The sequence below is a fragment of the Cannabis sativa genome, chromosome X, assembly GCF_029168945.1.
Source record: "Cannabis sativa cultivar Pink pepper isolate KNU-18-1 chromosome X, ASM2916894v1, whole genome shotgun sequence".
Lineage (NCBI taxonomy): Eukaryota > Viridiplantae > Streptophyta > Magnoliopsida > Rosales > Cannabaceae > Cannabis > Cannabis sativa.
The window spans coordinates 83781111-83925289 of NC_083610.1; the positions used below are offsets into that span (position 1 = coordinate 83781111).

Sequence of the window (144179 nt, forward strand, 5' to 3'; positions counted from 1 at the left end):
TAAAATCAATTGAAAGGGTGTAACGGTAATTTTATCCCTATGCAATGTAGATCATCTATAGAGGATCATTGATTATTGGGATTATAACAATGGATTATTAATAGCGTATCTATATCGTGGAACATATAGAGCGTTCTATGTAACTGAGAGTGCAATTCCAAGTTCTATGGTGGATGCAATGAGGAATTAATAAGTTAGTAAATTTACTTGGTAAATTCTAGATCTGCTTATTGGAAGCTCGGTTATATAGGTCCATGGTCCCCATACTAGTTGAGACAAACTGCTTGTAAGACTCAGTTAATTAATTTTAATTAATCAATTATAATTCTAAATTTAGACTATGTCTAGTTTATGAATTTTCACTAAGCAAGGACTTAAATGTGAAGAAAAGAGATTCTAGGGTTTATTTATTAATTAAGAGACTTTATTAAGTCTAATTAATAAATATGTTAAATGACAATTTTATTTTATAATTAATGTTAATTATTAAATAAATAAGTTTGGCATTTAAGTGGTTAGAATTGGAAAAATAATATTTTTGAGAAAATAAGGAAAATTTGTTAAAAGTGGCAAAATTCCAAGTGGGGGCCCACATATCCATGGCCGACCACTTGTAGGGTATTTTCCATTTAATTTTTCCATTATTTTAATGCCTAATAAATCCTAACCTAAACCTAGGTGGTTGCCTATTAATAGATAGTGATGGTTCACACTTAAAGATGATGAAAATTCACATTCTGTCAAATTTTCCTGAGCCTTCACTTCTATTAATTTCGGACTAGCCCTTCTCTTTCTCTCTTCATATTTTCATACCTTGAGTGATAGAGTGAGTGCACACACACATCAAGTTGGTCCTCAATCATAGTGTGTAAGACTGTGAAGAATCCAAACACAAGGAAGGAGTTTCGGGCTCAGATCTTAGTGATACTCTGCTACAGAAAGGATACAAGGGTTAGAGATATGAGTGGAAGGAGTCATTTAATTCCGCTGCACCCAGTATAAGATTTCTCATAACTTTTATGTGTTTAAATTACATTGTTTTAGAAATTCATATTAGGATGTTAAAAAATGGTAGTAAATCTAGATCCTGGTAAAAAAAAAATAAACTCCAACATATTTGTGTAGACCAAAATCGACAAGTGCCCTTGGGTTTAAAAATAGTTCCATTGGAATACAACGACAATTGGTAAACATATATGGGCTACTTTTACTAAAAAAGAAAATTTTTGGGTGAAGTGGATCTAGAATATGTGTATGTAATATCTCGAAAAGTATAATTATGTTTAATTGAATATATTTTATTAAATATGTAGTTATATGAATAAAAAAAGTAAGATTATAATCTTACTAAAGTTAATTATGAAATAATTAGAGACTTTTGAGAAAATGACTAAATAATCGCAATTCATTAATTAGTTACAAAATTTTTATTGAAATATATGAGTATTGTATATACTATTTTTGAAATAAAGTATTTTTAGGTTCGGTGACTGGAGAAACTCGATCGATTGGCCAAGAGAGTCACGACAGTAATAGAATGAGATTTAGTGGTACCAGAATGTTTTGTTAGAAGTTGGTGTTGTCAGGGAATCTCAGACTAATCGGTTACGATCAAATTACTCATAGGTTAGAATTTTTTAAATGTTAAACCAATGGTAGAATAGTCTTTTCTTTGGTTTAGTTAGGTTTTTATCTTATTTAAAACCTAGTTATTTCTAGGCTGAGTTAGTATAAAGGTTTTATTTATTAAGTATATCAAAAACAAATAAAAATAAAGAAAAAAACTATTTCACTCTCATCCTTCTTCTCTTTCTCTCTCTCGAAGGCCTTAGAAGCTAAGGAAAAAACATCACTTTTCTAAATTTCTTGCATCGTTCAGCCAAGGAACCTTGCTCAAGGATAGAATTAAGAGAAGAATACTAAGGTAAGTGAAGCTCTACCCTTTTCCCTTTGAGATTCTTGATGAAATATAAGGTTTTGGTCTAATTTTGGTTTAGGGTTGTTCTATATAGATGAGTTAGTGTTAGAATATTTTTACCAAGCTTAATTATTAGATACTGTGTAGTTCTAGTGCTTGAATATCTGTTGTTGGTTGGAAACTCAAGTTTGAGTTCATGGAACTCAAGGTTGAGTATCCATGGTAATTTCGTAATTTTAAGGTAATTAAGTGATTTGATTGTTTAGATTTGTTGTATGGATGTTATTAAGCTATTCTAGAAAGTTTGATTAGGTTTGAAGGAGATTTGGTTGGATTTGTGGTGTAAAACTCGAGTTGGGCTATTTCTGTAAGGAAAAATGGCTTACCGTTTTTACAGAACAGTGAACCGTTTTTCTAGGGCTGAACCCAGAATAACAGTGGACCGTTTTAGGAAAATAATAGACCATTTTGGGGTGTTTCCAGCACCTACGTTTTTTTTTTTTGTGTTTTATCGATATTTAGGGTGTTATCATGCTATTTATCGATAGGGTAATTTCTAGTTTTGAGTTTAAGTCTTAGAATGAGATTGATTAAGTTATTTATCAATTTACCATTGTCGTGACATATAGGCTTGAGATCGTCAGGTATTATTCCACTCAAGTTGGCCCACACACTTAAACTTGGACTTAAGGTAAGAAAAGTCAATTGTGTCGTATTGCATGGCTAATTAAGATATGGTACTAATTACTGTTAATTTGGTAGAGTTATAACTCTAATTTAAAATTATTGTTAGGTTTTTTACTTATCGGTTGCCTCATTAGGCAACGATAGTGACATAAGAGACTTGTTGGAAACAAGAGTTAAGGATACTTTATAAAATATCAAATATTAGCTTATCTTATTAGACAAATAATTCATTATTAGTACTTGGGTTATACTGTGATCAACTATATGATTGTATGTTTAAGAGTATGCTTGATATTATGTAATGATTCATGTTATTCATGAGATTTGTGTTTCTCACTTTTTTTGCTAAGTCATTGTGACTTATGGGTACTTTGTGGTGCAGGTAAGGAAAAAGGAAAAATGGATCAACCATGAGTCAGAGGTCTCCCGACGAATATACATATCAACCTCGTTGTATTTTGTGCTTAGTTGACAGGATCTGACTTTTGTAGTATTTTGAATATGTATTAATATTTTGTAATAAAATAATTAATACAGTGATATTTTAGTAAAGTTTATAGGAAAAATAGGATCCCTAACTTGGAAACATTTTGAAAAGAAAATTAAATTATATATTAAAGAAATAATTACTAAAGTTTTAATTAATCCACAATTTTATTTTAAATGTTAGTTTATTATTATAAATTAATTAAAGCACACACATGGCGCCCTTACGAGTTAGGACGTTATAGTGTATATGAAAAAGGAGGATTGGTGAGCATACAATGCTCTCTTACAAAATAACTGGTATTGGAGGAAAATTGTAGATGTCAAGAAAAAATTCATCAAGTGCTTCATCTCATTGCAATCCTTTTTCTAATGAGGAATACTATGTCAAGAAAGGCAATCAACTGCTATGAGGTGAAATAGAAGAACCAATGGTCCAAAGAAGTTTGGACTCGATCGATTGAATATACCAAAGCATAACTTTATGCTATGACTGATAGTTTGGGATAGAATCATGATCAGACCAAGGAGAGGTTAAAGAAAATAGGTATTCTTGACACTTCTGAATACCTCTTATTTGGAATGCATGAGGAAACTTTGCACTATTTATTCTTTGATTGTGAATATAGCTTGAGATGTTTGTAGCAGGTTAGAGAGTAGACAAAGTGGCAAGCGAAATCTAACATTTTCACAGACTCCTTCAGTGGATTGTCAGCGACAAAATGAGTAAATTAAAAAATTGTTATATAGCTATAATAACAACCTTAATTTATCAAATTTGACTTGTTCGCAATGATATTTTATGGAATCACAAGCTCATTAGACCGAAAATAAGTGTAAAGATGATTAAAGATAGTGTAAAAAATAGAATTACATACCATTAGCCATCTAAATTGAGCCAAAGTGATTGTGAGTGGTATAGCACGTTGTGATGAATAATCAAAAGTTGTAATTAGAAATTTTCAAGCCTTAACAGGTGATGTAGTTTATAATGTTTTGGAAGTAATACAAGTATTTGATTCATAAAAAAAAATTTCAACACGTGACAATCTTATCAGTATTTAATGGTGTTGTTAAATTAGGTATTAAAGACATATAATAATTAAGACATTGAGAAGTATTGTCGCTATTTTTTAAAGTTTGAGAATTATTTGGATCTAAGTGAACTTTTTTATGAGTTTTGCCACAATTTTCTCTAGAGGTATACATAATCAATGGGTGGTGGGGCAGTTGGCTAGTGCATAGGTCTCATAGCTACTGAGTTATCCTGAGGTCGAGAGTTCGAGCCTTTCTCACCCCAATTTCATTTACATTCTTCTCATTTAAGAAGCGACACTGCAATAAATGCAAACACTCTTAAACGACATTAACTTTCACAAGAAATAACACGAAAATAGAATAGCCAAATATGCATAAATGACATTATAATTTTGATTTTAAAAAAGAAAATGAAACAACACTACAATAGATCCAAACGCTCATAAACGACATTAACTTTTACAAGAAACGACACAAAAATAGAATAGCCAAATATATATAAACGACATTAACCTTGATTTGCGACTAAATTAAACCCCACAATCAATAACATCAACAACAATTGAGATCGATTGATTATACTAATTTGTATAATTTAAAAATAACATGAAAATAACTTAAATATTAACAATAATATTTTTTCACGCCTAAATTATGCACAATGTATAATTATTTTTCAACCATAATTATATATATATATATATATATATATATATATAAAAGGTAACATAGAAAAAAACAGTTAAAGGGAATTGGCCATCTAAAGTGAACCAAGGTGATTGTGAGTGGTATAACACGTTGTGATGGATAGTCAAAAGTTGTAATTAGATATTTTCATGCGTTAATTGGTGTTGTAGTTTGTAATGTTTTGGAAGTGAATAATATAAGTATATGATTCATTTGAAAAAAATACTTTCATGTTAAATTGAGTATTAAAGACATACAATAATTAAGACTTTGGGGAGCCATTATTTTTTGAGGTTTGAGACTTATTTATATTTAGAACTTTTTGAAATCACTTTTGCCATAATTTTTTCTAGAGGGTATTATTCATAAACCTATATTATAAATTGTAATTTTTTTTTTCAGCTTTGATGAATTTCACGATTTATTCCCGTTTATAGAAAGAGTTGAATTCCTATGATGAACGGTCATTTTTATTCATAAATTAATCAACAAGTGGCATGCTTAATAAGATTTTATTATGTTAAAAGTAGAGTTTGACTTCTTTTTCTTACATGTTAAGAGGGTTATGTATAGATTAATTTTGACGGCTTTCTATGCTTAATAGAATTAAAACAAAAGACAGGTTACAATATAGAGAACTTGAGAATTTTAAATGTTTTTTTTGCAACACTGAAGATGAGACCGTGCCTTATTATTATTTTTTTTTTAGTGTTCTTTTTTCGTGGAATGCTTGGAAAAGGTGAAATCATGGCTGAATTGGAGATTCGCTACTACTACCTTACAAAAAATTGTAAGGTGGATATAAGGAGCGCAAAATTAAACAAGGCGAAGAAGTCAATTTTAGTTGCTGTCGTTGCAGCCCTCGTCTACGAAATATGTGTTGGGTCCGCCCCTTTATTGGTGGGCTGGACCAATAAGGGCTTAGGCCCATTTTATTTGAATCAATTAAAGAAAAAAAAAAAGAAGAAAGGAAGCATGAGTGCTTCGTGAGCAGCAAGAAAGAAAAAGAGAGAAGAAAGAAAAAGAGGGGGAAAGAAGAGAAAGAAAGCTAGAGAGAGAAAGGGGTTTTGCCATTTTGCATTGAAGATCAAGTGGTGGATTCTTATCCATTTTAGCTCAAATTTTGGGTGGTGAATCCTTGCAAGACGCTCTACCCATCTACCGGTTCCGATTTGGCGATTGTCCTCTCTAAGGTGCTCTCCTACAATACCCACTTGGTGAGACCCAAACTTTTTCTACTTGTGTATCCATCTTTTGAGATGATGAGTAAAGTTGTATTGATCCAAGATTGTTTAATCTTGATGTTGTTGTGAGTCTCTAGTTTACTAGAGAAGAACTTTGTAGCCCCATTATTAAACTTTGGTGATAGTGGATGATTTGAGCGGACTACGGTCCCGTGGTTTTTCCCGCATTGGGTTTCCACGTAAAATCTTGGTGTCTCACTTTTACTCTTGATTTGTGTATTTTATATTGCTTGTGGTGCTTTGGTTTATATTTAATAATTGCTTGTTGTGGTGTTTGATAAGTATCCCACTTTTGACATACAAAGAGGGAAAATATTGTGGTTAATTGCAATAGGTTTTCCCAACAAGTGGTATCAGAGCAAAGGTTGATTGGTGTTGAATTCTTGTGTGTTGAAAAATGGATGAGTCGGATGGAATGATGAAATTGAACTTATCAAATTATTCTGCTTGGAAGCAATTGATGGAAGATTTGCTCTATTGTAAAGATTTGTACAAACCTATTAAAGGTAGTGAGAAGCCGTCTAAGTTAGATGATGAGGAATGGGAAGTTCAACATAGAAAAGCCATTGCCTATATTAGACGATGGATGGATATAAATCTTCATGAGCACATCTCTAATGAAACCAGAGCTGATGTTGTTTGGAAAAAGCTAGAAAATCTCTTTGCGAAGAGAACGGCTGGCAATAAGATTTCTCTACTTAGAAGACTTGTAAATTTGAAGTACAAGGATGGTGGTAGTATGGTTGAGCATACAAGTCAATTTCAGAGTCTTGCAAACCAGTTAGTTGCCATGAAGATGAATATGGATGATGAGATGCAAGCATCATTACTCCTCAGTTCTTTACCTGACAGTTGGGAAACGTTGGTGATAACGGTTTCTAATTCCACGCCAGAAGGGACTTTGACTATGGATTTGGTCAAAGATAGTTTGCTTAATGAAGAGGCCAGAAGGAAAGCACAAGGTGAATCTTCTTCTTCCTCTGGGGTTCTTGTTACTGAAAAGCATGACAGGCAGTGACGAAGTCAGACTAAAAATCAACATGGATCTAGAAGAAGATCCAAGTCTCGAAAAGATATCAAGTGTTATCATTGTAACAAGCCAGGTCACTTAATAAGGGATTGCAGAATATTGAAAAGAGAGCAGAATCAAGGAAAGAAAAATGAGAAAGAGACTAATACAGTTTCCACTGAAGGTGATGTTGTCATTGTATGTGATGATGGGTGTTTTAGTCTTGCTACCCAAGATTGTAGTTGGGTGATTGATTCTGGCACTTCATTTCATGTTACTGCTCGTAGTGACTTATTCACTTCTTACACTACTGGTGATTTTGGCAATGTCAGAATGAGAAACAATGGTGCATCAAAGATTGTGGGTATTGGAGATATTTGCTTAGAAACCAGTGTTGGTAGCAAAATTAATTCTCAAAGATGTTAGGCATGTTCTAGACATTTGCCTTAACTTGATATCTACTGGAAGAATTGATGATGAGGGGTTCATAAACTGGTTTGGTGAAAGTAAATGGAAGCTCACTAATGGTTTTCTTGTAGTGGCGAGAGGAAAGGAAGTGAATACTCATTATGCCATGGAAGATAAGCTTACACAAGGGAAAGATTAATGTAGTTCAAAAGGATACAAACATTGATCTTTAGCACCAGAGGCTCGATCATCTCAGCGAGAAGGGACTTCAAACTCTTGCTAGAAAGCAATTCTTACTGAATTTGCAAGGTACGTCTCTTAAAACTTGTGATCATTGCTTAGCTGGAAAAACACATAGAGTTTCTTTTCATACACGTCCACCATCTAGAAGATCTAATGTTATTGATCTGATTCACACTGATGTCTGTACTATGCAAACTAGAACTCTTGGAGGTGTACTTTATTTTGTTACTTTTATTGATGACCATTCTAGAAAGGTTTAGGTTTTTGCTTTGAAATGTAAAGACCAAGTGCGAGATGCTTTCAACAAACTTCATGCCAAAATTGAAAGAGAAACTGGAAGAAATTTGAAGTGTGTTCGAGTAGATAATGGTGATGAGTATAGGGGTCCATTTGAATAGTATTGTAGACTCCATGGAATCAAGCTTGAGAAGTCAGTTTCGAAAGCTCCTCAACATAATGGTGTGGCAGAAAGAATGAACAGAACAATTGAAGAAAAAATTAGGTGTATGCTTTCCCATGCCAAGCTACCTAAGTCCTTTTGGGGGGAGGCTATGAGAACTCAGTTGATTTGATTAACCTTTCTCCTTCAGTTCCTCTGAACGGTGATGTGCCTAAGAGAGTATGGAGTGGGAAAGATGTCTCATATGGTCATTTGAGAGTCTTTGGGTGCAGAGCATTTGTTCATATTCATAAAGATGAGAGATTCAAGCTTGATGATAAGGCAAAACCATGTATTTTCTTGGGGTACGGTTATGAAGAGTTTGGGTACAGATTATGGGATACGGTGAACAAGAAGATTATCAGAAGCAGGGATGTGGTGTTTCTTGAAGATCAAATGTTTGAAGACAGTGACAAAGTTCAGAAGCAAAAGTTCCATCCTGATGTTCCTATGAGTACTAGCTCAGTTCCTTCACCCCTAGTGCATGATGATCATGGGGGAGATGAACAAGAAAACCATGAAGAGCATGTCAATGAAGAAGCAGATGAACAAGAAGATCGTGGTGAGAATATTGATTATGATGTTCATGATGATGGTGAGCCAACTGAACAGGATCAAGAAGCACCTCCACCACCACCAGTTGAGACTCCAGTAAGAAGATCCACAAGAGAGCGTAAACCAACTTCAAGATACAATCCTCATGAGTATGTAATGCTCACTCGATGGGGAGAGCCGAAACTTACCAAGAAGCCATTCTACATAAGCACAAGAATGAGTGGGATGGAGCCATGCAAGATGAGATGGGATCCCTGCATGAGAATCACACATATGACTTGGTGAAGTTGCCTAAAGGGAAGAAAGCTCTTAAGAACAAATGGGTTTACAGGCATAAGACAGAAAACAATGGCTCACAACGGTACAAGGCACGATTGGTTGTGAAAGGGTTCAGTCAGAAGAAAGGTATTGACTTTGAAGAAATATTTTCTCCTGTTGTGAAAATGTCCTCTATTAGAGTTGTTCTTGGTTTAGCTGCTCGCTTGAATTTAGAAGTAGAACAACTTGATGTGAAAACTGCATTTCTTCATGGTGACTTGGAAGAAGAAATTTACATGGAGCAGCCAGAGGGTTTCAAAGTCAAGGGAAAAGAGAATCTTGTGTGCAAGCTTAGAAAAAGCTTATATGGACTCAAACAGGCACCTAGACAGTGGTACAAGAAGTTTGATTCCTTCATGTCGAGCCATGGATATACCAGAACTACTTCTGATCATTGTGTGTTTACAAAGAAGTTTTCGATGATGATTTCATTATTCTCCCCGCTCGTATGTTGATGATATGTTGATTGTTGGCCATGATGTCAAAAAGATTGAGAAGCTAAAGGAAGAGTTGAGCAAGTCTTTTGCTATGAAAGACTTAGGATCGGCGAAACAGATACTTGGAATGAGGATTTCTCGTGACAGGAAGAATGGGAAACTTTGGTTATCTCAAGAAGCTTATGTTGAAAAAGTTCTTGAAAGATTTAACATGAGCAAAGCTAAAGCAGTTAGTTCTCCACTTGCAGCCCATTTCAAGCTAAGCTCCAAACAATGTCCTACAAGTGAGAAGGATAAACAAGAAATGGCTTCAATACCTTACTCATCTCAGCTTGTGCTTGATGTATGCTATGGTTTGTACGAGGCCGTATATTGCTCATGCAATTGGAGTTGTTAGCCGATTCCTTTCTAATCCTGGTAAAGATCATTGGGAAGCAGTGAAATGGATATTGAGATATCTACGAGGTACTTCCAGGTTGTGCTTATGCTTTGGTAGTGGTGAACCTATGCTTGATGGGTACACAGATGCAGACATGGCTGGTGATTGTGATTCTAGGAAATCCACTTCAGGATTCTTGATGACATTTGCAGGGGGAGCTGTTTCATGGCAATCGAGGTTACAGAAGTGTGTTGCTTTGTCTACTACGTAAGCCGAATACATAGTCAGAATCGAAGCTTGTAAAGAAGCTTTATGGATGAAAAAGTTCCTACAAGAGTTGGGCTTGCAGAAGAAAGATACATTGTCTCTTGTGACAATCGAGTGCCATTCACCTCTCCAAGAATTCAACATTCCATTCAAGATCCAAGCATATTGATGTTAGATATCATTGGATTCGTGATGTGCTTGAGATGAAAGAATTGCACTTAGAAAAGGTGCATACCAGTGAGAATGGTTCCGATATGTTGACAAAGGCTTTGCCTAAAGAGAAGCTCAAAGCTTGTAGGCGAAGAGCGGGCTTAGTAGAGCCCACCAACTGAGGCGGAGGGGGAGATTTGTTGGGTCCGCCCCTTTATTGGTGGGCTGGACCAATAAGGGCTTAGGCCCATTTTATTTGAATCAATTAAAGAAAAAAAAAAAGAAGAAAGGAAGCATGAGTGCTTCGTGAGCAGCAAGAAAGAAAAAGAGAGAAGAAAGAAAAAGAGGGGGAAAGAAGAGAAAGAAAGCTAGAGAGAGAAAGGGGTTTTGCCATTTTGCATTGAAGATCAAGTGGTGGATTCTTATCCATTTTAGCTCAAATTTTGGGTGGTGAATCCTTGCAAGACGCTCTACCCATCTACCGGTTCCGATTTGGCGATTGTCCTCTCTAAGGTGCTCTCCTACAATACCCACTTGGTGAGACCCAAACTTTTTCTACTTGTGTATCCATCTTTTGAGATGATGAGTAAAGTTGTATTGATCCAAGATTGTTTAATCTTGATGTTGTTGTGAGTCTCTAGTTTACTAGAGAAGAACTTTGTAGCCCCATTATTAAACTTTGGTGATAGTGGATGATTTGAGCGGACTACGGTCCCGTGGTTTTTCCCGCATTGGGTTTCCACGTAAAATCTTGGTGTCTCACTTTTACTCTTGATTTGTGTATTTTATATTGCTTGTGGTGCTTTGGTTTATATTTAATAATTGCTTGTTGTGGTGTTTGATAAGTATCCCACTTTTGACATACAAAGAGGGAAAATATTGTGGTTAATTGCAATAGGTTTTCCCAACAATATGGCACACAAGAAATAATGTTTTATGGCAGAATTCTAATACAAGTGTAGAAATTGTAATTGCTAAAGTGAAAAACATAGTAAAAAAAAGAATTACATGTATATGGCCAAAAAAAGCAACTAGAAGTGAGAAAGAATGGTTTGATGCCTGCCTTGTAAAGTTTTATAGATATTTAGATTCTCCTTACTTTGAGAATGCTACTAGGTTGTATAAACTGTTTTGAGTAATACACATACTTGATTCATAAAAAAAAAAAAAAAAAATAATTTTTTGTTGTAACACAAAAGAATGAGCTTTAAAAATATTAGTAATGTTCTTTTTTTTTTTGCTGTAGATTTGATTTATTGGCCTACTGTGCTTATTATGAATGAAATCATTTTAATAGCTAAAGTCTACTATTGATTAAATAATCTATATGATATTTGTTGGTCAAACCATGTGCATGTTCGTATTGTGATATTTAAGTTTGGAGAAATGTTAAAAGATATTAGTGGTATCTAGTATTCTCCTACATGTCAATATCGAGATTGGTTCAATTAAGTATATATCGAATCTCACATAGTCTAATTAATATAATAATTTTTAAAGAGTATCGCTAGCCAATCATAAGAAAATATATCTAGAGATGCTAAACACTACTAGTATCTAATAACAATACTATTAAATTTAAAATTCCCAAAAATGTATTCAAACAACATAAAAATATTGAAGATTACAAACAGACGCTAAAATATATAAAATAAAAACGGTTGAAGTGATTGGAGTGGTGCTCATATTGAGAGACACATACCCTTCATAAAATAAAATAAAACTGATAAAAATGGCATTGTATCTTTATGTGCATCTCAAACACTTGTTTTTTTTTTTTGGAAGAAATAGAATTTTCATTATATTAATAGATAAATTGTACATAATAGTATATTACATGCACCTATGGAGCATAATGAATAAAAATAAACTAACCAAGCAGTATAAATTAAAAAAAGACAAAAATTCTACAACAGCATCTTTAACTAAATATAAGCCGTTAACTGCATTAAAACAATGTGTGAAGAATATTAAATTTCTATTGCAAGTAAACATGATACTATATAAATATATGTTACCCAATGACTTGTATACATATTATATATTAATATACATTTATAGATCATCAGAGAACTATATATAGTACTATATATCCTATTTATGGTGCACATCGATCGAGTTGATCGATCCTAGCTATAATCTGTTGGATTAATTAGTAGCTTGTTGGATCGGTTTATGGTGAGTAAACAAAGGTAAATATGGTCTTCAAGTTCTTGTAGTTGCTCCAAAAAGCTAGAATCCTGAGCATGAAACTCCTTCACAACCTCCTTCAATAGCTCAAACTTGTTACTCCTCACACATATATCAGCCGCAGATTTCTTGTGCTCGACCTCATTTTGCAACCTTCTCACCATTTGACTCATCGTATCAAAATCATTCATCAATATAAAAACCCCTTTTGCAGCTACATCAAGCTGCTCAACAACCCCACCACCTCCTCTACTATTTATTACCTTCCCAACCCGATTTGGAGCCACCAAATCCAGTTTTCTCTTTTTACCCAAGTAAATTGAAGAACAGCCCATTACAGCAGGAACCGCCACAAGACCAAACATGCCATGTAATATTGCAAAGACGAACAAGGCAACCAAGACCAAACTATGCGATACCACGAGCCCAACTCCTCCAACTTTCTTACATATTTTCTTCACCTTTTCTCTCCTTTTAATCTTCTTCTGTTTGGATGTTAGTTTATGGAGCAAAACCATGTAACTTTTCCGAATATCTCGATATTCAAGAGGGCTTATAATTGTCAAAGGGTTTATTAATCTAACCGAAGTCAGCTCTCTGAATATGGCTCGGCAATAATATTCTTGTTGGTCATGCTCATGACTATGATGATCTTCACCATAATTATTACTACTATTAGTAGTACAATCATGGAGTATTAATACCCTTTTGCTCATCATTAATGACCTTTTCTATTTTCCTATATTCGGAACGAGTTTGATGGATGCTTTGTAGAAGCAATTCGCACGTGTGACATGCTTGTGTGCTTGCGTCGAAGTATTCGATCAAAAGGTGGTGGAGTTTTAATCTCTCCATCATGTTCTTCAGTGTTTCTGGCCTTGGTTCTAATGAACTGGTAGTAGTTGTTGTTAATCCTAATTGCCCATCAACTCTTCCCCACATTTCTTCATAAGAGCTTGTTCGGAAGGCCTTCGCGTACTCTTCATTAACACTCAACTTGTTATTGGACAACCTATCATTGCCACCCTCTATGCGTGATGACCTGCCACCTTTGCAAACACATTCATTAATTCATTATATCAAAAAAAACACACACACACACACATTATGAACATGGTCATATATACCATTTGTACTTAGACAGAAAAAAAAAGTTATATTCTTTATATATATAATATATACTTTTTTTCTCACATAAGAAATGAAACCCAGCAAAAATTCTAATTAATCAATATATTATAACAAGTAAATAATTAAGACCCATATGTATGTGTATTACAAATTATATAAGTATATATATACCTGTATCTATAAACGGAGATTTGAATTTGTTCCACAGAGCCCTTTTGATCATCATGGAGAAGTAGTACGTATATATCATTAGTCGAAATTATATACAGCACACACAAAAACAACTCATGCAAATCAAGAAGCAAGCTATATATATATATATATAGAGAGAGAGAGAGAGAGAGAATTTTTAGGGTTGATAGAGGAGGAGGAGGAGTTATAACAGAAAAGTCAGAAGCAAGCCCATTTGGCGTTATTTGGTGTCTAGCATATTTTAGACGTGTCACCTTGTATTTAGTTAGTGATTTCCTAAAGTTATTACATTAATTGTGAGACGCAATACTTAATTATATTAACAATAATATTGACAAATAAGAAAATATTAACTTGTGTCGCCACATTAGAGCATCTCCAATAGAAATTATCTATTAGAGTATCTTGCCACATATATAATGTGGTTTAATTTTCAAGACCAATTTTATGTAAAATATTGCTCAATATAAACAACAATCACATGAATTTTATTTTAAAATTTTTTTATTAGAAGAAAGTTAATTTTTAGATAAAAAATTATTAATTTAATGTGATGTGAAATTATAGTGGAGAATTATTAAAGTAATTTTTTTTAAAAAAATAATAAATTTTATGTAAATGAGAGAAAAAAATAAAAATAATATTTAGAATAATATATGTATATTAACAACTATAAATGTTATGACTTTTGGCACACGTTAACGTCTCTCACACGGTGTTTATTAGTTCTACGTGTAATGTAAATGGCCTTAGCATGCCTTTCGTAAACAAACGTTATGTTATGGCATGTAATGTGTACTTTATTAATTAATTACTTCAACACTTAAAAAACACAACAAAGTTCATCCTCATCCTCATCCTAATATATTTCAGAATATGGCCTAACTGATTTTCTCTTATTTCCTCACTTTTTTCTTTTTTGGTAAGTAAGAGATACTTTACCAAACTGTAACATAATGAATTAATGATTGATTTAGCTTTATTTGTTTAGTCCAAAACTAAAAACACAAAATAAGTATAGACACGCTTTGATTTTTAATTGTATTGGAACCACTACATGGATTTATGGAGATATTGAGTTAATGTATTAATAATGTACTCTGTTTAATTACATCCCTACCAACAAATTGTTACTTGTTTTCCACGTCTCGTGGATATTTTACGAGAAACGTTCAAAAATAGTAGTGTCTATCACTTTTTTATGTGTCAATATTCTTCTTAGTATAATTAAATATCGAATTTTATATAATTTAATATAATAAATTGTAGGCTAGTATCGTTATCTAATGCCAAGACAACACATTTAAAAAATACTAAGCACTACTAATACTTAATAACAATGCTCATATATATTTTATAGACATATTTATAACTAGTGATGTTTTTGTTTTCCTTAAAATTTACTGTATAAATGGCAACAAAAGTTATAAAAGCATTCCCAATGATGAGATATAATAGTTGTATGCAGCTATATTATAAAATATTTTTATGGTAGGAACACTTAATTTATTTTTATAGTATAAAAATATTTTTTTTAACCATGATTTTTGAATGTACACATTAATTAATATATACTTAAGTGTAGCCAATAAAATTTTTTGGACTGTATTAAAAATATTGACAAATAAAAAAAACCTTAATTACAGGTTTTATATAAAATACTAAAAAAATTTAACAACTTTTTTTAAGATAAAAAAGCTAACTGGACTAAGAAAGAGAGCTGAAAACAAGCCTCATCACCAATCCAACAAATTATTTCAAATGATCTCAAAGTCTTCTTTGCCACATCATGAGCCTTTGTATTTGCTGAACGATGGATATGGCGAATAGAGACACCTGGGAGAGTAGAAAGTCGCACCTTGAGTTGGGATAAGAGGTCCCCAAAGACACTATTGTAATCTTGATCCTTCCATAGTGCATCTATAATTGATTTGCAGTCTGTTTCAATGAAATGGACATGGAATTGTTCCTCAATAAACCATTGCGTTAAGAGAAGAGCTTTCGGTTCTTGAATGTGAGGATCACCTATCCTGTTGTAGGGGATCTCTATGGCTGTTATCGTATCTCTATTGCTATATTTAAGAACTCCTATAAACCCTGATTTGTTAGAGTTGATGTCAATAGTTGCATCTGTGTTCAGTTTGGAGAGGCCAGGGGGAGGAAGGATCCAACTATCCACTCCGAGATTGTATCCCAGCATGGACAAGTTCATCTTTAATTCCATTTGCCTTGCTTCCTTAAACTCTTGAATCAAAGAGTGGCTAAAGTCCCAGAGATTTTGATGAGTTGTTGGAGTTCCTTTTGCTATGAATGAGTTCCTCTCATGTCAAATTAACCAAGACAAGTAAACAAACAACTCCACCTCTTCTTTAGTAAATAAGTTTGCACTATGAGAAACAATAATGTCAAAAAACTTAATATGAACTGAATCTTTAAGAATAGAGTAAAAGGGCATACCTTTCCAATGCTTCCTGACACAATTACAAAAGAATAAGACATGACAAGTGTTTTTCCAATTAAATTTGTAGAGAGGGCATAATGGGGATGGGACTATTTTTCTATGGTGGAGGTTGACCAAAGTAGGGAGAGTATTCTTTGATGTTCTATAAGCAAAGTGTTTAACTTTTAAAGGAAGGTTAAGTTTCCAAAGTATAACTTCCACCAGGTGGGGGGCTAGGAAGGAGAAGGCTCAAACCTTACAGTATCTAGAGTGTAGCTTAGGTGGTATCTAGATTTGACGGTGTAAGAGCCAGAAGGTGTGTGTTGCCAAACAAGAGAGTTTTTAGTTGGGGATAAGGGAAGGGGGATGTTAAGGATGATTTGAGTCACATCTTAGGGGAAAACTTGGGAGAGTCTTGGTAGGTTCCATGTCATATTTTCATTTATAAAGTGAGCCACATGAGATGGGGGATCTCTCAATGTAGTTACAAATCTAGTATTGGGAATCCAGTAGTCATGCATCGGGTTAGTTCTTTGGCTATTTCCAATCTTTGATATTAGGCCATGTTTAAACAAATCCTTCCACCAATTAATAATATGCCAAGCTAGAGAAGGGGCTCGACCAATTGTGCTGTTAAGGAAAGAAGAATGAGGATGATATCTAGCTGCAAGGATTCTGGCAACCAGAGGTTGAGGTTGTTTTAAAAGTCTCCAAGCTTTCTTAGCAAGCATCGATTGATTGAAATGAGGAAGAGATCGGAAGCCCAAACTGCCATCTCTTTTAAATTTACAAAGAGTGGACCATTCAATCTAGTTTATCTTCGAGTTATTTGAGCATTGGTTACCCAACAAAAATTTGCGATCATGGATTCAAGAGACTTGCAAATGCTAACTGGAAGCCTGAAGCAAGCCATGGCATAAGAGAGTATAGATTGCATAAAAGCTTTGATCAAAACCTCTTTGCCTCCATTGGAGAAAAACTTGTTTTTCCAATTTGGGATGTAAGTCCAGGCTCTCTCTTTAATGTAGTTGAAAGCCTTTTTTTTATCAACCGAAACATTGAGGAAGACCAAGATATTTTTTGAATTTGGCACAAATTGGCATTTGTAAATAATCTGAAATAAGGGTGCGGTCCCTGAGAGTTGTGTTTGGTGAAAGATAGAGAGATGATTTTTCCAAGTTAACACACTGTACTGTGGCTAGCTCATAATGGTGAAGAGTGTCAGGAGCATTTCTGGATACTTTTAAACCCAACAAAAGACCTGATTGCTCATGTTGACGAATGAGGGAAGAGAAACCTTCAGAACATAAGAGGAATATTAGGGAGAGAGGGGATCCCCTTGTCGAATTCCTCTAGTCGGACAAACTGAGCCCAAGACACGTCCATTTAAATTAAATTGGTAAGTGATAGTAGAGACACATCTGAAGATTAGATGTATAAACTCATGGGGAAAGCCAAATTTTTCCATAATACACCAGATGAAATTCCACTCGACTATATCAAAAGCTTTAGCCATGTCCAACTTTAAGGCCATCCAGCCTTTCCTTCCTTTTGTCCGAAGCTTTATAGCATGAGCCACCTCCTGAGCAACAATAATGTTATTTGATATGAGGAGACCCGGGAGAAGGCACTTTGATTATGGCTAATGAGCTTGTTGAGTGTCGGTTTAAGCCTATTAGCAAGAGTTTTTGATATGATTTTGTAAATGATGTTACAAAGGCTAATAGGTCAAAAGTCTTTGATGGTCTTTGAAGGTTTAACCTTGGGAATGAGAGTGATTAGAGTTTTATTCAAGTTAATTATTTCCTCCCCCCGATTGAGGAAGCTAAGAACAACTTTGAGGGCATCTTGTTTAACATGGTTCTAGTTCATCCGATAAAAAATTGTGTTGAAACCATCAATGCCTAGAGCCTTATCAAGAGGCAGTTGGAAAAAAGCTTTTTGAACTTCATCTTCCAAAAAAGTTTCTAGGAGAGGAACCTTGACTAGAGAAGAAAGCTCCTTATTAATGCCGTGGAGAGCTCTAGAAATATCCTCAAAAGAAGGGTCAGAGGAAGAGAAAAGATTCTTGAAGTAATTCTCGATTTCCTCCTCTAAGGAAAGGACCTTTCCTTCATCATCAATAAGGTCTTTAATTTGGTTGAAAGTTTTCCTCTAAGATGCAAATTTGTGGAAGAATTTTGTGTTTTGGTCTCTATGCTTCAACCAATTCACCCTAGATCGTTGTTTCCAATACAGTTCTTCTTGATAAAGTAATATATCGAGACGATGCTAAAGTATATTGGCTCGATCTCTGGTTTTATCATCCCAATGCAAATTGGAACGGACCAATTCAAGCTCTTTAGAAGTTATATCGATCTATCTTTCAAAATGGAAAGTGGATTTGTGGTTCTACTTTTACAAATTGAAAGTGTAGTGTTCTTGAATTTTCATTGAGTAGTTTATGGGATCAGAATTACCACCCGTTGATTTCCAATAATCAACAATACGCTGGTCCGAACTAGGCTCCTGGAGCTAAACATTTTTGAAAAGAAAGCGTTGGACTTAAGAAACCATCGAGGGGTTAGAAAGGGGTATGAGGTGGACTTTTAAAGCTCTATGATCCGAGCCAAAAAAGCCTCCATGAGTGAGAGTGGTACTTGGGAAAAGGTCAGTCCAATGATCATTAGTCACACACCAATCAATTCACTCTTGAATGTTTCCATGGTTAGGGTGGTTGTTGTTCCAAGTGTAGATAGGGCCCTCAAACTCTAGGGGACCGAGATTAAAACTGTCGATGAAATGACAAAAATTGTTTGAGGGACTTTTGTCAATGTTGCCTCCATGTTTGTCATTAGTGTTAAGATAGGCATTAAAGTCACCAATGATCATACCAACATTGTTTCGACCAATATAGTGAAGTAATTTTGAAGTATTTGGTCTATCTTGAATGTTTGGGGCACCATTAAAACATGTCAAATGAAAAGAAGGAACATTAAGAGAGGAAGAACAAATATAGTAGTCAAAGTGATTTAAAGATTGATTCAATAAAGTGACAGTTACATTAGAAGTCCAAAGAAACAAAATGCCACCCCTTGCCTATTCTACCAACTTCCAAACCATTGGAGAAACTAAGCCAATTTTTAACCATGTCAATAGAACCTGAAACTAACCTAGATTCCACAATAAATAATATATCATGATTACAACTCTTAGCTAAATGGGAGAGATTTCAGAATGCACAATCACTCCCTAGACATTGTGCATTCCAACTCACGATCCTCATGGTTGTAGGAAGGCCTGCTCAAGAGTAAGACCTGTTCAAGAGCAGGACGGTAGATGTCGATGCTAGAATCGGGTTGGACTTGACACACTTGATCATGGAACGGGAAACTCCATCAACCATAATGGATTGCTTTTTGAAACTATCCTTTGAGACATAATTGGCTCTCTTTTTGTTGGGCTTCTTTGGTGGAGTTGCCGAAGTGCCCATCGTAAAAGAGGTTGGCATTCCCACAAAGAATTTACTCGTGTCCAGCAGCGGGATTGAGGGTGAAAGTAGGGCAATGGAGTTGGAGGAATTACTCGAAGAACTCGAGTAGGAAGAATGGCTAGAACTCGTAATCAGAGAAGTTTGTTGGTGTGACATGTTGTTCATGGTGCCATTGAGCAAGGCAATGAAAGAAGGAGTTAGTTCTGTCTGTGGAGTTAGTTGAGGCATCGAAGTATGGGATGGATTGCTGCTTTTCCAATGTAAGGGGCTTTTTCAGTTGTGGCATTGGCAGATGAATAAAGACCTTCTCGTTGAGTAGAGACCGAGTTTGCTATGAAGTTTGTCAGTTGTAATGGAGATGAAATCACTGGGCTAACTTGATTCGAAACACATAAACCACTGGCAGGGTTGGATGACATGAATTAAATCATTGAAGGAGGTTCAAAATTTAAATTGTTAGAGTTCTCAAGGAGTGGATTAGTAAAGACACGAACCTTACCATAAATTTTCTCATCATAACAGAGATAAGGAGGGGTTGTAGACTCATCATAGGCCTTCATCTATTCAAAACCCCTTTGTTGTAACTGTGGCCCATACGTCCACAGAAAAAGCAAATGTTTGGCAGCAATTCATATTTCAAGGTTAGCCACACAACCTTTTTGATACTTTGAAAATTGATTGGTATTCCTCTGGACACAGGCTTTGAAATATCAAACATGATTCTAACACGAAATAATGGGCTCCAAGTTTCTCTAAGAGAAAGCTTATCGATTTCAAGTAGAGGACCTAACTGCGAGGCCACCAGGGAGGCTAAATTTTCACTTCACTTGAGGAAAGGAGTATTATGGACTTGAACCCAAAGAGAGAGAGAGAGAGAGAGAGAGAGAGAGAGAGAGAGAGAGAGAGAGAGAGAGAGAGAGAGAGAGAGAGAGAGAGATTGCAAGTTGTCTCCACTAAGGGCTTCCAAAGAACTAGAAATGTCCATGATGATGGCATTATTTTGGTACAACCAGGGCTATTGGACCATGACACGTCTTCGATCACCTTTACAATCGAATTCCACTAAGAAGATATTGGATGGGCGATCTGTGATGGAAACAAGGAAGCGACATAGTTTATTTTAATCCTTTGTCATGGTATCACAAAAATATTTTTTGCTGAAAGATTTGACAATATGAAATTTTGTCACCGAGAAAATGTTTGGAGAAAGAATATTGGGATCAGTTGGAGCAGTGGAATCTTGATGAGAGTGGATAGTACTCTCTGTATATGTGAGATTCAAAGCAATAGAAAGGGAACTAGCTAAATCATCCATAATTGGTATGCTAAGGAAGGAAATCAGAGTAGGAGTATCTAAAAGAAGAGAATTAGAATTAAGAGAAGTAATTCCAAGAAGTAGCTTTCCATAAACAACACAGTTGGCTTTTATAGTCATCTCAAAAGGCATAAAATTAATTAAGTATGAGGTTTGTTGCTACCTTGTTCTAATACCATAAATGTACCAGAACCACAACCCTATACGCATGCAAACTTGATACCTTAGATTTGGAGCTACAAGAAGCGCGCTAAAGCTTAATGGCTGGGATTTGAGCTTGTTCACACACAAAATTCAAGGAATCAACCAAGGGAAATCAATCAAATTTAATGTATAATCTCTACAAATATAGAGTATAATAGAGGTAATCATGGTAAAACATATTGAGAAGCTAACAGACGTGACATTAGGGAAGAAATTTGGAGTTAAAGTTATCATACCACTGAGATCTTCAAAATTGCTTGATTTGAAGTCTGGTAATTGAGCCATAACTCCCCTTCCAGAGATGGCTAAGTGTCATGGGCTCACATTTTCAGGCAGCGGAACACCCGTGCGGCACCTTAGCTTCTCTAAGCCAAGATCAGCCTTCCAACCATCCGAGTAACAATTGGCTCATTTTTTGCGCGACCGTGTGCCTCGTGCACACTTCCGTCTCTCGAACGATTCCCGCTGAGTCATGCTCGCAAGCATCCATGAGTGTACTCTTATTAATTTGTTGTTGATTTTTTATTATTTGTATGTTATTTTTTATTGTTATTTTGTTATTATTTAATTATTATTTTTATGTTACTTTTATGTAATTTTCTTGTTATTTTTGTGTTATTTTTATAGAAAACTGTAAAAAAATATATAAAAAAAAAATCTTTAAACATAAAAATATATTTTTTTTTTACAAAAAAGAGTACTTTATGCAATTATCCCCAAAAAAAATTATGGTGGCGTTTGGTTAGATGTAATGAAATGGAATGGAATGGAAATGAAATAATTTTCATTCCATTCCTTTGTTTGGTTGCATTTTAAAGTATTGGAATGACATTCCAATGGAATGCTCTTTCCACCATTTTGGTGGAATGGCTATTCCATTTTAAAAAGGAAGGAATGACCATTCCAATGTAACAAGAAAAAAAATTTAATTATTATTTTATCAATTTTTTTTATCCATTTTAAATTTTATTCCATTCCATTCCTATTCCCATTCCCATTCCCATTCCTATTCCTATATTTTCATTCCTCCCAACCAAACGCCTCCTATCTTCATTCTTTTGTTTGTAGAATTAAAAAATAACAGTTATTGTCAAAAAGAGAAAATGTAAGTCGTATTTGTTTAAGTATTTAAAAACTCTTAAGCTACCCTTATAACACCATCCTATTAAAAAGAGGGTAGATGACTTACATTCTCACAAGACAACTACTCATTTTACATTTACCAAATTTCCTCTCGCTATATCTTTTATCTTATCTTTATTATGATACAAAAATAAATGCAATAAAAAAAGAGGCATTGCCTCATTCTTTACTTGCAGATAGTGCTACTACTTTAAGTTCCATGTTTGAAAGTGGGAGAACTAAGTGCTAGTGACTGGTTTTGAGTTGCTTAAAATGTCCTTCAAAACAAAAGCAATTCTATGTGCCATGTGGGGTTCCAAGAACCTCTCCTTCACCCTCTCATATCCTTGATTGCCCATCGTCAGCCTTCTCTCTATATGTGTCGCCATCATCACCATGTTTCGCGCAAGTGGAATCACACCTTCTTTACCAGCAGGATGCAACAGCCCTGTTGTCCCGTTCTCGACAATCTCCATTGTTCCTCCAGCCGCCGTTCCCTGAAATATTGAGTCAAAAAGGAACGAAAGAAAAGAAAGAAGACTATTATTAGTTGGAAAACAAAATCTATATAGACAACACAAAAAAAGTTTCTTCTAAAGGATGGCAATTATCCTTCCTTAATTTAGCTGACCCTTATCGTCTCTCTTTAGAAACAAATTTAGATAACATAGAATCGTCTTAAGACACCTGATGTCTCTAGATTTTCCTACTGTGCATGGTAATCCAAGTTGTATCAGCCCAACAAAAGCCAGAGATGAGACAGCAAAGTGTCTTTCTTGTGCAGGTTTTTTTTGGTGATAGATCAGCTAAAGAAATAGCCAAAACAGGCCATAAATTCATGAGATGTCTAATTCTGTGTGTAACAAAGAGAGAGAGAAAGAGATCACATAATGATTATGTTAGGAATTGGTTGTAGTAGGATAGCTTTCACGTGTGGGATTTACTGGGTTGTTAGCATGAGTATTTGGGTGGTTAGAATATTATATAAATGTGGGGTGGGTTAGGAAAGGAGTAGGAAAAGTGTGACTGATTCGTGGTTAGCTTTGAGCTCTTGGAAAGTCTCCACGTCACCTTGAAGAACCTGAATTATCACTTTCTGTATTTCCTTTCAATTTCAGCAATATAATCCTTTCTTTGGTCTATAATTTCTCTGTTCCAGTGCTCCTCTGGTTTTGGATCCGATCAGATTAGTAACATCACTATCAAACATCTCATTTCGAAAAATCACTAAATTACCAAACTCCAAGTACACTGGATCTAGAAAAAAGGTAAATTAGATATAAAAAAAGGAGGCCAATGTGGTAAAGGACATACCAATACAGGCAGCTGAAAAGCCATTGCTTCAATGGTTATTCTTCCAAAACATTCTCCCCGGGCCTACACACGAAAAAGATTTAAGCTTCATATGCTCAATTGTAATATAGAACAAAATGAATAATCATATACAGGTAAGGCATCCAAAATATACAAATGAACCTTGACAAACGCCATGTATAACAATACCTGAGAGTTCTGAACAAGAACATCAATTGCAGCAAGGTAAGGAGCAACGGTCAGGGTTTTATTTACAAAGTGAACTCTGTCCTGAATATTTTTCTCCGACACAAATGTACGTAATTCTGTTTCGAACTTCGTTTGAGCATTCATGTCACTTCCCACTACAACAGCATGCATCGTTGGCACCTGCAATTTCTTCTCTTTAATCACTTGCAGACTTTCATAAAATGCCCGAAGAAATAGATCCTGTCCTTTTCCTCGTGAAACACCTATAATTAGAAGATATCCAAGGCTCATTAATATAACAATTAAAATAAAATACAATCAAGGATATAACATAAAGTTTCAAAAGATGCCAAACTGTTAGCTAATTTTGATGAATAACTGGAGAACAGTTGGGAGAACAAGAACTTGCCAACTTATTACAATTAGAGAATATTCAACAAAAGAGAAAGAGCCCAAGAACATAGAATCTGCCTTAATTATGCATGGATAATCAACCACAATAACAAAAAATAACATGGATCATCATCATCCATTAATCCTCTTTAAAAGAAAGAATTAGTCAGAACACAAAAGGCTACTAAAATTGGCACAAAAGCCCAAAAGATCATAGTTGGTTTGTTCAAACTTCAATCTGAAAAAATCGAAGTAGCAAAATAAGAAAGGTATAAAGTGTGAAACAAAAGGGAAACGAAAAAGAGAAAAGCACAAATTATTTCAATTTAAATCAGACAGGTTGAAGCTGGAAAAGAGTAATATTTTGACAAGGATTACATACTATTTATGATGGCAAAGAGTAGATCATCACTCCGAACTCCAATAGACTCTCGAATGTGCTCACGAAGAACTCTTCTAGACACGCTATCTTCAGCAATTTCCATCAGTTCTTTGCTATTCCCCAAGTGTACAACATAGGTTTTCGGCATTGCAATTCTACAGACCACAAAATTGAAACACATACATCATCATAAAAATAACATGAAAATGGCCTTGACCATATATGTTATATGAAATTTCAATGCGTAAGAAGCATACCCCAATCGTTCCTTGGTTCTGTTTTTCCAGTATTCTGTAGTTGCATGTGAGTCAATCATGGCACCTGCAACAAAAGGGAGATGCTTAACATACTCCACTTTGAAATAATGCCCTCGCATCTCATGAATCCACCACAAAACCTTTGGAAGAACGTGATGAACATTTTCCTTTAGAACCGAATCCAGCCATTTCCCAGCAACAGCTGTGTTTAGAACAACTAAATCAGCTTTAAGAGCTGTGTCTATAGCTTTTTGGCCCTTTGCAGAGAAGACCTGGAATTCCCAGTTTAATTAAAAATTAGAAGACTACTACTTACATATTAAAAGGAAAAGAAAAAGAGGAATTCCAGAAATTTTACATTAGTGCCTATGACCCAGTACTAAAATTCAAAGCCTTTAAACAAAAATAATGGCATAAAGAAAGCTTTATCCAATTTTTGATGAAGATTAAGTGAAAGGAAAAAACAGAGCTTTACTTTAAATTTAATAATAATAATAAAAATAAAAATAAAGTAGTCAGCATTGCCCCAAAGTTCCAAATTTCATATGAATCTAATGAATGATAATTAACTGCAACATTTTAGAGGGGAAGAAAAATAAGAAGAATAAAAGCCAATTTTGAAGATGAAATTAAGTACGTAATAAAGATGCTCAACCTGTACTCCTCGGTTAAGCATCTTCCGCTCGAGACTGTAAATCACATCATCAGATTCCCCCTGTTTCTGGTTAGTAATCCAAACAACTTCTGCTCCAACTTTTCTTAATAGAAACGCCAATTCCATCAGTAACAATGGCCCTCCTGTTTCATATTTTTTGAGAAGGGAAAAGAAAAAAGGAAAAAAGTTGAGATTAAGAGAAAGAAAGAAGACACATTAGAAAAAGAAAGCCACCCAATCACATTGTAGCACTTTTAATTTCTTTAAACTTTCTTTTGGGGTTTTAACTTTTCATTCTTTTCCAATTTCCGAGAACAGAACCATATGAAAAAGAAAAAGAAAACTATAATATAAGATTAATACGAAAGAAAAGTGTACCGGAGAGAGAAAGCTCATGAGAAACCAAAAGAACGAGCTTGGATTTCATGAATTCCAGTGGATTTAGTTCTGAGTGAACCACAATATCTCTCTTCTCAATTACTCCAGGACTTCCAAAACCATTGCCTCCGCCTTTGGGGACACTGCATGAATCGAACGCTGTTCTCATGAGGAAAACAATCGCCGTCGAAAGAGAAAACAACGCTAAAATCATCATCGCCCACCTCTTCTTCTGGATCCCCATCCAGGCATTATGACTGTTACTACTATTATGTTTAGCCATTAATCTTCAAACAAACTTTATTGTTTTCCTTCTCTTACTTGGCTCTTAGCTCACATCAGTTATTAAAAAATCATAACCATTAACACCTTTTCAGAAATCTCATACTGCTCTGCTGCTTCTCCGATCTGTACTGGCAGCTAGTCCTAGTAGTAGTGTGAAGTTAGTGATGAAGATCCATCAAGCTTCACCATTTTTGTAGAGGAGAGGAGAGAGGAGACTGTTGGATTAGTGTCGTTACCGCCATGGCTAGTAATGGGCTTGATGTGATTGGGCTTTGGATCTTATATTTCAGTTTTGGGCTTCTAAATTACGCACACTAGGCTTGGCTTTACTTACTTACTTCTTACTCAATATTTTGTTTTATCGAAAAAAAAAAATTGTTAATTAAAAATCTCAAGAGTTAATTACTAATTATTTTCTTAGTTATTCTGATCACAAATTATTAGTGTAAATAAAAATGGATTAAAGTGAAAATTAATAATAAAAGTTATAATGTGTATGGAAGATGGTCTTTTTAAAGGTTCTGCTTTATCGTTACAGGTGGACAAATAATTTGAAAAAAGTGGAAAGTAGCGTAATTAATTAAGGAGTGAGAAAGTTTTTAATGAAAGCAAAAACAAGAGGAAAAATAAAAAAATAGGGAGAATAAAAGAGAGAAAGAAACAAGAAGCAAAGGCAAACTGGAAAAGAACATTTTATTTTATTTTTAGGTTGGAAAAGAATTTCATGTTTCTGGAAAGTTAGTAGACCATCAACACAGAAAAGAATGTAACATTAGATACTTTACCCTTTCTTGCACGAATTCTTGCTTTATTCCCAACCCCAAAAAAATATATATCATTTTGGTGGACAAAAATAAAAAGTAATACATAATACATATATAAAACGCTTCTTATTAAGTACTTAATTCTTCAGTTATTCTCTCTTTAGGTAAGCACAACAACGTGCATATTTGTCAAAGTTACTTTGTCCCATGTAAAAACATATAATAAAAGTATCCATAAACAAATAAAAAAAGAAAGAAAGAAAGATTAAAGGCAAACTTTAATTAATTACTTTTGGAAACTCAATTCATTACTTGGTAAACATAAAAATTTAACATAGTAGTACGTACAAACACAATAGACTTGAATAAACACAGTAGTACTGATCATCTTTTCTTTTCATTCTCTCTTCCTTTTGTTTGTTAGGTATTAATTAATTAACTATACGACAATTCTTCCTAACTTCACCATTGAATCCAGTCAAAGGAGTAATGTTGCCCATCTTAACCATGGATTTTGCAAAATGTTGAAAGAAAAGTCCTTCGTTGGAAGCATAACTCTTAACAAGTTGCATGGTGTTCTTATCATTCCCACTCCAAAGCACTTGATCAGAAGTAAGAAGCCCTTTCCCCCACAATATGAGCTTGAAGTAAGTGTTGTCAAACCTAACAGGAGAAGCAAAATCCAAAGGAGATATATTATTGTCACCACCTGATTTTGGACAGACTGATTTCAAACCATAATAATAGCTCTTCTCAAGACTTGCATCTGGTTGGCCATTGTTCCCGTTTTGGTTGTACAGTCTTTGCTTGAAGGATGTACACCTTGCCACCCCAATTGTGTGTGCACCTATATATTTATATATATAATTATTAATTAATAAAGAGAATTATTATTTGAAATTAATGTTGTAATTAATAAATTAATACCTGAGAGAGCAACAAGGTCTACTTCATCAAGACCTTGACGTTTAAAGAAAGTGACAAGGTTTTGGAGAGTGGAGTTTGGTGGGGGAATGTTTTTGTTTGCACCTCTTAGACTGGCAGTTCTTGAATCCCTCCTTCCTAATGGCAACACCCAATTGGGTCCACCGCTCTGTTTCATTATCCAAATCAAAATAAAACAACATTAGCTAGATCATTAATATTCATCAAAGAATAAAATAAATGTTACTAATTAATTAACTTACTAGTACAGTGGAAGCGCGAGCAGCAAGAGCAAGAATGTCAGCACAAGAGACAGTGTGAGGACATGCTTCTTCCAACTTAACCTTAATCTCATCGATCACTTCGAATCCTCTTATGGAATTCTTGTTTGGTACTGACCTTTTCTCACTACCTATGGTTGCACTATCGTCCAATAGTACCGAAGCATCACAACCCTGTTTATAGATTTATATGTTACATTAGTAATTTAGTACGTACTACACATGAAAATGAATTATTATTAAATATTGTAATTAATTAGGTACCTGAACAAAGCAGTCATGGAAATGAAGACGAAGCAAAGAAGCAGCCATCCTAGGCTCCCTTGCAATGGCCTTCTCCAAGACAGAGACGACAATGTCATCAACTTGAGGACATGAAGACTGATAGTATTCAGGGAAAAGACCAAAATACCCTCCTGATATTCCTCCTACTCCTTCTCCTCCACCCCAACCGAAGTTGAAACCACCCGCCCCGGTGGCCGGGTGAGCTTGGTTGAGTGTGGCTGACAGAAATGTGATGACCATGACCATAAGACCAAGTAGTGTTACTTTGGAGAATAAATTATTAGCCATGGATGGATAGACAATTAATAGATGAGATGACTCAAATGCTTGAAGTTTGTAGTAAAAGCTATTAGTTGCTTTACTTTGAGATTGGTCAATTAGTTGTAGAATTTATAGAGGGAGCAACAAATTAAGGCATCAAATCAACCACTACTACCAACTCCTCTGTATATACACACCTAACATGCATGGGGTTAAGGGTAATAAGACTATGTCCAATATTTGTCATCTCTACTACTCTTTTTGACTCCAGAATCCCCTATTATATAATTATATATATATATGTTATATATGTACATGTCACGGATAATGAAGAGAAGTGTTTTTGGTATTATTACCTGCTTCAATTAATTGAAACACTTTGTCAATTTATATGTGCCTTCTGCTTCGTTGTCCTTTCTAACTCTAGCTTTGTCCTAGAAATCATGAATGGATTTGTTGATTTTGGTTTGCCTCTTTCTTAAAAATACCTAATGAGACTTGTATGTAGCAAGTGAGGTGTAATATAAATAAGAACTATTAATTATAGACTAAATATATTGTCCCACAAATGTAAAAATGTTGAACTATTTATAAGAGCAACTCCATCTATTATCGATTTGTTTTTGAGATGAAACTCTATAATTCGTCATGGTTTTGTGCATTCAATCACATCTATTGTCAAAAAAGAAATTTCCTATAATGCAAAAGACACATATTCTGACCCATCACTATGATATTTGTCAAGAACAAATGAAATAGCAAAGCTTTAATATAATGATTACAAAAATATGCCTTCCAACAATACATACAATAAATGCTCCATTACTGTTGAACTATTGAAATACGCATGCCCATCACCAATTTTTTTTTTTGTTCTTTTATATTTTCATGATTCAAAATCCAATCTATGACTATTAAACCCACATATAATAGTTACTTAAAACCCTAATTCATAATGGTGAACACTACGTTACGTTTTTGGTTTTATTTGTTTATTTTTTCCCCACCCGAAATTCTGAAAAATAGAAATATATAAATTTTGTTATTAAAATTGATACTTTGAGATGGTGTGAGAACTTGATTGCATGGAAAAAAAGAAAGAAAAAAGCAAGAGTAAATCACTTAACAATATTCCTTCAAAAAAAATTTATCACTTAACAATGGTCTAAAATCTTTCATAAAAACGCAAAAACAATGGAAAACGATGTTTTTGCGATGAAATTTGTTAAATTTTCGGTGATATCATTTTACTCAGATGTTAATTTGAGGTGATTTGTTTTTAGTTTTGAAACTTTTTTCATCGAGATTTACACATTCAAAATCAAAATAGGTAGAACCTTAAACTAGTGTATAAAAACTTAGTAAAATCTTAATTATTTAGATATCAATCTTCATTATGTTGTCATATATATATAGATATTAATATGATAACGTCGTTAAACATCGCAAAATCAAATTTTATCACAAATTATCGCAAAATCATCATTTTTGGCAGTGTCGTCAAACATCTTTTTATTTATTTATTTCTATTTTTATGGCACAATTGTTAAAATATCGATTTTCACTTTAAAAAAAAAATCAAACTTTTTTGCACCACCACTAGACTATTAAAGGGTCCATTTTAATTAAAAAAAATTCTGTAATATTCTAAGTTTTAGACTTGAATAAAAAAAATTATATTATTATTTAATTTTAGAAAAAAATAATTCATGTCACTTTTCATGTCCAGGAAAATACCCCATATCATATTCAACAAACAGATATTCACATTTCATAGTCATAGTCATAGATAACCTTTTTTCTTGCAATAGTATCTTAATAACCTCTAATTATATAGTTAAATATAAACTCGTATTGAGTAATAATCTCAAATTATACTGAACCAATTTACAAGGGCTTTCCACTCTACCCTTTCTCATATTGTTGAGAAAGACATTTTTTGCCTATAATTATCAAGCATGGTATATTGGGTATTAGAAAGTACAAAGCCTCATCTATAAATGGTGACAACTCGTCCACTCGAGCCCGTCGAGGAGTAGGAGGGGTATGTCTACAATATAATTATAGAAAAGGGATTATTTCACAAAAACTTAAAAACAACAAAAAAAAAATTACAAAAATACGGTTTCACGAAATTTTAAACATGAAAATTTACACAATACACTTTAAAATAGTTTTTCTTTTTTACATTTTTACAAATTTTATTATTCATATTTTTACTGATTTGTACTTTTTAACGTTATTTTCATATTGTTACAACGTTATATTATATTTCTGCAACATGTAAATAACAGTTTTTTTAAAATACTTAAAAGCAACGATCTATAAGAAAAAAATTCCGTAAAAATGTAAAAATTGCTATAATTCTATAAAAACGTAAATATTTGATTAATTTGGTGTATTTTTGAAATAATCTCAATAATTATCCCCCAAAATTATCTGTTCATAATGTAATCAAAGGATGAACATAAATCAATTAATCCAATTACAACAAACCACTAAATATTAGATATCCAATTATCATTGAATCAGACTTTTTTAAATATTTAATTGAATTGGATAGTGTGAAAAAATATCCCAAAATCAAATTGAATTAATTAATATTTTTATTTGGTTCTGAGTAATTTGATATTTTTATATTTAAAATGTATATTATATACATGAAATTTTACTTATGTAATCATTATTATTATTTTTTTTAGATTGAATAGATGTTATCCAATTCAATGAATATTGAATTTAAAATATTAAATAGATCTCATCTAATTTAAAAAAATTTAAATTTAAAACATTAAATAAAGGAAAATTTACATGATATACTAACTTTTGCTATTTTTTTACAAAAATACTGTCAGGCGGTATTTTTTACTTTTTTACTGTATTTTTTTATAAGTTTCATACTGCAGTATACTGTGTTAAATTTTCACTGGTGTTCTACTGGTGTTTTACTGGTGTTCTACTATTGTTTTGAGTTGTCTTGCTTTGTGTTTTACTGGTGTTTTATAAAAACACAATATTTTTAAAAATATTTCCGTATGACAGTATTTTTATAAAAATTAACTCAAATTTCAGTAGTTTTATAAATTTCTCTAAATAAATCTAAATCTCTCAATCTATTAGATATAGTGTACATAAAATACATTAGAATATCCAACATTCTATTGAATTAGATTGGTTGATTGAAACTAATTAGACCAATCAATTAACAAATCCAACATCTAATATAATTATTGAATGTGATCGAATGAACACTCTCGGTATAATCCGCGTTCTTCAGTTAAAGCATGCAAAGATTTATGAAAAATCACTATAACTGATTTCATCAGCCCGCACGTGTCGCACTGTCACCTACTATCTCTAAAACGGTAACTGTGATTTCATTTTCAACGTACTATTCATGGAAATAATTAAGCTTAAGAATTTTGCTGCCAGCGTCCATAGGGGTGTGCAAAAAGTCATCCAATCCAATTCCAATCCGCACGATCCAATCCAATCCAATCCGCAAAATGCGGATATCCGCACTTGTGCGGATTGGATTGGATTGAAACAACTAAAATCCGCACTTGTGCGGATTGGATGTTGTTTGACCTCAAAAAGTAACCGATTCAATCCAATCCGCACTTAATTATATATTTTTAAAAAATTATAATATATAATATATATTAATTAAAAAAAGACACAAACTTTTAATTTCTTAATCTTTTTTAATAATATATTGAGTTGGTGTATTTTATTTATGTCATAATAAAAAACACAACAAAAATAATTCTTATTCACATAGACACATATATATAAATTTAAATATATATACTAACTTATTTATTTTATTTATTTTAGTAATAAATACATATATACTTTAGTATAAATCTAAAGATAAGTACATATATATTGACATATGTATATTGGTTTGATTTGTATATAAATAAAGATGGAAATAGATTATTATTGGAGTTTAAGAAACATTAATTTTTTTTTTTAATTTTTTTTCTATGAAATATTAAATAATTTATTATTAAAAAAATAACCGATCTAAAATAACCGATCCAATCCGCACTATTGCGGATCGGATTGGATTGGATTTAAACTCTTATGCGGATCGGATTGGATCCAAAATATGAAATCCGCACTTAGTGCGGATTGGATGTATGAACACCCCTAGAAATAATTAAGCTTAAGAATTTTGCTGCCAGCGTCCATCCTCAAATTAAAAGCAACACATAAGACATAACGTTGGATAACTCAACCTTCACCAGATAAAAAAAAAAAACAAAAGGCAATTTTTTAAAATGGAATAGAAGGAATTTATCAAAAGAATGCTAACCTGATTATTTCAGATTTTCTAGCTACCTACTTTTTCAGAAAATGATCTTTTCATCCATACTTGATGCAGCTCATATCATAAATTAATAATGCATTTCAAATTTTACACTTTATTTTTGCACCCCTTTCCTTGTATTGGAGAGATCAGGTACTGAAAAACCATTAACATTACAACATATGTACAAAATGATAAACCATTACAGCCATTTACTTTGGAAGAGCATCTCTTACGCTGCACCTGTCAAATTCGATTAATCTGCCTTATGATGAACATATGTTTTTTAACACCAGCTAAATTGAATCAAGGAACCTGTGCGCAGAGTAACGATTTAAGACCCCTCATCCCATACTCACGCTCATTCGAGAAAAAAACTGAAATCAGGTAATACAGTGTTGCCTCATAGGTGTGAGTAGCCTTGCAAATCGAAGAGGCACGTGTGCCTTCACTAATGTCCCATTCTCCGTGTATTCCTGTGAATTTTTGTTAATAAATATTCGAATTGAACAAAACACTTTCTATTAAGATATCCCAAGTTCAGATCAGAACAAAGCGAGCTCACACAGACAAAACTACATGATTACTTACAGTTCTCTCTACCATGCCAACCTGATGTACAGTACTTAAAAGCTCCCCTTTCTCAAAAGGGATCAAGGCTTCGATCCATACCATAGTATCCTGTTGCAAATTGTTTTTCAAAAAACGACATTACCACAAATGAAATAAAAAATTACCAATTTTTAGTTATGAAACGAAGTCAAAATAAATTTTGCAAGCGCATCAAGGTTAAGCAATCTACCTTTAATCTATCCTGGACTGCATTACAGAACTCAAGCAACCCTTCACCATTTAAAGCAGACACACATACTATATCACCTCTTTTCTGTGCTTCTAACTTTAATTTTTCAGGATTGGCAACCTTATCAACCTGTCATCATTCATATCATCATACCAAGTCGCAAGATGCAATATATTACGGACATTTTAAATACAATTATACTCAACCTATAAGCCTTCCAGTGCAACTTGATATTCAAATAAAATAAATAAATCAACGCATGAAGTATGATCAAGTAGCCAAATCTACCATATTTCAAGCATTATCACCAAAGAGTGAGTTTTACTCCTGAACCAAGTTACCATTCAGGATTAGTATTAATTGATTCACAAAATTTTGAGTTTTTAATGAGTGCTTTCGGTGATATGTTCATAGGTTGGAAGATACACTAGCAAAGTGGTGAAGTTAGAGCAGTTTGGATTTTTTAGTATACATATAGCCCTTGGACACATATATTCTCCAGTTTCCCAAAAGAAATGGGGTTTGGAAAATTCACCTAACATGAAACTACATGTATTCTCTAGTTTCCCGAAAGAAACTAGAGCAAAGGTATTAGCACCTAGGAACATACATTTTAGAGATCATTATACCTTGTTCCAAACAATCAATTTTGGAATTGAGGAGACATCCAGATCCGCTAAAACTTTGTCTACAGCATCTATTTGTTGCTGGGCTAGAGGATGGCTGGAGTTGACAGAAAAAACAAATAAGTTCTAAATTATCACCCGAAACATGTCTTTTTGACAATTTTCCAAAATTGTACCTGATGTCCACTACATGCACTAACAACGATGATTCTGTTATCTCCTCTAGTGTTGCTCTAAAAGCAGCAACCTGAGAAAAGAGAAGATTTAATTCCAGTTGAAAAGAGAAATGATGGTGAGAAATTCATCGCACAGGAAAGTATCTTACCAAGGTAGTAGGTAATTTTTGAATGAAACCAACAGTATCTGTGAGCAGAAACTCTTTCCCGTTCTTCGTCTAGAAAGTGGGACATTGGAAACAAGCATCTTTATTAAAGGTACAACCAACTAAAATTACAACTACTAAAGTGATTCTAAGATATAGATTATAGGCTACATCAATTTCTAATAGATTGTCAAAAGGTACATATTTTCAGTAGAAAGGGGGGCAAGTGGTAACTCTAAATAACTGCAAAGGAAATCAAAGCTTGCTTCACTTATTCCTCATTGAAATTTATTGGACATATAATAACACTTTGTAATGTGGTGAAAACAAGAGTTTCCTGATGTAACTGACCTGAACCCTTCTAGTAGTTGGATCAAGGGTTGCAAATAATCGATCCTCAGCAAGTACATTAGCTCCAGTCAATTGATTTAGAAGTGTGCTCTTTCCAGCATTTGTGTAACCAACCTAAAGTCTTATGTCAAGCATTAGATGACTACAAATATTAGGAAGGTACAATAAAAACATTGCTACCCAAGATTTGTGCACATACATACCAAAGACACCACTGGGACGGGTACAGAAGTGCGTCGAGTTCTGTATTGCTTTCTATGTTTTCTAACAGATTCCAACTCCTTCTTGAGCACACCAATCTAACCATCCAAACATGCTTTAACAGATTATACATATGGAGAAAACAAAGGTTATAACTGAAGCATCTTGAATATGTAAACTATTTTGCAGTCTAAAATTTGTTAGTAAGCAGGCTTAACTAGGGAAATTTGAGTTTCTATGCTGTCTAGTATGCCTTATTAAAAACAACATAAGAAAATCAGCTTTTTTCAAATCATGGGACATAATTGCACTCACTAAAAGCCCCCTCTTCCATTTCTCAAGCTCTCTTTCTCTCTATCACAATGGCATAACCACCACCTCCCCATGGTGGGAAAGTACTACTTCAATTCTTTATTGGTTATGGTTGTTTCTTTTTTTTTTTCTCAGATCTAAATCTCAGAAAATCTACAGAATTTTAATCAAGACAATGCTTTTGCGATGCTTAGCAATGATTCAGTGATGCTCTATAGATGTTCCCAATTTTCATTATTTTTGAGGTAAGAAACGATGCACTATGTTCCCATGAAACTTGAAATTGGCCTAAAAAAATCAACTTTTCCATGGGAGCACCGTAAAAGTGTATGAAAACGGGAGCATCACTAGAGCATCTCAAAATTATTAAAAAAAATCAGAGGTTAGATCTGACCATAAAAGAAAAAAAATGAAAAAAGCAAGCAAAACTCATAGATGTAAATGTGTTTGAAACCTTTAAAATTAGTGTTTTAAGTGAATATTTTGAGGATCTAAGTTTTGAATTTCATTCTGACTAATTTAGAACATTAAAAAAATATATTTATATATAGGAAGCAACGAGGAAAGCATAATTGCCTGTGGTGGGGTATAGTCTAATTGAGGCACTTAATATTATATGTTTTTTCATGGCAGTATTCATTCTAAAAATTTCTGACTGTACTCAAATCAATTCTCAAACAGTTTGTTGCAAACGTGCTTAAATTTTTTCATTTTCATATGCGTGGAAAACAATTATTTACACCCTGCTTTGGGCACTTTAAATCACTAAGTTGTCCATAACTTTTTAAAAACTACGAGTACAATGAATGCTATCATAATTTATATATATATATATATGAATATTTATATATATTAGAAGTGTTTCATTAGACCATGCCCCACCTTAAGGTACTTTTTTACCCCATTAGAGTCGTTCCCTATTTATATAAATTATACATAGGTATATAGGTGCTTCAATGGTGATATGAGGTGGCGAGGATGATATTAACAGCAGTGGTAGCTGGGCCACTTTGGGGAGGAGGTGGTGGTGCCATAGAAGTAGAGAGAAAAAGATCTTAAGAGACGGTTTGTGTGAGAGAGAGAGGGGGGACTTATTATTGGGATGGGCAATTTTGTGCAATGTCTAGAAGAAAAAAAACAAGCTTATCTTTGGTGATAATTATAAAGGTTGGCCTGTTTTGTTAGTAAGGCATACTAGATAGCATAGGAGCTCAAATTTCCCTCAGCTAAAGGCTGATTTACTTATCCTATTCTATGCAAGGGACAGTTCTTGCAACTCCATCAAAGTTACTTACTTGAGTGCGTAAGATACGTTTGTCCACTTCAATTTGTTTCTCTCCCATCCCCTTCACCTTGCCTCCTGCTTGACGCTCAAGATGAGTCCACATTTTTGTTAATCGAGGCAATTGGTATTCCATTTGTGCCAATGCTACCTGAAAATTTATAGAAGTCAAGGGAAAACTTTATAAATGATTTCACTTTTCAATTCTCACACATAAATTAAGAACCCCAAAAGAAGAAGAAAAATACCATACTAACATGACCCCATCATCCTCAAGCTTCTATCATGCCAAGTTGTTGGCAAAGATTTCATATGCAGATATCTTATTAAAATTAACCAAAAGGATACATATTAGCTTACCTGCAAAGCTGCTTCATGAGTTGCCGCACGCTGATTAAAAATATCTAGGATGAGGGCAGTGCGATCACAAACTCTTACATCTCCACCAAAACACTTTTCCAAATTGCGCAATTGCCTATTAAGATAACATTTCAAAATAAGAAAAAATAGACATTTATACATATAGTTAATATTGACCTACAAAATACTAGTTAAAATTTAGTTGAAGTTAACAGGGAAAACAAAATTAACAAAAATCCATGCTACTTCCGGAAAAGTCAGAATAAGAACCGCAGCTTCAAGCTGAACGAAGAAACTGCTAGATATAATTAAAATTTTCAGTAATCTTTAATCAAAGCTCACATCAATGATCCCAATTTCTCAAATTGTTAAAGCCTGGTTAGATATAATTACCATTTGCATAACAATTAACAATGATGTAAAGATACATACAATATCCAGATTAACGATGGTAGTTAAGAATAATGTCCTTACCCTGCTGATAGCTCATCATCAAATATTACAGTCTCGGTGTCCAAGGCACGAATAGCAGTCTTGATTTCTGCCACCTTGCCAGATCCAATGTAAGTCCTTGGGTTCGGAGAAGCTAACCTGTATAGTGAGAAAAAATAAGATGTAACCACACAAAAACCATTAGTTACCAGTATCCTGGCACATACAATTATGTGCAAACGACCCCTATTCTGAAGACAACAACAGCTATGCTAGAGCTCAGAATCAGATACTTGCTTTTGATACGTGGAACCAACAACCATAAGCCCTGCGGTGTCTGCCAACTGGGCCAGTTCCTTCAGTGATTCCTCTATGCCAAAGGAGTACTCTGTATCACCTTTGCGCTCAACGCCAACAAGGTATGCTTTTTCTTCAAAAACCTGAAAGAAAATAAGTTTCGTTACTCTGTCAAGGTAGGTATTCAAGATAATAATTAACAAGTTCACTCAAACTCAATCACTAACTATCAGCGCGAAGCATTCAAATTACCAGACTACCACTGATTTTATTCTATCAGGAATCTCTAATCTACATGATTCATCAATAATACAACACAAGCAGTTTTCTTTGCCTTTTATCTTTTTTTGGGTCTCTCCCCTAGGAAAACACACATAACATAACGATAAATATAGAAATTGACCTCTCTTCCATTCCGAAGCTTAAACCTGTTATCTAATTCATCATCTTCCTCTGTCTTCTTCTTAACTCTAGGCAAAGAAGTTGGGGCCTTATCATCAAATATATTATCCTCTTCCGCAGCTCCATCAAAAACACTAAGAACTTCCTCGTTTTCTTCAGTGGCGGTCTCAACCGGTGGGGTGGGGGGCAAAGAAAGGTCTTCCGGTGAAACAAGCCCCGGACCTTGTCGGAGAACTGTGGGGGAAAATCTAGGTGAATCAATGGAGGATTTTGTGAGAAAAGTAGGGGAAATGAAGCGGTTAGGGTTTGAAGTTGAAGGAGGCCATGGAAGAGAGAAACGGTTAGAGGTAATGGAGGGAAGAGAGGTGAAGAAGCATGCGGTCATGATAGAGGAGAGAAATGGTTACTCAGTGTTGTGTGTGAATGTGAAACACTCTGAATGTCGTTTTGAAGTTCCTTTTATACGGACGTTACTTTAACGGCTTTACCACCCCAAATAAATATGATCATTGTTACAAATACTATTGTAAATACAGGTCAGATTTTTTAACACAGTACGAAATTAGCACAAACTACAAAGACACGAGTATGATTAGACATAGAGAAATTTGATTTTCTATACTTAGAAAATAAAAAAAAAATTTCCCTAAACCAAAAATTTAAAACCTAAAAAAACTATTCATTTTTTTTCAAAACCCCAAAAATACCCCCCTCACAATATTCTCTCTCTCTGCATCATCTCTCTCTCCCTCTATCTCACACCCGAACCCCAACCCCTCCCCCCCAACGCCGATCACCACCCGAACCCCAACCCCTCCGACCCCAACGCCGATCACCACCCCAACCCCAACCCCTCCGACCCCAACGCCGATCACCACCCCAACCCCAACCCCTCCGACCCCAACCCCAACCCGAAAGAGCAACCCCAGTCCGACCCCAACCCGTCCGACCCTCTCTGAAACTTTTTTTTTCCTGCGATTTGAGAGAGGGAGGAAGACAGAGGTCCGATGGTCGGACCTTGGGGTCCGATGGGTCCGATTGGTCGGACCCCACCGGACCCCAAGGTCCGACCATCGGTGTGAATTTTTTTTTTTTTTCTGCGATTTGAGAGAGAGAGGAAGAAAGAGGTCCGATGGTCGGACCCCATGGGTCCGACCAATCGGACCCATCGGACCCCAAGGTCCGACCGTCTTTTAAAATTTTTTTTTTCCCCGCGATTCGAGAGAGAGAGGGGAAGAGAGAGGTCCGATGGTCGGACCTTGGGGTCCGATGGGTCCGATTGGTCGGACCCCATCGGACCCCATGGTCCGACCATCGGACCTGGGGTGTGGGATTCTTCAGACCGGCCGAGATAGAGAGAGAAAGAGAGATGCTGTGAGAGTTTGGGGGTATTTTTGGGGTTTTCAAAAAAAAGGTATAGTTTTTTTAGGGTTTAAATTATTGGTTTAGGAATCAAATTTTTTGATTTTCTAAGTATAGAAAATCAAATTTCCCTAGACATATGGGCTTGTGTATAATACGGTACAATTATAAATTGGCACGAAAATTATGTACTTAAGCATGACACGAAACGAGAAACACAAAAACTACATGTAAGCATGAATTCATTAGTTTGAAAACACGGTAGGCAACAAGCTCAAAAAAGTATGACACGAAATATTAAAAAACCTTAAAATTTATTATTATTATTATTAATAATAAATATGTATTTATCAATTATAAATAAGTTAAAATAATAATAAAATTTATATATAATACTGAACATTATAGTTCTTTAATTAAAACTATTAGAACTCTAAAATTATAATTATATATCAATTTATTTATAGAGTATGATTAAAAATTTGAGTTTTTATAAGTAAATATTCAAATTCCAATAATATTGATATCATTTTGTTTGGGATAATATCATCTTGTAGACTCAACTAACTATATTAATAATTCAATTAGAATTTGAAAATAGATTATGTCTTATTTGAGAATCTTCACCAAATTTTGGTTATTTTGAGAAAAAAAAGCGAAATAGGAATTTATTTGTTAATTAGTATATTTTGTAGGTCTAATTAATAAATATATTTAAATTGTATTTTATTTGATAATTATTTATAATTATTAAAATAAAATTGATATTTAAATAATTAGATGAGATAAGTGGTAAAATTAAAAAAAGACAATCTAGTTTCATTAGTTGAAATAAAGTAAGAAAAATCCAACTCTAAAGCCCATTATAGAATTCGGTCTAGAGGATTAAATTTAGCCCAAGTCTTTATTTAAGTCAATCTCATCTAAACCCAACCCTAAATAAATGTCTATACAAAGAAGAATTGAAAAGGCTAATGTCACATCTTCTTCTTCTCTTGATTTTTGAAATTCACTAAGAAAAACTCTCTCAAATATTGTTCAAAGATGTTTGAGTATCCGCCCACACTATTCACGTTGATACTCAAGCCTTTGTAGAAGACTATGATGAACACAATCGAATGAGGAGAATATTTAGGTTCAAATCTTGAGTATACTCTGCTACAAACAAGAATCAAGGGTTAGAAATCTGAACGGAATAAGACATAATATTTCGCTACACTCAATGTAAGGTATTCTATAATCCCTTAGGTGTTTATATTATTATTTTAGGTTTTCCATATTAGGGTGTCAGATTAGTTATAATCCAACATACATGATTAGTACATTAAGATCCTAGTAAAGATATTTCCAACAGTATGTACTTGTGTAACTAATGAGTTGCTCATTGTAAAGAATGAGGTGTTATTGGTTGTTGTTGTGTTATTGAGCATGTTCACACACAATGAATACCTTATAAATTCAAGTTCTTCCAATTTTAGTTATATGTAGAAGAATAAGCTTGGATCGCCCTTTATCCTTAACGATTGGTAACCTTCTTTCACTTGATATTTCAGTTGCGGTTGAGTGTTGTCTTGGTTGGATTCTAGCACTTGTTTTAACTTGTGTACAAGTTCTTCATATTTGCAATCCCTTGAGATGAATTTACCACTAACTTCGTAATTTACATAATCCATTCTTTGATCAAACTGCCTATTGAACTGTATGAGAAATAGAACTGCTTCTGTTTCCTAAAATTTTGAAAAATTTAAATATGGTCAGCCAACTATGAGAAAACTATTATGCAATTAGAACTCAGCAAAGCATTGAAGATATAGACACAACATCAGCTATTTATATAATACATATGTCGCCAGACATCTATTTGACAACCAAAAAATAACTAATAGCAACCTCCACTTCGTAATAAAAACAAACTTACCACAATAAAGTTTCCTCTATATGAGTCATGTATTGCCAATTTTGAACCCTAATTTATAACATAATAATATTTTAGTAGCACAACTATTAGACAACTGATAAACAACGTAGGTGCAACTATGTATGAACAATGTGAATGGACAAACAAAGTTTTATTAAACTAATGAACAATGACTTGTACGTTAAGAATATCACATGAAGAAACAACTATAAGAACACTGTAAACCAACGTGAACTCAACCAATATTAAAATATGAAAAATTGACCATATTAGATTTGTTTTTTTATGAGAGCCTTGTGTTGGATTGTCTATATGAAATACTTGTAAATAAACTAAAATTATTGTAATATTATCCGTTTGTAATTAGTTTTATGGAATTTGAATGATGATTCAGGGTTGAGTTTATGTTTCAAATTAGTTTTTTTTTTTTTTTTTGCATAATCGTTTATCAATCGGTAATGGTTGATTTTTCGGTTATTTTATTCTTCTTCTCAGGTGACGTCGCCAATTAATGGTATTTTTTTCATCTATCATCGTTGATTCATCGTTGTCGACCTCCTTTCATTGCAGAAAGGATTTGTTTCTCTAATGTGTGGATCATGCAATGTGAAGGTGAGTGTAAGATGTATTTTTGTTATTTTTTTTTATTGGGTTGTATAAATATTTATTTGGTCAGCCCATAATATTTGTATAATATTATTGCCTTTTTTGGCCATAACAAAAAAAAAAAAAACAAAAAAAACTCTTTTTATTTAAGATATATGAGTCACACTTATAAAAATAACTTACGACATAAATATATTTATTTTTAATACATTAATAAGTTATTCTTTTGCTTGTGTGTGTGTGATTTAATGGTGTAGAAAGATTTTTTTTTTTCAATTTTCTTATAAAATGAATCATATATTGAACCAAATGAAAAATAAAGAAATGTGTAAAAATAAATTGATTAATCATTAGAATTTGTGAGAGGGGCGTAGTTATTTAGGGATGACTGATGAGAAGAAAACTAAAAGTATGACGACGAGGTGCTATCTCTTACAGTTCTTTCGATGCCGGTAGATAAATAATAATAATAATAAAAAAAAAGAAAATGGTTCGTACATTGTTGCTATATTTATTCTCTTTTTAACTTAAATTCTTTCTTGTGAAAACTTTCCGATTCCGGTTTGGGTCGGGTGAGTCTTGTCTTGTGACATGTTTGAGAGTTAGTATTTGTGTTTGTGCGTCCGATTACGGTTGTTTATGATCTAATGGCGTCTAGTAGTAGAACTATGGAAGATTTGGGACATCAATGGGCTGATCTACAAGTGGAAGATGAGAATGAAGTGGGGCTTTTATTTGATCAGGAGGAGGTGTTGGTTGATGAGTTTGATGGGAGGTGGTGTTTAGTCGGGAAATTACTATCTGATAGGCCGGCTGATTTTGACTCTCTAAGGAATGTAATGGCGTCTTTGTGGCGACCGGGGAAAGGGATGTACGTCAAAGAGTTGGAGACTAATCGGTTCTTGTTTCAGTTTTTCCACGAGGTGGATATTGGCAGAGTTTTGGAAGGAACGCCATGGACGTTCAATAAAAGTCTGCTGCTGGTTGAAAGGATACAGGGAGGGGAGAATCCTCGGACTAAATCGTTAAATAGCATGGAAATATGGGTGCAAGTTTATAACCTCGAAATCGGTTTTCGATCGGACCGTGTGTTACAAGGAGTGGGAGCGTACATTGGTAAATATGTGTCTTCTTGTCCGAAAAACTTTGCTGGTATTTGGAGAGACTACTTCAGAGTTCGAGTGCAGATCAATGTAGAGAAACCATTAAAACGGAGAATGCGTATCTATAAAAACAAGACGGAGTGGTTCTGGGCTGACTTTAAGTACGAGCGGGTGCCAACGTTTTGCTTCATTTGTGGTACAATTGGACATTCGGAAAAATTCTGTCATCGGTTGTTTGATGAACCGATCGAAACAATTGCCAAACCTTACGGGATGTTTATGAAAGCTCCAGACAGAAGGCAAGGAAAACAAATCGGAGCTAGGTGGCTTAGAGATAACATGGGCCAACCGATGGGTTCTTTTGCCGGCCAGAGTTCATCGGAGAATCATGGGGAAGGTGGAATCAATCAGAATCGGCCATTAAGGGATATTATTATGATTGATGGAGTAGATAGTGGAGAGAAATCAGGGGATACGAATGTGGAAAGAAGGCAGGTTAGAGTTGAAGGAAAACAAGGAGAAGATCAAGGGATATTTTCTAAGGAGATAAATGAGGAAAGTAATGAGATCATAGCACAAGTGGATCTCTTTGCTACTGATTTAAAGAGGCGCCGTATAAATGGGGAAGGTCAAAGTGAACAATTAATTGGGAAGGAGGTGGGACCAGATCTGGTACTTGGAGAAAGTGAGAGACCCATCAATGTGGAAAGTAGGCCTTTTGAAAATGTCATTATTAAAAATGGCAAAGAAATAGTGGTGGACCGTGGGCTTGTTTCTAGTGTTGAGGAGGGGCTTGTGCAAGTGGACTCTGATGCATGCATGGAGATAAATAATGGTATTTTTCCAAAAAACGATCTATTGGCGGGTACTCACTTTGGGTCCCGCCAGCCATTATGAGTCTTTTAAGCTAGAATTGCCGAGGGCTTGGGAACCCGAGGGTGGTTCAATTCCTTAAGGAAATTATTTTCCAAAAGAAACCCAAAGTTATTTTTTTGTGTGAGACAATTTGTAAAACTGAAAAAGTTCATATGCTGAAAAGGATGTTGGGCTTTGAGGGCAGTTTTGTGGTGGAGGCACGGGGGCATAGTGGTGGCTTAGCAATGTTGTGGAGTAAGGAGGAGGAGGGTAAATTACTAAGCTTCAGTCATAACCATATTGATTTGGAGGTCACCATTTAAGGCTATCCTCAATTTCGAGCAACTGGGTTCTATGGAGAGCCCCAAAGAAGTCTTCGGCCAAATTCATGGCAAGCTATTCGACAACTTTCGGGTGAGTCTTCTTTGCCTTGGTGTTTGTTAGGAGACTTGAATAATACATTGAACCATAGTGATAAGAGGGGAGGTCGCCCTTACCCGAATTGGTTACTTACTGGCTTCCAAGATGTTGTTTCGGAATGCCATCTAATTGACATGGAGCTTCGTGGTCATCCCTACACTTGGGAGAAAGGGAGAGGTACGGATCAATGGGTCGAGGTAAGGTTGGATCGAGCTCTTATTTCTCATGATTGGCAAACATTATTTCCTTCGGCTTTTCTTGAAAATTTGGAGATTACAGTGTCGGATCATTGTCCTATATGGGTTAATCTTTCCAAGTCAAAACCGGTGCAAGTTCATAAAAAATTCCGTTATGAGAACGCGTGGTCTCGTGAACCGATGTGCAGACAGATTGTACAAGCTAATTGGGAGGATAGTTCAATTCAGTCTTTACATGTCAAGTTGACTTCGTGTAGTAGTGCTCTTGCTGAGTGGGGTAGAGACATCACAGGGAATTTTAATAAACAAATTCGTCAATGCAATAAGGCTTTGAAGCTTTTGAAAGGGAGAAGAGATCTTGTGTCTGTATCGCGCTACAAGGAAATTCAAGCTCAGTTATCTGAAGTTTTGTCAAAGAAGGAAGTTTTCTGGAGGCAACGGTCTAAGCAATTGTGGTTACAAGCTGGGGACCAAAACACTAAGTATTTTCATGCTTGTGCTAGTACTCGAAAAAGAAGTAATCAGATCGATAGACTAAAGAATGATGATGGTTTATGGGTCGACTGGGACAATGGACTTCCGGATGTCATGAGAAGATATTACACCGAGTTGTTCACTTCATCTTGTTCGAACTGGCAGAGGGTAATTGACTGTGTGGTCCCTCGTGTGTCTGAGGATCAAAACCGAGACCTGTTAATGGTGGTGGAAGAGGAAGAAGTTCGAAGAGCGCTTTTTCAAATGCATCCTGATAAATCGCCAGGCCCTGATGGCTTTAATCCTGGTTTTTATCAGAAGCATTGGGATATAGTCGGGAAGGACATTACAACTTTGGTTCAGCGGTTCTTTTCTTGTGGTGAGTTTCCTGATTACCTTATACATACTAATGTAGTGCTTATTCCGAAAAAGTCCCATCCTGAAAGTATGAATGAGTTGAGGCCGATTGCTTTATGCAATGTTACTTACAAGATTTTATCAAAAGTTTTGGCTAATAGACTCAAAGGGATTCTCACTCAAGTAATTTCAGAAACTCAAAGCCCTTTCTTACCTGGGAGGCTAATTACTGATAACATTTTGATTTCGTATGAGATAATGCACTATCTCAAACGTAAACAAAAGGGTAAACAAGGCTTTATGGCAATTAAGCTGGACATGAGCAAGGCGTATGATAGAGTTGAATGGGGTTTTTTGGAAGCTATGATGAAAAAGTTGGGATTCCATGATCAGTGCATTCGCTTAATTCTGAAGTGTGTGAGTTCGGTAGCCTATAAGTTTGTAGTAGGAGAGCATGAGGTCGGTCCAATTGTCCCTTCACGAGGCTTAAGACAAGGTGATCCACTATCGCCTTACTTGTTCCTTTTGTGTGCTGAAGGATTTTCTGCTCTGCTGCATGACTTTGAGAGACGGGGTAAAATTCGAGGTTGTAAAGTGGCTAGGGGAGCTCCTTTAATATCACACATGCTGTTTGCGGACGATAGTTACATTTACTGTCAGGCCTCAGAGGATGGAGCAAGAAATGTGGTTAGTTTACTGGATCTCTTTCAAGCAGCATCTGGTCAACAAATCAATTGTCAGAAGTCTTCCCTTTTCTTCAGTCCGAATACTAGTCATGATGAGAAAGTCCGAATTTGTACAATGATGGGGATTCAGGAAGCAAATGAAAATAGCCTTTACTTGGGCCTTCCGAATACACTAGGCCGTAATAAGACTGCAATGTTGGGGTTCTTGAAAGATAGAATGAGAAAGAAAATTCAAAGTTGGGAAGGGAAGTTTTTATCAAAAGCTGGGAAAGAATTGCTTATCAAAACAGTGGCCCAATCCCTTCCTAGTTACGCAATGAATGTCTTTTTATTACCTGTGGAGACTTGCCAGGAGATGGAACAACTAATGTGTAAGTTTTGGTGGCAATCTTCTACTAAGAACAATAAAGGCATACATTGGAAGAGTTGGGACAAACTTACCATTCACAAATCTAAAGGGGGTATGGGCTTTAGAAACTTTAGAGATTTCAATCTTAGTTTATTGAGTAAGCAAGGTTGGCGTCTCTTATCTTTTCCGGAATCTTTGGTAAGTAGAATTTTTAGAGCCCGGTATTACAAGAATGGGAATTTTCTCTCGGCGGAGCTAGGTGGTAACCCGAGTTTTGTTTGGCGCAGTATTCATGAAACTCAAGATTTGGTGCGCAATGGGGTAAGATGTCGCATTGGCAATGGGACTAAGGTGAACATTATTCGGGATCCGTGGCTTCCCGACGCTGCAAATCCAATTGTTACTTCCTCTCATCCGGCCTTATTGGATAAAAATGTTAGTGTGTTGATGGTTCCTGGAGAGTTAGCTTGGGATGGAGACTTGGTGCGAGATTTGTTTAACAACAGGGATTCTAATTTAATTCTTAGCATTCCCTTATCTTCAAGTCGGATATGTGATTCCTGGTTTTGGAACTTGGAAAAGACTGGGCACTTTACAGTTAAATCAACATACAGATATTTGCAACTGAATAAGGAAGCCGATGTTAATTTAAATAGCTCAGGGGTGTGGAAACTGATTTGGAAATTACGTGTTCCTCCTAAAGCTAAGGATTTGTTATGGCGAGCGGCTTCAGATTGTCTTCCCACGAAAACAAGGCTCCAATCAAGACATGTACCGATACAAAGCAATTGTCCCAGGTGTGTTAATCAACCCGAGACTCCGTTTCACTGCTTGGTTGACTGCCCTTTTGCTGCACAATGTTGGAACTGCAGTGGTATCACGCTAAATATTCAGGGTTATGTTTCTTTTGCTGGTTGGTTGGAAGCTGCATTTGATCGAATTGATGCAGCAACTAGAGAACAAATCGCCGTGACCTGCTGGGCGATTTGGAAAACCAGAAATGACCTGGTTTGGTCTGAGAAGGTGTCTACAGCCGAGAGTGTAGCTGTTCTTGCTCAGATTACTCTCTCGAATTGGTCTCAAGCTCAAGACAGATCACTCGTCCCTCTTCCTGCTTATCTCTCTGCTGCAGATGGCTCGGATACATGGCAGAAACCAGCTGCTACATCGATAAAAATCAATGTTGATGCTGCAATTTTTGACAGCAATGGCACATATAGCTTTGTGTGTGTTGCTCGGGATGCAAGTGGCCAGTTGGTGGAGGCTATCACATGTTGTAGGGCTGGTGTTGTTCAACCGGAGATGGCTGAGGCCATGGGGGTTCGTGAAGCTCTCAGTTGGATTAAGAAGAAGGCTTGGCACGGGGTAGTTGTGGAGTCGGATTGTCTTTCGGTGATTCAAGCAATTCGTAGTAACCTTCCTTTATTATCTTATTTTGGAAGTGTTATATCTGATTGCAAATTGTTATTGGAACAAATTGGTGATGTTTCTATTTATTTTATTAAGCGGTCTGCTAATAGCGTTGCTCACTCCTTTGCGAGGGCTTCCTATTTTGTTGCTGATCGTACTCTCTTAAGCAATGACGTTTCTACTGATTTGCTTCATGTAATCATGAATGATTGCAATTACTAAAGTTGATTACTTTCTTCAAAAAAAAAGTATGACGACGAAAAAAAAAAGGGCAAGTTTTAGATTTTTTGGAAACCCAAAATCAAATTTGGTAACTATAAAGATTTGATATTGAATATATAAGTTGGGTATATCTTCATAAGATATTATATATATTATTGCAAATATTAATAAAAATAATATATTTCTGGGGATATGATTTTGTCCCGTTATTGTACTTTCACGGATTGTAATCCGTGATGTACGACAGCCGTCAGATGAGGGAATTATTTGATCTGACGGCTGAGATTGATCTAGGTGTAATTAGGGTTAAAAAGTAAAAACGTACTCTGACACTCATTTAATGTACCCTGAGACTCATCTAATGTAACACGGAATACATTCCGTGAAAGTACATTGCGGGACAAAATCATATTCCTATATTTCTGTTATGATACCCATTCAATTTTATATGGTATAATAATCTTTTCATTTTTTTTTATTGATATCATATATATTTAATAATTTACTTATACATTATTTTATGGTTCTTTCATAATAATAAATTTTATTTTCCTTCTCAAAAAAAATAAATTTTATTTTCATTAAACATAAGATTTATGATGCCTAAAGCTTTTAGCTTTGATCATTCGAATGAAATTATTGGAAAATACATCAAAGCAATAAAAACGTAAGATTGTGTTTAGTTAAGAGAAATAAAATATAAAAATATAATAAGAATGAGAATAATAAAAATAGGAATTAAATAGAATAAAAATTACAAATATATTATAAAATAGGGTAAATAGCGGCATAAGTACCCAAAGTTTTAAGTTTGTAAGCGGCATAAACCCAATGTTTATTTTTAGCCGCATAAGTACTCAATGTTTGTAAAACTATAATTTTCCTCTAGTTTTGTCAGTATAAACTCCGTTTTGGATTTATTAAATGAACATTTGGAAGTAACTGATACTACATGTTTCTGTCTAGACCGAATGATGAAGAATCTAGACCTTATATGTGGTATGTTTAAGAAAATAACAGAGTTTGTATTGACAAAATTAGAGAAAAATTACAGTTTTACAAATATTGAGTACTTATGCCGCTATTTACCCTATAAAATATTATAATTTAGAAAAAGAAAATAGATAAGATATGAGAATTCTCTAAGTATTTTATTTCAATGAGTGATCTCTTATTTATACAAACATGAGAGTCAAAAATTAGTAAACGAAGAAAAAGAGAATATTAATTATAATTAATGGTAATAAATAAAAAATTTGGACATCCATATATTTATTAATATTTATAACACTCCCACTTAGATGTCCATAATAACTGCCTCATTAAAAACCTCACCAAGAAAATCCAGTGTGACAAAACTCGATCAAGGGAAAAAGTGCAGCATGAAATTACTCTCCCTCATTTTGGCATTCATGGAGATCTTTTAATCGACGCATTCTAATCTTGTGGATCATTATCTCAAAAGTTGATATTAGTAATGACTTTGTGAATAAGTCTGTAAGATTATCGGTTGTTCGAATTTGTTGAACATCGATATCACTATTCTCTTGAAGATTGTGTGTAAAAAAAATTAGTGAAATATGTTTAGTTCTATCTCCTTTAATGTAACATCTTTTAAGTTGAACGATGTAAGCATCATTATCTTCATAGAGAATTGTTGGTATTTCTTTATTGGATGTTATCCACGTGTTCCTCGAATATGTTGTGTCAGTAATCTTAACCATACACATTCTTGACTTGCCTCATGATGAATTACAAGTATCTCAACATGATTTGAGGAAGTAGGCACCAGAGTTTGCTTTGTTGACTGCTAGGATATAGCAATCTCACTACAAGTGATCAAATAGCAACTTTGAGATATGACTTTATGTGGATTAGATAAATATCATGCGTCTGCGTAGCCAATAAATTGTGACCCATTAGAATAGAACAATCCTTTATCAATAGTACCCTGGAGATAGTGAAGTATGTGCTTAATCCCTTTTCAATGTCTATATGTTGGAGCAGAGCTAAATCTTGCTAACAAAATTGATAGAGAAAGCTATATCAGGTCTTGTACAATGAGTAAGATACATCAATGCTCTTATTGCGCTAAGATATAGTACTTTTGGACTAAGGAGCTCTTCATGTTCTTCTTTAGGTCGAAAAAGATCTTTTTCCACATCAAGTGATCAAACTACTATTGGGCTACTCAATGAGTGTGATTTATCCATTTAAAACAGCCTCCAAATCTTTTCAGTATAAGTTGACTGATGAATGAAAATTTCATTTTTTAAATGCTCAATTTGTAAACCAAGATAAAATTTTATTTTTCCTAAATCTTTTATTTCTCTTTCTTTAGATATTTCACAGCTTCTGAAAGTTTTTCAGGAGTTCCAATAATATTCAAATCATCAACATAAATAGTAATGATAATAAACTTAAAACTTGAACTTTTTATAAAAATAAATGGGCAAATAGGATCATTTATATATCCTTCCTTTAATAAATATTCACTAAGTTAGTTGTACCACATGCGTCCTGATTGTTTTAATCCATACAATAATCTTTGTAATTTAATTAAGCACATTTCTAAATTGCTTGAATTATATGCATCAGGCATCTTAAATCATTTAGGGATCTTCATGTAAATATTACTATCTAGTGATCCATATAAATAAGATATGACTACATCTATTAATCGCATATCAAGTTTTTCACTCACAACTAGGCTAACTAAATATCTTAATGTTATTGCATCCACCACAGGAAAATATGTCTCTTCATAATCAATACATGGTCTTTGAAAAAAATCTTGTGCTACAAGTCTTGCTTTGTATCTCACAACTTTATTTTTCTCATTTCTTTTACATATACATACCCATTTATATCCAACGAGTTTCACACCTTCAGGTGTTTGGACTATGAGTCCAATTACTTTGTGTTAGCAAGTGAATTCAATTTTACTTGAATTCTATTTTAGCTAATCTTTTCTATTTTGACATTCTTTGATAGATTTAAGTTCAAGATCCTCATTTTCATCTATAATTTCTAGTGCTACATTATAAGCAAAAATATTATCGATAATTACTTTGAGCCGGTCCCGTTCTTTTCCTGTATTGATATAATTTATTGAAATCTCATTATTTCTAATATTTTTAGGTACCTGAATCTCTTCAAGAGATTTGTTTATGTAAATATCTTCCTCGAAATTTCCAGCCTCTTTATTAGGGTCATCTTTATTATTTGCTCATTTTCTTTTTTGAGAGGCCCAACCATTAAGGTTCTTCTTAATCTAAAAAACTATTAAAGTTTTTTAGATTTTATTTACAGAAAATACGATTTTTTGATGTATTTTTATGTTGTACTCTTGTTATTTTGTTGTTGATTTTTTGTTATTTGTATGTTGTTTTAGTGTTGTTTTCCTCTTAATTTCATGTATTATTTTTTTGTTATTTTCTTGTGTTTTTATAAAATACCGTAAAAATATAAAAAAGAAGAAAAAAAAACTTTAAACATAAAATGTAAATTTTTTTACCAAAAATAACAATTTATGTAATTTTTTAAAATAATAGCCACCAAAACTAGACCCATATATATTATTTGTATGAATCTTATCGATATTTTTACTTATAAGCAAAAATAAAAATTTAATATTAATACATTTTCCCGTAAAGAAAGACAACAAGTTCAAATAAAAAAAAAAATTGAAGCTTCAAGAAATTGTTTAGACAAAAACGTATTCAAAGACTTAAATGTAGCATTTAAAAATATAGGTCCAAAATGTAAGCAATTCTAAACTATCCAACTTAATTCTTGGTGAAAATGATAGGCATTGGTTGGCATACAGCTCTAAAGGAATATATAAATATATATATTTATATATATATTAATTTATATGAATAATTGCAGAGAAAATGGCTAAACTCCAATAATGCTTTCATGGATTGCCCAGAAATTTCTATTAGTTAAGTAAAAAAAACTTTCCCATTCTTTTTTTGGGATTCATTGATTGACACGATAACTTCAAGTTGCAACACTAACTGAGCCCCACATAATTCATGATGAATTTGAGCACTTGTTTCTTCCTATTCTACCCTTGCCATTGTCATTGGCATGGTCCTATCATATCATTTCTTTAGAGCTAGCCTTCAGTCCTCTTCATGGTCTGTGACACCTTCCCCTGCCATGGATCCCCCAGCAAATGGATTTGAATCTTCTGAAGAATCTCCAAACTCTTCTTTGTACATTTCTTCTATCATTGGCTTCCAAAGCCTCACTCGAGCGTTTATGAACCAATTTGAAACCTTTTATTAGAAAAGGACACTTGATTAGACATTTGACAATTGACAGTAATATAACAAAACAAAAACTTATTTTTATATTTTAGAGGGCTTTCATTCATTACTTGGTTTTTGGAGAGGCCTGTTTGTGATGCCAACATTAGTTTTTCAGAATCATTTGGATAACTGTCACAACCAACCACCACAGAGTGAGAAAAAAATAAAAATAAAAAACTTGATATCAAACCAGAGAAAGAAAAAAAAAAGTTATATCACTAAAATAAATAAATGATATGGGTTTTGGCCATTAAAACTAAAGTTTCTAACTTTGAAGCTCCTTACGGGTGAAGAAAGTGTTCAAATAGCCAAGCTCTAAGGATTGCCACAGAGGTCTCTGGTAGACCTCTGATGGGTCTCCAAGCTTGGCGTTGGTTTTGAATCATTCCAAGATGTTGAAGAGGGATTCGATTATTTCTCGTCTCTCTATCGAACAGGCTGAGCTGAGATAGGCCTGTACTGATTTTAGGCAAATCGTGTGATAATTTTCGTTTCTCAACATTAATGCGCGAAACAACGGCGTCCCTTAAGCTACAAAAATGCCTAGACATGGCTTGAAGTGCTAAAGCTGTATAAGACTTGGCTGCTTCTGAACCTGCAATCATCTCAAACGCACCCATGATTTCCTCCATTTGATGGTAGTATTTCTCATATCTTCCCTCCACCTGAAAATGATAATAACAAAAAATAAGCTACGTATGTTTTAATTAAGAACAACAAAACAAGTTGAAGATAACTAACATCTTCCAACAATGAGATGAGCTTTGTCATTTTGAGTTGGGATTCTTGTTTCTCGGGGGATACAACTCCACTATTGCAGAACTCAGCTCTTAGTTCAGAAGAAAGGCTTAAACCTCTCCCTCCCCCTCTTCGATTCCCACGAAGTAACTTGTCAACATATTTTTCATTGCTCATTTCGACTGCTTTCCCACCAACATTGACAATCTCATCCAAAAGGGACTGTGTAGGTTTTAAATATCTAGAGTGGGAAATAACAGTGGATAAAGTATCAGCCCCATACAACGTCGAATAAGATCGATTCAACGATGCCGAAGAGGAAGCTATTGAGCTTCCTGAAAAAGGGTAGTTGTCGTTTACATGTTCCAAGCCTGGAGGATTACACGCTTCTCGAACTTGTTCTTCTCCAGAAACCATATAAGCTGGGGTTAAGAGATCTGAGTTAAACGACCTCTGCCTGTATTCCACAGAAGGAACAACCATGTGAGAACCGAGAGATAGAGAAAGCCTCTGGCTCTGGCTCTGGCTCTGGCTGTTATGGCTCTGGGCATGGTAGTTGTTGTCGTTTGATGCACCAAGAAGATCCATTAAACGCCTGGTGTGACTGAGCTGAGAATCGTCTGTCGTGGGTGGAGCTTGGACGAGGTCCATTGATCTAGACATTCTTTCCCCAACCCCAAGTGATTGTATACCTGGTATAATTCCAAGATGAGGAGGTGGGTATGTTATGCTGTGACCTCTATAGTTGGAACCATAAGCATTAAAATGTTGGTTCTGGAATTGGGTTTGAGTGGTAATTATGGGATCAGATATGAGAAATTGGTGTACGATATTATTTGTGTCTGGATGTGGATGTGGATGTGGGGGTGAGTCTTGTGAGACCATCGCTGTAACCAGAAACCTGAAAGCTCAATGCCTTGAATTTATATAAATATATATATATGTATATTTATATAAAACCGAGTTGTCTATATCAAAGGTCTGAAGGAAAGTAAATGCAACTTTGATTCGAAAACCGAGTTTGAGAATCTAATGATACATCCGTATCTATATCTAAGGACCAGAAGCAAAAAAGAAGAAGAAGAAGAAGAAGAAAAAAACCCAAGTACTAAAAACCAGACACTACTGCGATGAGAAGGCTCTCACAATTTTCACATGTTTTCTGGGTTTTGAAGCAATAATTGGGTAGAACCACGCTTTAAAAGAAGCTGATAAAAGGTTTGGTTTTACATTTACTGGTAGTAGAGACGTGATTGTGAGTAGTAGAAGTTGTGTAACCAAATACAAGGCCATGATAAGATAAAAAACTTTGGTCCAAAAGGGAGAGAAACTAAAAGAGTATTTGTCATGAGACGTAGTTAGAATCCAGAGCTGAGTGCTGATTCAATATGGTGCGAAAAAGAAAAAAAAAACGAATTCTCATAATTTAAAGTTTTTTTCTTTTTTTTTTCTCTTTCTCCAACTGAGAATCTAAAAGTGTAAGAACTGAGTATAGAGCGAACCCCGTTAAATATTCCATTCATTGGAGAGAGAGAGAGAGACCTTTAATTTGTCAAAATGCATAAATAAAAAATATATAAAATAAAAAAGTTAACAAGGACAGGACCGAAAGAGCAGAAAACAAGACAAACTGATGTGTTTAATATTTAATAATTAGACTAAGCTTATCTTACTCTAATCCCTGATTGGTAGTGTAGGGGAATTATCAAAGTCCAAGAGTGAGAGATTTTCTTATTGAGAGAGAGAGAGAGCTACCAAAAGCAATAGTTCTTTTTTATTTTTTATTTTTTTTTAAAAAAGAAAAACTTTAAAGTCTCTTTCTTTTGGAGCATGGCTACAGTGTACGCACATTTATACAAAAATAAAATAATAAAATTTGCTAATAAATAGAGTTTTATTATATTTGAATTTAATGTGGTGTGACCGTGTGTGTGTTTATAACTTTAGTAGTCTTCATATTTACAAAGATATTGACCAGTATTGAATTCTATGCACTACAAATGCTTAAAATTCAAACTTGATGGCAATAAAAGCTCTCATTATTTACTCATTTCTAAAGTCACACTAAATCATTAAAGTAAATGACAAAAGAAACAGCAAGACGCCAATCTTTTTTATTTATTTTTAATATAGTAAAAATAAACCCTATATGTATATATATATATAGTCCCCCCTTCCTTCCTCCCCACTTCTATATCTTATCTCAGCAGCAGGTCTAAATCTAAGCTGTCCAAAGCTGCAAATCCTGAAGACATAGACTTCTGCTAGTTCTTTAAAGAAGCAAAGCTAATTGGGCAAGATAAAACGCAAAATACACTTGTCTAAAGAAAAAAAAAATGGTCCTAGAGTTGTCTGAGTGCTGTAAAATTACAAGAAGCAAAAGCATCAAACCCCCTCCAGTTTATAGTGCCAGCAGTTACATTTCTTTGGGATACTCAAAAAGTACTAATAAGCTCAAAACAGTGAAAATGTTGGTTATCTAACTCAGGGTGAGAGGTGAAAGGGAAATCCCTTTTCAACATGTTAAAATGTCCTTTTGTTCAACTGTATATATGGTCTGTAAAAAGAGCTTTTAAAAAAAAAAAGTGTTGGCCATCTTATGTAATATACACACTCCCAGTGCAGTTCTAGGAACTGTCAGCTTGATAGTCGATCTGTACACACATATTAAGAATATTAACCTTTTTTTTCCCCTAAGTCTCTTTGGTAATCAATCATAGATATTATATAGATTAAAACAAGAAAAATATATACAGAGATGGTGAGAAGACACTGAATTCAGTTCATAAATCTAATTTCAAATAAAAATGGGTTCTTGTGCTGAGAAAGAGATAGATTGGTGTGCTGAAGAGACTGATTCTGGGTTGGTCTTTTTGGATGCTTTAGTAATGATTGCCATCTTTGTTCCTTTGGCCTCCTACAGTTGTCACTCTCTGTTCCGTAACTTTGTTATTTAATAAGACCGAAAAGGCCCACCTCCTTCATAGATTAAAGTTGTCTGCCGTTTTCTGAAACGATCTCAGTAATTTCAATTGGAAACTTTCTGCCAGAATTTGGTCTCGTTCTCGTGAATATATAATATATATTAGATAGTGCTTTGGGATAACCGCTAGTCTCTATCTCTATTATCTCTATCTATTATCACTTTCTCATCCCAATAATAATAATAGTATTTAATATAAATAACTCGAATTTCTTTTTTTGTTAATTATTTTGTGGTTTAAGAACAGCAAAAAAAAAAAAAAAAGGTCGATTGCTTTTAAGAACCCTTCCATTATGGACAGACTATGCTGTAACATAACAAGAGTTCCCTACTGAACCGTGGTACAATTCTGAAGGCAGGATAATAAAGGTTTGAAAGGATGACAAAGTAAACCTTGAGAGCAACAGAAAGTATATGGAATCTGGTGTGTGCAATATATATATATAATTTTTATAAATTTATTAGACTCAAATAATGAATAACAAAAACACATCAAAGATAATGGTCCCTCCTCCTCCATGCATGTATATAGTCGAAACATACTTACATACATTATGTTATATGAATTATTTTTTTTCCTTTCCTTTAAAATTCAAATCGTAAAGTATGGAGTTGGTAGTGAACAGATTATAATATGTGAAAGAATTGAAGAACTATTCTTAAAGTAAAATGTATATAGTGACAACTGAGCAGCATGCTATAATATAGTGACTATTGCCAAACAGCGACCAAACAAGAAACTGGCAAAAAAAGAAAATATGGCCACTGAGAGACGCGTTATAAGATGCTAATAAGTTAGTATTATTTAATGGTTCTTCAAGGCCCAAAAAGAAACACTACGATTCTTCTTGGCAGCAAAAAAAGATGACGCAGAACAAGCTAACCAATAAGATGAAGTAAATACAGAAGAATTGGAATCTAGTTGATCACGTTTAGAGCCAAAAAAAAAATTATAAGGCGAAAGTTTGAATCTTCTTTCTCGTGACCGAAAAAAAAGTAAGAAAGAAAGAAATAAATGTGATGCCAAAAACGTTAAAGAAATTAAAACAATTCATAAAGTGGCAGATAAGTATGGAACTATTTGTTTCACATACATATATTTCAAAAATATGATACATTATGTCACACTTGAAAGTACAGAGTATTGCTATACAAAATTACTATTTCAATGAACAGATACATTTGTTTATTATTCATGGTACCATTACAAAATCACTCTACATTAAATTTGTATGTATCTACATGATATCTCCTATCTGTATTGCCCAACATATTTTGTTTTTCCAGCTCTCTAACCAATGAAACACAGGGTTAAAAAAAAAAGGAAAAAAAAAAGACAAAGACCGAAAGTAACAGCACATGATTATTATTATTATTTTTTTTTTCATATTCTTATATATAATTTTTTTTTTTTTTGGGTTTCCAACTTTCCACAATCTGAACGTTAGAGGCTAAATTATGATTATTTAATTTTTTAGATGACACACTACAAAATCATGCAACAGGTGAGGGTTGCTGCTGAACCTGCGTCGTTCCTGCTGCTCTGTTTCCAGGCAATGATAATCCAGAGAAGCTTGCGAAGCTGACTCGTCATCACCCCTCATATTATGGGACCCGCCCAACGTGGAAAATCCTTCACTTTCACAGTGGCGCAACTCCAAAGCCAGCGACACGTGGCGATCGTTGCGAACTACGATGCTGCTCAACTCTGATATATCATCATACGACGCCTGGTTCTGGTGGTTCTGGTTGGTGGTGGTATTAACAGTAGTACTTGTACGGACAGCTTCGTCCTCCTCCAGATAAAAGCCAGCGTTATTATCGACTGGTGACTTTGTCGTTTCAGAGTCCGTGACGTTAGTTTCGTGACGCAAACGACGATTCTGATGAGTTTCAAGAGGATTCAAGTACTCTCCCCTGATCTTATCCTCCTCACACGAAGAATCAACTCTTCCTCCTCCTCCTCCTCCTCCTTCTCCTCCTTCTTTGGAGTTCATCTCCAAATCGTTGAACTCTTCCTTGTACATTTCTTCAACCATGGGCTTCCAAAGCCGTACTCTCGCATTGATAAACCAGTTCGCCACCTAATATCATAACACGCACACATACATATATATAATAACTCTCTAATTATTGTCCCATTGATCCAAAAAGAAAAGGGTCTACTTCTTTTTCTTTTTTCTTTTTCTCTCTCTCTCTTGTAATAATAATAGTAATAATAATAATAAAAGAGTTCTTACTTGCTTTGTGGTCAACCCTGTTTGCTTTGCTAGGACAACTTTCTCTGATTCTTTGGGATAACTGTTGAAACATCAAAAGTAAAGGGAAAAAACTCAAAAGAGTTAGACACGAATCAAAATGATTTAAGAGAGAGAAAAAAAAAAGTACTGGTGGCAGAGAGTAATGATGTACGGATGAAGGAAATGCTCGAAAAGCCAGGCACGGAGGATGGAAACAGAGGTTTCTGGAAGACCTCTCTGGGGTCTCCAAGCATGTCGCATGGCGGCAAGCTGATTAAACCCCCTCTGTTGTCTGAGCTTTAAGTCAACATAGCGGAGACGAGGTATAGCTGTGTTTTGACAATTGTCTTGTTCCCCGAGCCTTCTTTGGATGGCTTGGATTTGGCCACTTATCCCATCTCGCAAGCACCGGAAATGGCGTGAGATTGTTTTCTGGGCTAGTGAAGTGTATGGTTCCGCTGCCCCACGCCCGGCCACATTGTCCAAAAACGACACCACGGTTTGCATTTGGTTATAATATTGCTTGTATTTTCTGTCTATCTACAAAATTAGCATAATAACAATGATCAAAAGCCCAACAACAACAAAACGAGAAAAAAGGTAAAAAAAAAATTACAAAAAAAAAAAAAAAAGAAAACAGAGAAAAATAAAGTCTATAGCTTTTATCAATACCACTTTTTATTATTTTCCCGACTTTCCCCTTATATAATATCTGTTTGATCCAATGCTGCATCCACTTTTTTAGTGGTAATTATTGGATATGAACCCACAATTGAATATGCAACAAATGAAAAAACAGTCTATATTGTCTACTACTGTTGAAGACATTATTGCAAAAATCTCACAAAGAAAAAACAAACATGAATATTTTTTTTCTTCTTTTAGTACGATAAAAATAAACTTAAAAGTTGTACTTACATCGTCCAACATGGACATGAGTTTGCTCTTCTTGCTCTGCAAGTCTTGTTGTTCCGTTTGAGATAGCTCACAAGAGGAGTTAGCGGTTGATTCACTGGGATCTGCGGATTGAGTGTTGGATTTCAAATCGCTTTCTTTAAGACCATGATCGGATCCAATCCCCTGAAACTTATGGTTATTCTGGTTTTTGTTCAAAGCCTTTCGAACATTCACCACTTCATCAAGCAATTCCTGTACAGCCTTGAGGTACTTGAAGTTCAACCCATTATTGTTATTATTATTATTGAAACCATATGATGGTTGATCATATTGATCATGATATCTTTCACTCTGATGCATTATTTGATTCCCAAAACACTCCGTTTTGATTGAATTATTGTTGTTGATTCCCAAAAACCCAGATGCCATAATATTGAAGCTCTCAACGTTTTGTTGGTTGGTTCCCAATCCCATTCCCATATTATTACTTGTTAGACAAGTACCCATATGATCAGAAGAAAGACTGGGATTTGATGAATAATGGTACTGGTTATCATGAAGAAAAGAAGTCAAAGAAACTGGAGACTCATGAATCTGTTTCCCTAAGCTGAGAGATAAGCCCTGACCTTGGTAATGAAGATTATTATTCTGATGATCAGCCAAAGAATCACCATTCAGTACTGAGTCGGTGGCTATAGTTGGAATAAACATCATTTCGTTTCTCCCTTGAGATGAGTCAACGCAGTAATTTGAAGAGCCATGAAAACTCATCGAGAATGGTTCAGTAGGTGAAGTACTTTGGTTCAAAGATGTAACAAATGCTTCGTGATCATTCTCATGATAAGCTGCTGTGGTAGTACTACTCGCCAAGTCACATTTTTTATTCAAGCTTTGATTGGGGACATAAGTAGCCATAATTGGATTCTAATATTGATATCTGTATGTATCAATTAATGAAGAAACTCCTCCGAAATTTAGTTTGATGTAGTCGTAGTGCTCTTCACGATTATTAATTGGCATCCATATCTACATCATATATATATACCAATATTAAGTAAAATAATGATAATAACAACTATAAAAATATAATATTATCCCAGAACGGCAACAACCTTGACCTTAGAAGGCAATCAAAGAAAGTTTTTCAAAAATAATAAGTAATATACTTATAACCCAGATTGTCAACTTAATTAGAATTATTATTATTGTTGTTATTCCTATAAGAAAATAGTAGAAAGCGTATACAGTTAATAATTGATCCAAATCAATTCGAAAACCATAAACCCAGATATTGCTTATTCTCGATCAAATATCAGAATCAGTACAAAGTTAATTACGAAAAGCAGAAATTAAAATAACACAAACTCAATTTAAAGTTTATACCTGCAAACTCCAAGAACAATATTAATCAAATGATCATGGTGTGCGTCTTTAATTATAGTGGGAAGAAGAAAAGATCAAACCTTGTGCCCCAAAGAAAAAGTATTATGATTCCAAAAGTCGGCCAATACAAACTCCCTTATCCCTTACCTAAAAGGGAGACAGAGAAAAAAGAAAAGAAAACTAATAATCGCAAAGACCAAAAGATGTATACAGATACAGTCCCAAACAAAAATCAACCTCCTTATCATTGGAACAACGGCACCAACTCAAACAATAATAATAATAATATATAATTATCAATAATTTTGACAATTTTAATAGCTACAGCAGTACCAACCACAATATAATATTTAAAATACTCCAGTTTGTTTAATTACATAAAAAAAATAAATAAATAAAAATTAAAAGAAATAAATTGTTTAGCAAGAATATTTCTTCTTCTGCAATGCTTGTAAGTTTTACACGTGTGAGAAACTCAAAGACACGCCTTAAACGCGCTAGAATGTTCTTCTTCTTCTACTACTATTACTATACATTATTTTTCAATTAATAATAATAACACAAATAAAAATAAAAGAAAGGGTTCAACGAATATTGTCTGGTGGTGGTGGTGGTTGTTTGCTTAAGAGGGTTCAAACCCTAACCACCAGTTGGTGGACCTATAACTCTCCCCCTTAAACCTTCTTTTAACGCATAATATTTGAGACACTCTGAAGCATCTACAAACTTTCTCTATTCATTATTTTTCTATTCAATTTAATCCAAAAACTAAAGAAAATAATTATTATCATAATAATAATGTTATTGTTAGGCCTTATTAAATATATAGAGTATACAGTATAATCAATGTATCATATTCATACATACATACATATGGTGAGTAGATGTGAGTGACGAACGAGTTGATAATTGTAGATACATTAATTATTATGTAAATTAATTTTATTATTATTTTTTTGCTAAAATTTATGTAAATTAATTTAACTCATCATGATTCATGATGATGAAGTCATATATGACGGCTGTGCCTGTGCCCAAAAATCTAGCTAATTTTATATTTGTCGTGTGGAAATATTTGAACCTAATAAATCGAAGAAAGAAAATTATAGATATATATAAAATATAATAAATATGTATAGTTAATTTTTTTTTAGCTCACAAGCCACACCGACGACTTTGAAGTAATAACGAAGTTAAATTAATAATAATAACATTAAATATATTTTAAAATCAAGAAGGAAATTTATTTGCTTTAAATAATATTATTTTGAGTATAAAGGTTGCTAATTCACTCGGTTTGGGGCTACTAGCTACACATTATTATTGGTCCAAACTAATTAATGATATGGTGATTTATTTATTTATATATATATAGAATGAACTTGTGTTTCATTTTTCGTTATACGTCACATTAGCGTAATTCCCTCTTGTTTAACTACCTACTGCTACTACTACTACTTGTAAATTAATTAAAAATGCATGATTATGTGTTTTATTTTTCGGTTGAATTTTACATCGAATTAATGAAAAAAAAAAAATAGACGCTTTCAGTACCAAATTAATATATCATGCCAAATTTTAAATTAGATTTTTTTTTTAATAAAAATCATAAGATTTATTAATTAATAAATTCGTTCAAAATAATAGAACGCACTTCAAAAGAATAGTCCTCCAGTTGAAGCATACGAACTGTCGAGAAACAAGAGTCTCTTGCCAAGCAATGAGCCAACTTATTTGTAGATCGTTTTACAAAACACAAATCAACAAAAGACAAAGCCAAAAGTAAATTTCGAACATCTTGAACAATAAGACCAAACTGTGAAGGCATAAAAATACTGCTCTGAATCGCTTGGACACACACCAAGCTATCTGTTTCCAACATGACTCTATCCAACGAATGAGTTGCAATCCAACTCAACGCTTCTTTAATGCCTATTATCTCAGCAATTTCGGGTTGATCACAACCAATCTTCGCCTTCTTGAATGCTTCTACCATAGCACCATGATGATTCCGAGCTACACAACCCATGCCAAAGCGCCCCTCTTGTTCAAATAACCCCCATCAATATTAATTTTGCTCTTGTTTATCTCAGGTGAAATCCAACGCTCAAGATTTCGCCCCCCATCATGCAGCGGAGACAACGAAAGACCCTTCCTTCCTTGAGCAAATTTATACTGATCAAGCAAGTTTCTAGCTGATACAACAATATTTGATGCAAACCAACTCTTCTTCTGCCAAACAAATTCATTCCGAGGGCGCCAAATAGCCCAACTCACCACAGCCACTTCCTCCATTTCACCTTCGCGCCCTCTGCCGAAGATCCCCAACAGCCAGTTGCTCAATGTTGTAGCCCCAGTCCCGACGTCGATCATGTTGCGACTCCAAGAAGCTTTAGGAAACTCACACTCCACCAACGTATGTTGAACGGTTTTTACATGAGCGTTACACGGCGGACAGTCAGCATTGACGGGAACATGACGTTTTTGGAGCTGAAAATAAGTTGGAAGCACACCCGAAGCAGCCCTCCATAAGAAGTTACTGATCTTAGGAGGTATTTGTAACGACCAAAAGCGCTTCCAAAAATCATTATTGGCATCACGGCACCATGCACCTTTAGATTCTTGCAAGAATTTATAAGCACTTTAACCGAATAATTCCCACAAATCTCAAGTCTCCAACTCCATGTTGGGTTTTATGCCCTAAATAAAACTCATTTCAATATAATCAGATTTACTTATTAATAAAGATCAGAAATAACATTTTATGTTGCATGGTTCACATGATTTATTTCATGATTATATATACATAATGTACGAATTCTATTTAAGTCCAGAACATATGAATTTGTTAATGATTATAGTGTTGTCAGCACAGTGGAGTATAATCTTAATTATATGTTCGAAAGTTTATTCCCTGATTTGTCAGTACACTGGATTTAGACTGGCATGGTATAATCAGCGATAGGTATTCTTACACCTTGGATAAGTGTTATGTCCTTTCCAGGGCATTGGCAAAGTTTATCAGTATCGGATGTACGGAGTATACATCGGAAGGGACCGATATTGAACTTTGATTAGATATATTAAAATTTACCGTAATATCTATTCAATTCAATATCACCCGTTGATCCTAGATCAAATGATCTTAATCCTGATATGGTTAGGTTCGATCTCAAGAGTATTATACATGTTCTTTGATTTGTTAGTTAAGCCTACTTTTGGGTCAGGGTGATACGTACATTTTGGAAACATGATAGTATAATTGAGTGGGAGCGCTAACATAAATATGGAGTCTATAACTACTATAGGAATTTAGAAGTGAAACGATGATATCCTTCGAGCTTGGCTAAACAGAGATAAATGGTGGAGATCTCATTTCACTTCGCTGAAATATCATTTATACGGAGCTAAGTGTTTTAAGGATAAAATTCATTGAAGGTGTAACGGTAACTTAGTGCCTATTCAATGTAGATTATCTATTAGAGGGTCATTGATCAAATTAGGATTATAACAATGGATAACTAATGATGTATCTATATCGTGGAACATATAGAGCGTTCTATATGACTGAGAGTGCAATTTCAAGTTCTAAGTGTGGATTCAATAAGGAAATAATAAGTTAGGGAATTTACTTGGTAAATTCGGTTCGACTTATTGGAAGCTCGGTTATATAGGCCCATGGTCCCCATACTAGTTGAGACCATACTGCTTGTAAGACTCAGTTAATTGATTTTAATTAATCAATTATAATTCTAAAGTTAGACTATGTCTACTTTGTGAATTTTCACTAAGCAAGGGCGAAATTGTAAAGAAAAGAGATTCTAGGTTTATTTATTAATTAAGAGACTTTATATGTCTAATTAATAAATATATTAAATGACAATATTATTTAATAATTAATTTTTAGTTATTAAATAATTAGAATTGGCATTTAAATGGTTGAATTTGAAAATTAGCGTTTTTGAGAAAAAGAGATGCAGAAATGATAAAACAGCAAAATTGCATAAGTGAGGCCCATTATCCAAAGCCCATGGCCGGTCACTCTTATAGGCTTTTATCATTTATTTTTTCATTATTTTAAAGCTAGGTGGTTACCTATAAATAGGTAGTGATGGCTTCAAGAAAAAGATGATGCATCTCATTCCTTCAGAGAAAATCTTCTAGCCGCCACCTTCTCTCTTCTTTTCTTCTTCAATTTCGAAATCCTTGAGTGATAGAGTAGTGCCCACACATATCAAGTGGTATCTCAATCATAGTGTGTAAGACTGTAGGAGATTCCAAACAACAAGAAGGAGAATCAACATCAAAGAAGGAGAGAAAGAGATCCAGGTTCAGATCTTGGTGATGCTCTGCTACAGAAAGGAATCAAGGGCTAGAGATCTGAACGGAAGGAGTCATTATATTCCGCTGCACCCAATGTAAGGTTTCCTAAACTTTATATGTGTTTATTTCATTGTTTTAGAATTCATATTAGGATGTTAATGAAACATACATGGTAGTAAATCTAGATCCTGGTAAAATATTTCCAACACTCCAACCATCATTTAAGGCCGAATCACTAAGCTGAATGGACAAAATAAGATCTTGATCACGGGAAACAAACAAGTCTCTCACAACATCCTCATCCCAAGCGCGAGTGTCAACTTGAAAGAGGCAGCTGACTGATTTGTTCACAAGAGCAGGGTGCCTTGTAATGACATAGCTGTTAGAACTATGTGGAAGCCAAGGATCTGCAAGAATGGATACATTTTCCCCATTAACGATTGTTCTTTGAGCACATGAATGTACTAGATCTTTAGCTTTAAGAATACTTCGCCAGATGAAACTAGGATTATCTCCCAATTCAGTAGAAAACAAGTTTCCATGAGCATAATATTTTTCCTTATAGATCCTACTAACCAAAGAATCATCATTAACCAACATCTGCCAATATTATTTCTCTAGAAGAGCCAAATTAAAGTCTCTCAAGGTTCGGAAACCCAGTCCTCCTGCATGTTTATGACGACACAACTGCTCCTAGCTCATTCAATTAATACCTTTACCACTGCTCGAATTTGAATGCCACCGAAACTTAGCCATAAGCCGCTCTAACTCCTTACAAGTGTCTAAAGGCAAGAGAAATACACTCATAGCATAATTCGGCAATGCTTGAGCAATAGATTTCAGCAATACCTCCTTTCCCGCACGAGACAAAATATGCCCTTCCCAACCTTGAATTCTCTTTCGAAGCTTATCCTTAAGAAAGCCAAGGATAGCATTCTTATTCCTCCCAACTGAACAAGGAAGGCCTATATATAATAGTCATTTTCATCTGCCTCATAAATTTCTAGCATAGCACAGATTGAATCCTGCACCTCACTACCAGTATTATTTCTATAAAACACAGAAGACTTAGTGAAATTAATTCTTTGTCCCGAAGCCACCTCATAAGTACGCAACAGGTCCTTCACATTGTACGCTTCATCCTCAGTGGCCTTACAATAAATATAGCTATCATCAACAAAGAGCATATGAGAGATTACCGGCGCACCTTGAGCAATTTTACATCCCTTGAGTAAACTACTTTATTCATAACTACGCAAAAAACTAGAGAAACCTTCAGCACAAAGAATAAACAAATATGGTGATAAAGGATCACCTTGACGTAATCATCTTTGAGCAACAATGGGCCCCAACTCCTTCCCTCCGTGTTAAATGGTATAGGAAACAGAAGAAACACATTGAATAACTAAGTTAATCCAACGACCATTAAAACCCATCATTACCATCATAGCACAGAGGTAACCCCACTCAAGCTTATCATACACTTTGCTAACATCAAGTTTAAGTGCCATATAACCATCCCTCCCTCTTCATTTTATCTTTAAATGATGCATAATCTCATAGGCAATCATGATGTTATCTAAGATTAATCGGCCTTGTCAAAATGCACTTTGAGTATCGGATATGACAGACAGCATAACACTCTTGAGTCTATTACCAACCACTTTGGACACAATCTTGTACAACACATTACATAAAGCAATTGGTCTTAAATTCCCCATATCCATAGGCTGCTTCTTCTTAGGAATTAAGACCAAAATGGTTTTGTTAAGATCTATAGGAAGAAACCCATTATGAAAAAATTGCTAGACCATATTAATAATATCATCTTTAACAATCGCCCAACACTTCTGAAAAAAGCCAGGGGTCATACCGTCGGGCCCTTGGGATTTATCCGGATGCATCTGGAATAAAGCTTTACAAACCTCCTCGTCTGAAACCGGTAATAACAACTCGGTATTTTTCTGCGATGATACACGAGTTTGCACAATGCTTGTGACATCTCTCTAATCGGTTTAAGAAGATAAAAAAAGTTCGTTGAAATAAGAAACCATAAGTTGGTCCAAACCACTATCCCAGTCAACCCACGCACCAGGATGGTCCTTAAGTTTTGCCACAAAATTATTTCTTCGTCTTGTAGTTGCAGAAGCATAAACATATTTGTTATTATTGTCTCCTTCTTGCAACCATAATTTCTTTGATCTTTGACGCCAGAAAACTTCCCTTTGCACATAACTTTGAACCAAATTTCTCTTTGGTTGTTTGTAATTGGCAACGGATACTTCATCTCGACCCAATTTCCACCTTTGCAGCTCATTTTTACACTTTTTCAATCTTTCTTTAAAGTTCCCAGTAACCTCCTTACCCCAATCGGCCAGCTTTTCCCCGCAAAACTAAATTTTATACATCACGTCATCAGCCCCACAAATCTCCCAACTATCTTTAACAATCTGATAACAAAGAGGTACCCTCAACCATACATTTTCAAACCGAAATTGCTTCACAAAATTGTGGCCAGTAGTAGGAACCATGACCATAAGAATCAGAGTATGGTCTGAAGTTGAAATTTCAAGATTATGGAGCTTAACAGAAGTGAACATGTTCAACCAAGCAAGATTAGCTAGCCCCCTATCCAAACGCACTTTGATCCAATGATTAGTACCCCTCCCACGCTCCCAAGTAAACGGATAACTACATAACTCCATGTCTTGAAGTCCACTATCAACCAAAGACTGTTGAAAACCTTAGATTAAAAAATCAGGGTACCTATTACCGCCCCTTTTGTCATCATGAGATAAAACATTGTTAAGATCACCCATCACACACCATGGTAGATTAGACCGATTAGCAAGAGTACGTAACAGATTCCAAGTAGAAGCACGCCTACTCCTATTCGGTTCCCCATACACACCAGTGAAACGCCATTCCTGCACACCTTCAGAAGCAACTCTCACATCTATATAAGCATCAGAAAATCCAAGCAAAGACACTTCATCCTCAATTTTCCATAATAACGCAAAACCTCCACTCCTACCATTGACATCTATGACTAATCATGCCATCAAATCCCAACGTCACACGCACTATCTCCATTTGAGAATGATTGGATAGAGTCTCACAGAGAAACACAATACTGGGCTTCTTTTAGATCACAAGATCCTTAAGGAATTGTAAAGTCCATGGTTTCCCAAGCCTATAGAAATTCCAAGATAAAATATTCATAATGGTTGGTGGGTCTGGACACCAGTACCCACCAAACTCAAGTTCTTTGAACCATTTACCTCTTGACCCGTTGCCACATCACCCCTCACATGGGCCCCATCAATATCTTCCATAGTCGTTCTTCTCCTCTTCGTATCAAGAACCAAATGACAAGCCTCCTCATTGATATCATTAGATATTTTGTTATTCTGAGCAGCTGATAAAATATCTTTCACAACTATAGGATTCCCATTAACAACCTTTGATGAACCTATCCCTGCCTCACGTTGAGCCGAAGTTTCCTCCACTATCATCGACCCTGACCCCAACACACCACGATTCCCCTCAACCATTGCCATCGTCGACCGAGACACCTCACCATGACCCATAGTTTTTACTGCAGAAACATCGTCCATGGCAGCATTAAACTGCTTAAGCCATTTAGCTCCGATCATGTGGTTATTATGTATAGGTCTCACTCACATCCATTCCCCATACAACTTGATTATCTGACCCTCTCCAACCTCGAAATGCCGTGGACAAAAACTTTCGGAATGCCCCATAATTCTACAAATAAAACAGAAAAGTGAGTAGATGTTCATACTTAAAGTTAGTCCAGAATTCGATCCCAACAGTCTTAATAATAATCAGTAGCTATTAATAATAATCTGTACAATTCAAAGATCGATCTAAGGAGGCAAAAATACAAACTTTTAAATTAATATTGCTCTCATACTATGATAAATTCAACCACCACTAAACATCTCACTTCTCACAACAAAATAAGATGATGGCTAGGATACCAAAGCAAGCAAAAATATAGTTAGAAAATGCCTGATCTACAATTGCGAAAACATAGGACATTTTTAACATATATTGTAATTCAATGGTGATTATTCAATTTAGTAATATCTTCACAAAACACCAAAACATCTTATCATTCTCTAAGAAAATTAAAGGAGCAAAAATATATCACACGTATGCATATAAAAATGAATTTGCTTTCTAATAATCAATTAAAATGGAAAGAATATATAGATTTAGTAAGAGTATTTCTGATCACAATAATTGGAAACTTAAATCCCATGTTAAACTTAAATCAAGTAAGATGAAAAGATACATGCATATTGTTCTCATGCCCCATTTCTTAATCCAATGGGGGAGGCATAGATGAATAATTCTTCATAAGGATCACACAAAGTCCTTTGTCGGAGGATGAGTCATCTCCAATCTAATCAACGAAAAATATTACAGGGACTTCTACAGCTGTTATCGCACAAGATAGGCAGAATGGGGCTTCTCAACAACGGTAGATATGGGAGATGAATCAACATAACTTAACAACAACGTCATAATGGGGCTTCTCGGCAGTGGAAGAATGGGGAGATTAGTGTAGATAGCTAGATTGACATAGCAATGGAGGAGATAGAAGAAGATTAATCGTAAAGGGAAGCCTTCTATTTTTTAGCCTTTAATTTTTTATTTTTTTAAAGGTTAATCGTCGTTTATTTCTAAAAAAACGTTAAAAAGTTGTTAAATCAACAAATGTCGTTGAATAACTAACTATTTTATATATAAAGATATTAAAACAATTTCTTCATAATATAATTTTATATCATTGTTATTTTCTTAGTTATTTAGGTGCTAATAAAGTTTAGTTATTATATTAGAAAATTTACACATTATACTTAAAAATAGATTTTTTTTTTTTTATTTTTACGAATATTTTTTATTTATATTTTTACAGTTTTATTTTGTTTTAACGTTTCATGTTATCGCAATATTATAATATATTTTCCCCACTTGTAAACAAGGATTTCATTTAGAACAACGTGTAAACAATGACCTGTGGCTGTAACAAAAAAAAAGGTCCCAAAACATGTGAAAAAAAACTTAAAATTTCATCAAAATGTAAATTTTTTATTATTTTTTAGTATTTTTGAAATAATCCTTATTATATATTTTTGAAGGTGTTGATTTTTTATTTGGGCTTTCTTTGATTACTCAGAGACTTCATAAATAAGTTTTATTTTCAATAATAAATATTCTGAATTTTTTTCCTTTCTAAATATTGTATTAATTCGTTTGTTAATTTTATTTATGTTTTTAGGTGTTTTATGAAGTTTTTTGTGAATGTGAATGAGCGGACCCGCTAGTTATTGTTAAGGGTTAATTTCACAAATACACAAAAACAACAAAAAAACAACAAAAATACGGTTTCACAGAATTTTAAATATTTTTACGATTTTTTTGATTTTATTTACATAAAATACGGTCTTTTTATGTTGAAATTTTGTTCATTTGTTGTTAATTTTTTGTTATATGTATGTTATTTTTTGTTGTTTTTTTGTTGTTATTTTGATGTTATTTTCATGTTACTTTTATGTTGTTTTCTTGTTGATTTTATGTTGTTTTCGTGTTATTTTTTAGAAAACCGTAAAAATGTAAAAAAATATTCTTTGAACGTAAAAATGTAAATATTTTACAAAAAATGGTGCCTTATGTAATTATTTCTATTGTTAATATGATTTTAAGAATAAGTTGAAAACTACATTTTTTTATTACACACTAACCAAATATAACTCTAAAATAATTTTAATTGATAAATACCCTCTTTTATAATCAAAGTACCAAATATAACCTCACAAAACTTATTAAAATTAGACTTCCTAATGTACATAATGGGAATATAATTTATAAAAGTGGGTATTAATTAAAGAGTAGTAAAAAGAAGGTAAAAATTAAAATATGAAACAAAAAATGAGTATAGAGTGTAATTTCCTTATTTTTTAAGTTAATTTTTTTTTCAAATATGGCTGGCATTTTTTTTTTTGGGCCTTTATTTGGCTAAACAATTAGCTACCATTGATAGTTAATGTCTACGTTATGAATTCTCAAAGTAATTCTAATCACCCTTCATAAAAAAAAACAAAAAATAAAAAAGTAAAACAAAAACAAAAAAAACCTTGCTACTAACTTTGTGAAAGAAAAAAAAATGTACCTCGATGACCCTTTCCCTTTTTTATTATTATTATGGAAAGTCATCAACCTACTTAAAGCATATCCATGTTTCTATATATAATAGATGTATACATTTCCCCTTAGCTCAATATTTTATTTACATGTAGTTATTTAAGTTATACCTTTTCATCACTAACAATTACAAAAGCTTATGTTTCTATGAATATGGGAAGAGCGTATATAATTTCATTTCATTTTATTTTTATTGTTACGTAAAAACAGAAAGAAGAAGAAGAGAAAAAGTGTTTGCTTGATCAGTATAGTGATTTGTGGATCTTCTTAGGCCCATTGTAAACCCATTATTCATTTGGGTATCAGAATGCCCTCGGCCCATCATTACGGATCAAGCCTGCCAAGTCTTAAGGCTTATTTACAAAAATAATTGACATTATTTTTTAGGGATTATTTCATAAATAAAAAAAATAACAAAAAAATTTATAAAAATACGGTTTTACGGAATTTTAAATATTTTTACGATTTTTTTGATTTTATTTACAAAAAATGCGGTATTTTTATGTTGTACTGTTATTAATTTGTTGTCAATTTTTTATTATTTGTATATTATTTTTTATTATTATTTTGATGTTATTAAATATTATTTTTATATTACTTTTATATAGTTTTCTTGTTGTTTTCGTATTATTTCTATGAAAAATCGTAAAAATGTAAAAAATAAAAAAATTAAACATAAGAATGTAATTTTTTTTTTACAAAAAATAGCGTCTTATGTAATTATCCCTATTTTTTATATATAAATATATGGGTGACTACTTAATGGTTACATTTTTATTGTAACCATCATGGTTACATTTTTCTTTTACCTATTATAGCATGTAACCAATAGGTTAAACTTCTTTTTTTAGAATCAATTAATTATAACTAATTATTTTCTTAAAATAATTAATTAAATATTTAACAAGACATTTTTTAGCAATTAATAATTATAATGAACTTTTTTTTTTTATATAAATCCCTACTATAATTATTTTAATAGTTAAGACATTTAGTTATAATATTTACAATGAAGTTTTATTTTATTTTTTTTTCTTACAAAAATTAGACTTCTTTTTATACAAATTAGAATTCTCTCCTTGTATTTTTAAATGATATTAAATTATTTTTATATAACTAGAAGAACTAAGTATGAGTTTTTTTTTATTCGAGTTTGAGGTTGTTTCGTTTTCTGGGAGAGCTTGACTTTTTTTTTTGACTCTGGTTTAATTTTTTGAGTAAATGACTCCTTATCAAAAAAAAAAATGAAGGAGTTTAGCTATTTTATTTGAAAAATACATTCAACATATTTCACTTTTTAATTTTTAATATTTTAATAAAAAAAAACTAAATAATTAAGTGTAATAATTTTAAATTAAAGTTATAAGTATAATTAAATTTTAATTATGAAATTATATGTGTATAATTTTAAATTATAAAGAATTTTGTTATAAAAATGTTAGTAATTTAAGGGTAAAAAAAATTGTTAAAAGACCCTTATTTAATAATAAAATTCAAAAAATTAATTAATAATTAGAATTAATTTAATTTTAAAATATAATTAATCTTCATTAAAGTTATAAGGAAATTAATTATTAGGTGACTATTAGGTTATAAGTTAATTATTAATTATTTTTATTTAATTTTTAAATTAATCATAACCATTTAATAGTAATTTAATGGCTAAAAAAATATAACTATGATGGTTACATATTTAATGTAACCATTGAAACCTCTCCATAAGTATATTTATGGGATTTTAGTATTTCTAAACCATGATCAACATTATTTCTTCTAATACTAGACAAATTTACTTCCATAAAAAAAAAATTACTATACACAATCAAATAAAAACACCTATTATAATTACATAGCCAATATTTAATAATCAAAAAGAAAAAATAGAAATTAAAAAAATAAAACAATATTATATATAAATTTTATTAAAAAATTATGTATATAAGTATAATATTATACATTAAAATAATAAATTTTAAAAAATCGTTTAAAAAAAATTAAAAATTACATAAAAGATTGTACATACAAACTTCATGAAAAACTAGCCATATCCTAGATGAACAAAATATTTTCTTCAACAAATATTTAGCAGATATCTCATTTAATTTAATAAATATATTTATATTGTTGAGTTATTTTCAATATTCCAATATATAGGCTTACAAATTAAGATAATTTATTTGAGTTAATATTTTAAATTAGGCTAAATAAGTGGTCTAATTAAATGAGTCCAATAAACATCTTATTCGGTATGAGTTTTGTAACGTGTAATACCCAATAGTAAACCTAATTAAGATTTATAGGGCTCTTATTAGTTTGCTATATAAAAAACATAAGAGTTTGGTCTACAAGAATAATCTCAACTATTTTTCTCCTCCATTCTCATCAATTGAATGAGAACACATAGAGAGAATATTAGTCTGTGGAAGACCATATACCCACAATCTCATCTCATATCTAATATCATGGAATCAGATATGTTTTCTATTTATTGATTCATAGAGTAATCTTAATAATCTAACATTGACATGAGTTTAAGATCCATATATATTTTAAATTTAATTTCTTATAAGTGATATCACGAGTCTTGGATTATTAGGGTAAATCATATTGAAAGTGATTATTAAATTGATCAATTTTTGAATTCGTATTAATTTAAAATTTTGATTCATATGTGTGTTTTATTAATTATGATATGATTATATAATTGTTATTATATATATTTATGTATACATATTTCGATAAAGTTTTATACATATTTATTTTGTTTATTCTTTTAAATTCAATTTTGATATTCATTTAGTGGATAATTTTTATGAATTAACTTTTTAATATATATTTTTTTCTGTGTGAGAAAGAAAGAGTATAACATCCTATCTGCTACATTAGCAAACATTTTATTGGGGCCGAATTAAGGTATTCCCCCATTGAGAAGTTAGCCTACTGCTTGGTCCTAGTCTCTAGAAAGTTAAGGCCATACTTCTAAGCTCAAACAATCAAGGTGTTAACTGACCAACCACATAAGCAAGTTCTAATGAAGCCAGAAGCATCAAGGTGCCTACTCAAGTGGACAGTTGAACTAGGTCAGTTTGAGATTACCTACCAGCCTCGAAGAACAATCAAAGGACAGGCATTAGTAAATTTCATTGTTAAATGTACTCGCCTCGACAAAGTTGATCTCATGATTTGTGAAGACTAGGTCCACACGCCTGAGACTAGCTCAGGTTGACACTGGACCTTCTTGGAAACTCTATGTAGATGGATCTTCTAACAAGCACGGTTCTAGTGCTAGACTCATCTTAGTTATTCCATAGGGATTTTAAGCTCCCAATGCATTGTAGTTTGAGTTCACCGCAACCAACAATGAAGTGGTGTATGAGGCACTCCTAACGGGACTACGATTAGCATTAGCAATCAAAGCTGAATCACTCGAGATCTACAGTGATTCACAACTAGTTATTAATCAAATTCTCAACGAGTATCAAGCCCGAGGGTTGAACATGATTGCATACTTAAGCAAAGTTAAAGATCTATTGGCCTAGCTCAAGAACTACTCCATCCAACAAGTGTCGCGTGAGTAGAACGACAATGGTACAACAGATTTTGACACTCTCAGTGTAGTTCCCATCGAATACCTCACCAAATGGAGCATAAATGAAGACTCAGAGCCTATCTTGATAATCGACAACAGTCCATCATGGATGACTTCAATTACACAGTACTTAGAACAAGGTATTTTTTAAACTAACTGGGATGAAGCTAAGAGACTGATGTATTTTGTACCATGAAGACATGGAGCAACCTAATCTAAGCCCTGGGAGCTAAACTTATACGAACCTGCAACTCGAAAGCCAACATGGGAACCTAGGGTTTCACCCGCGCTAGGTAGACATTCCCAATTAAGGTTTTAATTTTCAGGATCGTCTTAGTGAAAATGGGTCAAAACTTGTATTGGGACATCAACTTGACATACCATGGACATATTTGAGGCATCAGAATCAGAAAGTAAGTTCATTTTTTAGGACCCAGAGCCTTAGGGCCCTGGGGCCCCAAGCACTTAGTGCCGATGTTGACAATTCATTAATCTAGGCACCTTTAGAGTATCAGATCAACGATATGAATTTTGCATCTTCTTCGTCTTCATAAAAAATGGGGAAGTAGGTCATTTCGGGGAAGAAACAACACTTTTCTGGGTGCCAAGAAATAAGGCCCAGCGCCCAGGTTGAAATATTGTCAACCTAGGCTGTTTCCAGTCAAATTCACCAAAAAGTGTTATCGGCATTTTTCTGTCATTATAAATAATGAAGATTTAAGCAAACTCAGGGAGAAAACCACAGACACAAGCCCTTGGAAATAGGGCCTAGTGCCCAGGTTGACATGGTGTTGGGCCTAGCGCCTAGGTTGACAATCAACTTGGGAAGTTACCTTAAATTACTCAATTGTGAAATATGATTCGACCAATGAATCTGGAGTGGTCAAAAATAGGGTAAGAGACCTCGTTCTCAAGTTCAAAGATCTTGTATGTATAAAAACGAGATCTTGGGAGCTCGGGAATAGGGTACCCGACGCCTAGGTTGGCAAATGGCCTAGTGCGTTGGGTCTGCTTATCCGATTTTGATTTCGTTTCAGTTGTCTGTTTAGTTTTTCACAATAACTAAGATCCATGAAGTTTGAGAAATCAAATTCACAACTTCACATTTCTCATTTCCAACATGGGAAACTCACTCAAAAATAAAGAGTTTTGAGTCTCTCGTTTCTGTAGAATAACATCTCCGAGAACTTGTGACCAATTTTGCTAGCATCCAAGTTAGGAATATCACTTAGGAATTTTAAAGTACATCCCTTGGATATTTTTACACTTACCCAACATCCAAGTTGACGTCATATGTAAACCTGAGCGTTGGGTCATGAACTGCCTTTAGTAAAACATTTATAACTCACTAAATATTGATATGATTGACGCGATTCAACTTGAACTTTAAAGCTAATTTAATGCTCTATCAAGTAATCTCTCACAATTTAATCGTAATTTGAAGCTATCATCGTCAAATTTCATTCCAGGGGAGTTACAAAAATAAGCTCCAGGTTACCCGTAGGGGACCCATTGGGCCTTTAAAAATAGTCATCACCCCCAAGATATTTGTATTTTCCCCCTATTTGGGTGGGCCTCCTTCACCTATGAAAGGAGAGTTACCTCAACTCATTTTTTAAGTTCAGAAAGCTACTCACAAGGTCAGAGCTTCTCTCTAAAAATTGGAGCTTCTAATACTTAGTGTTTTTTATAATACCATCTCGTGAGAAATAAAAACACAAAATAGACGTAGTTTCATTCATGTCGCAATGCAGAGAGTGAACTACTAAGGTCAGAGCTTCTCTCTAGAAATTAGAGCTTCTGATACTTAGTATTTTTTATAAAACCATCTCATGAGAAATAAAAACTCAAAGTAGACGTAGTTTCATTACTTAATTACTTTTTCATTCTCGCCAATCTAGTGAGCGAGTGTGGTTTAAAAGTCAAATAGATTTCTGAGTCAACATATATGAAGAAGACACTTAGAGTTTTTTACATAATTGGAGCATTAACGAGCCTTAGTTCACGAGTCACTATTATTTAGTATTTTACTAAAAAAGCTTAAGGGAATTACATTAAGTATGGACACTCTATTCTTTTCCTGAGCAAGTATGTTAAGATTTTCCAATCCTTTGTATGAAAAATTCAGTGAGCATTTATAGTGTTATTGAGGTCATACTATAGTTACCCTTTTCACTCCCTTAGGGAGTTTACAAATAATACATTGACTTTGAATTTATTTGGTGAAGCCCAGCCCACGAGGCACCTTGTGTAGGCTAACATGGAGGCCTTATCACGAAGATAGTTGTTCGTATTATGTCCTATATTCATGCGTAATTAATGACATATTGATTATCTAATTTCCAGTTATCCAATTTCTCTTTTTAGCAAGATCTTATTCTATTTGGGATTTTGAAAAGAAATTCCTTATTCTACGTGAGATAGTAAATAGAAAACTATATTAGGCTTCCAAATTCATACAGAGGACCTCTTCTAGATACGCGGACCCTTCCGGATGCTAACTCATCTTCACGGAACCTCACCTAAGTGAGTTGTATTGGTGTTCTCTCGGAAGGCAGAGTTGATCCTAGGCTTAGCCTTATTTTTGCTATTTGGGCCCACTGGCCTTAAGCTTATATTTAGAATCAACGTGTCTCTAACCAGAAATGCGAATAATAGTGACATCCTAAACATTATAAATAGAGGTCTAAAGTGTTCATTTTGTGGCGACTATATAATTTCTATCAAGAAAGTACATTGCTTGAAGTCCTAAGGGGGTGTTTGGTGTAGGGGTAGGGATTAGATATGGAGAAATGTGTAATTCACCCCATGTTTGATTCAAATTTTTAGGTTGGAATGCGCATATTTTTTGTGGATCCCATTGAATTTTAAATGGTAATCTTAATTTATTTTGAGACTTGAGTTTTACATTCTCCTACATGTTAACTCTTCCCACACAGACTAATCATAACTTAAAACAAAATTATTTCTTAGACTTGATTATTCCAAAAATTATTTCTTAGAAAAAAAATTTAGTGCTTAGAGATGATAAGAAAAAATAAATTCTGAATAAAAGTGTAAAACCTTCTTCAAATTTTAATAATCCCCACTAATTTTCACTTGAGGTGATAAGGGTAAAAGAGTTCTTATTTCTTCTTCTTCTTTTTAGTTGTGTTCTTTATTTTATTGTTACTTTGAGTTGCAATATATATTTCTTTTTATTTTTTACTTTTCTTATATGCTGTAATATTTTTTTACTTAATATATTGGTATCCTTGTCATTTTATTGCAATAGAGTTGTATTTTCTTGGATTTTATTTCATTGTTTATAATAATTTCTAACAAAGATTGCGCGGGGTTTAACAAATTAACGATTGAGTAGTAAGAAAGATTATGTAAAATTAATAGAGGAATAAATATAGGAGTACGTACGTAGCTAGAAACAAAAACAAAAAGCTTCATTAGAAAAAGAAAGAAAAAAAAAAGACATAACAATAAAAAGAGGATAAATTTTGCCTGGTAATAAGTAATTAATTAATATGGTGGCAGACAAAATATCAGAGGTGGTGGAAGGACAAGATGATATCCGGTGAAGAAGCAGATCGGGTTGTCGCCTGTTGGGGCTCATGGCTACTTCATGCAAAAGTACATTAACCTTCAGTTCTTTCTACCCACACATACCATAATAATAATATTAATAAGCACACACCATACATAATTAAAAGACCCTTAATTCCCAAGAAATTATATATTTAGGCTAACCTAGCTTTAATTTATATAATTAGCTACGGCCTTAATTATCTAGGTAGATCGAGTAGAGCATAGTTATTTAATATTTTTTTGTTTTCTTGTTCATATTAGTGGTGAATATACGCTGGCCAGTGGCTAATACGCGACGAGGGTCGAACTTGTTCTTGAGTTTGAGAAAGTGATCCCACTTTTGTCCGTAGTGGTCCATCCACTCCTCCTGAGTTTCGAAGTGGGGTAGGTATTTCTTGACCATGATCCCAGCTTCACCACAGTATTTCACTATATCATCATTCTGTTGGCTCAAGTACTCCACACTTTGTGTCTCATCAATATCATCATTAATACTATCATTATTGGCTGAGCCTGATGATGCTGCCGATCTTAACAATCCCACCACGTAAAACACCTCCTCATCTGGTGTAACCACCGAGCTCCTTTCGTTCCATCTCCATACATCAATTCAACCACACCATATAGTTAATTAGCTATATATATATTTATATATAGCTAGTAATTTCAATATAACCAAATTAGAAGAATAAAATAACTAATTAGTACTACTCCGGTCCCCACATAAAGATTTTATTATGACACGAGGATCTTCCCTTTTGTTGGCTTATTCTATTCAAACAGCCGGGGCAAAAAAAGAAGTTGAAAATCGAAGCTTATTAACTTTTGTATTATTAAAAATTACTATAACTAGTTACCAATGTTTTGTTTTGTAGTAATTATTATAAATATTAATTAATAAGTAATAACAATGATAAAAGAAAAGCATAAAAATCACCTTTCCCAAACTCCCTATCTACTTCTGTCGCAACAATAAAAGATTGACATTTCAGGTTAACCACAAAAGTTCTGTTAATTTTGGAACTGTTAGTCCGAAAGCAATAATTATCACTATAGAAAATGTTATGTTATAACTATATTGTATTACATGAATGCAAATTAAAAAAAAAAAAAAGAAAGATGAATTGATGTCAATTTCCAATGTAATGATAATTAATGTTTTATGACTAACCGTTCTAAACCTAACGAAGCTTTTTGAGTTAAGATAAAATAAATAAAATGGACACATGTGTTGGGACATGAAATAGGAAGTTGGAGACAGATGATTTTTATTGGTCTATAAATTAATACAATTTATGTATAATTGGTTGTGTTGCATGCAGAGTGTAAAAGAATGAAGCTGTTATATTCAGAAAGCATGTATATAATGGGTTAAATATACTATACATACAGAGAGAAAAAGGAAAAAGGAAAGTGCATAACTTACTTGTGTTTGTTCATGGGGTAGATAAGAATGGGCCCACTGGTGTTTTTACCCAAAATTCTTTTGAACACAACCTTATCAAAGTCAGAAATCTTTGACTTGGGGACAAAAAGGTTGATCCATGGGTGGGGTACGTCCCACAATCCCTGGGACCTGAGTTTCAACTCGGATGTGTGGACTCGGTCCAAGAATTCCACGTACGGAACATCCGTTTTGAATACCAAGTTAGGTATAAACTTCAGTTTCTTTAACAATGCCTCAATATCCTGCCTCAATAAAAACGCCAAATTTATAATTATATATTAGGCTAACACAACACATAATTATTAATTACTTTAAATTTTTTCTCTCTTTCTATTTAATTATATTTTTCCAAACTTTTTTTTTTGAAAAAAAAATAAAAATAAACGGCTTGTTAAAAATTCTCCTTAAAATATAACAGTTACATAATTATGCCACATCTGTTACGTCCGTTTTTTTTACCGTTAAAAATTATATTTTTATCCTCTTAATTTTGACCAATACAAAATTTCACCCTTTTTTATTAAAAAAATTCATTTTAAAAATTATAATATTCTATTAATTCAGAAAATAATAAAAATTATTAAAAAATTGGTAAAAGTATTAAATTAATTAAAAAATATTTCAAAGTTTATCTTATTTTTCATATCTTAAAAAATCAAACCAAAATTATTGAGAATCTAATAAATAATTTAACTGAACTAAAATTTTTTGAAGAAAAAAACAAACTTATTTATATTTATAAACTCATACTGAATAAAGAAAATTAATTAAAAATTTAATAAAAATATAAAACTATTTTGAAAAACAGTTATAGATTAAATTAAAAAAAAGGTTATGTTTACTTAAATCTACATTTTTCCATAAAAATAAAATATATTCAAGTTTGTTCCTGTAAAATTTAATTTTTTATATATTTTTTACAAATTAAATTTTATATATACTTTTTAATAGCTAGAATTTTCTAATAAAAATAAATAATTTTTTATATCACGTAATTAATTTTAAAATTTTAATTTATTTTTTAATTTCTTAAACATTCAAAATAATTTTTCTTAAGATCTAAATTAATTTTTTAAGATTTACTAAAAAAAATATTGAATCTTTCTCATTTTTATTTTGAGAGGATACGGTTTGATAGTTGTCAAAGTTTAGGAAGATTACTAATTGACAAAGATACGTCATCATTTAAACGGAATAGGACGAAACCTAGCTAATAATAGAAGGACTAAATTTTTATAAATGTAACAGTTCTGGAAAAAAAATTTAACAACCTGAATATTTTAAGGACCCAAATTAATATTTTTGAAAATTCAGAGAAACAGATTACTAATTATTCTATATATTTATACAATCAAACTAGTAAACACAATAAAAATAGTACTACTACACACAGAGAAAAAAAAAACATAAGAAAAAGCTGCTACCTGTCAATGTGGCTTTTGTAAGGATAAGTTCAATTCCAAAGTATTTTTCTAATTAATTAATTAGTTATAAAATATACTTATAGAGAATAATTATTTGGTGGAAGGCTTAGATTTTGTAATATTGAAATTATAATGAAAACTATAGAAAAATTTGATTACAATCTTAGGACTTCGGAGGCGCGCGAAAGATCTTTCAAAATGTTTTCTTTAGTATATTTTATAGGTAGATAATATAAATTATATTTATATACTTAACACTCATCTCAATCATGTAATATATCTAGGCTTTGTGGGATCCCACATATGTAATTATAGGACCTATTGGTTTTATAATATAGAGATTAAGGATAAGGGTTCTACTAATACGTTTATATAACTAGTATATGTATATAAATATATATATCCTGCTTGAAGAAAAGCCAAAGAATCTTAACACCGGGTGGTTGGAAAGCTGGCTCAAAATTAAAGACTTTCCCTAATTAAGGATTTTTGTCTTCTTTATTTTTTTGAAAAATAATAATTGAATCATGGATTTTTCTAAGCTGTTATTATAATTGAGAAATAATTAATTAGGTGATTGCTACAATGAATGAAAGGTAGTTGTACAGGTGATATTACAGCTTGCAAATATAGTCTTATTTAGAAGACAGACTACAGTACAGTAGCTTTTATTAATGTCACTCCACCGCCTAATCAATATATATATATATATATATATATAATTAATATTCAGTTGCCACTTACTTAATTTGAATTCATGATATATAGATGAACATGTAATTATACTACTAATTAATTAGTTATACTCTATAAAAAGAGGCGAACGAGATCAATGGACGTACCTCATCAACGGTGTGAGCATCGGATTCAGCATAGTTTTTGGTTATCTCCAAGCAATATAGCACACCTCCGTCAGGATTAACGGAAGAAAGTTTGATTGGATTTAGTGGTGACAAAAAAGAAGACCTCCAACTGTTAATAAGGCTGTCATCTACAATAACAAAACCCTCCACATAGTCGAATTTTTGGGGACTAGGTTGTCCATGCAAAGAGATGAGAAACTCTTGGTCTTTGGTGAATGCCATGAAATCGGAATACAGTACTCTCATCCACTTCACCTGTTAATTAATTAGATGATTGTTGAAAATAAATAAAAATTGTATTAATAATTTATAATAATTAAGAAGAATTATATAAATAAACAAAAGAGAAAAACGAGCACCAAAGAAAAAACCCACGTCAGACTAAAGCACAAAAACGTACGTAACAACATTTCCAGCTATATGGAACAACAAGAATTAATGAGTTTAAAAAAAGAGAGCAAGCTTTCATGGACCCCGCGAGGCCAAGTTTGCATTTTTAGGTTTTTCCACTAACAAAAATACTAGGAATTTTATCATTATTATTATTATTATTATTATTATTATTATTATTATTATTATTCTCGAAAAAAAAAATAGTTTCCCACCATGATCATGGAAGGCCATTAATTTTAAACAATGAAAATTATAATGGAAAGAAAGACATATGTAATATATTTATAGATATATATATATAATTATACCCTTTCAGGAGCTGGTTCAAGAGCAATTCTTGCCCTAGTTATAATTCCAAATTGGCCTAGACCACCTAGAACTGCGTAGAAGAGCTCTGAGTTTTTCTCTTCTGAACAAGTCATCAGCTCACCTTTGCCTGTATAAATATATATGCAGCACAGCTAGTTAATTAATTGATATATATATACAATCGATCGAGATAATTCTATCAAAGATAATAAAATTTAGACACACTAAGTTAAAGCTACAAAATAATATTAATCGGACTTTTAATTAATTTAAACAAGAAACAAGAAAGAGAAGGAAAATCTAAATAATAAACATGATAAAAGAGTACGGTATATTACTATAAATGATTGTGTAAAATATATATACGCTTCTATATATATGGTTAAAGTATACTGCAAAATGACAAAAAATACTATATGAGCAGGATTATAACGTTTCAATTTTTTATTTCACAAGATGCTTCAAATGATCGTCATCAAATAAATATTAAAAAAGGAAAAAAAATCTCAGGTACCTAAAAATTACAACACACATATATAAATGTATATATATTACTCCCAAAAAATGAACTGAGAAAACAAGAATTTCGCTAGCTAGATTTAGAAAAAAGAAAAGACGATGCTATATATTACTTGTAAGAGGAAAAAAAAAAATATGTATAAACTAGTTATACAAAACGTGTAGCTAATATATTAAAGTGTACTAAAAACAATGAGAAGAGAGGTAGCTAGCATGCAATAAATAATATAAAAGGAAATGATTATTGTTTAATTAATATATGTATATATATACCTGTAACAACGTCGAGTTCATGAACATTACTGATTTGAGGACCATGATTAAAGGTTTGACCGCTAATTCCAGCATTGGAAAGGGTTCCTCCAACTGATAAGTACAAGTAATCAGTCCATGACTTGGGAGCCAGCCCATGCATTAGGGTATCCATTAACACCTGTATCCATAGCTCCCCACCCCAAACGTCCACAAACATCTCTTCTACACAAACTCGAGGTCTCGGCCGCTGATCCAACGACTCCTGCTCCTTCGATTTCGACTTCGACTTCTTCTTCTTCATTCCCCACGAACACGATCTGCTCATTGCAATCACAATCCCGTTCTTCGTCTGGGCTTGACCGTTTATGGAATGCCCTTCTCCTCTTGCCGAAACAGTCAGCCCCCAACTCGACCTGTAAGCCGCTCTCACTACCCTTGCCACGTCCTCAGCCGACGCCGGGTGCAACACGGCTAACGGCTTCGCTCGTTTCATTAAACCAAAATCCTTAGAAGCCATTTCCACGTCAGCTTGGTCAAGGCTTAGCTGGCCGTCAATTGCTAGCCGGAGAACATCCGTTAGTTCCATGGTTAACCCTACTTTAACAATCAATCTACAAATAGCAAAAGTTAATACTACCTTATTCATGATAATATATTTATATTTATATATATATATTGGGTGATATATATGACTGATGAGAGATATGTATCTATATAGTTGTGTATTTATAGACGAATAGAAGTCTTTCAAAATGTGAAGTGTGTAGGGTTTGGTGTGAAGGATAAGAAAATGTGCGCACTCCCCAGTACTGGAAAGAAAATATGGGCGAGGAGTATAAATATTATACATAACAAATACTACTCAGAACAAAATCTCGTGGCAGTGTTGTGAGGCTAACGTAAGCCGGATTGAGCTTTAAAGATTTTCTACGCAACAATCCACACATGTTCTCTCTCCCTTTATTATTTTTTCCCCGTTACAGTATATATTATTGACCACCCTAAACGCATATAAACCTCTTTTTAAGAAAATTTTATTTACCATAAATTATAATCTTTGTATAATTAAAAATAAAAAAGATTTGCATATATAAGAGAAGTAGGCGAATGTGTGAGGGTACGTAATGTAAACTTTGACTGTTTTATTTTGCTTTAGTTATTTGTTTATTTATCTTCATACAGATCATACAGGTATTCAAAGGGCAAAAAAATATCATGAGCATTGCTATTTGCACAGTGAAATTTTATGCTTTTATAATAATTATTATTAAATTACTTATTTAATAATCAATAAACACTGATTAATTTACTTCAAAAAAGTAATTATTAAATTAAAATATATCATAATTTAATGTTTAATTACACTAATAAAAAGATATTATACATTTTAATTATAGTCTCACTGCTACAAGCATTGCTCAGGCTATATTTGGAAGATAGATTTTAGTGAAAAAGAAAAATGTAAGAAAAAATTATAAAAGTGTGGAGAATATAAAAATAAATTATTTTTTTTATGTTTGATATAGATAATTAATTTTGTTAAATTAAGTGTCTATAGTCTATACATACATTTTTTTTTCATACTAAATATTACGAGAATTTATTATTTTTTCCTACATTTTTCTTACTAAAATCCATTTCTACCATAACACTATATTTAGTAGGAGGAGGGGGAGAGAGTAGTTGATGAAGGGAGAGTCAATTACCCAGGAGGGAGAAAGAACGTTCGGGAGAGGAGAGTTAAAATCTTAAAAATTCAATCTCTCCACTTTTGGAAGGATTAAAGAAAAATATATAATAACTATATGAAATACCAAAATTAACCTGTAAAAACCAAAAAATATGATAGTATAGTAATTTTAACAATTAATTTACTGTTCATAATTTACTCTTACTTAATACAAAACAACATATATAAATGAGTTATTATTCTCTCAATTAATTCTTCCTACTCCCCATGCTCTCCTACCAAACATAGCCTAAAACAAAAGTATGAGAAATGTTAAAGGACACCAGTAGTGCCTAGTACCCTCCTATGTGTCAATATCGCTATTGGTCTAATTAAGTATCGGGTCCCATATAATTTAATATAATAGCTTTTAGAAAGTATCGCTAGCCAATCGCAACGCGACATGTTAAGAAAGTGCTAGGCACCACTGGTGTCTAATAACAATGCTCTAAAAGTATATACAAAGTTGACTCTAGGCATATCAGTAGGCTAGACTTGTAATTAGAACTCACATAGGCCCTCAAAATAAAAATTATTACAACGCTTTTATTTAATTAAACTTAAGTGTAGTATGAACAAAGATTGTGTAGGTTGAGACATATGACACATTTCAAAGTAATGTAGGTTCAAATCCTGTGGCACCCATTTGAATATGTTTTAATATTTTGCAATTATATACTTAAAAGATTTTTATTATTTTTTCCTAAAAAGTTTCTCTTTATTAATTTAAAGTTATATAAGCTCTCTTTGATTATTTTTTTCTCTAGTCTACAATCACACACTCACATATTTAACATTGTTGAAAAAACATTTATTAATTTAATATAATAATATATATATGGTACTTTCTATAAATATTGTTTGATTTGATTGGAAATTACTTTGGTTAAAATCTAAAATATAGTCTTCATTACATGTTTAGATTTTATATAGGTAAAAATTAATTTTGTGTTAGGACTCCAAAATTTAAATCACTTTATTATTCCTACATTCTAAGGGCTGGCTTGTATATATTAAGCATATGATTGATTGGAAGGAGAGAGAGTAAGAAGTATAGAGAGTTTAGAAAAGATGAAAAGTATGGAGATATATTGTTATTTTTTTTTTTTTCGTATTTTTTGGTATTAAATATAAAATTAGAAAAATAAAAAGTAAAATAAATATTAAAATTATAATACAATTTTTTTTAATATAAATATATATTATTTTTTAAAAAAATATATTAAATATTTTATATATATTTTTGTCTTTTTTTTTTAAATTCTTCTCTATTTGAAAGAGATTGAAATTTCTATGTTTAGAGGGAGATAGTCTCCCTCAAAAATTCTCTCTCTCCCTCTATTCTTTTCCTTTCACCTCAATTCATCTCTCCTCCTCTCCCCTCTACCAAACTTAGTGTAAGTATATAAACTTCAAAACAAGAAAAGAAAAGAGAACAGAGAATATATACTTATCGAGTGGGGACGTGTGGCCAAGGCGACACGTGGCAGTTCAAGTGGATAGCATTATGTAACACGTGTCAAGGTTAAAGGAGGTGTATAGAAAGTGGGACCAAAAGAGTCCAACCTCGGGGCTAGGCAAACGAGGGAAAGCGGTGGGAGGGGAGGCAGAGATCATGGATTAGGGAATCTGTGTGGGGACGGGGCCGAGGGAAAGTTCACGTGCTTGCTGTTGCTGCGATTATATATTAGACTTGGGGTTTTCTTAGTGTGCACCCAATAAAGATTCTCTCCTTTTTATTAATAACAATAATTTATTATTAATAATAAGCTAATTAGTAATTTTTTCCCTAAACTTTGACATGTACTAAATCATGCCCTTTGAACTTTTTTTTCCGTTAAAAATTCTCCCCGAACTATTGAGATTGTTAAATTTAAGGACTTTTATCTAATTTTAGTAAAAAAAATTCTAACATGGATGAAAGTTTAAAGTGCATGATTTAGTACATATCAAAATTTGGGAAGCATGGTTTAGTAAATAAACAATCACTAAAACAGTAAAATTGAATGAAATTAGACAAAAGTCCTTAAATTTAACAATCTCCATAGTTCGGGGGGAATTTTTAATGGCCAAAAAAGTTCAGGGGGCACGATTTAGTACATGTCAAAGTTCGGGGGAAAAAATTACTAATTAGCCTAATAATATATGAAATGCAGGGCCGGCCCAAGTATTTTGGGGGCCTTGTGCAAAATTTTAAAGAGGAAATTACACTCTATACTCTTTTTATATTGTCCTCTTTTATTTTTACCTTCTTTTTTAAAATCTATCATTTTTACCTCTTTTTTTAAACATTGTACCAATTTTGTCCCTGTCACTTCAAGATACTCTCCATGTGATTCTCTTATGTAAGGGTATTTTGGGTGCAATACATATAAAAAGAGGTATGTTTCAAATAAATATAAATTAGAGGTAAATTTGATTAATTGATGAATAAAAGAGGCATTTCTCAACTTACCCCAATTTTAAAATTAAGTTTTTTTTAACCGAGTACATTAAAACTACAATTCTATTATTAGTTTTTTTTTTTAAAAAAAGATTTGTTCATAAATTTTCAATTATAAATTTTTTATTTATGCATATATAATAGGAAAAAAAAAAGAAAAAAATAAGCCTTTTTTTTAAAAAAAAATAAAAAGTTGGGCCTTAAAAAAATGGGGACCTTGTACAATGGCCCAAGCTGCCCAATGCTTGGGCGGACCCTAATGAAACGTACCATATAGAAATCAAACTTTTTTTTTTCTTTAATAAAAATCATAATATTTATTAATTAATAAATTAGTTCAAAACAATAGAACACACTTCAGAAGAACAGTCTTCCAACTGAAGCACACGACCTGTAGAGAAATAAGAGTCTCTTCCCAAGCAATAAGCCAACTTATTTATAGATCGTTTTACAAAACACAAATTGTGAATGCATAAAATACCGCTCTGAATCGCTTTGACACACACCAAGCTATTTGTTTCTAACATGACTCTATTCCACGGATGAGTTGCAATCCAACTCAATGCTTCTTTAATGCCTATTGTCTCAGCAATTTCGGGTTGAACACATCCAATCTTTCCCTTCTTGAATGCTTCTACCGTTGTACCGTGATGATTGCGAGCTACACAACCCATGCCAAAAGAAAAGACTCGAACCAGAAAAAACTAAAAAGAAAAGACTAAAGAACCATGTCAAAAGACAAGAGTAATGGAAAAACTAAATTAGTTTCAACACATAAACACGATCACAGCATTAAATTGATGTGGGAATGAGAAAAACTTTAACATCAATCAAGAAGATAGGATTTTGCGTTAGGTTGAAAATATCTATAGTTAGTAATCAAACTTATTAATACATGGTTATACTATAAACTTCCTGTCATAAATATTAATTCAATAGGAAAATTTTATTTACATCAAATTTTTTTAAAAGATATCCTATTTTAAAATTTTTTATTTTATATAAAATTTATATTTTTAATTTTTTTCTTCTAATTTATATTCTTAAAAAATATATTTATATAATAAAAATAATTATGAAGAATTTACCCGAACTCTTATGTATTTAGTTAAAGAAATTTTGAGTATTTTGAGATGTAGATTGTACGACTTAGCTAAAAAGAAGCTAAGTATATATAAAAGATCAATGTTATATAAGAAATTTATAGATGATAATTTTGTTTGAGGTTGTTGGCTGCTTTGGCTAGCTGTCTTTGTTGGTTCGGGTTGTTTGTTGGATGTTCTTTGATCAATAAAATTTTTTCTTTTGATTAAAAAAATATATTTATCATGGTGTATTTTTGTTGTTTTTCAAATTTCTAATGGTAAATTGTTTATAATAAATTATAAAGAGACATGTAGTTAGAGTTACGTACGTGGAAACACTGTTTTAATTTTTAATGTTTCATAACAGTTGCATTACAGTTGCATAATTATTTTTCTAACAGTTATTTCGTCTGATTGAAACCTTCGTCTGATGCAACGTCCTTCGGCCAACAACATAACAACTTTTGTCAGATTGAAACCTTCGTCTGATGCAACCTTCGGCCAACTACCCTGCAACCATTGTCTGATTGAAACTTTCGTCTGATGCAACCACCGTGCAATCACACAACAACCACCCTGCAACCATGATTGTGTAAGTGATATTGTAAGAGCTATTTTAGTAATTGAAATCACATAAAAGGTATAAATACTATCCACACCTTATAAAAGTGTTTTTGTAAATAAAGTGTCAATTTATATTCTCCGTCTAATAATTCCTAATTAATATTAAATATGGTCTAACGATCACTTGCTTGGCTGTGGTCACATAATTAATTAGAACATTTTTAGCTCTGTTTTTTCTTTTCTTTTTCAAACACTATTTATTTTCTTTTTTTAGTATAATATTTTCACATAAAGTCGTATATTTTTTTTAAAAAAATATAAAATTTCAAATAAGAAAAATCATATTATTTGAATCATTCTATATTTTAAATAAATAATTATTAAATCTAAATTATTAAATTATTTTTGTTTAATATATAATTTTGAAGAACGCGTGATTTTCATTTTAATATCACATTGTATTATATTATCTTTTATTTTTTTTAGATTGTTTACGTATAGAATTTTTTAATTTATAAATTTGTTTGGTAACTTATTTGTAGTTAGTGATTTTTGTATGTTTATTAATTGATAGAGAATCTAATTTCTCATATAGAATCTACTAATATTTTAGCACTATAATAACCCCATAAATCAACATATATGTGAATATATAATATATTGATTAGATGATACTTATAATATAATGTTTCACTATGATTTTTTTATATAGATATATATGGAACACTTCTTAATGAATATTATCCATTAATGAGTACTAAATAAATTTAACTATAAATATTAATTTTAAAAATATTAAGTCATTGGATTTTGATCCGACGGCGAAATATTAAAAGAGAAATTTGAATTTTTATGCTTAAATTAACTACTTAATTAAAGAAAATATCCAAAAAATATATATTTTTTACATTATATCAAAAATAAGTTTATATGAACAATATTTAAATAAAACTCAATATATTTTTATCATTTTTTTGCCGATTTTTTTTATTATTATTTTCTTTTCAGCCGATGAAATAACATCAGTCCATATAATGAAAAAATAAAAGACTTTTTTAATTAAATAGAAAAATTAAACATAAAAACTCAATTTTTTTTAATAGTACCCATTCATGGGTAATACCCATTAAGAGTGCACAATAATTTAATATTACCCATTAAGAGTGCACATTAATTTTTTTTTTTAATATTACAGATTGAGATGTAAGTGTTATAAGAAACAAAAATCACACTAATTTAATTTCTCAAATATAATTAAAAACACAGGACGAATTAAATATAATTTAATTAGTAGTTATATATATATATATATTTTATTTTTAAAAAATTATTCTAAAAATATATAATTATTTTTTTAAAATTTTAAATTATTTAAATAAAATTATAACAATATACATCGGTAGTTAGAAATTAGTTTGAAAAGAGGAAAAAAAAAATATAAATTTTAACATAAACCCATATTATAGCTAATATATATATAAATTAAGTCGCGCATGGACTGACACAAATAATTCGTGTTTATGGATCGTGCTAGGCTTGACGTAAGTTGTCATATTGCTATTATACGAACTATGTTTCATAATAAAAATAGAATTTTGGAAATACTGGTCTGGTTCATCTGGTTGTACACTTAACTTCTCATATATATTATAAAGGGCTATTTACAAAAATATGGGAAAATAAAGATAAGTTTTGATATATATGGCATAAAAACTTAATTACACTAAATATGGCATTTTTTTAAAAAACTTACAAATATGGGAAAAAGTCTTGAGTAATGCCATAAAAAACTTAAAATTTGTGTTTCTTTTTATTTATTATTTCTTTTTTAAAAAAATAAAATACTAAAATAAATAAAAAATGTTCTCAACTATAGATATTTTTTTTTTACAGAAATTAAACTTGTTTTTTTTTTTTATTTAAACTACTATTTTTTTTCTTTGTTTTTTTGTTAAAAACTAATTATTTCATTAAAAGCAACAGAAAAAAAAAAAAACAGTTTCATCAACATCATCCTGAAGAAAAAATAATATAAAAAATTATAATCTAAAGATAATATAAACTTTAAAAATCAGTTTCATCAACATTGAAAGAAACTATTAATTTCATTAAAAGAATAAAAAAAAATAGTTTCATTATGTTATTAGAATTTTTTTTCAAGTTACTTTTTTATTATTTTGTTTCTAGGTTGGAAACTTACACTTATATTTTGTTATTAAATTATTGGTAGGCATTATGTGTTGTTTTGATTATATTTGTGATTAGTATTTTTTTTGTATATTTGTGTGTGTGTATGTTTTTATTTGATTGTCTAATGAAACTGGTTTCAATTAACTTTATTATTAACATTTGTATTTTGTTATGATTTTTTATAACGTCAAAACTGGTTTCACATGTCGAAACTGGTTTCACATGTTTTAACTATTCTGTAATGGGGTTGCTCAATTTTTATGATATTATTATATATTTTTTCGTTTGTATAAAACCAGTTTTATTATTGTATGATATTTGAACAACAATTTTTATTTTATTTTAATTAATCAGTTTCTGACATACATATTATTTTATTATTTTCATAACTGGTTTTTTAAAGTAATTAATTTTTTTTATTGTTGTTCATAATTGAGTTTTATTCAATTTTTTTATTAATTTATCTCAAGAAACTGGTTTTTATTTGTTTGTTTTTATTTTAGTTGTTTTACTAACTTGTTTCTCACATTCCATTGTTTTTTTTTTTTTGTTATTCTTTTATGGTTTTTATTGCACTTTTGTCTCTTTAATTTTCTTTGTTTCTTTTTTTTTTCTCTTTGATTTTAATTTGTGACTCTCTTTGTTATATTTGCTGCATATTGTATGTTTAAATTAACTCTAATTTTTTAGCAAGCAAATAAAAAATTAAATGCCAAAATAAAGAATGAAGTTAGAAGTTTGATTATTAGGTATTGATATAAATTTTATATGTTCGAAACTGGTTTTTAAATTTAGTATCGTTAATTTGTAAAAGTTTAGTTATTAGGCATTGTGTATTTTTTATTATGTTATTGTTGAAACTATTTTTTTTTTATCTCTTTTAATGAAATAATTCGTTTATTTTAATATTGATGAAACTGGTTTTTAAAGTTATTATCGTCTTTAGATTGTAATTTTTTTCATTATCTTGTTGATGAAACTAATTTTTGTATTCTTTAAATGAAATTATTAGTTTCTTTCAATGTTGATGAAACTAGTTTTTAAAGTTTGGATTCTTTTTAGATTATGATTTTTTATGTTGTTTTTTTTTTAGGGTGATATTGATGAAACTGGTTTTTTTTTTCTGCTGTTTTTAATGGAATAATTAGTTTTTAACAAAAAAAAAACGAATAGTAGTTTAAATAAAAAAACAAGTTTAATTTTTGTAAAAAAAATGAAATATAAAAATGTACACTTATTATATATATTAAGAGAAAAAAATTAGGTTGAGAAAAAAATTGAAAAAAAAAAAAGAGACACAAAGAGAAATTAGAAAAAAAAAATAGAGAGAGATAAGCGAAAGAAAGAAAAAAAAAAGTAGCAACTGACTTAAAAGTTGAAAAGAAAAAAGAGAGCCAAAATTGACTAAAAAATATATAAAAAAGACAAAAAAAAAAAACTTTTTAAAGTTTCAATAAGTAAAAGGAAAAAAAAAATTAATAAAAGTATAAAAATAAAATGTTCTTGTCAAATTAAAAATGTAATGTTTGAAAAAAAAAATGTAGTATTTGGTGTAAATTTTTCAAATAAAAAGATACCCTAAAATGTAAGTGTAAAATAAATTAAAAAAATAAATAAAACTAATTAAGCTAAAAACAAAAACATAAAATATGGGATTGGATAATAAGTTTATAAAAATATGGCATATCAAATACCATAAAAAACTTAAATGTGAAAAAATGCCATAGAAAAGTGGCAAACCTAAAAATGCCATATTTTTCTAACTTTGTTATGAAATCCCATATTTCATGTAATTTTCACTATTATAAATAAATAAATATGTATATAAAATTAGTAAAATTAAAATTTGATACAATTTTATTACTAAGTTATCATTAAATAAAAGACATAATTTATTTATTTGTATAATTTAAAATTTCTTAAATATCCACCTCGAAGCACGGCTTATTTACTAGTTGTAATATGTTAATAATATTATATATAATTATTAAGTACAAATAAACTAACCTCGAAAGATGATACTTGTTCGGTAAATTTGATACGCAAGTATACGCAATCAAAATAAATAATATAATGATAAATAAAGTATTATTTCTAAGAGGATTGATTATCAATTACCAATTAATTAATTCTTTAGTTTTATTTGATTAATAAAAATTATTGGATAGAAAGTAAATAAAACAAGACGATAATTAAAATTAAAAAAATAAACAATAAATACAAGGTTATTATGATCCCTAACTATTCTTTATTTTACTTCCTATTGTAATTATTCAATTTTTCTTCTTCCTATTTAATTGACGTACAAGTAGAATTAAGCAGTTTATATAAGGTTAAGACTTACAAACCCAATCTACATGAAAAAAAATTATATTCCTATGGTAAAGTTTAATCATACAGAAATCATTAAGCAAAACAACTTATAAATTATACATATAATCTAGATACTTTTGTCCTAAATTAATTTGCATCCATAACAATCAGAGCATATTCAAATCTCACATTTCAGAATTTTGATTCGAACTCATAGATAACAATTATAGATGACCAGTAAATAATTATAAAATCAAAACAGATTTTACGAAATTGAACAAAGAGAAGAAGAAGAAATTGAACAATCACATTACATAAAATAAACTCAAGTGGTTCACATAATAATCTTTAAAAATAAATTAGCTACTAGAAGTCATTCTAAAACAATAGAAATTTAACTAAAAAATATAAAAGATAGAGATAAAGAGATAGAACAATATTTGAAGTCCTCTAATACCTTTTGCTCCTAGCCTTCCTTCTAAGCGACTAAATTTTCAAATTGTATTAGATCTCTCAACCCCTTTAAATACACAATTAGGAAGGTTTTCCAAAATCTTCCAATACTCAAAATTGATCTCCAAGTTCGACTTATAAATGAAACATAGTTCCAACTCATTTTTTTAATAATAGTTCCAACTCATTTTATAAATAAAATTTGGGAAGTTTTCCGTTTTTTCCGCAAGAGACGCGACTCTTTCGTTTTCTGATTTCCTGCTGCAATGACCGATAGTATTTTAGTCACAACTCTCTCAATATAGCTCAAAATTGGACGATTCAAGATATTTTAGAAAGTTGAAAAAAGAGATCTAAAATTTTTATTTAGAAACTTTTTTCTAGAAGTGAATAGATTATAGTCAAAAATTAGTTTGAAAATTCAAACTTTATTTTCAGTCGCAACAGAGCGTGTTGAAAATCCAAAACTTAGAATTTTTCACCCATTGTATCTTACAACTCCAAAAGCTAAATGCATAAAATTCATATTATTTAGCATATTTTCTCTCATTTTAACCCACATGATATATTTGACTATTAAAACTTGAAACAAAAAGAAAACAAACGTAGACATGAACAAAAACAAATAAAAAGCACTAAAATATATACTAAAATGGACTCTAAAACTACATAATAATAAGCCTAACAACGTTTATCATTCAATTATGATTAGAGTATAAAAGAAAGTACTCCTCAATTAGTTTGTTGAGAAGTGGTAATTATAACCTCTTATTATAATTTTTTAGTCAATTTTCACGCCCGAAATTACTTGTTGAAATATTTTTTATAATTTGTTTTTCATAGCGGTATTTGTTATAGTTGCAATATCATCCTTATAAATTTTTGAAAATTTTCGAATAGTTTACAATACCGAAAATAAAGATCTTGATATTTCAGTTTACCGCGTGCATTCGAAAAATTTCAAATGTATTTTCAGCACTATAAACTATTCGAAAATTTTTTAAAATTTATAAAAATGTTGTTGTAAGTATAACGAACACCGCCATGAAAAAAAATATTTCGACATATATTTTTGGATATAAAAAATAATTAAGAGATTGTAATAGAAAATTGATAGTGACACCCTTCTACTTTGTTTGTGTTCTAGCCAATATTTGTAAGTTTGCAGTGAAAAGAATATATACATATAGAGCGGACCCTCCAATTGGGTGAGAACTACTTGCATTTAGAGATGGAAATTGGGCGGTTAATGTACGGGGAATGCAATCCCCGTCCCCATCCCCGCTACCTATTTTTACCCCCATCCCCGCCCCATCCCCGTCTTATAACCAACGGATTCGAGGTAGGGGAATACCCATCGGTTATGGGGAACCCATCGGGTATCCATTAAGGTAAAATGAAAAAAAAAATAATTTAAAATAATTGAAAAAAATAAATTAAACCAATATTCTCACAAATATTTATTATGCATTCATAATTCATAAAAGATAAAAGATAAACTTACCTAAAAAAAAGTATAACTTAGTAGAAAATAAAAACTAAATATGTCTCAAAGTTTAAAAAAAAAAATCATAACCCAAGTATAGGATCATAGTCTCATACCTCTCAAGCCTCCCAACAAATTAAAAAGTAAACAAAGATGAAATTAAGAATCGAGAAGAAAATATCTTTACACATGTAATCCACAATGATCATCAGTTTACTATCGTCATTAGATCTTCATAATTTAAGCATAGAATATATAATTTTGATTATGGATGATAATCAAAATAATTTTGATTATCAATCATATATATACTATATATATATGTTAAGAATAAAAAGGAAATTATATATATATATATATCTATATCGGGGTCGGATATGGTGCGGATAGTATTATGCCCGCCCCCGCCCCATCACCGCTTCGAGTATTGAAATTGTCCCCCACCACCGTCCCATTAACCACCAAGACGGGGAATCCCCACCCCATTAGGGGCGGGTCCCCGCGGTTACCTATCCCCGCGGTATAAATTTCCATCTTTACTTGCATTGCATAATTATTTGATTGAAGTAAAAATATTATGTATCATTCGTATAAATAACGATCCACACTTCATTAATTGTAGTTATTAAGAGAAAAATGAAAATAGTTGAGACTCGATCCACATGGACCAACCATAACGTGTACCAAAAAATATAAATAACAGAAAAACATGATCGATATCAGTACGGATATATACCGGCCCACCTTTTTCCATGTGGCATGTGTACTACCTTATAAGTACATTTTTATTCTTATCTATCATTATTATTATTATTTGTCAGGATTCTAATTTTTATTATTTTGAAAATGACCCTTACTTATTGTGATTAAAAATACTTATTTAGGTTTATATATGGTTATATGATTTGTTTTGTAAGATAAAACTAGTACCATTAGGTAAACATTAGTGATCATAGCCGGAGACATATTTAAGTAAGAAAGAAAGGACAATGTCGATGAACATTAAAAAAAAATGATAGAAACTTTGGAATTTTATGTTTTTAAATAGTTAGTATACTTTCTTAAATGTATATGATTAAACAGTTGGGTCAAAAACATGGTGTTATATTATGTTGTAATAGTATTAGTACATATAGTGTAAGTAATGCATGTTAACAGTACTTGTATATGACTGGCCAATTGACCAACTCAACTTATAATTATTATGAGTCTTTTTTAATTTATTTTCTATTCTTTCACTGATATTTGCTTTGAGTTAAAAAGGAGCAATCTTTTTTCTCTCTTTCTCATTGACTGTACTGTCCATTTATACGGAAAGCTGCACAAATAAAGTAAAACAAATTAGTTAACTCCCTCTTCCTACCTACCTCCCTCTAATTTCATTCATTCATTTATTTATTTAGAATATTATTATGTTATTCATAAAAATATAATATTTTAGGGTAAATACCATTTTGAACCCTGTGTTTTGCAAAAGTTACAGATTGGATCCTGTGTTTTGTTAAATGACAAAATAGACCCTGTATTTTTTAAAATAGTAAAAATAAGACCCTGAGCTTAATTTTTGACAACTTTTTTTTTAATACAACCAACTTGAAGACAATGCTTAATACGAACATATACAAAAAAATGTAAACAGTTTTTGTCATAGCACTTTTAGATCGGATTATAATTAAATTTTATTTTGACAAAAAATCAATTCATGGTCCTATTTGTACTATTTTAGAAAATACAGGGTCCATTTTGTCATTTAACAAAATACAGGGTCCAATTGATAACTTTTGTAAAACAGAAGGTCCAAAATAGTATTTACCCAATATTTTATTACTTTTTCACTTAAATATTTTTAAAAATTATTAAAATAATATTATGTTATTATTTAATATATTAATTATTTTTTTTACTTTATAATAAAATACTCAAATAGTAATCACATTAAAATATGCTAAAAATATATTCCTATCATCAAACATTCTTTAAAACATTCTATTAAAAATGTTCTTATAAAGTGACATCCTACAAATTAGTAGCAGACCCAGAATTTAATTGTAAGGGACATAAAGAAATTTCTAATAAAAATATCACAGTACCAAAAAAAAATGTGTATTAACAAAATATAAATATTAAATACCAACTCATTCTATTTGATATTTAAAAAAATAAAATATACTCAATATCTTAAAATATTTAACAAAGTAAATCAGCTATTCAACTCATAAATTTAAAGTTGTCCTCTACAAGTTTTCATATTTTGAAAACGATAAATGATAGACTTATTGGTAATAGTATTGAATACATTCTTTTTTAGACACAATCAAGCTATCATTTAACTATTAATCTTCTATTTTGTTGCACATTTAATTTTTTACAATGTTTATAGCTAAAAATGTTATTTCTATCGAAGTTGTTGCAACTGGCAGTGTTAATGCTAATTTAATAAGTAAAAATACCAATAGCTATACTTCATATTTTCTTATCTCCACTAGTCTTATTAAAATATCATTAATTCCTTTTGTTTTAAACAATTTAACTGTAAGTCAACTTACAGTATTGGCTTGGATCCTCATAGCATTCACCACGTAAACAGGATCCCCACTCACCAGCATTGGGAATTTATCAGTCCCAAGTTTACAACTAGTGGTAGTACTCTGGTCCAACAAGTCATACAAGAACGGAGCAACATCAATCCCAACCCTTGGACGAAGTCTCTCCATCATCTCTGCTCTATTCATGATGTCAAGAAAAGGCTCGTCCCACTTATCATAATCAGCAAATTCAGCATTGTGCATGGAGGAGATACTGTTGGCTAACTTTTTCATCTCATCATACTCGCTTCCACACTGCTTCACATAAAACTTTTCAATGGCCTCCATGTGCGCTTTAACTTCCTCCGGTATTGATATAGGCCTGACTAGAAGATTGAAATATGAAAGAGGTAATAGAGACAAGACCGTCTTCTCCCTAGACAGTTGTGTGGCAGTGGCAAGAATGTTTTTAGGCGTTGAAGGTGGTGGAGGCAGATCTTGATTATCCATGGTTGTTCTAGTTCTTCTCATAGGTGGCCTTCCATTCTCGGAGACATCAGATCCCTTTCGAGATTGAGATTTAGCAGCTTGTCTCCTTGTGGCAGCCAACTATTGGACTTTTTCCTTGATCTCCACCTTCGCCTTTTTATTGGCCCCTCCATCTATAGTATCAGACCGCTTCCTAGAATCAAGACTAGTCCATCACAATACGAGCTATCTTCCTCAGCGTTCCCCATAGGCACTTGCTGCAATGGTGCCACATCAAGAGCAGGTTCTATCAGGTCAATGACAGAAGCTGACAAGTCATCCGAGGTTGGAGCCTTTGGAGCAGCCTCCTGCCTTGAGACTGGAGGTGCAGGCTTTTGAGATCCACTCCGAGAGGTTTGTCCTTTCTTGCTTTTATTTTTGCCTTCCGTGGCCACCTCACGGACTTCGTCATAGTGTTGATGGCATCCAGGAAATTGTTAGGCAAACCCATTTGGAATGTAATCGGTTGCTCTGCAAGAAATAAATAAAAAAATACATCATGTTAGAGTATGTCATATATATAATTACAGATACAAGCTATCAGAAAATTTGCTAGAAAGATTCAAACTGTTTATCTTAGCATAATTGACTTTTCCTTTAGCCAAAAGACAAATATTCTCTCGACCTAAGTTAGTCTCGTGCTGAAAGAACCCTGGGAGTAAATTTTACTAAGTATGTCCACTCTAACATGATGGTGCGCTGGTGGAACAAAATAGTTGGGACTCCTTATGATGTAATCTGCTTTATCTATAAAATCACTGCAAGGATATCTAACTGGATCTATATTTAAAAAATATGAGTCAAATCCCCCTTGATCAGTATTATCTATGTCTGCTAAGGAGGGAGCCCTAATTATATAAAAGGGTGTTCACCACTACCAGAAGTATTTGCTCTCAAAGCACCCTCATTTGGGACTACATCCCTGAAGCAAATAGTGAGCTCTTTAGCTTCACTCAAATCTTCTAGAAAGTGCTCTTCCAATCAGCAAGCCACTATTCATTGGCCTTCACAACTTTCAAGGCCTCTTCATTAGTTATGACCACGATAGTCTCTTTCACCTCATTAGGATCTCCTCGAAGTGATTCCTAAACAGTTTCCTTCACCGAAATGTAGTCAACTTTCTGATGGGATGCAATGAGGCCCATTTTTTAGAGATTTCCAGTGGTCACAAGCTAGCCCACTTGTAATTCCTTGGGCGATAAGGACTTGTAAAAAGTTATCCTCTCCTCCAACTCCAGAGTCAAGGGTGATTGGGGAAGACAACCTAACAGACATGAAACACACATCAAGATATAACTAAAGGTAAAAAAAATAAGAAGTGAAAGTCAGGAAAAAAACACTTACTCGCTATGTTGAAACCCAAGCTGAGTGTGGAAACTCTCTTCAATAGGAAGTTGAAATTGTAGAAATAGTAGTCCTGGAAGTTGTGAGTATATTTTGTAGAACTGACGGGACAAGCTACACTCTTAGAATGGTTCTCTAGCCTATAGAAACCCACATTTTCCTTATGGCCCCTCAAGAGTTGAGATTTAATCTTGTAGAAGTACAATATCTCCTCCGGTGTTGGTGTAGATTTATTATGTTGAGCCTAAAGGATATACCATCTTGACAATAGATGATACACCTAGGGAATGAACTGGAAAGGTGCCACTCTGGCCACGACACAAAAATTGGCGAAGTAACACCTCAGTGGCAGATGGGCACCCATCTCTAAGTGAGCCCAACTCCAGATGTCGAAGCCCCCATTCGTGCCACTATGCCTTTCTCCATGAATAGAGAGTTTGTTATAATAGAGACCTGGAACACTTTTGAGCCCTCGCTCGGTCTCGTACTTCCTTAAGTTGTTGTATATTCTAAACTTGTTGACGTGTTGGTCCATCTCCCATGGACTATCATTAAAGATCAATTTTGGAGCATCCTGTTGCTCCAGGAGTTCCTCTTCCATTTTGACTTCATCTTGCTAAGTCCTCTTAGGCATAATTTCTATAAAAGAATAAAACCGAACCAGTTAACTACCCAAACTACCTAATTTAGAAAGGGAGCAGGGGAGTCCTACCCCATAAACTGTTTGGAGGGGTCAATTATTTTGGAAGGAAAGTTAGGAATAGCGAAGACAAGGAATGGAGTAAAAATCAACAAATTACCAAAACCAGAAGGATTATGGGTATGGACATTTTTTTAGCACTTCTGTTGCAAAATGACTAATCTCAAGAATTCATAACATTGGAATCTAAAAACAACATGGTTTATGATACCTAAATCTATCAACAATGATATTCACAGAAACAACATGGTTTATGATGCCTAAATCTATCAACAATGATATTCACAAAGTCAGGAAACCCTAATTTCATTCAAAATAGAACATGCAAATGAAATGTGTAGCGACAAATTCAAAAAACACAATCAAATGGTGAAAAATTGAATCAATACACACCTGATAGTGAAAACAAAGATGTTAAGCTGATCGTCGTTGGGTTTGGTTGAGAAAGTTGATCTCACCTTTCATGAAGACGAGATGCAAGGGTAATCAACGAATTGATTTTTGTATTGGTAGAATTTGGAGTTTTATTGCCTCCTTTCTGTGGTCCACCCATCAAACTTTCAAATGTTTGAAGATGATTGATCAATTCAGTTAGATCAAAGTTAAACTTGTTCATGAAATATTTTGAGGTGAATGGTAGAAAATCTAAAGTCAAACTATCGAGGATCATACTCACTTGAGTATCTTGATCAACAATAGCTCTATGGAGTTTAGCTTCCTGAAAGTAATTGAAGAAGATGATCACAAAAAAGTTGAGGTTGTTTCATATGAGTACTGGTAAAATTCTTGGTATAGCTTCAAACATAATTTGACCTGATTGTTTACCAAACAGCTCAACCAACTATCCATAATTTCAGATGTTGTTTCTATAGATTCAAACCTAGTCCTTAGAGTACCAACCATGTTGGTTAGCATATAAATTGTACCTATTGACAAATTTGTTAGCACCCCCCATGGAATTTTTGGACACTCTTCATTCAATACAAAGAAAGAGTTCTCCCTAATAAGAACAATATTAATGTTCTCTTTCATTTCAAGAAATTTTTCTAAAAGCCTTTTCAGTGGAAAGCTGGCAAAGAATGGGATTAGAAACAACGATATTAATGTACAATCACTGGACCATCATTGAGTTTCGCATATATTAGGAATATTATACTTATGTGGCATGCATGCATAATCATTTTGAGAATATATGCTTAATGAGTTTTACTTTAGTTTGAATATCACAACTAGGAATGTAGATAGTTGATTAAATAAAATATTTTTGCATTACAATTAGGAGAGGCTTCCAAAATAATTATAATTTTTCAGTTGATAATTTGCATGGATGGATGTATTATATGAGATGAGAAAAAAAATAAATTAAATATTATTTTAGATTATGCATTTCGCAAAAGTTATTGATTGAATCCTCTATTTAATAAATGAGAATTTAAATCCTATATTTTTTAAAATGATATAAAATAGTACTTTAAGTTCAATTTTGTCAAATTGAAACTTAATATAACTTGACTAGAGGTATTATAACTTAATATAATTTAAATACAAAAAAATAAATTGCTAAAAGATCCTTATATAGTAATAAATTACAAAAAGTTAATTAATAATCATAATTAATTTAATTTTAAAATATAATTAATCTTAATTAAAGTTTTATAAGGAAATAAATTATTAGGTTATTTTCAGGTTACAAGTTATTTATTATTTATTTTTATTTAATTTCCAAATTAATCACAACCATTTAATAGTAATCCAATTACTTAAAAAAATATAACTTACAAAAAAAAATGTAACGATTAAAATCTCTTATATAAATATATCTATTCTATATAAAGTGTGCCTATATAACTAAAATTCTTGGTTTATGAGAAATTTATGGGTAAAATAATAAAATATTATTTATATATTTTTTTTGAAAGGAAAATTAGATTTTATTAACCTTCAAATTCTGTCACCAACATTGGCAACAAATCAGTTGGAATATTTTCCATACTGAAAATACAATCAGGATACAATAGAGACGCTCTTGCAAACTCATGAGCGACTTTATTAGCTGACCGCTTAACAAAACAAAAATCAACATTTCTTAGAGAAGCCAACAAGGCTTTACATTCTTGGATCACACTACCAAAATAAGAAGCTAAGCTTATGGAGCTTCTTAGAGCCTGAACAACCAAGAGACAATCAGTCTCCACCCAAACCGGGTTAGTCGAATGGTCTTTAATCCAACTTAGAGCTTCCCGAAAGCTCAAAGCTTCCACCACAGCCGGTACCATATTCCCTATGTAGAGTTTGGTACGCCCCTCAACAAGCAATCCATTATGGTCTCGAACAACAAAAGCACCTCCAAACCGATTTTGTCCTTCAAAAATAGACGCATCCACATTGATCTTGATACTGTTAACTTCAGGTTTAATCCAATGCTCAACCCCATCATAGGACTGAAGAGTAGTCCAAGATGTCTCAATTTGAGTTTTTTGAGCATTTTGCCATTGATCAAGATAGCTTTTTGCAGACACTACTATCGCTGAAACATTAATCGATTTTCCTTGCCAAACTACATCATTTCGTGCGCCCCAAATTGCCCAACAAAGGGCAGCAGCTATGTGTTGTTTTTCTGCTGTCAAAGAGACAAAAACGGACATGCACCAGTCCAAGAACCTGCTGCCAGCCGTGAGTGCAGAAGTCCCTATACCCACTCTTTCCCATACTTGCTTAATGGCTCGGCAAGTGAGCAAGACATGAGAAATGGTCTCATCAAACTCATCACATAACGGACAACGAGTGTTGACGGGAACAAACTTTGACGCAAGCTGTGCAAGTGTGGGGAGACAACTAGAACCGGCTCTCCACATTAGATTTTTAATTTTCGGGGGAAGCTTCAAAGACCACAGAACTTTCCAAAAAACAGATGCATCTACATCGTTGGTTAGGCCTTTCAATTCTTGTAAAGCATGGTAAGCACTCTTGACTGTGAATAGACCAGTCGGCTCCTTACACCAGAAAATAAAATCGGTTGTTTGGTCAGTATTGACAGGAATCTGCTTGATCAATCTTTGTTCCCGATCATCAAACAAGTCTTGTAAAATTTCTTCATCCCAAGAAGTACCATCCATGGACAAAAGATTACTCACCTTAGCATGTTGGAGGGCCGGATGTGAGGATGTAACAAAAGGATGGTCTTTATCTGGGAGCCAAGGTTCGTTTTGAATGTTGATCAAAGTGCCATTACCAACTTTCCACCGAGTTCCCGCACGAATAAGATCTTGAGCTTCCCAAACACTTCGCCATACAAAGCTTGGGTTATTTCCTATACCAGCCGAGAGGAATGTGCCATGAGGAAAATACCTGGCCTTAAAAATCCGAGAGACAAGTGAATCAGGCCTTGTGATGAAACGCCACCCTTGCTTTCCCAAGAGCGCTAAGTTAAAGTCACGGAGATTACGGAATCCAAGACCTCCATTATTCTTGTTGTGGCACATACGTTCCCAAGACATCCAAGGAATCCCTTTGTTTTCCTTTGAAGCACTTTTCCACCAAAATCTAGCCATTGTGCTCTCAATATCTCTACTGATCTCCAAAGGAAGCAAAAATACATTCATGGCATAGCTAGGTAGAGCTTGAGCTACTGATTTGATTAGCACTTCTTTACCGGCTCGAGACAAGACTTTTGAATCCCAACTTTGAAGCTTTTTCCTAACCCGATCCTTGAGAAAACCCAGCACAGCTGATTTATTTCGCCCCATAGTACTAGGGAGACCCAGATACATGCTTCTATCATCTGCTTGAGGCATTTGAAGTAGCATAGTAATATCCTCCCGAACATGATTCATCGTGTTCGTACTATAAAAGATAGATGATTTCCCCAAATTAACTTTCTGTCCAGAAGCACATTCAAATTGGTGAAGGAGTTCTCTAACTCGAGTTGCTTCTTGAAGAGTAGCCTTACAATACAAGTAGCTGTCGTCCGCAAATAACATGTGAGACACTTTCGGCGCACCGTTCGCCACTTTGCACCCATGAATAAGACCCCTATCCTCATACCGTTTAATCAACGCAGAGAGACCTTCAGCACAAAGAATGAAGATGTAAGGAGACAAAGGATCACCTTGACGAATGCCACGAGTAGGGGTAATCGGACCCATTGTTCTTCCACCATGAACTACATTGTATTTTGCCGAGTTAACACATTTTAGGACCAAGGAAATCCAAGATTCTGAGAAGCCGATCTTCCTTAACACTGACTCCAGAAAATTCCATTCAATGCGATCATAAGCTTTGCTGAGATCGAGTTTAAGGGCCATGAAACCATCCTTACCTTTCCTTTTCCTCTTCAAATAGTGAAGCACTTCGAAAGAGACCAAGATATTATCAGTTATTAGTCTCCCTGGTATAAAAGCGCTCTGAGATTCTGAGACAATGTGATCCATATGTGGTTTCATTCGGTTAGCCATTACTTTAGTGATAATTTTGTACAAAACATTACATAAAGCAATAGGCCTCAGATCAACCATGCTTTCAGGGGTTTTCTTTTTTGGAATCAAAACGACATTGGCATCCCCACACCCTTGATCAAACTCACCCGAAGTGAAAAATTTCTGAACAGCAGCTATGACATCTGTCTGGATAATGTCCCAACATTTCTGATAAAAAGCCGGTGTCATACCATCCGGGCCAGGGCTCTTGTCAGGGTGCATACTAAAAACTGCCTTTCTCACTTCTTCGGCTGACACAGCTTGGCGAAGATCTTCATTAATCTGAGTGGTGACTTTCCTTTGGATATACTGAACCACTTCATCGCTACTTAAGTTTGATGCGCTAAATAGAGAAGAAAAGTAGTCTACCACTACATCAGCAAGGCCATGGTCCCAATCCGTCCAAGTACCACTAGAATCTCTGAGCTTTGAGATTTGATTGAAGCTTCGGCGATTACTGGCAGCTCTATGAAAGTATTTACTATTTTGATCACCTTCCTTCAACCAGAATTGCTTTGCTCTCTGCTTCCAAAACGCTTCCTTCTGATCAAGAACTAAGAAAAGCTCTTTTTTTACCTCCAAATAACGTTGGACAGCAAGAGTATCTCTATTGTTTTTCAATTGTTTCAGCTCAGCACGGCATTTATTTATTCTCTTCTTGAAATTTCCAGTAACACTAGGCCCCCATTTAGATAAACTCTCAGCACAAGAAGCAATTTTCTCAACCACAGACACACGGCTAGCATCATTCCAACATTCAGTCACAATTTCCAAACACATTGGCTCCTTAAGCCAAGCGTTTTCAAAGCGAAAGCGCCGATTAGGAGTAACAAGATCAGGAATCACAAACTCAAGAAAGATAGGATTATGGTCTGATGTTGAAGTTTCAATATTCAAAAGACGAGATTGAGGGAAAGTTTGAAACCAACCTGAAGAAACAAGGGCACGGTCGAGTCTCACTTCAATCCACCTAGGAGTTCCCCTCCCTTTCTCCCATGTATACGGGTATCCAACAATGTCCATGTCAACCAAGTCGCAATCTTGGAGGGTTTGTTCGAAACCAGAGATCAACCATGTCGGATATGGGCGTCCTCCTCTCTTGTCACTTTGACTGAGCACATTGTTTAAATCACCGATTACACACCACTGAACATTGGTAGGTCTCACCAACGACTTGAGTAAATTCCATGTATCTTCCCTTCGATCTCTCTGAGGTTCACCATACACCCCCGTTAGTCTCCATTGTGGCTCACCACTGATTTCCACATAAAAATCGATATGATGTTGAGAAAAGCCAATGATTCTTCCTTCATTGGTATTTTTCCAAAATAAAGCAAGACCACCACTCCTCCCAATAGCCTCAACCGAAAAAATTCCTTCAAAGCCCAACAATCGGCCCACAAAATCAATTCTAGCTTTATTACATTTGGTTTCACATAAAAAAATAAAATTGGGTTTCTTTTGAGACACTAACTCTTTAAGGAATTGAAAAGTCCGTTGGTTCCCAAGCCCACGGCAATTCCAGCTCAGAACATTCATAATTCTTGGCGGGCCTGTGCAACAGAGCCCGCCCCAACAAAGTTTTTTGTCTCACTAACATTGATAATATTATTACCCTCCCCAATACATTCAATTGGCCCACTTTCATTCGGCCCACTTTTTAAATTCTCAGCAAGTCTTTTCCTTTTAGAATCAAGGATAATTAAATCACCATCCAGATCCTCATTGATTTCCCCATTCATGCTCAAATCTCTTGCCTCATAATGGGTAGCCGTTCCATTGGAATTAATGGCAAATTTACCATTATTTCTGCCTAATTCTTCTCCTTGATTGCCTCCATCAAATCCCACAGATCGTGGTGTATCAATCTTTCTGCCTTGATTGAAACCGCCATTAATGCCCCCTGATGTTGAGCCCTTCCCCGACGGTTCACCCTGCGCACAGTCACCGGAGTCTTCTCCTCTAGCCATGAAACTTTGGCGAAGCCACTTCGCACCGATCGTATGTTGTCTCCTTCGTGGCATGGCTTTTAACTCCAAGCTATACGGTTTCTTGATCAAATGTGGTGGAGTATCAAAGAGTTTTGGACAGAATTTTTCAGAGTGTCCAAGAATGCCACATATGAAGCAGAACGTTGGAAGGTCTTCGTATTTGAAATTGGCGTAACACAGTTCTCCTCCTTTCTTCTCAAGCTTCATTCTTCGCTTCAAAGGGAGATCCACCCGAACAGAAACTCGGACCCGGAGATAGTCGCGCCACATTCCCAGAAAATTGTTTTTATCTGCCTCTACGAACGTACCAACATAGTTACCAATATCCTTAACCACCTTTGCAGACATGAAACCAGTTGACATACCATGTAATTGTATCCAAAAATCCAGAGTATTTGGTACCACAGATCTTGGTATTTCACCCTCCTTGAGCCTTGAAAAAATTAGTGGAACTCTATCAAAAGTCCAAGGGCTGCCCTCCACCACTCTTTCAATGTCGATCGTATGGTAGAATTGGAATAGATACAAGTTCTCATCTAATTCCTTTACGAACATACCTCTCCCAGGACGCCACAACGAAGCCATTTTGTGTTGCATAGCCATGAAATCCAAAGAACGTTCAGTAAGAAATCTTCCCACTAAACACCAACGATCGTCGAACTCCGTCAAATCTTTGTCATTCGTATCGTATAACAGCCCCCCGTCATCTTCATCTCCTCCAGTTAGAGTGATATGGTCACACTCATTTTCCATTTCCATAATATCCTGATCTGCCATCCCAATCGTGCAACAAGAAACCCAGAAAAAACAAGAAATACTTTTAACAACTGACTAACAAACAGAGCAAACACAGGTCATAAGACCAGACTTCTGTAATAAAAAAAATCCTATTAATATTTGAATTGATATTTAGCATATTTGAATTCTATATATAATCACAACTATAACTCTAGAAATTAAAAATATATATATATATATATATAAAATAATCGTCCATTTTATTTATATTATTTAGAATAATTCATTGTGGTTCAAGATCACAATGAACAGAAAAAGTGGCAAAAACACAAATGTAGTTCAAAATTATAGTAAACTAAGAAAGAATGAGAAGAAATTATTAAGCATTAAATATTCTCAGTAAACACACTCAAAGAATCGCATTGAGAGAGGAAAAAAAAAGAATACCAATTGTGATATATATAAATAAATAAAAGCGAAGAATATTATATAATTATTTATATTCTATATAAAGTGTGCCTATATAACAGGAGAAATTCATGGGTGACTTTTTATTTATATTAAAAATAAAATAATTTATTAATAAAAATAAAATAGTTTATTAATTTTGAAAATACAATTTTAAAAATTAAAAAGTAAAAACCAAACCAAACATATTTTTTAAAACTACCAACCAATCAAAAAATTTCGTGTGGACTCATCTTTTAAATTTTCAGAAACATAAAACTTTTTTGAATTTTAAACTAATCAAGCCTTTGTATATATGTACAGTTTGATAATAGATATATATGGGGTGGATTTTTAAATAAATTTAATTTTGTAGGTGAAAAAAATGACAAAATTAGTTGTAAATCACAAAGAGATAATTGAGGTTGAAAGGATGAGTAGGGAACCGAATATAGTTTATGATCGTAGATGTATATTTATATTAAAAATAAAATGATTTATTAATAAAAATAAAATAGTTTATGAGAAATTCATGGTTTAAAATATTTAATTTGATATCTTAATTATTAATAAACAATACCATAAATATACATCTACGATCATATAAGAATTTTATTCTAAAACTATACGATCATAGATTAAGTGGTCAAGGTCCAAAGAAAAATAATAATTTCTTAAAATCTGAAATCAAGACACGAAAAACAGAAACTAATTGAATATGACTCTATTCAATTGAGGTGTCGACCATGCATGGTAAGTAAAAAGCTATATATTAAATTTTATGCCATGATACAATTAAAAATTAAATAAGAATTTACAACTATTTATATATTATATATATATATATATATTGCTAAAGATGCAAAAGTATTGCATTTATATATCCCACGATGTTTTAAAAATACTTTGAAAAGTTCATCTTGAATTAATTATTAATATGTAATAAAAAATATTAGTTATTATACTATTACTTCAAACAAAGGAAAGTTCTAGCGGTGCTTCTACTTTCTAATCATAAACCTCAATTTTGACTTCTTTAACCAGTTGCCATACACAACTTACTTACTCTGAATTTATAACCATTTACAATTTTTTAACACTCAAAAAGTTACTAAGTTTGTTTTCTATAGCTCTACTTATTAAGGTAAAAAAATATTTTTAGATTGACTCCATTCTGTTTATTAAATGAATTATTTTCAAGTTGACACATTAACTTAAAAATAACACAATAATGACCTACTACAAAGTATACACTTATATTCATTCTATTTATTGAGAATCAAAACTTCAATCTTCTTCACTAGATTAGCCAGAGACACATAATATTTGGACATAAACACAGGACACAATATTATAACTCAAACTCAGAAACACTTAGTCGAAACTTGAATGAATAATGCCACTCTTTTAAGTTTTAAGACTGTATATGACTAGGCAATTATGGTTATTGTATTATTATTCCTGCTACATAGTTGATCATTTTTAGATTTTTGATGTGAAATTTCGTATTGTGAGCTTTTTAGAGTTTCTTATAGACTTCAATGAGTAATAAATTTATATAATTATACCTGGAATAAATTTTCATAATGTTGTTTGGTGGATTCCTATTTTGTTATTAGGGAACATAATATTATTATTCGTTAGGTCTGTCACAATTATTATTAAGTGAGAATGAATCAATTTAAAAACCTTTTACTATATTGAAAGGTGAGATTGATTTTAATATGAGCTTAGTTATATTTAATTTTATTTTGTATATCTATTGTTTTATTTGAAAATAGGTGAATAAATGACTACACTATATACAACAATTAAGGACATCACTCCAACTACAGAAAGTTGGAAGAATAAAATGAGAGTGTTAAAAAAATTTGAAAAGCGGAATAAGAGTTCACCACTCAAATATCAAAAGCTTAATGTTAGCAGACAAAAAAGTATACAATCAGTTAATTTACTGTTGAAATTGTCAATACTGTACTAATAAATGCTATATTTTCTGAATTTTGCCTGTACTCGCGTTGCAACAAATTATTATTTCATAAATATTTTTTTCCCTTAAAAATGAACACAGGGTAATGATATTGAACCTAATAACTAATAATATTTTTTTTTAATTTTTAATTGTATCACTTTTTAATAACGTAGAAAAAGACTAACATAAAATTTAGTATACGTGCCTCGCACGTAACTTTTTACTAGTATATATATTTTGTGAAGTGAACTTATATTTTAGGATGCTCTTGTGTAGTGCAATTACATTGTTTAAAAGTTCGAAACAATAAGAAACCATAGAATTAGTCAAATATGAACAAAGCATTGGAAGTTTGTAACAGAAACATATTTTGCATCATCAACCTCTATATATATATATTGAAACAATTTATAAAGCTTTAACCCAGAAACATAAGTACGTAGCTAAAACTTATTATAAGGTCTTGTTATTTCTTCGTTTATTATATTATAATAATATATCAATATAAACTTATATTAGACCTTTTTTTTTGAAAGCAACTTATTATACCTGTAATTATTAGCTTACAAATAGTAATAATAGATTAATTAGTATTATTAGAAGATTTTGAAGAGAGAAGTCTTGGAGGTTCTCTGATTTCCAAGCCAGTGTTGCATATGAATACCAATGGCATCCAAGTAAATGCTGCTTCTTCCATGGAATCCCACCACTTTTCCTTCAGTTGTAGTTGATGTGAAGTAAGTCCCTATCTCCTCCCCATAAGGACCGTACTTCCCTCGACTTGTGTTGAAGGTTAATGATCTTATTACTTTGGCTTTTTCATCATCTTTGGTCATGCTACCATAATACCCCGATATGCATATCAACACCTCATTTGGATACTCCAACTTAATCTGTGTGCATGCATGCATGTCAGTAGTATATATATAGCTATTAATGTCAAAACAATATATAATAATCTCATATAAGTAATGTTATTTGGATATATAAATATGTATATATGTATGTATGTATACCCGATGTGGTGTGTTTCCTCCATTTCCACCATGTTTAACAGACCAAACAGGTTGACCATTTCGGTCGTACTCAATCTGTATAGAGCAAATGGCTTCAGGTGACCTTGTCAAATATATCTGCTTAATCCCAGAAAAGACTCCATCGTCCCATGCTCTGCCTCCATCCCCACCCCATGGTCCTGCTCCGCATGGGGCTGGTTCTTTCATCACTCCACATGCAATCTATATATACATATATATATAGTCTCTCATATTCATCATGCATGTTCATTATTATAACAATAAGTAATTGTAATAATATATATCAATAAGTTACCTCTTCAGCAGTTGTTCCACGCTTTGCAAGAACTAATTTGTTACGCCACTGAGGATGATCTATCTCAGATATACCTGATTTATTATTATGAAAAGGGTCATCATCATTATTATGGCTTTTTATAACATTATTAACAACTGGTGGTGGGACTGGGACAATTGCTTTGGAATTAATAAGATTTGAGGTATGATCTACTGCTGCTGGTGCTGCTGCCACTATTTTCCCTTCTAAAATGTGAACCCCAATAGCATCTAAGAACAGTCCTCTTCTCCCATGGAACCCAACAATTCTGCCTTCCCTTACTTTGGAGGTAAAACACCCTCCTCCTCCTGCTTGTTCTTCTCCATATGGGCCGTGCTTCCCTTTTGTGGTGTGGAAAGTCAAGGACTTGATCACCTGAGGGCCCATTATCATTGCCGGCCCATATGAACCCGAAATGTGGGTCAATATTTCGTTTGGATAGTCCAATATTACCTGTGCCCATCAAAATCAAATCAAATCAAACATGTTTGTTATTACAACACTCAATTAATCATCATGCTACCAATATTAGTAATTTCACCTTGTCAAATTTAAAACCTCCAGTTCCACCATGTTTGGTGCCCCAAACAGATTCACCTTTTCGATCATAGAGGACTCTTATGTATACAATACCAACGTTTCGAGATATGTTGATCTGTTTGACGCCTGTATAACCAGCTCCTTCGTCAAAGGAAGACCCACCCGTTCCACCCCAAGGACCACAGCTTACCACACCTTCAATCTTTGACTTTGAGGGTGTCGTATTCTCCTTAACAGGTGTAATAGTCACCTACCAATTTAATTAAGTAAAACTATTATATATCAAAGCTAGTGTACATGTGAGAATAAATAAATTAAGCCCTTCATTAATTAACTACGTACCTTCTTCTTCTCTTTTTTGTGTTCTTTGCCTCCTCCCACGTCACTAAGTTCTCGAGAAGAATCAGAGTCAGAAGAAGACAATTGCCTAGTGAGCTTGTTGTTTGGCAAAGGTTTAGAACCAAAGTTGTTGTTGTTATTATTATAATTGTTGTTCTTATTACTGTTATCATCTCTCTGTCTCACGGCAACAACTATATCATAGCTTTGGCCTACACTACCTTGTATAACAGAAAAGCCATTCATGTTTTCGGAAGTGGCATTAACCATGTAGTTTTGAGCAGTGTGATGAACCTGAGTAGTTCTGGTGTGGACGACGACGTTTTGTTTAGGAAGAGTCTTCAAATGAACCCCAATGGAGTCCACAAACCAACCCGCTTTCCCATGAAAACCAACAATTTTTCCACCACTCGTTGGGATAGAAAAACTTGAACCTTTTTCTACTCCGAATGGGCCGTACAATTTTTTGTTGCTTTTCAGTGTCAGTGAACGAACTATGGGCGGACCCCATTCGTTTAGCTTAGCATAGTAACCGTTAATGGAGGTCAAATATTCATGTGGGTAGTCAAGTTTGATCTGTGAAAGAAAAAGTTTTCGTCTTTGTTATTTTATTTTTTCTTCTTCTGAACAAATTAACTTACGTTATGTTATATGTTACTTACATTGTCAACTTTAGGGCCTCCACGACCACCATGCTTCTCTGACCAAACAGAGCTCCCGTTATTGTCGTATTCAATCTGAATAGAGTCAATGGTGGTTCCATGAGCTACGACCACCTGCTTCACCGTTGAGTAGACACCATCGTCCCAATCGAGGCCATCATCACCTCCCCATGGCCCAAGTCTTACGGGTTTCTTCTCCATTTCTTCAAACGTACTCTGTTTTCAAACAACAGAGCATATCATCAAAGTTAGTTCAAACTAAACACCTATAGTACAAATTAAATTGGAAAAAATAAATATAAGCAATTACCATATTGGAACAGAGAAGATGAAGGAAGCTAGCGAATTAAAGAGCTCAGTGAATGAATGTTAATTGCAGTGATGAAAAGAGTGAAGATATGAGTATGAATTTATGAACATCAAAAGGGGTGCTGAGTATAGGGGAAAGAACTTAAAATATTAATATAATATACAATACAATGAATTTTTATAACTTTAATTTCGATATGGAGCACTATGAATATTTATCATTCACGGTATAGCACTATGGAGGGAGGGCATGGGTTCAGGAAAGAAGAATCAGATCCTTTCTTCTATCTAGTCTTTCATGATATGTATCTGAAAAAGTATTCCATATTCACTTCAATCAGAGATTTTATTATTTGCCATTTTGTGTTTGTGTTTGTTTAATACAAAGAATCAGTAAATGGGAGCAGGTAGGCTCAATCCTTTATTCTAAATTTGGAATATATGGATATGGAGGAGCATGATGAGCATCTTTGCATGGGAGTGGGAGGACATAGACACGTCGACCCAAATATTGCTCATTCTTTCCTTTTCAGCTTTACAAAAAGGAACAAAAAAGTTTTACCTTCTTAGTAGCGATCATTTGTTGACCTTTTTTTTCTTTCCTTCATTCCTTGGATTCTCATTCAAGGAATCATGTAATTAGGGCTATCAATATGGTTCGTATAGCACCACTTGAAAATGATAGCTAAGTCGTTTTGGAGTTTTCAACGCATTTAATAATCATGTCGTGTTTGTGTTTACTTTAATCGTATTGTGTCGTAATTGTGTCGTTTGATACTCATGATAGAATTGATAATTGTATCTTATCATAATCGCGTAGACACAATAAAATAAATTAATTATCGTAAATAATTTTTTTAAAAGAAAAAAAATAATGTATCTTAATAATTGTACTATCATATTATTTCGTGTTCGTGTTTGAATTTGAGTTTTCCACATATTTAATAAGTATGTCATGTTTGTATTTACTTAAATTGTATCATGTTATAATCGTGTCGACGCGAACATAACACGATACTACGAATGATTAATATGTCTCCACTAAAAAATTGTGCATTTTGATTCACTCTTCTTTATAGATCCACATGCCCTCAAAATTTACTTGGTTCAATTTTCCACTTAAAAATTGGAATGCCAGCTCATTAGTCATTAATAGCTTTTACTGCTATTATCCAACTTCATTTCACCAAAAAGAAGAAATAAAAGAAAAGCTTTTTTAGTTCACCAAACTGATTCCATGATGAATTGTTCCCCATATATACTAAGTTCTATATATGATTCTGTAATCGAACCATTCAACTATGCAAAATATCTTTCTATTTCTTTAATCGGATTATATCGCTTGATAACTAAGCAAACTATTATCAGTCAGACTCGGACCGAATCTCAATTTACATTTTTATGGGGAATGGAAAATTGCTGTAAATGGAATGAATCTTGAGTATGCTTCTCGTGGAAGATGTACTGAATTGAACAACAGATAAATCATTTACAATATCAGATGCTACAATATTTTTACACTACAAGTTGCTCAACAGTAAAAAAGAAAAAAGAAAAAAAATATATTATTTTCATTGAGTACGTTGGCCATCTTCAACCAATTAATTCTCCCTCTTTGGGAGATTGAGTTGAGGACTACCAATAGTCCCTGCAAGAACATTGCCCTTTACTGAAACGATGTAAACACTTTGAATCACTCACGTATATCTCACACCCATAGGCCTTGGAGACATACTTTGCTGTCTCATGGCAACCTTCACACATTCTCAGGTGTTTAACTATTCTGATACATTGGGCCTTCCTTGGAAACTCAATAAGGGCAAAAGCAATTGCAAGCTTTTCACTATGCACACCACCAACCTCTTCCCTATCTTCTTCCTCAAAGCAAAAACCATCACGTAAACCAAATTTACCCACTTTTTCTGCTATATCATGTATCCAAGGATATAGATGAAGTTGAGATTGATCCCCAGCAACAAATGTGTAGACTCTGTTGTTAATTTCAATCCAGCTCCGTCCCATATTCCTTTTAGTGGAACTTTCTTTCTCTAGCTTTCTCATTTTGGAATCACTCTCAGATTTTTTCCCAACTAAAGCATCAGCCTGAGCTCTTAACCTCTGAATCAAGTGATTCCCAGGTTCCAACTCAAGCAAATGATTTAGAGAATGTACTGAGATTCCAAAGTTCCTATGAATCCTACTAGCAGTAAGTAAAGCATCCCAAATTGAGGAGTCAGGTTCTACGGGCATATCTTCAATGAACTCCATTGCCTCTTTAATCCTACCTGGACGGCCATATAAATCTACCATAGCAGAATAATGTTCTAGACATGGAACGATACTATAATCTTCACTGATACTAGAGAAAGCTAGCGTTCCTTTTTCTGATAACCCAGAAAGACTGTATGCATAGATAACACTAACAAAAGTACCTCTATTTGGTTTCAATCCCAATTTGTTCATTTGATCAAATAGATCAAGTGCAACTGTTGGTAACCCATGCAAAACATAACCGGCAATGATTGAATTCCAAGTGATAATATCTTTAGATGACATTCTATCAAATATAGCCCTTGAATATTTCATATTCCCAGTCTTGGTATAAGTATCCACCAATGAATTTGCCACTGGAGTTTCGGACTCTAAGCTTCTGCGTAATACGCAGCCATGTATCTCTCTGACCTTTTTAGCAGCAAGTATACTTGCACATGCAGGCAGAACACTTAACATGGTAACCAAATTAGGACTAACACCATAGGACTGCATTTGTCGAAATACCCCAAGTGCCCTGCCTTGATCCCCCCGGTGCAGGTAACCAGCAATGAGAGAGTTCCACGACGCGGTGTTTCGCTTGATTTTGCCATCTTTCTCCATCCTCTGAAAGAGATCCATGGCTTGGTCTTCATCACCATTCTGTATATATCCCGAGATCATGATATTCCAGGTGATAACATTAGGTAGTACATCTGATTCCTGCATTTTCATGAAGAGTTCACAAGCCTTGCCACAGTAACCAGATTGGCAATACCCACCAATCATTGAGTTCCATGAGTAAACATCTTTGTCTTTAATCATATCAAAGACTTCTTGAGCAGCTTCCAATTGCCCACACTTGGAATACATGTCAACAAGTGAATTTCCAACTAAAACATTATCTAAAAGACCAATCTTAATTGCAAAAGCATGGACTTCCAGCCCTTTGTTGAGTGATCTTAGAGATGCACAAGCTGAAGCTGCACTTGCTATAGTAACTGCATTCGGGTTGACCCCTGCCGAAAGCATCTCTCTGAACAAATCTAAGGCCTGACCTCTCCTGTTATTATGAGCAAACCCTGAGATCATAGAAGTCCAAGTAAATACATCTGGAGCAATCCCAAAACTTTCCATGTCTTTCATCAATCCCATTGCAACATCAGTTTTCCCTAAATGATTACAACTAGCAATCAATATGTTCCAAGTTACCAAACCCGGTTCAGTCCCTTCCTCCCTCATTTCATCAAAAAGTCTTGCAGCTTCTTTAACCTGACCAGTATGGCAAAGCCCAGATATAATTGCATTCCAAGTGACAACGTCCCTCTTCTCCATCTTCTCGAAAAAACTCTTGGCCCAATCCATTTTCCCGCATTTTGCGTACACTGCCAAAACTGAATTGTTGACTCGAATAGAACCACTGAAACCACATCGAATCACCATCGAATGTATCACTTTGGCAGTCTTAAGACACTTGCAATTCCCACAAGCCTCCAAAATCTTAGGCAGGAGGAACTGATCGGGAACAACACCACCTTTCATCATCAAGAAGAAAAGCTCTAAAACTTCCTTCCACCTCTTCGCTCTAGAGCACGCACCAATCATAGCTGACCACGTGAACAAGTTTCTCTCACGCATTTCATCGAAAACGCTGCGTGCATCATCCAAGTAACCACATTTCGCATACATGCTGACTAATTTAGTTTCAACAAAAGGGTCAGCGTACTCAACCAAACCCATCCGAGCATGAAGCTCCCGACCCAACTCAATAGAATTCGCATCAATGCAAGACTGGAGTAAGTTGATATAGGTTTTGGGTTTTACCTTGGACCCACGCTCGGCAATGGAGTCCAGAGCTATGATTGCCTCGCTGAGCCGTCCGTTTTTGCAGAGGTTATCCAAATGAGAATCTGGGAATTTGGGGTGCGTTTCAGCAAACACAGGAATGGTAAGTTTGGTGGGTTTTGGAGAAAATTCAGAGGGATAGCCATGGCCTGATTTGGTGGGACTTATAGTTATGGGAGGTTTAAGATTGCAGGGGATAACTACGTTCTCCATTGTTGGAACTCGCGTGGATTTTCCAGTTTATGATTACCGCCCAGAAGAAGGTCGGCATTTTGGGTTCATGGCTGACTTAATTAGCGGGTGGCTCATCATCATCATACACTATCCAATGGATATTGGATAATCCTTTATTATTTATTTTATGAGCAGAATAAATATTTGTTATTTCTTTAGGGAAATTTGATTTTTTATGCTTACATTTCGTTAAAATTTTTTTTCTAAACAAATAATAACTAATATTTGTAAAATATGACAATTTTTATGATATCCCTAAAATACCCCTATTTACATCACCCCATTTACACCATCGGACCACCCATCGGGCTACCCATCGGACCATCCATCGGGCCACCCCATCGGGCCACCCCATCGGGCCACCATCGGACCACCCATCGGGCCACCTATCAGACCCATCGGACTACCATCGGACCAAATCTGCTACCAATTTTTTTTTTATGTTTTTGTGCATACAAAAGTAGCATCAGGTGACTATCGGACCACCATCGGACTACCATCGGACCCCATCGGACTACCAATTTTCTTTTTTTTTTTATGTTTTTGCACTAAAAAAAAGTATGGAAAATTTGAGAGGGGTATTTTTGGATTTTAGATAAAGTGGTCATATATTTTCAATGATGATATGTATTAGTTTAGAAATAAAATATTAGGTATATGTAAGTGTAGAAAATCAAATTTCCCTTTCTTTATTTATATATTATAGGACTTTTTTAGGCCAGGGATGTAGTTTTTACTGGCAATTGATTGGTTGAATGAAGTTTTTACTGGCAACTGATTGGTTGAATCAGTAGGGTGTACGAGCTTATAGTATGGCGTGAAGCAGGGTAGTAGTTTATATTTAATTTTAGGGTAAATATGATTTTCTGTAAAAGTTATTAATTGGACTATCTGTTTTATAAAATGATAAAATGAATTCTGTATTTTCTAAAATTGTATAAATATAAACTAATTTTTGGTCAAAATAAAACTTTATAATAATCTGATCTATATGACAAAACTGATTACATTTTCTGTATATGTTTGTATTAAAAATTATCTTAAAGTTAGTTATATAATTATTAAAAATTAAGTTCAGCGTCTTATTTTTATTCTTTTAGAAAATACATGATCTATTTTGTCATTTAATATCATTCAGTAACTTTTGTACAAAAAAGAATAAGATCTAAAATAATATTTAACTTTAATTTTATCCGTAAAATAACAAGTTGGGTTTTTTTTTAAATTTGAAAAGTAGTTTTTCTTTAATATTTCATTTTTCGAAGGAGAATTTATTTTCAGAGTTTGCAAATAAATTTTATTTTTCTTCTGTTTTAATCTACTCTATATGATTCATAAATAAAATATTTTATCATCTGTATTCTATATCTGTCTTGCATTTTATCAATGCAATCAATTATAGAATTACTTTTTTTTTTAGAAAAAGTTATAGAATTACTTGTATTTAGCAATTTGTTTTCGAAAACTAATAATAAATATTAAGGAATTTTACCTTTGGAGCTTATTTTTAATGTAATTGTCAAAAATAATTTGGTCAATTTATTTTTACTTATTTGGGTATATTTTAATACTTTTATTTATACATTTATTTCTCTCTCTTCTTTTCCATCTCTCACTTACTCCCTTTCTCTCTTTCTTCCTTCTCTCTTTTCTCTCAAATTTTACAGATAATATCGGTCACGTCGTTACTCGAATCAGCTTAAAAAAATACAATTGTAATGTGCTTTTCATTGTGAACATATATCAAAATGTAGGATGCATATATTTTTTTCTCTAATTCCAGAAAATAAATCATTTAATTACTAATACAGTGATTAATCACTATTTTATAATTTTTTTAAAATCTTAATTAACATTCATTTTAAAATGTTATTAATTGAATTATATCAATATACTAAGCACTGTCACTGAGGTTGTTGGTAGTAGTGAAATAAGCTTGTTGATGATTGTTTTGTTCATTGGTGAAGGTATTTTGGTTAGTGTTTTGCTGCTGGTTCTGGTTTGAAGAGGAAGAGTTGGTGGCTTGAAAGGATAGATCAAAACAATGGTAGCATTTTGAAGCAACATGACCAGGCCTCGTGCAGATCTGATAGATGGGACAATTGCTGTTGTTATATCTTCCTCCCCTGCCACGACCTCGATCGCAGTATCGGGTCCTATATAATTTAATATAATAGCTTTTAGGGAGTATCGCTAGCCAATCGCAACGCGACATGTCGAGAAGGTGCTAGACACTACTGGTACCTAATAGCAATGCTCTATAATTATTAGATCTATAGTTAATGGGTTTAATATTTATGTAAAATCCAATTGAAGTAGAAGTGTTGATTTTATTGGTAGGTCCCCTACCTAATTCTGTATTAAAGATGTAAAGTGGAAAGAGATCCTTTGGAGTTTGCACTAACAATCTTCATTATTTCTTCAATTATCTCAATGGATCAATTAAATATGTTCTTATAGACTATATCATTCAATTCATAGGTTTCTGCAATACTCTCTAAATTATATGGATCAATTAGTAATGTCTGCTCTTTATAAATTTCTAACAATACTGACAAGTAGTTGTGTGAAAGAAATACCACGCAGTATACCCATATAAACCATATATATATATACTGCTTCATTACATTATATATAGAGATGATTCTTTCCTTATTTTACTCATTTTCCTCCAGGGTAAGAGTACATTATTGTACGTAGTACTGGAAGTCATGACTTGTTTGCAAATACCATACAATACAGTTTTCGAAATTAACAATATATAAGATAGGGTAGGATCCATTATTCCTAAGCGAAGATTTTGTTGAGAATCATTTTGATGGGTCCTTGGTGATCGGCAGACCGATCCTGGCACCAGGGCTGCATATGAGCTCCAATGGCATAAAGATGGTCCCCACTCTTTCCATGGAACCCAACTATCTTGCCTTCGTTTCTTGGAGAAGTGAAATATGTTCCCATCTCCTCCCCAAATGGTCCGTACCTTCCTCTATTGGTGTAGAAAGTCAAGGACTTCACTACAATCTTGCATGCGTCTCCCATAACCGCTCCATAATATCCACTTATGCCACTCAACACTTCATGTGGATACTCAAATTGGATCTACAATACATGCCATTAATTAGTTAATTTTATAATTAAAATATATATACACCAATACTATATATATATATAGATATATATTATTAGTATTACGTACCACATGACAGCTACCATCGTTGTTGGTTCCATGCTTAACAGACCACATGGATTGACCATTGCGATCATACTCTATTTGAATAGAGAGAATGGCTTCTCCTTTTGTCAAGAAAATCTTTCTAATCCCTGTGAAGACTCCATCGTCCCATGTCTTACCACCATCCCCACCCCAAGGTCCTGAACCACATCCACCCGTCGGCTCTTTCACCATCATGGCTGGCAGCAGCCCTTGACCTAACGGAATTGGTCCTTTCACCGGCGATGAAACAACCTTCCCATGATCAATTCATAATAATAAAATATGTTAAATGTTTTTATAATTCAAATGTAAACTATAGTTATTAAGAACATGTTCTGTTTTACCTGGTCATGACCATATCTGATGTTGGTCAATGTGGAATTCATGTCGTAAGTAGGCCTAGGTTGTGAATACTTCCCCTCTACGACATTAAGAACATGGACTCCTATGCTATCCACAAACCAACCCTTTTTACCATGAAATCCAACGACAATGCCATCTTTCTGGCCAGAGGAAAAGGGTATTCCTTGTTCATCCCCAAAGGGACCGTACTTCTTCTTGTTGGTGAAAAAAGTCAGGGATTTAATCACTGTTGGTCCTCTTAAGATCATTGACCCGTAATATCCACTTATATGAGTCAAGTACTCATGTGGGTAATCGAAAGTTATCTGATTCACCATTCATTAAATCACAAAACAACAACCAACAAGAAAAGTTGTTAGCCCAACCCAACTACGTATTTATATTTCAGTGGTTTCTTATATATATAAAATAGCACTCTGTAGAATCTAGTCTGACCTTGTCCAACCTGAACCCTCCATTTCCACCATTCTTGTTTCCCCAAACGGCCCTGCCATTCATGTCGTAGCAAACTTTAATGGAAACTACACCACCAGAGCGTGCTATATGGATTTCTCGAACTCCTGTATACACTCCATCGTCAAATAACATCCCCCCAGTACCACCCCAAGGTCCATACGACACAGCTTGTTTTCCACCCTGTGGTGGCCGACTCTGAATGTGGCCACTAGACTGGTACAACTGAAATCAAGACAATCAGTCAGTCACCTCACCTCACCACACCAACTAGTAAATTAATGCATGCTTACCTTCTCTTTATTACTAATTTCATAATCGCTAAAGTCTCTGTTTTGCCCGAACATATTATTTCCCTCTGTTCGCATCATGTTTCCATAATTCTTCTCTGTTCCGCCTCCACCACCACTATACAACTGAAATTAAATTTCATTGATACATAGTACTTAATTAGTGCAATCCCTATAGTTAACACACCCTACTTCTTTTGAATTATAGTGCAATTAAACCTATAATTATATAATACAGGAGTTAACACACCTTAGTCTTCTCTTTTGTTTCATACTCTCTATACATGCCACGTTCAGGTGAAAGAGCATAACCTTGATCATCATGATCAATAATATTGTACTTTGGACTTGGGCGTCCTGTTGCTCCATACACCTACGAAATAGGTCAATATGATGGTGATGATGATCATGAAATTGTTATATGTTAGTCAGTGTTTAACAATTTATTATAAGCATTAAAACCTTTTCCTTTGTTTCATATTCGCTGTAATGGTGACGGTCATGTTTTGCATCCATGTTGTAATGGTCGAATTCTTTTGTAGGTCTTCCCATATGTGCAGGTGCAGGGTACCCTTTAACAGGTGATGATTCATTATGTCCATAAAACCCCTGGACGCCACGATCGAAAAGGTAGTTAATAGAATAGAATTTATTAAAAGTCTACTTCACTATAATTTGAAATCTATCTACTCACCCTGTGGTCATTGGAATAATTGGAATACTGATCAGTTTCTTCATTACTATAAGTAGTATGATTATTAGGCTGCATAATCATATAGTTTTCTTTCTGATCTCTTCCAACTTGTCTCTGGTGGTACCCGCCGCCGCTACCTTTCACTGTCTCATGATGACCTGTACTTGTAAATGCCTACAAATTCCCAAGCAGTTAATCCTTAATAAGTTCATTACTATAGACATCATGAATATGTATATATGGTATAGTTGATTGTTGACATGTGTGTGTATGTATGCACCTGTTCGTTCTTTCCAATGAAACCTCCATCGGATATATACATATTATCCATTTTTTCTCTGACGGCAACCATGATATCAATGGCCTTATTGTTTCCTCCAACAACAGCACCACCACCACCACCACCAACAACTCCAAGTCCTATTCGGTTCTGGGCCAGAGTGTGGACCGTTTTGATATTCACAAAAGGCTTGGCATGGACACCGATAGCATCCAAATGAAGCCCAGTAGTTCGTCCATGAAAGCCCACGATCTTGGCACCAGTCAAGGAAAAGGAGAAGTGGGTCCCTTTCTGAAAGCCATAAGGCCCAAATCTTCTCTTGTTTGTGTCAAAGGCAAGGGATCGGACCATGATAGGCCCACAGTCGTTGATACTACCAAAGTAACCGCTGACAGAGATAAGGTACTCATCTGGGTAGTCAAGCTTCACCTTATCAGTCTTGATTCCGCCACTCCCGCCGTGTTTCTCCGACCAAAGGGAGCAACCCCTCGTATCGTACTCGATCTGGATTGAATCTATTACAGCTCCATGGCTGATTATCATTTGCCTTATGGAGCAGTGAACGCCGTCGTCCCACCGGGTCCCACACTCTCCTCCCCACGGCCCAGCTGACTTGTGGCTCATCTCGTTTCCCTCTATATAACTCTGTACGTAAACATATTATACATAATTATGTTTTTAACTCTACGTACGTACACATGTATTTTATAATTTAAGCTTAATTATAAGACTATATAATATAAATATAATAATAATAATAATATATGTAAACGCATTACGGAATACAATAGCAAATTAAAAAGGATATGTTTTATTTCAACATATAATCTAAAGATAACTTACCATAATTTTTTCAATAAATGAAGGAAATTAATAAGTGCTGAAGAAGGCTTCAAAAGCCAAGTTGAAGATAGTGTAGGGAGGTGTTTGAGTGTGTGTGTATATTTATATATGTTAGACAAAATGTATTTGAGTGCATGGATAAGCTGAGATACCAAATTCGAATACTATTCATGATAAAATTTTCCGTGTATATATATAAATATTAAATTAAAAAGAAATATATATAGTAGTGCGCATATAATAACTTTTTATGCCAATATAAAGCATGTCTAATCAAAACATGCTTAATATATAAATAGTTCCATATGATGAAAATCTCAGGAGTACATTCGTAAATAGTCATTATAATGGTATTTTTTTTTTTTAATTTTAGAAACAAATTGTTTTTAAGGGCAATATTGCTCATTAATATCTTTTTTTACAATAAACAAACTGTAAAAAGAAAGGAGAAGAAGAATCTAATCTATCAAAAACACGAATCTTCACAGAAAGTGCCAACTAATTGACCCTTCAAAAATGTTCGAAACGCATAAAATGTCCAATTGATACCATCAATTATTTTTCTATCTCAAACGATACTCTCTGCAATATGATTTTCATCCATACACGTACATTTTGGATTAATACCAACGCAATTGTATAAATATATATATATATATGAATTTTTAAAGCATTTTCATGGACTGAAAAAAAATCCCATATACTGAAATTGGTTACTTCTTTTCGTTTTAGATGATAATTCCGAGTTAATAAAATTGTGATACTCAGAAAATTGTGGAGGATGCTGTAGAGATCTGCTTGAAATTCAAAGAGAAGAAGATCTAATTAGTTCATCAATTAATAATTGATAATATATTGCTACAGAAAAAATTCAAAGGTTAAAAGTGATTAAATAAAAGGAGCCAATATATTCTCTTGCGTTCCCAATGTAAGAATCCCAATCTTAATATGTTTAAATCATTATTTTAGAAAAAACATAGGATGTTACATTATTAGATTATAATCAACATACGTGGTAGTAAATAAAATCCTAGTAAAATAAGCTCCAACAATTAATTTCAGAGCCTTGACAATGTTTACTTTAATGCATAAATATATTTTAAAATGATTTAAAATGTTATGGATGTGATTTGGATATTTTCAGATTTAAAGCTTGTAATTGATGATTTTATGTGAATTTTTTATATGTATCTTTGATACAATATTTTTTTATTTGTGTATATAATTGCATAAAAATAATTATTCGGGATCGAAATTGAACCAAAACTAACCCAAAATGCCCAAAAGGGCCTGCTGGCTGAGACACACACATAAATAGCCCAATGGGATTAAGATTTCTCGGCCAGCACCTGAAGCCGCATGCGCATCCTGTGGGTGCATGGCCGAGAAATCTCAGCCACCCATGTCTCACACTCGGACACCCAAGGTGTTAGGCCAAGATTTCTCGGCCAGAGCATCAGAACTCGCTCGTGTCTCTTGTCGATCTGCACTCACCTAGGGTCTTCTTGGGAAGTTTTTAATGTAACGGTTTTAAACTGTCGACTATATTGTTCACTATTGCTAAAATCGTCAGCTATTGTGTTCACTATTGTTGACGATTTTAAATCGTGTAAAGTTTTTCGTCGATTGTTTTGAACTGTCATCTACTCTACCCAGTTTTACGACGGTCGAATAGGCAACGATTATAGAGACTGATAATACATCGGGCTGTTTAAAACAGTCGAGGAAACCCAATTTTTAGTTTTGTGTACTGTAAAAGTGTGATGTAAAATATAAAAAAAAATATTGATGATGTATTTTAAAGAATAGAGTAGAGAGGCGGTTGGTGAGAGTGAGCATTTTCCCCTTCTTTGGGCCATATCACATTTTTTAAGGGAAATTGTCAAAAATGACTTTTTTTTTATCTAATTATCAAAAATGACTTAGTCAAGTTTCAATAATAATTTTATTTGTTTTAGTATGTTTGAATACCCTTGTTTATACCTCTCTCTCTTCCCTTTTTTTTTTCCTTTCTCTTGCCTTACTTTCTTTTTCAGGTTCTTCTTTCTCTTTTTCTTATTTTTCTTTCTTCTCTCAAATTTCAAAAATAATTTCTAATCACGTCGTTACTCGGATGAGCCTAAAAGAATATCATTGCGATCTAATATTCAATGTAAGCATTTCAAGATGTGTAAGCATATTTTTTTTGTTATTTCTAGGAAAAAAAAAAACATTTGGTCACTAATATAATAATTAGTTACTGTTTTATAATTTTTTTAAATTTTAGTTAACAACTTAACATTTATTTAGAATTAAGCTAATTGAATTATATTATATTTAATTAGCTATCAAAATAATAAAAAAATATATAAAATAATCATTATATAAAATAGTAGCTTGTTACACTATATGACAACTCATTAGTTTCAATTTTTTTAAGGTTACTTAAATGTATTTTAAATTATAATCTACTATAATATAACTTAAAATAGCTAATTAGTTATTAAAATGTATACAAAGAAGTTTGTAGAGACTAACCAAAATATATCTCAAATTATATAATATAAAAATAAATTTTTTTTATATAAAGATAACTAATTAGTTTCCTATCAACACTATTAGTAATTAAAAAGTTACTTTTAAAAACGCAAGAAAATAAAAAAAAATAAAAAACGTCAAAAAGCGTCAAAAAGATCAGAAACGTCAAATTTAACTCACGTGACATGTCAATAATAATAATAAATTTATTATTATAAATTAGATAAAAAAAATAAATATTATTATAAACTTTTCTTTTTTTAATGATTTGGGATGGTCATGAAAAACCAAATTTACCATGTATTAGTCAATCTGCAACAGTGGCCTTTAAATTGTAAAACGAAAAGATCTATATTGAAAAAAAAAATCCTAATAACCTTTTTTTTTCTTGCTAATTTCTTTTGAAATTAAGTTTATATAATTGAGTGGTTCTAGAAGATCTTTCAAAATAAAGTAGTAAACTAGTAATGATGTTTTTCAGCTTTTTCTATTATCACAACAACCGTATTTTTAAATTTAGGTGTACAAATTAAAACGGTATGTATTGTTACTTTTTGCGATTTGCACAACAAAAAAGAAAAATTAAGTTCAAAATTCAAAATTTGATCTATCCTCTAATTTATCATAAAAAAAAATTAAGTTTTAAATTGAGTTAATTATAAATAAAAATAATTTTTATTTTTTTTTTATAATAAAAATAATTTTTAAATTATAATTAGTTATATATTTTTTAATTTCTGTATTTAGAAAATATATCTATATAAAATAATTAAGGGGTTTTTTCATTTTTACATTTCAAAACTGTTTTTTTTTTTTTTTTGCATTTTTATGGAATTCTACATTGCAACTAGCGCTGCAACCTAAATTGCAACAAAAAATCGTGTAGAAACCCCTATTGCAACTAGCTCTGCAACCATTTTAAAAACTCAAACCGTAAATTTAAAAAAAAAAAAATTAAAAAATAGTATATGGAGTAATTTCCTAATAATTAATATATTATAATGAAATATATATAATTTATAAAATTATGTATAAATAATTAATAATTTTATTTTAAATTGTAATATATATGTAAATATTATATTTAACAAAAAAAATAATTTTATTATAACATAATATTAAAATTATTTATTATTATTACTATTACATTTAATACTTTTTAGTATTTTGATTTATTTTTTTTATCTCTATTTAGTTGTAACTTGTAATCTTTCAATTATAGTATAATTAGGTAACTAAGCTGTGTTTCAGTGTTGCCCAATTTTTATAATTTGTATATATATTGTATTTATGTTAAGTAATATAATTTAAAATATAATATTTTAACGTGTATATTATAAATAAATTAGTAGTGTTGACACTAAAAATATAGTTTGCTATTTTAAAATATATAGAAAAGTAAAGATTTTATGGCAAATATTATCGTTATAATTACTAAAAAATGTAAAATTTATTTTATGATTATTTTTTTGTATTTTTTATTTCATAAATTTATATTTGGTAAATTGCAGCATAAATACTTAATGTTTTAGATTCCATACATGTACCTTATTTTTATTTTTGGAGGCAAAAATACCCAATGTTACAATTATATTACATCCGACACTACCACTTCCCTTAACTCATATATATGGACACGTGGAGGGTCCAGATGCATTATATTTATTTTTTCTTATTATTTTAAAACTCAATATTCTTAATATTAGAAACTAAATGCTACTTTTAAAAAAAAAAAAAAACTAATTATCATAACAATTTTCACATGGTGTTAGCACTTCAATAGATAACTATGTTCCAATACTGCACTGATTCTTTCAGCTATGGTAATTTAGTATTGTATCTCTCTCATTTTTTTTTTTTGAAACAAGTAGCATTTATTAGTTTATGATATTAACAATATTAAGTTTTAAAATAAAATAAACAAATATAATACATCTAGGCCATCGATGTGTCCATATTTATGAGTTAACGGAAGTGATAGTAATGTGTAAAAGAATTGTAACATTAGGTATTTTTGCCTTTAAAAATAAAAATAAAGTATTTAAGTGTAGAAAATCTAAAACATTTATAAGTATTTATGCCGCAATTTATCTATTTATATTCTAATAAATAATTATAAATATTTTTACTAAATAAAATATTATAATCATGATTGTTTCCTATCTTTTAATTATTTTTAAATTTAAATGAAATAATTTTTTTAATTGTAATTCTATCACCTTAATTTTTATTGCTTTATTTAATTATTATAAGATATTATTAGTAATTACTATAAAAAATTGATTATATATTCATTAATTTAATCATAATTAAATTCTATTATATCATTAATTATACTTTATTGTTGTACATAAATTTTTTAGTAAGTATATCAAATGTCACTTAAAAAATGAATAAAAATTATGTCAATGAAAAAAAATAATAAAGAAAAAAGGATCCTAGAATAATAGTATGCTGCATTTCAAAAAAAATAATAAATAATAGAATAATGCCTTACATTTTTTGACTTATAAATATATAGATATATTAGATAAATATATAAATTAATATAAGAGTACTTTGTTAGAATAATTTATGTATTTTCTGCCTATATATTTTTTGACAAAAGTTAGTGTAAAAATACTTTATTTATAGTATAGAAGTATACTAATTATATAGTTCTTAATCAATGTGATATTTTTACAAATAATAATAATAATAAAATTTACTAAGAAGTCACATTTCTCAGCATCTACAAATATATAAAATAAATTAAATAAACTAAATTTACTAAAATTCTTTTAATAGTAAAAAGGGATTTAAATATTATAGGATGCCATCTCATTTTCTTTAGTGATTTCCTTTATATTTAAATATAGATATTGATTTATTTGTTAAAAAATAATTTTTTTTAAATTTTAAATATTTTGCAAAAATTAAAAAATGTAAAAATAGGTGTAGACAAATAATATCTATCACTCATATATTTGATGAAATATATATAATTTAAAAGTTTAACATTTATAATAATCTCATATCACATAAGTATAAATAAAAAAAATATATATTTAAAGTGTCTTATTATTCTAATAAATATCATATACTAATAAATCAATATAGTTTTGATTATTTAAATAAAATTAAAATAAAGAATTATAAAAAAAAATTAATATGAAAAAAAATTAAATTAATTAAACTTGACAAAGATTGAAAAATACAATTATTTATTTTGGATTCACTTTAAAAAAAATTGCAACCGATTGAGTAAAATTAAGTTCAACAATTACCCACATAGAAAATAAATGTAATACTTTTCATATGAAAAAATAATTAAAGGATTTTTTTTTATAATTATTTTAAATTTGACAAATATTGAAAAGTACAAAAATATATTATGCATTTTCTTCAGAAAAAATTAAAATTAATTGGACAAGATTAAGTTCATCAATCAAGTACCTATTTAAAAAATAAATAATACTTAAACAAACTAAAATAAAAGAATAGTAATTTATATAAGGTAAAAGTATAAAGTTTTTAAATAAGATTTTTAAAATGACTGATAAAACTTACATAGATAAAATTTAAATAGTTTTTAAATAATGTGAGACTTTTAATTTATATGTGGGTTTAATTTTCAAATAAAATAAAAATATATATTAGAAAATAGAAAAAATGAGAAAAAAAATTATAAAAGGACACGTAGACACTTCTTCTACTTTCTTTTATGGCTAATTAGGATTTTTATCCCCTGAACTTTGACATATATCAAATCATGTCCCCGGCCTGAACTTTTAAGGTCGTTAAAAATGTCCCCTGAACTATTGAGATTGTTGGATTTAAGGACTTTTTTCCAATTTTAGTAAAAAAGTCTAACATAACTTTTTTCCAATTTTAGTAAAAAAGTCTAACATGGATGAAAGTTCAGATGGCATAATTTTGTACATGTCAAAGTTGAAGGGACATAATTTGGTAGATATCCAAGTTTGGGAGCATAATTTAATACATAAACAATCTTTAAAATAGTAAAACTGAATGAAATTTGACAAAAGTCCTTAAATCCAACAATTTCAATAGTTCAGGGGGCATTTTTAACGATCTTAAAAGTTCAGGGATATGATTTAGTACATGTCAAAGTTCAGGAAGCAAAAATCCTAATTAGCCTTCTTTTATATATATATATATTGATTTGTTTGCTCTCAATTATATTCATAAAAAATAAAGATTCTCCAATATATATATATATATAGTACACCATCAATTAAAATTACAATGATTTATTTAATTAAAACAAGTTAGTGAAATTTGAGTAACGTGCATGTTTATTTGCATTTATGTTGTTGTAGATAAAGTTCATGAATACTTTTTTTATTATATATTTTTAATTGTTTTTTGGCTTGATATTTTCTTCCACCTCGTCCCAGATTCCCAGTTTTAAATTTAGACAGAACAAACATCGAGGTAATTAAGTGAGCCTGTTTGGAACAATTTATGGTTTTATTTTATTATTGCCATATACCATGTTATGAAAAATGGATTACAGTTATTTTTTTCCTTTTTGTTTTTAAAGAAACAATAATAAAACAAAGCTTTTTAGCTGTGTGTTGGAGATGTGGAAATTAATTAGGGCATTTAAGTGTCACCCAGAATGTTTAATTAATTAATCATGTGAGAATTGACAAACCAAAATCTAGTTCTTATCTCGCACCGACGTAAACGGAACGGAGATCTAGCGGAACAATTAATATTCATATGCATCAAACTTTGTGAAAAACAAACGGCGCAACAACGGTGTCCCGTTGTTTCTTGCTAATGTTCCGTTTGTAGTACATATACATATTTTTACTATATTATCACTTAATTTTTAATTATTTGTATTAAATCGATACTTAATTAATTGGATTAGATAGAAGATTAAGTTGCAATTATTTCAGTTTATGTATCTTTTACATTTAGCTGCATTTTGGATTTTACTATCTTAGAGCATCATCGGTAAAATTTTAGAAAATATTTGGTATGGTGAACATATTATAGTAAAACATTAAGATACTATATCATTAGAGAGAAAATGATGTCATCCTAGAAATTTACATAGATGCTATATTATAGCATTGATGTTATTTATTATTTTTTAATAAAAAATTAAAGTTAAAAAGTTATTATAGTTAAAAATTAAGATATATATATTAAATAATAATGTGTAAGATCATAATTATAATATTTTAAAGAGTGCTATACATTGAAGTATTTTTAGAAGTAAGTGTACCAAAAATAATGCGGAAGAGAGATAAAATAAGATATTATATTTTTAAGTTCATTGTCAAAAAAAAATATTATATTTTTAAATAATGTGTAAATTTTTAGCATCCTTAAAGAATACTATCATTAGAGATGCTCTTACAACACCTGCACCCAATATATTAATTCTAATAGTACGTAGCACCTCTAGACAAGACATGTAATCACTTTATAATTAGTTAATAATACTTTTTAAAAATTATTATAGTAAATTATATAAGACTCGATATTTAATTAAATTAATATTAATATTAATATATATGAGAATACTAGACACCACTAATATCTTTTAATATTTCTCTACTAATAATAATATTATTAATTTTTTAAAAATTATTTTTAACATTATCATCATTATTATAATATACATATATAACATCGATAATATATACATTATTACAGCGCATTTAATAATACATACATATATATATATGAGTCTATTATGACACGAAAGTAGGTACACAAAAATTGTTGAAAAGAGTAGAGGTATCTGTTACGTTATCATAATAATTTACATAATCACAACGAATTCATATGCTAGCCTAGTGTGTTTAAATTAAAGTTGTTGTACGTGATCTACTCTATTTTAATAATGATCGTATTGATCTAGATTAGGTAAACCAAGTAGGAAAAGGTAGAGGGGAAGGTATATAAGAGACATTATTTACATATATTTATGTGTACATAATTTTTTTCTTTTTTGTTGTTAAGTCTAAACAAAGAGAAGGTTAAGTTTTAAAAATAATTAATTTGGATCGACGACGATCCACAAGAATCATATGTGAAAATCCAAAATTAGGTTATAGTAGGACCAGCAATAATAATTAGTGTAAAAAAGAAAAAGAGAAAATAAAGTTGACTATACTAGCTAGTACATAACTGCCACGTACAGGCTTAAACTCTATTTTGGTTCTTTTTATAATAAGTGGGACAAAAAGAAATTGGATTTTAATTAATTTATTTGTTGCTTAATCAATACTTCATTCTACTATGCATATATGTACACCGACACCGTGGCTATTTAATTAAACAATTACAACAAGCATATATATATATATAGCTCTAATTAATGATATATATGTATATAAAAAGAAACAGATATTTTTCTGTGACAAAGATTATTGATTTTCAATTTAAGCAAAACAAAACAATACAACAATATCTGTAATTTTAAAAGGAACAAATAATAATAATAAAACAAAAGCGGAACAAATAATAATGGTACCATTAATTTTGAAGAGGTATTATGGTATGGACTATGGACTATGGCAGTGGTGTGGATAAGTTAATTTGTCCTTATTTATACTCAAAGGGTTGGAGTCAATCACAATATATATTCGAGCCATTATGTCCCACTGTTTTAGGGTTTATATATATATTACTATACAAACTCATCTTTATTTGAATATTTGTTTTTGTGGGCAGAGACAAAAGAAAGAAACATGCCGCGAAAGGTGCACTGAATAGGTATCAAATTTCGATTGGTCATATATAAGAACCCTCTTCACGTGAAGATGGGGCTTTCTTCAATTCTTCCCTAGCTCTTCCAATTATTAATTATTATCTACGTATATATATTATATATTAAAAGAAATATTTGATATGTTTTTCTTTTTTAACTATTTATTTTTACGTAGTGTGTATTTCACTTCACCAAAAGAATAATATGTGTAGAGTTTAATTTGAAATATATGGTTGTGTTTTTTGTTTGACATATTTATATATACATATATTTAATTCTGGTCACCCATATTAGAACCACAGTCAAAGTGTTTTTTAGCTAGCATTAATAAAATTTGCACTATTAGGAAATATTGTATATGAAGGAATTATTATATGCCGATCTTATAATTACTAATCATACCCAAGGTGAAAATTAAGTGATATGATGAGTTTGTAACTTATTTTGGGTGAGCAACACATTCAATTAATTATTAGATATTATATATGGCTATATAGTTTATATATATATATTTATTTATGGAAGTGAAACAATAATTATCAAAATAAAAGAAAAAATATTGAAAAATTGGTGTAGTGTGACTTGTACTAATTAATGAGTAGGGTAGGGTATAAATGAAATAGTAGAATGAAAGAAAAATCACGAGAGAACATAGCACATGCCACATGGTACCAGCCAGCACATAAGCCCAAACAAAACTTTGGAACATGCATTTAGGGACCAAAGGTAGATAATTTTTCTCAAGGTGACAAATATAAAATTAATATGAAATCTTTTCTTATTTTTTGTATTTTATACATATATAAATAAAACAAATATTAATTTTTTTGTTATATATTATTGAAAACAGACAACCTCTGCATGCAAAGCTTGGTTTCCTCATTCAAAGTATTCTTCACTGTCTATCAGTTCGTATTTAATTATCAGCATGGTCCATTTGAACTACTGAAATTCGCATTATAACAAACATTTAAATTATCTTCATTATAAAGTAATATATATATTTTATTGCATAAATTTTTTTTAGTGGGTTAAAATACTTAATGCATTGTTGAAAAACTGACCTTTTTTTTTATTTATTTATATAATAAGGTGTTTATAGTTTTTGTAGTTTTCAGTTAATATATAATAGATGATACGTAAATACCAGCAATAATTATAAATGTATGGATCTCTCTTATACATCCTTTCATCTATTATTGATTGCATAAATTTCACTCTCAAAAATTCCAACTCACACTTTCTCCATTATGAAGATTAGCTGCCCTGTCGCTATTAACAACTATAAAGTGCATTAAGGAGAAGTTAAAAAAAAAAATCCAATCATTGATATATGTAACTTATCAAAAGAAAAAGAAAATTACGTTTTTCCATGGATATTTGGTATTTTGATTTACAAAAAATCCATGCACAACTTTTTTTTTTCATTTTTCCTTTTGAATATGTTGCATAATATTAACATTGATAAAAGAAAAAAAAAATTAAAAATCTTGGCAGCCTTTGTAATTTTGTTTTCTTTATTATATAAATAAAAAAGAAAGATATAATATTAAAAAATAGAAAAGTTTTAACTAAGACTTGAGCTTTTGAGCTGACACTATCATATTTAATGGGGGGCAAGTAGATCGGTTGAGCAAGTGACCAGAATAACTATAATCCAAACCAGAGCACAATGGTCACAGTGTTTCCAGAGCTGTAGTGGATCAGAAGCTCAGAGCTTCTTTCTCTCTTTCTGAAAGCATTTTCTTGATTCGAGAACCCTTTTCAAATTTATTTCCCTCCACAGAGTTTTTAAACCAAAAAAGACAACAGAGTGAGAGAAAGATGGAAACTTTCTCATTTTCCAAGCTCTTAGCTTTGTTCTTAATGGCCTTGTTCATGGCTCCTGAGCTTATGATCTGCACTGTAACTTACGATAGAAAGGCCATTCTCATCAATGGCCAAAGGAAAATCCTCATTTCCGGCTCCATTCACTATCCAAGAAGCACCCCAGAAGTAACTTTCCTCTGTCTCTCTTTCTCCTTTTTCATATCTTGATTTTGCATGCAGAGTTTCCTTACATGTTTTTTTTTCCTTTCTATGAAATGGGTTTTTGTATTTAGATGTGGGAAGATCTTATACAGAAAGCTAAAGATGGTGGTTTAGATGTAATTGACACATATGTGTTTTGGAATGTCCATGAACCTTCTCCTGGCAATGTACTTCACTAGATCTCTTCTGTCTCTTCAATTTCAGTTCTCTTCTCTTTCATTATTAATTATTAAACACGGTTACCTTCTAACTTTAATATATATCGGTTCAATATTTTATTTTAGTACAATTTTGAGGGGAGGTACGATCTTGTACGGTTCATAAAGACAGCTCAGAAAGTAGGGCTGTATGTTCATCTCCGTATTGGACCTTATGTCTGTGCCGAATGGAATTTTGGGTAAATGATTATAGATATCTAAAAAAATTTGTTGCGTAGTATTTTACCATTTCATAAATGTGTCTATATTATTCTGATTTCACCTTCATTTTCTCTTTGGTATAGAGGATTTCCTGTGTGGTTGAAGTATGTGCCTGGTATCAGCTTCAGAACAGATAATGGACCTTTCAAGGTAAAGCCTTCTCAACCTGGCTCAATCAACTTTGCAAAATTTTCTACATTTATTAACATTGCACACACAGTCAATCAATATGGATTTGATTCTAAATATTTTTCTATCACTTTTGGTTTTGAAGGCGGCAATGCAAGGATTCACTCAGAAAATTGTTGAGATGATGAAAAATGAAAAGCTATATGAAACACAAGGTGGTCCAATTATTCTTTCTCAGGTATGTTCTTGTTAGTTTGAATACTTTCTCTCTTAATACTAAGGATTTGTCTGTTTACTTACTTTTGTTAATAATTCTGTATTCAAAGATTGAAAATGAGTATGGGGTGGAGAGCAAGCAGCTTGGAGCTGCTGGACGAAACTATGTTAATTGGGCTGCAAAAATGGCTGTTGGGTTGGATACTGGAGTTCCATGGGTGATGTGCAAAGAAGATGATGCCCCTGATCCTGTGGTGAGCTCACTATATTATTTATTAAACTATACAGCTAATGCTTATTTTCATTACTCCTTTATTACATCTTCATTAGTTTCTTATTAGAAAATGAAAGTTCTAAGTTTTGTGTTTTCATGGGATGGCTACAGATAAACGCATGTAATGGTTTCTACTGTGATTCTTTCACTCCCAACAAACCTTACAAACCTAAGCTTTGGACTGAGGCTTGGAGTGGCTGGTATGTATTCTGTATATGCCTAGGAAATATACTACTTTAGAGTGAGTGTTTACTGAGTGAATAAGAAAAGTACTCTTTTGAATATCCTTCATGTTCCTAACAAAATGAAATAGGTATTCTGAGTTTGGTAAAGCCAATCCCCATCGTCCTGTTGAAGATTTGGCATTTGCAGTTGCTCGCTTCATACAATCAGGTGGCTCATATATTAACTACTACATGGTAGGCTGCCTTGTTTACCTGGTTTGTGTTTTAAATCCCAAAAAAATGTTCCAGCAAAATTTGAGTTTCTACATCTGTTCTTTATGGCAGTATCATGGAGGAACCAACTTCGGACGCAGTGCTGGAGGTCCCTTCGTTGCAACCAGCTATGACTATGATGCTCCAATAGATGAATATGGTAAAATTAGAACACTACTCATAATAAGTTAATAACACCTTAAGGACTCGTTTGGAACGCCGTATTAGGTCGTATTGTATTGTATTGTATTATATTGAATTGTATTTTATGCAATATTTTTACCTAAAACTATACGTGGTATTAAATTTTATGAACACCTAAATATATAATATTTTAGTATAAATTAAAATTTAACATAGTATTATATAAAAATATGATATATAATCCAATTCAATATAATACAATACAATACAATACGACGTAATACGGCGTTCCAAACGAGCCCTAAAAGAATTCTGTCTCTTGGATAGAATTCTTTAACCTTATGTTTTAAGCTATTTTATCAGTGTAATAACCACTTCACTGTTTCCAGGTTTGATTAGGGAACCAAAATACAGCCATCTCAGGGAGCTTCATAAGGCAATAAAGCTAAGTCAACAGGCCATAATATCCTCAGATGCAACTATTACAAAATTAGGAACATATCAGCAGGTGAGATTACTTTATTCTTCATAATTTTATCTCCTTTGTTAGATATTAGATGAAGCAAAGAAAAAGAAAAACAGCAAGCCTTATTCAACCATGGTCTTTTGCCAGGCTCACATATTTTCGGGGTCTAGAAGATGTGCGGCTTTTCTTTCAAACATCCATCCAAGCTCACCTGCCAGAGTGATGTTCAATAACCTGCACTATGATCTGCCTCCTTGGTCTATTAGTATCCTACCAGATTGCAAAAACGCAGTATATAACACTGCAAGGGTGAGAAAATTTCAAAGTTCTCCTCAATGATAATAGAAAGAAGATTTCTCCCTCTTAACTTGCTGACAAACATGTCATTTCCTATACAGGTGGGAGCTCAAATATCACATATGCAAATGTCTCCCACAAGTACTAAGTTGCTCTCATGGGAATCTTATGATGAAGATCTTTCTTCTTTGGATGAGAGCTCAACAATAACAACTGTTGGCCTCCTGGAGCAGATAAATGTCACTAGAGATTCTAGTGACTATTTGTGGTACATAACCAGGTGAGCTGCTGATAACAATTTACATACCCCCCATACCTTGTTAAAAAGATTGATATAACTATTTCTTTCTATTCTTTTTAACTTTTGTTTTTTTCTTTTTTCTTGCAGTGTCAACATTCCCTCATCAGAATCATTTCTTCGAGGAGGACGAAAACCAACCCTTAGTGTTCAGTCAGCTGGTGATGCTGTTCATGTTTTCATCAATGGGAAATATTCAGGTAATTTTTTAGAATCATATTCTCTCAAACTACACATTTATGCATATGTACTATTGAGTTTTCAGTAAACCTTTAGTGATTGGAAATTTAACACAAATTCTCATATTAAGTACAGGCTCAGCCTTCGGGACTAGTGAGCGGAGACAATTTACATTTACTGGACCAGTTGATCTCCATGCTGGAACTAACAAAGTTTCACTTCTCAGTGTAACTGTTGGATTACCGGTAAGTTAGGACTCAAAAATCTTAAGCGTAGCAGTTTTATGTACAAGTTATTCAAGTCACTAATTGAGAAAATTCAATCTTTTTGGTTTGAAGAATATTGGAATGCACTTTGAGAACTGGAAAACAGGAATACAGGGTCCAGTTTTGTTGACTGGTCTTGACCATGGAAAGAAAGATTTGACATTTCAGAAATGGTCTTACCAGGTGAGACAACAAAAGTCTTCATCTCTTTTCTATTGGACTTGCCATATTATTTTGTCAAGGTCTCAGTCTCATGGCATGTTTTTAAACAGGTTGGCCTAAAAGGAGAGTCATCAAACTTGGTCTCTCCAGCTGGATCCAAATCAGTTGACTGGGTCCGAGCATCACTAGCAACCGGAAGCCAGCAGGCCTTGAGATGGCACAAGGTAAGGAACTAAGAAGAGCCACAGAAAGCATAGCTGCATAGAATAACATAACATTTTTACCTATCTATAAAGCCCCAACATAGTTTACTAATGGAGAACTTTTTCAACAATTTGAAATGTTTGGTGCAACTGCAGGCTTATTTTGATGCACCTGGAGGAAATGAGCCTTTGGGCTTAGACATGCAGAGCATGGGAAAGGGTCAAGTATGGATCAATGGTCAAAGTATCGGAAGATACTGGATGGCTTACGCGAAAGATGGCTGCAGCTCTTGTAATTATGCTGGGACATACCGGTCCTCAAAGTGTTTAACTGATTGTGGTGGACCAACCCAAAGATGGTACTGTTTTCTACATTGTTGGATTCTGATACTAGCTTTTTTACTTGCTTGTATAAAATACTTATGTAGAAGCTGTCCCAAATTAATATTGATGGATTTTTCTTAGGTATCATGTTCCAAGATCCTGGCTAAAGCCTAGAGGAAATCTAATGGTTGTTTTTGAGGAGCTAGGTGGGGACGCGTCCAAAATATCTTTAGTAAAAAGATCGCTGACAAGTATCTGCGCTGATGCATTTGAAAACCATCCTACCATTGAAAACTACAGAATTGAAAGTGAAGGTGGATCAAGCATGGATCATGCAGCTAAGATTCATCTCAAGTGTGAACCAGGGAAGACAATATCAAGCATTAATTTTGCAAGTTTTGGAACCCCTTTTGGAAGTTGTGGCAATTTCCAGCAAGGAAAATGCCATTCACCAAACTCCCTTTACATTATCGAAAAGGCAATTTTCTTTCCCAACTAACTATGATAGTTTCAGTAGCTACAAACTTAAATTCGCGTCTTATCATCTTCATAGAAGTTATTGTAGTAACATTATGTCTTTGTTGTTGGGTTTAACAGGCATGCAAAGGTCGTGGAGATTGCGCTGTTGCTATTTCCAGTAGAAACTTTGGCACTGATCCTTGTCCAGGCGTGCTCAAGCGTTTAACAGTAGAAGCATTTTGTTCTGCGTAAGCCATTGCAAGAATATATATTCAAAGATGACGAGAACTGAGGAGGATGATGAAAAACTTCCCAGAGTTTATTCATATACTGACCTTATTTGAAAGGTCAAATTTAATTATGAGAAATAAGAGGGTGATCAACCATTATCAGATGATCAACTGCTCTGTTAGCATTATGTATCTATATATTTATATGTATAGTTAATAGTAAGCAGGCAATTCTTTTGCCTCAAGCCTCAATACGGTGGCAATTTTGGTCATCATTTCTTTTGTTAGAAAAAAAAGTCTAATTATTTTGTAAAGAACTGATCTCTACATCAAGTTCAAGTTTGAATACAAAAGTTTTTGATTGCTCAAACTTCTATCATGTACAATTTATATACAGAAAACCTGGATAGTGAGCAAAATTATTGATCCTGGATCCAATATTATTTACTAAAAATATGTTATCTACCTGGATAATCATCAATGATCAGTTATCTGTTAACATTCTTTTCCAGGATAAAAGAAACAATCAAGTACAAACCTTAGAAACAACAGTTTCAACTGTCGAAATATAGATCATGATTACATTATAAGAAAAAGATACGAAATTAGTAAGTTTGGTTTTAGCATAAACAAGATCAGGTTAAAATAGGCTAAACACGATTAGAAACGATTAAATTTCAATTTTAATACAAGTTAATCAATTAAATTTGAGATTGACACGTTTAACACGAATAAGTACATATTAAATAAATTATAAATTTGTTGTAGCAAGTGTATTAATCTTTTAAATTTTAATCAAACAATGATAAGTTATACAAGTTATAAAATTGACAAATTTGAAACTATTTGTTTATTTTAAAATTATTTGGGTAAATTAGATATTAAACAGATAAAAATATTAATGTGTTATGTAAGATTAACATAACATAAATATGTCCCTCAACTTTTAAAGCATTTGATGTAAAAAAATATATTAGTTACAAAGCATTTGATATAACTAATATGAACTTTTAATATTCTCTATTTTAAATCATTTGATGTGCGTGCTCTTAGATTAACTCAATTTTGATCCAATAGTTATAATGACTACGATAATTACGGGACCATTTCGTGGTGGGACAAAATCCACTCTCTATATATAATGTTGTTAGACAATAACAGTGAGTCTAGGGGTGGCAATTCGTGTTCATAGGTCGTGTTGATGTTGTGTCCAAACTTTGGTAGGGAAATTTGACAAACCATGCTAAAATATTAGCCATGGTGTTTAGTTATGCCACCCCCCTAATAATTTTTTAACTATACTTTTCTTTTTTTTTTAACGCAAAAATACCCTCTCCTCAAACCCAAAAAAAATCTCACATTCATCTCTCTCTCTCTCTCTCTCTCTCTCTCTCTCTCTCTCTCTCTCTCTCTCTCTCTCTCTCTCTCTCTCTCTCTCTCTCTCTCTCTCTCTCTCTCTCTCTCTCTCTCTCTCTCTCTCTCTCTCTCTCGACAATCCCAAAGGAAACAACTCAACCCCAGCCGGACCTTGAACGAAGCTCAGCAAGTCATCCACCACAATCAACAAAGCAATGGGTAAGTATTTTTTATACAAAATAATGTTATTTTTGATTGTATTGTATGGATCTAAAAATTGTTAGTTGTATTTTTTCGTTTTTGTGTCCTTGAAATGGAGATAGAGTTTGTTTCGAAAACTGTGTTTTTTGGGTTTTTTCGATTTTGAGTGATATTGTACGATTTTTTATGCGATGCCAACAGAAATCAAAAGTTAGGGATGACTTTCATTCTTTTTGGCAATAATAAACGATGTTCTTGCAATTTTTTGCAATTTTTTTGGTTTGAAAATTTGTGTGCGATATCTTTGCAGCATATACGATTTTGCTTATTTTTTTTTTATTTTCTTTTTCTGTTTTTTGTGCAACATGATGCGATATTGTTCATTTCTTGTGCGATTATTGTGCAATATTATGCTGATTTTTTCTATTTATTTTCATATTTATGTGCATTTTTTGGGACAGATTCAACTGTATTTGTGTCTATACTGTATGATGATGTTTGGGTTGTGGGGGGTTTCAACTATGTATTCGATATCCTAAAAGGTAAGACGTTGATGTTTGAGATTGACACTACATTGAAAAAGGTGTGTGAAGTGTTGCATGAGGAGTTGGATGTGGACCCATTGGTGTATGAACTAAAATTAGAAGTTTGTTACATGTACATGAAAGGCACTAAGTTTCCGCTGGAGATTTTAGTGAAAGATAGCCAACAACGAGTGTTCTTGAGCATGGAGGCAAAAATGAGTGGACAACTTGTTGCCACTATGTGTGACTAAGGTGAGGAAAAATGTGAATTTGGAGCCTACTCCCTAAAATGTAACCCCTCAAAGTGTTGTTGGGACCTTTATCCTAGAAATTGATCTAGGGGTTAGCTTGAATGAGCAACTTCCTACTAATATAGATTATCATAGAGCTGATATCGCATTTGATCATTCAGATGAGTTTGATGCTCCCTTTTACAACAATAATCTTGTGGTAGATTTGGGTGGGGATGATGATGTGGCTATAGAGGTACCGTTTGATTATATTTTACTAGGATCTAGATTTACTAACAAGTATGTTTATTAACATCCTAAATATGAATTTCTAAAGTAATGGAATTTAAAGACATATAAAATTTGAGTAACCTTACATTGATTGCAATGGAATATACTGATTCCTCCCACTCAGAACTCTAACCCTTGTTCATTTTTGTTGCGGAGTATTATCAAGATCTAAGTCCGATTCTCCTTCAGGTATTTGGATTCTTCACAGTCTTACACACTATGATTGAGTACTAGACTTGCTATGGGTGGGCATGCACTCACTCACTAATGGCTCAAAATTTTATGAAGAACATTATAAGAGATTTTGAAATTAGAAGAAGAAGAAAGAATGGAGGTCTCAAAACTCTAGTTGTCTAACAGAATGTAAACTAGGTTATGAGAGATTAGTTGGATAATGAGACCATCATATTCTTTTATACTAATTCACTTAGGGTTATGATTAAATTATATAGAATAAAAATGATAAAATAATAACAAATTAAACCCTATAGTGGCTGGCCATGAGATGTACCCCACTAGTTATAATTTTACCATTTTTTAACCATTTATCTATTATTTCACAAATGTTATATTTTCCAATTTTATAAATGTCAAAATTTCTAATTTCTTAATCTTTTCTAGTAATATATTGTGTTGGTGTATTTTATTTGTTTTATAATGGAAGACACAAGAAAAATTATTTTTATTCACATAGACATATACACATAAATTTAAATATATATATATACTTGCTTATTTATTTTAATAATGGATACATGTATATTTTAGTGTAAATCTAAAAATGAGTATATATATATTTACATATATGTATAGTGGTTTGATTTGTATATAAATGATGATGGAAATAGATTATTATTAGAGATTAAGAAATAATAGTCTTTTTTTATTTTTTTCTATGAAATATTAAATAATTTATCATTAAAAAAAATAACCGATCCAAAATAACCAATCCAATCCGCACTATTGCGAATTAGATTGAATTGAATTTAAACTGCTATGCGGATCAGATTGGATCCAAAATATAAAATTCACACTTAGTGCGGATTAGATGTTGTTTGACCAAAAAAATGCGAATTAGATCAAATGAACAACCCTAATTTAATTCATGTATATGAAACCTTGTCATCGCTTGCGCTATTACTTCCTCTTAAAATTTAATCTTGTCTCTACCCTTATTTATGTAAGAAAAATAATTTACATATAATAAATATAATAAATCTAAAAAGTATATACTCATATATTATTTTCCAATTAAGTGTCTCAACTTAAAAATAATCTGTTT

At 32.5% G+C, this 144179-nt stretch overlaps 14 protein-coding genes and 1 long non-coding RNA gene across 15 annotated transcripts; 3 read left to right on the forward strand and 12 right to left on the reverse strand.

Moving 5' to 3' along the window:
* The first annotated feature begins 1742 nt into the window (after positions 1–1742).
* Positions 1743–3157, forward strand: LOC115704078 (uncharacterized). The gene is made up of 3 exons (XR_004009273.2): positions 1743–1924; positions 2548–2609; positions 2988–3157. It is a non-coding gene; the product is annotated as an uncharacterized LOC115704078 (long non-coding RNA).
* An 8882-nt stretch (positions 3158–12039) lies between these two features.
* LOC115707300 (UPF0496 protein At1g20180-like) lies at positions 12040–13791 on the reverse strand. Its single transcript, XM_061106536.1, has one exon. The coding sequence runs from the start codon at positions 13172–13174 to the stop codon at positions 12395–12397; it is 780 nt and encodes a 259-aa protein (XP_060962519.1). The 5' UTR covers positions 13175–13791; the 3' UTR covers positions 12040–12394.
* An 8474-nt stretch (positions 13792–22265) lies between these two features.
* LOC115701226 (uncharacterized) lies at positions 22266–26481 on the reverse strand. Its single transcript, XM_030628971.2, has 7 exons — positions 25900–26481; positions 25522–25664; positions 24867–25138; positions 24610–24764; positions 23835–24097; positions 23646–23708; positions 22266–22828 (listed from the first exon to the last, which is right to left on the reverse strand). Exons 1-7 carry the CDS (start codon positions 26180–26182, stop codon positions 22571–22573), a joined length of 1437 nt encoding a protein of 478 aa, XP_030484831.1. The 5' UTR covers positions 26183–26481; the 3' UTR covers positions 22266–22570.
* Positions 26482–27230: 749 nt separating this feature from the next.
* On the reverse strand, positions 27231–28816 carry LOC115703208 (peroxidase 9). The gene is made up of 4 exons (XM_030630723.2): positions 28418–28816; positions 28136–28327; positions 27876–28041; positions 27231–27795 (listed from the first exon to the last, which is right to left on the reverse strand). Exons 1-4 carry the CDS (start codon positions 28724–28726, stop codon positions 27380–27382), a joined length of 1083 nt encoding a protein of 360 aa, XP_030486583.1. The 5' UTR covers positions 28727–28816; the 3' UTR covers positions 27231–27379.
* A 4251-nt stretch (positions 28817–33067) lies between these two features.
* On the reverse strand, positions 33068–39002 carry LOC115701235 (uncharacterized). The gene is made up of 13 exons (XM_030628983.2): positions 38403–39002; positions 38000–38142; positions 37745–37861; positions 37271–37385; positions 36924–37061; positions 35319–35414; positions 35116–35229; positions 34768–34836; positions 34619–34689; positions 34446–34539; positions 33817–33945; positions 33606–33695; positions 33068–33490 (listed from the first exon to the last, which is right to left on the reverse strand). Exons 1-13 carry the CDS (start codon positions 38784–38786, stop codon positions 33398–33400), a joined length of 1653 nt encoding a protein of 550 aa, XP_030484843.1. The 5' UTR covers positions 38787–39002; the 3' UTR covers positions 33068–33397.
* A 3932-nt stretch (positions 39003–42934) lies between these two features.
* Positions 42935–48360, forward strand: LOC115696754 (uncharacterized). The gene is made up of 2 exons (XM_030623641.2): positions 42935–44225; positions 44570–48360. The coding sequence occupies exons 1-2, from the start codon at positions 42935–42937 to the stop codon at positions 48358–48360; spliced, it is 5082 nt and encodes a 1693-aa protein (XP_030479501.2).
* A 3882-nt stretch (positions 48361–52242) lies between these two features.
* On the reverse strand, positions 52243–55197 carry LOC115701253 (BEL1-like homeodomain protein 11). The gene is made up of 4 exons (XM_030629004.2): positions 53421–55197; positions 52965–53344; positions 52748–52808; positions 52243–52646 (listed from the first exon to the last, which is right to left on the reverse strand). Exons 1-4 carry the CDS (start codon positions 54300–54302, stop codon positions 52491–52493), a joined length of 1479 nt encoding a protein of 492 aa, XP_030484864.1. The 5' UTR covers positions 54303–55197; the 3' UTR covers positions 52243–52490.
* Positions 55198–57535: 2338 nt separating this feature from the next.
* Positions 57536–61633, reverse strand: LOC115701243 (BEL1-like homeodomain protein 3). The gene is made up of 5 exons (XM_030628993.2): positions 60921–61633; positions 59559–60563; positions 58813–59180; positions 58641–58701; positions 57536–58484 (listed from the first exon to the last, which is right to left on the reverse strand). Exons 2-5 carry the CDS (start codon positions 60450–60452, stop codon positions 57867–57869), a joined length of 1941 nt encoding a protein of 646 aa, XP_030484853.2. The 5' UTR covers positions 60453–60563; positions 60921–61633; the 3' UTR covers positions 57536–57866.
* A 1303-nt stretch (positions 61634–62936) lies between these two features.
* Positions 62937–65843, reverse strand: LOC115696760 (uncharacterized). The gene is made up of 2 exons (XM_030623647.1): positions 65459–65843; positions 62937–63541 (listed from the first exon to the last, which is right to left on the reverse strand). Exons 1-2 carry the CDS (start codon positions 65841–65843, stop codon positions 62937–62939), a joined length of 990 nt encoding a protein of 329 aa, XP_030479507.1.
* A 102-nt stretch (positions 65844–65945) lies between these two features.
* On the reverse strand, positions 65946–68899 carry LOC115696763 (uncharacterized). Its single transcript, XM_030623651.2, has 10 exons — positions 68488–68899; positions 68070–68292; positions 67724–67961; positions 67295–67636; positions 67117–67249; positions 66876–67017; positions 66686–66770; positions 66451–66516; positions 66283–66394; positions 65946–66193 (listed from the first exon to the last, which is right to left on the reverse strand). The coding sequence occupies exons 1-10, from the start codon at positions 68897–68899 to the stop codon at positions 65946–65948; spliced, it is 2001 nt and encodes a 666-aa protein (XP_030479511.2).
* Positions 68900–78430: 9531 nt separating this feature from the next.
* Positions 78431–84712, reverse strand: LOC115703213 (cytokinin dehydrogenase 5). The gene is made up of 5 exons (XM_030630727.2): positions 83874–84712; positions 83081–83208; positions 82359–82634; positions 80072–80334; positions 78431–79241 (listed from the first exon to the last, which is right to left on the reverse strand). The coding sequence occupies exons 1-5, from the start codon at positions 84703–84705 to the stop codon at positions 78875–78877; spliced, it is 1866 nt and encodes a 621-aa protein (XP_030486587.2). The 5' UTR covers positions 84706–84712; the 3' UTR covers positions 78431–78874.
* Positions 84713–111213: 26501 nt separating this feature from the next.
* Positions 111214–114231, reverse strand: LOC115701293 (jacalin-related lectin 3). The gene is made up of 7 exons (XM_030629050.2): positions 114043–114231; positions 113733–113948; positions 113074–113646; positions 112733–112981; positions 112171–112644; positions 111855–112076; positions 111214–111731 (listed from the first exon to the last, which is right to left on the reverse strand). Exons 1-7 carry the CDS (start codon positions 114043–114045, stop codon positions 111435–111437), a joined length of 2034 nt encoding a protein of 677 aa, XP_030484910.2. The 5' UTR covers positions 114046–114231; the 3' UTR covers positions 111214–111434.
* Positions 114232–115485: 1254 nt separating this feature from the next.
* Positions 115486–118507, reverse strand: LOC115701263 (pentatricopeptide repeat-containing protein At1g19720). Its single transcript, XM_030629016.2, has one exon. It carries the CDS (start codon positions 118347–118349, stop codon positions 115677–115679), a length of 2673 nt encoding a protein of 890 aa, XP_030484876.2. The 5' UTR covers positions 118350–118507; the 3' UTR covers positions 115486–115676.
* A 2451-nt stretch (positions 118508–120958) lies between these two features.
* On the reverse strand, positions 120959–124699 carry LOC115701284 (jacalin-related lectin 3). Its single transcript, XM_030629038.2, has 10 exons — positions 124508–124699; positions 123665–124309; positions 123385–123558; positions 123153–123299; positions 122941–123063; positions 122694–122816; positions 122383–122625; positions 121929–122252; positions 121567–121836; positions 120959–121469 (listed from the first exon to the last, which is right to left on the reverse strand). The coding sequence occupies exons 1-10, from the start codon at positions 124508–124510 to the stop codon at positions 121158–121160; spliced, it is 2364 nt and encodes a 787-aa protein (XP_030484898.2). The 5' UTR covers positions 124511–124699; the 3' UTR covers positions 120959–121157.
* Positions 124700–135318: 10619 nt separating this feature from the next.
* Positions 135319–140665, forward strand: LOC115701273 (beta-galactosidase 5). Its single transcript, XM_030629027.2, has 19 exons — positions 135319–135755; positions 135863–135958; positions 136076–136188; positions 136294–136360; positions 136485–136577; positions 136666–136809; positions 136941–137029; positions 137143–137248; positions 137339–137426; positions 137800–137918; positions 138024–138185; positions 138275–138453; positions 138562–138671; positions 138787–138896; positions 138990–139100; positions 139190–139303; positions 139439–139641; positions 139748–140084; positions 140204–140665. The coding sequence occupies exons 1-19, from the start codon at positions 135585–135587 to the stop codon at positions 140315–140317; spliced, it is 2526 nt and encodes an 841-aa protein (XP_030484887.1). The 5' UTR covers positions 135319–135584; the 3' UTR covers positions 140318–140665.
* Positions 140666–144179: the final 3514 nt, after the last annotated feature.

Excerpts from the sequence above, each read along its gene's own strand:
- LOC115707300 (XM_061106536.1), bottom strand. The coding sequence starts at position 13,174 with ATGATGAGCAAAAGGGTATTAATACTCCATGATTGTACTACTAATAGT.
- LOC115701226 (XM_030628971.2), bottom strand. The coding sequence starts at position 26,182 with ATGGCTAAACATAATAGTAGTAACAGTCATAATGCCTGGATGGGGATC. Across the intron at positions 25,665-25,899 it reads TCATGAGCTTTCTCTCTCCG|GAGGGCCATTGTTACTGATG; the intron begins GTACACTTTTCT and ends AATATGAAACAG. Across the intron at positions 23,709-23,834 it reads TTCTTGTTCAGAACTCTCAG|GCCCGGGGAGAATGTTTTGG; the intron begins GTATTGTTATAC and ends TTTCGTGTGTAG.
- LOC115703208 (XM_030630723.2), bottom strand. The coding sequence starts at position 28,726 with ATGGCTAATAATTTATTCTCCAAAGTAACACTACTTGGTCTTATGGTC. Across the intron at positions 28,328-28,417 it reads TCCATGACTGCTTTGTTCAG|GGTTGTGATGCTTCGGTACT; the intron begins GTACCTAATTAA and ends ATCTATAAACAG. Across the intron at positions 27,796-27,875 it reads AGACCTTGTTGCTCTCTCAG|GTGCACACACAATTGGGGTG; the intron begins GTATTAATTTAT and ends ATAAATATATAG.
- LOC115701235 (XM_030628983.2), bottom strand. The coding sequence starts at position 38,786 with ATGACCGCATGCTTCTTCACCTCTCTTCCCTCCATTACCTCTAACCGT. Across the intron at positions 38,143-38,402 it reads AGCTTCGGAATGGAAGAGAG|GTTTTTGAAGAAAAAGCATA; the intron begins GTCAATTTCTAT and ends ATTTTCTTTCAG. Across the intron at positions 37,062-37,270 it reads CTCATGAAGCAGCTTTGCAG|GTAGCATTGGCACAAATGGA; the intron begins GTAAGCTAATAT and ends ATAAATTTTCAG.
- LOC115696754 (XM_030623641.2), top strand. The coding sequence starts at position 42,935 with ATGGCGTCTAGTAGTAGAACTATGGAAGATTTGGGACATCAATGGGCT. Across the intron at positions 44,226-44,569 it reads ATGCATGGAGATAAATAATG|GCTATCCTCAATTTCGAGCA; the intron begins GTATTTTTCCAA and ends TCACCATTTAAG.
- LOC115701253 (XM_030629004.2), bottom strand. The coding sequence starts at position 54,302 with ATGGTCTCACAAGACTCACCCCCACATCCACATCCACATCCAGACACA. Across the intron at positions 53,345-53,420 it reads TCATCTCATTGTTGGAAGAT|GTGGAGGGAAGATATGAGAA; the intron begins GTTAGTTATCTT and ends TATCATTTTCAG. Across the intron at positions 52,809-52,964 it reads TTTGAACACTTTCTTCACCC|TTATCCAAATGATTCTGAAA; the intron begins GTAAGGAGCTTC and ends TGGTTGTGACAG.
- LOC115701243 (XM_030628993.2), bottom strand. The coding sequence starts at position 60,452 with ATGGCTACTTATGTCCCCAATCAAAGCTTGAATAAAAAATGTGACTTG. Across the intron at positions 59,181-59,558 it reads TCATGTCCATGTTGGACGAT|ATAGACAGAAAATACAAGCA; the intron begins GTAAGTACAACT and ends CTAATTTTGTAG. Across the intron at positions 58,485-58,640 it reads CAGGGTTGACCACAAAGCAA|GTGGCGAACTGGTTTATCAA; the intron begins GTAAGAACTCTT and ends TTATGATATTAG.
- LOC115696760 (XM_030623647.1), bottom strand. The coding sequence starts at position 65,843 with ATGTTGGTTAATGATGATTCTTTGGTTAGTAGGATCTATAAGGAAAAA. Across the intron at positions 63,542-65,458 it reads TGATTCGGCCTTAAATGATG|AATCTAAAGGTGCATGGTGC; the intron begins GTTGGAGTGTTG and ends AATTCTTGCAAG.
- LOC115696763 (XM_030623651.2), bottom strand. The coding sequence starts at position 68,899 with ATGATCGGAGCTAAATGGCTTAAGCAGTTTAATGCTGCCATGGACGAT. Across the intron at positions 68,293-68,487 it reads CTTGAGTTTGGTGGGTACTG|TCATAGATGTCAATGGTAGG; the intron begins GTGTCCAGACCC and ends TGGCATGATTAG. Across the intron at positions 66,395-66,450 it reads GGGATGTAAAATTGCTCAAG|GCCACTGAGGATGAAGCGTA; the intron begins GTGCGCCGGTAA and ends ATTTATTGTAAG.
- LOC115703213 (XM_030630727.2), bottom strand. The coding sequence starts at position 84,705 with ATGTATAATATTTATACTCCTCGCCCATATTTTCTTTCCAGTACTGGG. Across the intron at positions 83,209-83,873 it reads TGAACTCGACGTTGTTACAG|GCAAAGGTGAGCTGATGACT; the intron begins GTATATATATAC and ends ATATTTATACAG. Across the intron at positions 80,335-82,358 it reads ATGCTCACACCGTTGATGAG|GATATTGAGGCATTGTTAAA; the intron begins GTACGTCCATTG and ends TTATTGAGGCAG.
- LOC115701293 (XM_030629050.2), bottom strand. Across the intron at positions 113,647-113,732 it reads GAGGCCCTAAAGTTGACAAT|ATCAAACTTGACTACCCACA; the intron begins GTAAGTAACATA and ends TTTCTTTCACAG. Across the intron at positions 111,732-111,854 it reads GAGGAAACACACCACATCGG|ATTAAGTTGGAGTATCCAAA; the intron begins GTATACATACAT and ends GCATGCACACAG.
- LOC115701263 (XM_030629016.2), bottom strand. The coding sequence starts at position 118,349 with ATGGAGAACGTAGTTATCCCCTGCAATCTTAAACCTCCCATAACTATA.
- LOC115701284 (XM_030629038.2), bottom strand. Across the intron at positions 122,817-122,940 it reads AAACAAAAGAGAAGACTAAG|TTGTATAGTGGTGGTGGAGG; the intron begins GTGTGTTAACTC and ends ATTTAATTTCAG. Across the intron at positions 122,626-122,693 it reads AAATTAGTAATAAAGAGAAG|TTGTACCAGTCTAGTGGCCA; the intron begins GTAAGCATGCAT and ends TCTTGATTTCAG.
- LOC115701273 (XM_030629027.2), top strand. The coding sequence starts at position 135,585 with ATGGAAACTTTCTCATTTTCCAAGCTCTTAGCTTTGTTCTTAATGGCC. Across the intron at positions 137,919-138,023 it reads AATTAGGAACATATCAGCAG|GCTCACATATTTTCGGGGTC; the intron begins GTGAGATTACTT and ends GTCTTTTGCCAG. Across the intron at positions 138,454-138,561 it reads TATTTGTGGTACATAACCAG|TGTCAACATTCCCTCATCAG; the intron begins GTGAGCTGCTGA and ends TTTTTCTTGCAG.